General features: G+C 40.5%; 2 protein-coding genes and 5 non-coding genes across 7 annotated transcripts; 5 read left to right on the top strand and 2 right to left on the bottom strand.

Moving 5' to 3' along the window:
• Window positions 1-3,494: 3,494 nt before the first annotated feature.
• Window positions 3,495-24,202, top strand: zgc:110329 (uncharacterized protein LOC550500 homolog; the record flags this gene model as incomplete). The annotated part of the gene is given in 7 exon segments (XM_034201089.1): window positions 3,495-3,680; window positions 5,580-5,654; window positions 5,738-5,833; window positions 7,287-7,403; window positions 14,056-14,106; window positions 19,503-19,625; window positions 21,420-24,202. Coding segments are annotated over 7 exon segments (975 nt in total), but the record flags the coding sequence as incomplete, so codon positions are not given.
• Window positions 24,203-36,872: 12,670 nt separating this feature from the next.
• Window positions 36,873-36,945, top strand: trnat-cgu. The gene has a single exon. It is a non-coding gene; the product is annotated as a tRNA-Thr (tRNA).
• A 1,423-nt stretch (window positions 36,946-38,368) lies between these two features.
• trnat-ugu lies at window positions 38,369-38,442 on the top strand. The gene has a single exon. It is a non-coding gene; the product is annotated as a tRNA-Thr (tRNA).
• Window positions 38,443-39,054: 612 nt separating this feature from the next.
• On the top strand, window positions 39,055-39,127 carry trnat-cgu. Its single transcript has one exon. It is a non-coding gene; the product is annotated as a tRNA-Thr (tRNA).
• Window positions 39,128-39,453: 326 nt separating this feature from the next.
• Window positions 39,454-39,526, bottom strand: trnat-cgu. Its single transcript has one exon. It is a non-coding gene; the product is annotated as a tRNA-Thr (tRNA).
• Window positions 39,527-44,247: 4,721 nt separating this feature from the next.
• Window positions 44,248-44,320, bottom strand: trnat-cgu. Its single transcript has one exon. It is a non-coding gene; the product is annotated as a tRNA-Thr (tRNA).
• Window positions 44,321-57,130: 12,810 nt separating this feature from the next.
• slc4a5a (solute carrier family 4 member 5a) lies at window positions 57,131-106,317 on the top strand (the record flags this gene model as incomplete). Its single annotated transcript, XM_034201087.1, is given in 23 exon segments — window positions 57,131-57,184; window positions 58,675-58,881; window positions 64,408-64,537; window positions 65,430-65,590; window positions 67,354-67,506; window positions 72,169-72,285; window positions 74,231-74,286; window positions 76,353-76,510; window positions 77,386-77,473; window positions 81,406-81,560; window positions 82,395-82,523; window positions 84,584-84,758; window positions 86,896-87,029; window positions 87,900-88,171; window positions 89,215-89,282; window positions 90,958-91,149; window positions 93,071-93,184; window positions 94,653-94,814; window positions 96,530-96,708; window positions 100,487-100,559; window positions 102,301-102,369; window positions 103,976-104,149; window positions 106,087-106,317. Coding segments are annotated over 23 exon segments (3,234 nt in total), but the record flags the coding sequence as incomplete, so codon positions are not given.
• Window positions 106,318-106,482: the final 165 nt, after the last annotated feature.

Here is a 106,482-nt window from a genome sequence, read left to right as displayed (position 1 = left end):
TGGTGGTGGTGGTAGTGGTGGTGGTGGTAGGTGGTGGTGGTAGTGGTGGTAGTAGTGGTGGTAGTGGTGGTGGTAGTAGTAGTAGTAGTGGTGGTGGTGGTGGTAGTAGTAGTAGTAGCATCAATTACTTGACTGGTCATTTAGTTGATTGGCAGGAAACTGTTTTGCACGTCTGGTTAGTTTTCTTAATTCTTCTACTCCATTCCATGTCATGTTATACTGTTTACTCCACTAGATTTGACTCTCAGCTATACAAAAAATACTTTATTAAATGAGCCCTATTATGCTTTTTGGGGTTTTCCCTTTCCTGTAGTGTATTCTATAGGTTTTAGTGCAATGGTCTGCAGAGGCTAAAATACCTGCTTTTATATGAAGAATAACTGCGTTTACAGTTTATTTTTGCAGTACATTTCCCTGAAGCTGAATGCTTTATTTTCGTTGTTGTAATGGTGTGTTTACTCAAGTAGAAAATCTGTGTTTTCCTGATAATATTATAGGTGTAAAAGAGGTCCGTGTGCACTTTGAAGCAATGCTGGTTGAGATGATGCAGCCTTGTTACATCAACAACACAATTTTCCCATTTTCTGTTCCCATAATCATACATTCCCATTTTATATATTTGGGTGTTGTGTTCTGGGAAACCTGTATTCGTAATAAACACATTTCATACAGAAAGGTTTCAGGAGTTATTGTGGAGCACCGTGATGGGGTAGGAGGAGTTAGGGATGGGAACGATCAATCGAATATTCGAAATTATTCAGGTATTCAAATATGAGATTATGAGTTATGAATATTTTTATTGTAATCTTTTTTCTTTTGGGAGGGGTGCCTAAGTTGATTACATATGATCAAATGGAATAATTCAATGTATACGACAGTGCCATAGCTAAGTGTGTTAGGTCTAAAGGTGTGTTTTGCTCCGCTCACCGGTCCCTCACAGCGGCAGAGCTGCAGGTGCTGATCTCTCTCTCGCGTCCGGTTATACTTCACTCGCGTTTATGTACAAATCCATCAGATCTAGTTAGTTCTAGCTAATAATATGGCTGCTGCCCCTCCCTACACGCAGATCACGCAGACTCAAACCTCATCTTATGCCCACATTCCAGCTGAGAGGGTCTTCTCTACAGCTGGCCTGATTGTGAATCGCCTCCGCACCCGCCTCTCCCCGGAGTAGACATGCTCATATTCTTAAATGAAGAATGAGTATTGAATAGCTGCATTCTGTGCATAGGCCCTGTTATAGGTTGTTGATCTCTGTTGTCACGGGTTACGTTACCCTAACCCGTTATGTTGTTTGTGTTTGATCCCTTTTTTCATTTAAAAACCAAGTTATGTTTTAAGCATGAAAGCTGCAGGCCTATAGCTGTCAACTGTTCAAACTGTGATCACCAGTTCAATACATTTGACAAATTCGACTTGGTTTCTATACTTATTTGAACATGGATTTATTTTTCAAAATATATATTTTTTTTTTCTACAAATCTAAATATATGTTTATAAACAATCAGGCTTTCTGACGTTTGCTCCATTTTAAAATACAAGATAAAAAGAGTAAAAGTATGAAAAACATCTGAAGTTCAAGTTAAAACGTGCAAAACTTTTGCTTGAAATGTAGCACACAGGTTTTTTCTAGAAAGATATAGGCCCAATCCCAAACCGACCCCTAAACCCTACCCCCACACACTACCCCTCCGTTTGTACGTTCGCGCGGAGGGTCCGCCATATTTAGGGCTGTTCCAAACCAACGAGAGTGGAGCGGTGTGGAGGGGGAGTGGGCTATCAAGCCCTCAAACAGCGAGTCTGCATCGGTGGTGACTTGAGACCGGTCTCTACCTGACCGGAGTCACGCTGTGTGTGTCTGTCAGGAAACAAGCTGTTAACAAGTAGTTCCAGCAAACATCTACTGATAAACTGCGATGTTAACAACCTCATGATGACCTCATATGTTTTAACTTAGGATCAAACCTGTGTTTAGTCTAGAAAAAGGTAAATGTGTGCATTTTATTATAAAGTTGTGTATATTTACAGATTGTTGCAAAAACAAGAAGCTTATAAACATCAGGTTTAAAACTGGGGGTTTCTCCATTAACTGGGGGTTTTCTCCATTAACTGGGGGGTTTCTCCATTAACTGGGGGGTTTCTCCCATTAACTGGGGGTTTCTCCATTAACTGGGGGTTTCTCCCATTAACTGGGGGGTTTCTCCATTAACTGGGGGGTTTCTCCATTAACTGGGGGGTTTCTCCCATTAACTGGGGGGTTTCTCCCATTAACTGGGGGGTTTCTCCATTAACTGGGGGTTTCTCCATTAACTGGGGGTTTCTCCATTAACTGGGGGGTTTCTCCATTAACTGGGGTTTCTCCACTAACTGGGGGGTTTCTCCATTAACTGGGGGTTTCTCCATTAACTGGGGGGTTTCTCCCATTAACTGGGGGGTTTTTCCATTAACTGGGGGGTTTCTCCATTAACTGGGGTTTCCTCCCATTAACTGGGGGGTTCCTCCCATTAACAAATCCACTGAAACAAATGTAGAATGTGTGATATTGGGCTTTATAAATACACTCTGATTGCTTTCCTTGGTATCACAGGTTGTTGTTGGATTGTTGCACACGGTGTCATCACGGTTGTGTTGCTCATCCAATCATTGTGAACTGTCTGAATCTACTAGGGGTCACGTCCATCGTCTTCATTCACTGCATAATTTCTCTAAGGGGATAAAGTTTCGGTTTATGTGGGCTGGAGCCAAATCCTTCCTTAAGAGGAAACAAATCCACTTAAGAAGTTCATTAGTCTGGATTTCAGTGGAGCGTTTACAGTGTGAGGAGATGCCAAAACATTCCTTGGTTTGATTTGAACAACAACAATTTGAAATAAACATTTAACGATTTTTGCATCATCAATCAATCTGGCTTGCTTGAATAATGCCATCTAAATAAAAAATGTCCACCCTAGTTCCTCAAAGTCCAAGGTCATGTCACTTTATTATGATTTATAACTCCATGCTTTAATGTTCAAAAAGCCCTTTATTTTTCTCCTACTGCCTGATTGGTCAACCGCTTAGAGATGTCCCGCCCCTTAGCCTATCACATACAGTCATAGAGTTGCATAGAAATGCTTTGAGTGTTACATAGTGATGTCACTATTTTCCTGAAGTAAACAAAGGGTTAGGGAGCACTGAGATTTAGCCTTTGCAGACCATTTACATGCACTAAAACCTATAGAACACACTACAGGAAAGAGAAAAAGGCAAAAAAGGGCCTCTTTAAGTGCATTTAAAAATCATTTCCGGTTACAAATACTACAATCAACCTGTATTTGTTCCTTAATACACAATTGGAGTACAGTAAGTAAAAGTATTCTGATTGTGAATAGACTTTCCTCTCACATCAGTTTCTGTAATGTCAGCATCACCAACACTGCGTACAAAACCCTCGACACTATTCCTTCTTCTTCTTCCAGTGAGTGTTTTTATCCCCCCCCCCCCTCTCTCTGCAGCTGATGGGCCTCTGTGTTCTCTGTGTGGGGGTTTACGCTGAAGTGGAGCGGCAGAAGAACCGGACCCTGGAGGGCCTGTTTCTGGCCCCCGCCGTGGTGCTCATCCTGCTGGGCCTGGTGATGTTCACTGTGTCCGTGGTGGGCATGGTGGGCTCCCTGAGGGACAACAAGACCCTGCTGCACATGGTGAGGAGGAGCTCTTTGTTGTTGTTGTTGATGTTGTGTACAGAAAGATATCTTTTACCCCTGAGCGTTCCCAAGAAGATTTATTGTCGGTGCTGCTGTCGGATTTCTGTTTCCCCCTCAAAGCAACACGAGACACACTGTGGAGGTTTCCAGAAATCTGTGCAGCAAAGACATTGATAACATAGTTTCTGTCGCTTGATTTTCATAATAATAACAATAAATAACGTTATTTGTTGGAGGCAGGTCAAAGTGCTTTAACAGTTTGGCACAAGACAAACAGAAAATAAGATAACATTTAATTCCAGTCCAAGGTTAAAAGATATATAAGCAGCATGTGCAAGGCAAGTGCTTTGCTAAATAGATTAAAGGCATTTAATGGGCCCTATTATTCAAATGTTCAAGTGTTTCATGTCTCTACTGTGACATGTCTCCATGTTTTAATGTTCAAAAAGCTCGACACATAGGGATTTTAGCCTTTACAGACCATTTACATGCACCAAAACCCGTATAGAGTGGCGAAGCCCCTCCCCTTCCGGTGGACCTCCATGGGACCTTATTTCGGTAAAATTATGTATTGAAGTCAATGGCGAGAGAAAGATTATCTTTCGATCCCGTTTGAATTGTGCCACGAATTACACATATGATGTTTGTCAATTTAAAAGATAATTTCGCAAGTAAAAAAAATAAAAATGTCGTAAAAAAATGTTTTGTGTGAAACCGCTCAATGAACTACATCTCACGTCTCGCACCACACACCCAGACGGCCGTCACGTTGAAACATTTCACTTCTTTCTTTCAGAATGAGGCGGAAAGTATTAAAAGAGGTGAAAATCACTCCAAGCCTGGGCGCGTTGAGAGCTGTGCATACACACAAGGGGAGTTAGTCGGTTCCGTGAGAGCCAGCATGCGGGACCGCGACTCTGGGATTTGTAGTCTTTCTAGTTGCCTATTTTTCATAGTCTTATATTTCAACAGTTTTACGACAAACTGGGACTTTTTTGACATGGAAATGATCTTTTAAATTGACAAACATCATATGTGTAATTCGTGGCACAATTCAAACGGGATCGAAAGATAATCTTTCTCTCTCCATTGACTTCAATACATACTTTCCATGGGGCGGAAGTAGATGGGCGGGATTTCGCCTCTCCATAACAAACTACTGGAAAGGGAAACCCCCAAAAGCAGAATAGGGCCTTTTTAAGATATAGTGCAACAGAATGACATCATGACCTTTTTAAGTACATATGAAAACAATTTAATTAAAAAAAGCCAAGATAATACAGATGTATCCAAGCTAAGAGTATGACTTATAAAATACAACTATACAATGTTTTAGTAAGACCTGTGAAGACACCATTACAGTAGTCGAGTCTACTGAAGATAAAAGCATGGACACGTTTTTCCAAATCCTGCTGTGACATTAGTCTTTTAATCCTAGATATATTCTTTAGGTGATAGTAGGCTGACTAATTGTTTTAATATGACTGTTTAAACTCAGCTCAGAGTCCATGACTAATCCTAGATTTGTGGCATCATCTGTTGTTTTAAACATTGCAGACCGAAGCTCAGCGCTGACTTTTATTCGTTCCTCCTAAGCTCCAAAACAATTACCTCAGTTTATCTTTATTTAATTGGAGGAAGTTCTGACACATCACGTAATTGAATTGCTCATGTACTTACTCAGCGCTTTAATTGGACCATAGCCCCGTGGTGAGATTATAATGTAAATGTGTGTGTCGTCTGCATAGCTATGGTAACTAATTTCCCATATCTGAGGAAGTGGAAGCATGTCGATGTTAAAGTAAAGAAGCCCCAGGATGGAGCCCTGAGGTATTTTTTTCCTGTTTTTACCCTGAATTTTGTATAAAAGTGCGATTTTTTTCCCTGCCTCGACAGTTTCTCTGTGTCCTCTGTGTGTTGCTGCTCCTCCAGGCCATCGGGCTCACCCTGGCTCTCATCTTTGAAAACAAGGTAAATATTATTCATGTCACTTTTCCTCTAAATCCTCAGATAATATCCTAAATGATAGCATCAACACTTGTTCCTCTCTTCAGACGTCGGCCCTGTTTCAGAGCAGTATACGAGAAGGAATCAAACACTACTACGATGATCTGGACTTCAAGAACATCCTGGACTACATGCAGGAAAAGGTGGTTTGATATTTAATATATAAACACATAAAGACAGACACTTGAGGACAATAATGATGCTCTTATTTGATAATTTGTTTGCTACGCAGCTGTAGGGTTGTACCATCTCTTCCTAGAGTGCAACATACAATATATAGGAGACATAAAAAGACATACAATAGTGCAAGGGACACCACGGTTTGATTTTGATTAGATTTATTTCCATCGTGTAAAAAAATTAATGAAATGAAACAAGAGAATTATGATACTGTACAAACCTAAGCAGTATCAAATTAATAAACACAAATATTATTGACTTATAAATTATATATAAACAAATGATCTTCCTAATTACACATCCGAAAAGGTTGCATGTAAAAATGCAGGAATATGTCGACCAAGTACCTGTAAATAATCGAGCAGTGTGTATTTTGGAAACGTCACACTGTTTAAGATATAAATCTAATCCGAACAGTACATCAGTGCATTGAGTTTCTTTCAACATGACCTTCAGAACTAAATGTCTGTAACGGGTGTTTAACCTTTAGCCGTGAGCTGAAGATGTAATCTCCCCTCACTCCTACATCCTCACAGGAGATCATGCTGTTTGATTTCACCGCAAACGTCAGTAAAACAGGCGATAAATCCTGTTCCTGCCCTTTTTATTCGTCCTCCCACTGCTTGTCTTAAGTAGAGATGTCTTTCAAAATAAATGTCAGACTTTACGGTGGAAAGTAACTTAAGTACATTCACTGTATTTAAGTACAATTTAGAGGTACTTGTACTTAGACATTTCCATTTCCTGTTACTCTACTATGCTTCTATTCCACCATCAATTAGAGACAGATATTGGACATTTTACTACCCTTCATTTATTTGACTAATTTAGTAACTTGGAATATTTAGATTTAGTTTTATAATCTAATTTATAATTTTTAAATTCCACTGGATGAGGCAACGCAGCTTTATTCCTGTCACATAAATGCCATATAAATTATATTTAAAGAGGCCCTATTATGCTTTTGGGGGTTTTCCCTTTTCTGTAGTGTGTTCTTCAGGTTTAAGTGCATGTAAATGGCTTGAAACGCCTCCATTGGACTTTTTACTCCCAGAACATAATGACATCACTATGTAACACTTGCACTGTTATGGCTTTTACATCTAATGTAGGTTTCACAAGATGATTCTGACACTGAGCTGCGTTTGAAATGCACCTTTTGAAAGAGGCCATATTCGGCTTTTGGGGGGTTTTCCCTTTTCTGTAGTGTGTTCTTCAGGTTTAAGTGCATGTAAATGGTCTGCAGAGGCTAAAATCCCTGCGTCAATGCTAAGATTTAAAAAATATTTACCTGAGTATAACTTTGAATGCAGGACTTTTACTTGTAACAGAGTATTTGTACACTGTGTTATTATGTCTTTCTGTCTAGGTGTCACGGTTCCTAATTTTCTGGTCTTTTTCTGTCTTTTCTTCCAGTTCTCCTGCTGTGGGGGGGACGAGTATAAGGACTGGGGGGTGAACCAGTACCATTTCTGTAATGGCACTGGTCCTCTGGCCTGTGGGGTCCCTTATACCTGCTGTGTCCGCAAAAAGGTGATTACACGCACACGCACACGCACACGCACACAGCATCTCATAAAACATCTTCACCAGCTGTGTGTATCCTTCATTTAATTGGAGTTCATTTGGGCCAGATCAATGGACAAATATATATATATTGCTCCTTAATCAATGTATTTCCAAGTGTAAAATACTAGTATTTACGTTTTTTTTTCTTTATTATAACATGATTTCTCAATTATAGTCATGAAATCCCACAATTTTCCGACTCTTATCTAGAGCTTCGACATAAGCCGGTGATTCCTCTCTGTAAAATGTGAGCTACACAGGGCGTATTATCCCTGGTGCTATTTCTGAGTCAATTTCACATGCAATAATGTCAGAAGAAGGCTGTTTCCAGCGGATCAGATATGGAGATTTACTGCTTTTCTCTTCTATTAAAGTGAATATCTTCAGACTGACAAAACAACACATTTGAAGACTTTGAGAAAAGGGGATTTTTCACTATTTTCCGAAACTATTTTAGACTAAATGAGAAAACAAATCAGCTGATTAATTGTTAATTAAGAAATAGTTGTTGGTCTCAGCCTTGTTGAAAAGGCTATAATCAGTCCGTCACAAAGTAGGCTGTAAAAACATGAAATAACCCGCTCTCTTTTTCCATTTGAGATTTCACACAAATACTTGATCAAAGCATCCGGGACGTCTTACTATCTGCACATCGGATTGATTATATGAGTGTCTAGTATGTGGCCTCAAGGAAAGTTTTGTCTTCACCAACGAGTCGAGTTGTTTTAAATCGAGGCTAAAAACATTACTTTTTCCAGCTGCTTACCCAGAAGTCTTTTAACTTGTTTTAGCACCTACTGTTTTCACACACACACACACACGCGCACGCACGCACACACACACACCATTTGTATTGTATTATTGAATGAGAGAGGTTCCAGGTCGTTGTGTTTAGTATTCATGAGAATATTTGTCATTGTTCAAATGATAATAAACATTAGCATAAAGCATATTTGTCCACTCATATGTTGATAAGAGTATTAAAAACTTGAAAAATATTCCTCTAAGGTACATTTAGAACAGATCAAAAATGTGCGATTAATTTGCGATTAATCGCGATTAACTATTTTAATCGTCTGACAGCCCTAATATATATATTTTCATGAACAATGTACGCTAGCGGCGGACCAGAACAGTTTTAAAGCTTCTTCTTGCCTGTTACGTCCCAGCTAGGGGAAGAGGAAAGCAACATACACCAGTTGGAATTGGTAATAATTATAAACAGTTTTATTATACAGCAGGTTAACAAAGAGGCAGGCAGGCAGCCTGAAACAAACAAAAGTGGCCACAAGTTTAAATGGGCAACCAAACAAAGGGAAGACTCTAAAAGGGGAGCCTAATAGAGAACCGCAGTGACGCGTCCTAAAACCCGGATGTAAACTCCTTCCGGTTCCCAACGCAATGCAATTTCTCCATAGGATATTGGAAAATAGCTGGAAATAAGGTCTGTGGTTGACACACATTTAGGACACGGATCACGTTTTGTTCAGCCGGATAATCTCCACATGTCTACCCTACTTTTATAATTTTCGAAGCATAAATCTAGTCGCCAGAAGCAAAATGCTAACGTTATGCTATCAAGGAACTACAGCAGGGTCGCTGCTTCAACGTCACGCCAACTTCAGATCCATATTCAAACATACAGATTGTAAATGGTACGAGTTGAAGTGTTTGAACAGTTTGCAGGAGGCAGGTACTTGCTTTCAAGCAGAACAGGGCAATCAAACTTAGGAGTGTTTTACGTGTTCGGTGTAATTACGTAAAACGGCCTGGACAACTTCTGTAGTCCTATTCAGCCACTTGGTAACAACCATCGTTTTTCAGACACGTCAACTCTTCAGAAATCACCAGTGGGGTCACTGATGATGATTTTAATGTCGTAGAACAAAACGTGATCTGTCTCTTCAATGAGTCTCAACCACAGACCTTATTTCCAGCTATTTTCCAAAATCCTATGGAGAGATTGCTTTTTGTCGAAGGAACCGGACGTGGTAAAAATGCTAACTTACTTCCGGGTTTTAGGACGCGTCACTGCGGTTCTCTATTAACTACAAACAAATATACATTAACAACCAAAATAACAACAAAACTACCCTTACTATCCAAGTGGTACAGACTAACGAAAAGGCTAAACTAAATGACCACAGTCAACGTAATATTATACCACACGAGTTAACCACTGTTAACAGAATTCATCACACAAACGAAGAGCACGTAGCGAGAGGCGTCGGTTCCCATAACAGAGCCTTCAGAGTGATCGTCGGTCACAGGCTTTAAAGTCGTCTCCAGCAGGTGTGCGCCGGCTGTGCGCTGCGTCGGGCCCGGTGTGCTCCAATCACAATCTTCGGGGGGGCGGACCAGGAGATAGCAGCCAATGACCTCAGGGCAACCGCACAGCTCATTTACATATAACACTGTTAAGACGACCAGGAAGACGGCAGCCATAACATTGCCGCTGTTGAACATGACAGAAACTATTTTTTTATACACCTTGAACGTTTTATTTTTATTTTTCTTCTCTTTGTTACAATTATTATTATTTTTATAATTATTATTATTATTGTTTGTTTTGTTTCTAACATGTTCAATACATTGACTAATAATAATAATACAACATTTCTCAATTTGGGATAAATAAAGTACCTCTTATCTTAGTATGTGGCCTCAAGTAGAGTTTTGTCTTTAAATTAAAGGTCACCTATTATGCAAAACCCTCTTCTTCATGTCTCTTCTACATCAACATGTGTCCCCTCTTCTTCATGTCTCTTCTACAGCAACATGTGTCCCCTCTTCTTCATGTCTCTTCTACATCAACATGTGTCCCCTCTTCTTCGTGTCTCTTCTACATCAACATGTGTCCCCTCTTCTTCGTGTTTCTTCTACATCAACATGTGTCCCCTCTTCTTCGTGTCTCTTCTACATCAACATGTGTCCCCTCTTCTTCGTGTTTCTTCTACATCAACATGTGTCCCCTCTTCTTCATGTCTCTTCTACATCAACATGTGTCCCCTCTTCTTCTTGTCTCTTCTACATCAACATGTGTCCCCTCTTCTTCATGTCTCTTCTACATCAACATGTGTCCCCTCTTCTTCAAGTCTCTTCTACATCAACATGTGTCCCCTCTTCTTCATGTCTCTTCTACAGCAACATGTGTCCCCTCTTCTTCATGTCTCTTCTACATCAACATGTGTCCCCTCTTCTTCATGTCTCTTCTACAGCAACATGTGTCCCCTCTTCTTCATGTCTCTTCTACATCAACATGTGTCCCCTCTTCTTCATGTCTCTTCTACATCAACATGTGTCCCCTCTTCTTCATGTCTCTTCTACATCAACATGTGTCCCCTCTTCTTCATGTCTCTTCTACATCAACATGTGTCCCCTCTGTGGAAAGAGACTCTGAAAGTTTCAGGAACAAAGATTCTCTCTCTTTTTGATCCATTTCTATAAAAACCTGTCTGAAAATGAGCTGATCAGATTTTGGCCACTTTATGATGTCATAACGATGTTTTGTCTTGTGTAACCATTAGCCAATCAGCAACCAAGGTAACCCCCCCCCCCCCTTATCACCTGAATCTCCTCCTAGAGCACCATTCAGTTCTTTGTAACCAAATATATCTCTCAGAGGGGCGTGGGGAGGGGCTCCTTATTTTCATCTGAAGCAGGGGTCGGCCTGTAGCTGACCTATACGGACCCGGACATATAATCAATACATTAATAGGGGATTTCAATTTTGACGGGGCGATTCTATTTTAACCGCCGCCGACAGGGGGCGAAAGAGACGAGTGAGCGATACAGGGAGAGAAACACAGAAGAAGAGACGAGAAAGCGGCAGAGAGAAGCGGAGAGGAAAGTAAGTGAAGACAATAATTAGCGATACAGGGGGAGAAGCGGAGAGGAGAGTGAACAGGCATGTTAGCGGCAGGGAGAGACAAATCATTACACATGGCGCTCTCCAAGAAGAGGAAAGTGGACAGTGAGAACAGAGCTTTTAACCCTGAGTGGACTCATTCATGTTCATCCTGCCCACTGGCAGCACAGAACCAGTGTGTCTCATTTGTTCAGAGACCGTGGCGCTCATTAAAAGTGCCAAAACGCCACTATGAGACAAAACACAGTGTTTGACCAAACACTCACTCTCAAGTCAGAACTGAGGTCACAACAAATAAATATCGTTCCAGGGCAGGCTAACCGAGGCTAACCAATGAGCACCTGCATGTGTGTATGAGAATGGCCCTGACACCATTTCAGCCCAGATCTACAAACTCCTGGCAGGACAACAAGCTCGAGCTCAATTCTCGCACTGAATAAAACAAAGTGAGTGAGGGACTGCAATATAAGAGGGAAAGAACGAGAAGCTTTAAAACTGTTAAATTGTTATGATGTAAAGACTGATATTGTTCTATAATCGGCTGAAACTGAAAGAAAAAGGGACACTCAAGCTGCTGCTACACTTTATTTTATTTATCTAAAATTAAGCACTTTTAAGATGCACATATTTTCAAAAGCTATTTTATTTATTTTCTCTATTTTATTTTTAAATGCAGCCCGAGAGGAACATTACACATATCCACAGTATTTACTGTATATCTGTAGAGTTCAATGTTCATTGACAATACATATTGTTCTTTATTAATTGTACTTTCTTTATTTGGCAGTCAGTTGTTGATTACATGCAGACGTTGATAAAGCTACAGGTCACTTCAATAAATATCACACTAATTCATGAAGCAACTTAGACATTTTGATGTTCCGGACCTTTGCATGGGGAGATTTTCTCTAACTGGACCTCGTTGAATTTCAGTTGAATACCCCTGGTGTAAAGTAACAGACAGAGAATCAGCCCTTTGGAAACAGGGCAATGATCTGTTTGGTGTTTCAGTCAATCAGAGACAGGTTCTGTATATATCTGAGACCTGTGATATATTGATGAAAAACAGTATAATGGGGGACCTTTAAATATAAGTCCCTGTGCCCCCTCCTCTCTCTATATATCCCCTCTATGCTCACGTCCCTGATACCGTCTCTGAAGCAGTGGAGCGTCACCAGAGAAGTTAATGACAAAATCCTCCTCACCCGGAGCAGAGATATAAAGTGGAGCGCTGACGAGGTCCAGGTTCCTCACGTTATCAGCTCCAGCGCTGCAGAACCTTTCTGCAAACACTGAGGGTCTCAGGGGACAGAGACTCCCCTGTGTGAGGGGCTTTACTCCCACATATATGTGCCCACTAGCTATTCTGTTGGGAAAAATGGGTCAAATATTATCTGCGTTTATTATTATTGAGCTTAAGAAACAATCAATAAGAAGTGTAGACTAGAAGAGGCTGTTTCCAGACGTGGAAGAAGTACTCTGAACATTTTAATGAAGATGTTCTGCTGCAGATTTTCTTTCGGACTTTAAATTGAACCCATAAGAACCTTCGGAGACACCGGTGTCACATGAAATTTAAATGTTCTGGAAAGTTCCTTATACAGCTTTAGCCTTTATTTTATCTCATGAAGTCCCTCAGTGACACACACTGAACATGGGCCAGGTCATGTGACTTTGTGTTCCCATGACAACATGTCCATGGGCCAGGCTAACACATGTGACAGAACTAGCTACATTTCAGAAGCTTTTTTGTTGTTGCTTGAGTTAAGATTTAAGCCATTTAAGAATTGTAATGCTTACAAAACATGTCCTTATTACATTTAACCTGTTGTGGAAACATTTATTGATCAAATTGATATGAAACAAATAAGATAAATATCGGTATGACATTAATGTAACAACGGGACATTCACTTTAACTTTTCTCTGTAAATCTGGAGCAACATGTCACAATTAGAAATGGCTCCGGGTTCTTAAGGAATACAAACTACTATTTTGTCTTTTACTCGGCAGTGACCGACATCACAGCCTACCTCGGCCAGTTTGGTCCACTCGGGTTAGATTTCACTGAAATCAGTAATGAAGAATCTGCAGGTCGCTGAAAAACGGAATCCTCCCAAACCTGAGAGCGCTGTCCTCAAAGAGAAAGGGTATTTCTGTCTATACAATCGATCATAGCGGCTGCTGCCGACTCGTCTATTCCAGTGTTTTCAACCTTTTTTTAAAGCCACGGTACATTGTTTACAATCCCCGTGGCACACCAACAACCACAGGTCTCTCAAGTTGGCTGTGAGTTCAGCTCCGAAGTGGCTTTGAGAGCCCTCTCTTTGTGGCTTTTCTCATAAAATGTACCTTTCTGATAACGCAGGCGACCAAAATAGTCTGTGTTCTTGTTTTGAAGTGACGGTGTTTCGTTCGGAGATGATATGCTTACTTGTGACACTGTTGGAATTTATTTGCAGCAACTAAATAATATTCTTTTTGGTCAAATTGAAAATTGGTAAAATTGGACAATTTTCCAAGGCACACCCCTCGATGTCTCACGGCACAGCGGTTGAAAATCACACGTAAATTCTATTTAAATACACTTCAAATTATTCAAAGGGGAATTATTTTCATCGTACATTTTGACAGACATTTGTTGAACAGATTTCCCTGATCAAAGTCCAGTTAATACCGACTAACACAGTGTTGTCTTTGCTCATCTTGTCTAAGTCTTTTCTCTGACTCTCTCTGTGGTTCTTTGCAGGTCGGAGAGGTCATCAACACTCTGTGTGGCTACAAGACTCTGGATCAACAGGTGAGAGAAACAAAAACACTTCTGATGCGCTGTGCACTGAGGGTTTTACCAAAATAATAATAGCCGCCTAGACCAAGTCTGTTTGCCAACGTAAGGCCTCCCTTCCCCTACTAATGTTGGATGATATGTCATGATCTTCAAACAGCTGCCTTTACATTGTGTTTTCACTCCTGAGAGGGGGTAGGACCAAAACGTTTTTTTAAGCTTCTTCCTGACACAAACCACGGTGTTAAAACAACAAAGGAGGACGCTGTACAAACGCTCTGTGACATGGAGTCCGATAACATTTTCTGCATCGCTAACTCCCTCCCTCCGACCAATGAGGACCGCTGCTTTGAGGAGAGTTTGAAACAAGCATCAAGGAGAATCTGGAGCGAGTATCGCAGAAACTGGGAGAAGAAAAGCAGACTCGATTATTGGAGAAATAATTACCTCCGTTTTCCAGCTCTGGCACAAATACCAGATAAATACCTCAGAGAAACGAGCTGCAAACGCTCATCGTTGTGAAGGAAAACATGCATTTCACAAAGAAGACGAGATGTACCAAGGCTTTATTTATATCATGGAGATAGATGGTTGGAATGAAATCCTCTTTCGAATGTGGCAGGTTCACACTTAGTCCAGTAGTTTAAAGCTCCCATGTCATGGCCATTTCTACTGATCATAATTCCATTGTTGAGGTCTACTAGAATAGATTTACATTGTTCAATTTTCCAAACTCACATTGGTTTCTCACAGCATCTCTGTAAAGTCTGTGTATTCACTCTCTGTCCTAAACGGCTTGTTGGAGCTCCTCCCCCCCCCCCCCCTCCCTCCCTGTGAGCCCACTGTGGTCGAGACGTTGAGAGGCTCGTTGCTGCGATCTGTTCCGCTCCTCGCAGCAGATCGCAGCAACAAGCCTCTCGGTGATACAGCGAGAACAAGCGAAACTCATCCTGAGCACACAAACACTCACAGCCGAAGTAAAAACAATAAGTGTGGCTTGATATTGAGAAAGAAAAAGGTTTATAAAGCTGTGAGAATGGGTCTGCGGAGAGCATTTCTCCGCCATCCCAACTTAGCAGCCCGAAAAACGTTTACCCATTTAAACAGTCGTGGTAGATACCTTGTTTGTTTTAAACATCATAAATACACAACAACAATGAATACTTACAGGTTGTGTACCTGAATCTCTTGCTGGTCCAAACAAAGCAGGAACAGCATCGTTCTTCAGTGCCCTACGCTGTGCATATCCGGCATGAATCGCTGAAAGGTTTGGGAAGCTTTGTTTCGTGAAAGGCTGGCAGAGGGTGTGGCCTCTGGGTATCCCCACGTCAGAGTACCCAGGAAGTAAATGAGGAATCTCTAACGAGGCGTTTTGGGGAGGTCTTTAGAGTTCTACTCGCTACAGGGTGCACTTTGAGGGGTTTTAACTCTGCAGACCGTTTACATGCAGAAAGACCTTCATAGCACACAAGGGGACGGGTGATAACCGGAAAAGCATGACATGGGACCTTTAAAGTAACTAAGTAGATTTACGTCATTACGTCATTATTTAAGTCACTGACCTCACCACCTTCAAAAAACGTACAAAAACTCACCTCTTCGATCTGGCTTTTGATGTGTGATTGTTGTTGTATTGCTTGATTTTAATTAGACTGACTATATTTATTTGTTGTTATTTTTCTTTTCACTATCTCTGTAAAGCGACTTTGAGCACCAGTGAAAGCGCCAACAAAATAACTATTATTATTATTAAGTACACTTTTGAGGTACTTGTATTTTGAGTATTGACATTTCTCCTACTTTGTACTTAAATCGTGTACTTTTACTCGACTACATTTATTTAATACCTTTACCGTTACATTACAGATACAAAACAAAACTGCATTTCGCTGTCTCTGTATTTTTTTTCAGTATTTTTTTCTGTGCTATGAAAATAAATCTAATCTAATATCCATTGTAGAGCAAAATTATAAAGAAATGAAACCGTCAATCTTATCCAGGGAAAAGATCCATAGTCCAGGCAAGAACAATAGCCGCTTTCACACCAAGTACTTAGCCGGTACTTGTCCCCCCCGAACTCTTTGGTCCCTGGAACTATCTAGTAGATTGCGTTCTCACCGGAATAAGTCCCTAAAGGAGGATTACACGGAGGGGACTGGCTTCAGTAGAAGCTTCCGAGTAAATCGCCAGAAGCGCCGACACCTCCTCATCACTCCACCGCTCCCATGTTTCTATCTTGTTGGTCGAATGCACTTATTGTAAGTCGCTTTGGATAAAAGCGTCAGCTAAATGTAATGTAATGTGTTGCCATAAGTTAGTCTCTCTCCGTTGGTGCGCTGGGCTAATGCTGGGCTAATGCTGGGCTAATGATGGGCTAATGCTGGGCTAATGCTGGGCTAATGATGGGCTAATGCTGGGCTAATGATGGGCTAATGATGGACTAATGATGGGCTAATGCTGGGCTAATGCTGGGCTAATGTTGGGCTAATGCTGGGCTAATGCTGGGCTAATGCTGGGCTAATGCTGGGCTAATGCTGGGCTAATGCTGGGCTAATGCAAGCAAATAAAATAACGGCTTCACAAAACTTTTCTGAGTTTTACGGGGCGTGGTTTGCAATACGCCCAGCCAATCAGAAATTGTTAGTGTGGCCGACACACACACGAACCATTTCCTCCTCAGGAAAGTACTACCTCTCTAGCAGGGACTATCTGGGGGTGGAAAGGTTCGCGCGAGCTAGGGACTAGTTCCCATCGGCCTAGTTCTCCGTACTCCGGTGTGAAAGCGCTAACTGTCTTCTGAAGTTTATTAGATGGTCAAATATCAGAAAGTATAATGAAAACAGTTTTACTATCTTGCCTTTTTTGCCTTTCCTGTGGCATTTCCTGGTTTAAAAAAAAAAGACATTTGCCCTCTGTGACACTGTCTCCAGTAAATACATAATCACCAAAACTGCCTTCAAGATAAAAGCATAGACTAGTTTAATCAACTTGTCACTAATAATTACACTAATTCAAATCTACATTAGCAATAAACAAAAACGGCAATAAAATAAACGATGAAGTAATATAAATCAATGTGCTCAAACATCCATATTCATTTGCATTATTATCTTCCCCTTGTGTTTCTAATGTGATCACTTATGTGGCTTTCCATTAAGCCTGCACAATTAATGACATTTATCAAAATTGCAATATGGAGACGGCAATATCCAAATGGCACGAAGCACAATTTGTTAAAGGCTGAATAGGTGTCATTAAATGTGTATATTTTCATCACAATGAGAATTTAAAAACCATCAATGTGTCCTACATCGTTAACTCTGTAACAATAAATGCAATCAGTATATTAGATATTTATTTCTAAATGTGCCGCCTGTGTAAATAGCATTGCTAGTTTATTGTCATTTTTAAAACATGTTTGGCTTTATGATGAAAGAGTGTTATGTTTTATTTAATATCTTAATTATGTAGGGTGTTCAGACTCTGAATCTTTTGAATCTAAAATGCAGCTCTTTGCTTCAAAAACAAAGGTTTTATTGTCATATGCACAAAGCTACAGTGTAGAAATGGCAATGAAATTATTCTGACCTGAGCTCCTCCAACGATGAAACATATAATGAAAAAAAAAAAAAAGAAATAATGCAAGAAGTCTATCTACATGTAAACCAGGGATGGGCAAATGGCGGCCTCAGATTAATTTATAAACAACGTAATTAACAATAAAAAAAGGATATTGTTTTACTTGTAGTACTGATACCGTCCACTAGGCTCCTTGTTACGTCGTGAGCTACGTACATGATTTTGTTCGGCAGCCAAATACCGCGAAATGATTTGTGTGTATTGTGTTTTTTCCCCCGGGGAAACACTCACAAGAAACACCGGCTGTTGTTTTGCCTGCTGTGACGTTAAGTCACCGCTTGTAATTATGCCTTTACAAACTTCAAAGTTGCATTCATCAGCTGAATTTGGCAAAACAAGTTTGATATTCTAAAAACCAAGACTTTGTTTATTTGAAATCATCATTTCAGCGGGAGGGAGGGGGAGCGGCGCCGAGGAACAGCAGGCTGACAGGTGTCTGTGTGGACACTCCCCTTAGTGTGCGTCAGCAGAGGCTTCAAGTGTCTTAGGTTCAAGTTAGACAACTAATGTCTGGGTTAGTGTTTATGACTTCATGCTTATGTCATCTTAATATTTAATCTCAATGCACACACATTTTCCGTGCTTTCCAATAGTTTAAAATAGTTTTATTCCATTGTCTGATAACTGTGTGTGTGTGTGTGTGTGTGTGTGTGTGTGTGTGTGTGTGTGTGTGTGTGTGTGTGTGTGTGTGTGTGTGTGTGTGTGTGTGTGTGTGTGTGTGTGTGTGTGTGTGTGTGTGTGTGTGTGTGTGTGTGTGGTGTGTGTGTGTGTGTGTGTGTGTTGTGTGTGTGTGTGTGTGTGTGTGTGTGTGTGTGTGTGTGTGTGTGTGTGTGTGTGTGTGTGTGTGTGTGTGTGTGTGTGTTAAATGATGTTGGCCCCCACCACCATCCAAGTTGCCCATCCCTGATGTAAACAGAATGATTTGTACAACAAACAGAATATGAAATTAAATAATGTTCATTAAGACTAAATTAAATACGGTTTATTGCGCTTATAATTATTTTTTATTTTTCGGTTGTACCTTTATGTTCAGGGGTTTTATATTATAGCATCGATTCAGTTGTTCTATGTCTTATCTGTCAGAGAGAAATAATGATTTATTTTAATGTTATAATCATACCTTTTGCCTGTTAACCTGATCAAATGTTATATTTTGCTGCATGTACCTTTTTAAAAGTTCTTAACAAATAATCTGAGAGGATTATTTTGTACTTGTGATGTCATTTTGTAAAGCACTTTGAGCTGCATGTGTTGTATGAAAAGTGTTCTATAAATAAAGCTTTATTATTATTATATAAAGAAGTCTCTCTACTGCGTGTGACAACTTTAAAGAGTCACTGGTTCTTCTTATATAAAGAGGAACCATACCCCACTGAAAGGTCATGGGGTCGGATTAGAATGTTCCAAAGGGGGTTCGTTTAGCATGAAACACTAGAAATAACTAAAGGACAAGTTAAACAAGAAAGTGAGGCCACAGAAAACTATTCCTGCTAAAAAGTGAGCAATGATCGAGTCAGAGCTAAACATTTCAGATGTGAGTATCTCACACTGCGCTGTCACTTTAATTCATCTACCTTTGAAATTCATGTTTTATTATCTTTGCTTTTAAATGAGTGTTTGCAGATGTCATTTTATAATATGTTTCTTAATGTCTTTCATTTTTGTAAAGCACTGAATTGCTTGCCTCTCCTTATAAATAGATATTTTTGGAAGCAGGGTGTGTTGAGTGTTGATATTGAAACGTTTCCTCTTGTCTCCCCCCCCCCCCCCAGCATCAGCGTGAAACCCTTCACGAGTTGATCCACGTGCGCGGCTGCATCCACGCAGTCAACCTGTGGATGAGCGACAACGTGGGAATAACGACGGCTCTCTCCTGTGCCATCGGCCTGCCGCAGGTAATTTAAAACTCACGCAGCGCTTCGCTGACTCTGAGCTCTGGAGCCAGGTTTCCCTCCAGGCTGTTGGGAAAACCTCCTGACATTATTAATGTTCCTCACAACAACCAGGCCTGGAATGTTACCCCCCCCCCCCCCCTTATCACCTGAATCTCCTCTAGAGCACCATTGAGTTCTTTGTAACCAAATCTCTCTCAGAGGGGCGTGGGGAGGGGCTCCTTGTTTTCATCTAAAGTAACAGACAGAGAATCAGCACTTTGGAAACAGGGCTGAAACAGAGGGGATTATGGGTAATGCTGCAATTATCTGTTTGGTGTTTCAGCCAATCAGAGACAGGCTCTGTGTATATCTGAGACCTGTGATATATTGATGAAGAAGAGGATGATAGGAGACCTTTGAGAAATGTGTTGATGAAATAGAAAAGAACACTTTCACTGGGATATTTTGCACGATACAGTTTACACGTAGAGACATACACCTGAACATCAGCTGGAGAGGACTCCTTAACTCAGCCTGGATAAATAAACTGTGAACTCTCACTTCCTGTCAAGGTTTTTCTGCCTGACTAATTATTTTCAATGCTCCATAAAAACCTGATTTATCACTGCCATAACATAATTAGAGAAATCAAACAGATTGTGGTGTAACTAATTTGTTTTCTAATACTGACTTCAGTGTCTCGGTTTCATTGTTTTCTACCTTAAATCTGAATTTGTCGCCTTCACATTCCTTTGGCCACAAATCTGTCCATGCATAATTTAGACTTGTCCCGGCGCCCCTTCAGCGGGGATTGATTACAATAATTACTTTTCTAAAACAACATTATAAATAGCATTGGTTCTCTCCAAGCACCACTCCTACAGGATAAATGAATACATGTTCTGCTGGTTAAGTTCCCTTACACCACTGTTTCTGGGAGAAAATACAAAGTGTTCACTTAACTTTTTACTTTTTACTACAAGTCCTAATGTTTAATTGGTTAGATCTGCAGTAGTTGACTTTATTAAAATTATGTTTTTATCACATTTTCTGAAACTTTCCCTATATCCTGCCACGAGGTGATAAGGATAAAAAAGTAATTACGATATTTCTGATCAAATACCTATGTTGGGGAAATATTTTCCAAGGCCCATAACTTTGACCCAGTTTATCAGTTCAAACTGTCCTGACTGAGCACACGCACCTCGTAACCTTGGCTGCTGTGCCCTCAGTGTTCTGTCTCCCTGTTCCTGCCTGTTGGCGTCAGCTGATAGAGGTGTTATGATTCTATCTTGTTATGCAGCATGTTGATGATTCTCTCTGAACTAGTGAAATACATGGGTCTGGGGTAGAGTTCTTCAGATTTGACGTGGCAACTCTCCCATGAAGTCAGAACCTCTGGATCTTGGACTTGTGATGTGATTCTCCGGCCGAAGCTCCAAAATAAACCATCAGTGTTTGACATCAAAGCTCCTGCTCTTCCCGTGTCTCCTTCATGAGTCGGTGACTCCCACTGCATTGCTACACAGAAGTTTCCCCCACAACCTCAATGTGACCATATTGTAGGGTTGACTACTTGAGCCGGAATTTAAAAACGGAGGTTACTAACAAGTGTCTAGATGAGATGACTAAACGCCATTACGCCCAACATTAGCCGCCTTTAGCTTAGCGGTGGTGACGTGAACTCATGAACTAAGTTCTCTTTTTGGTGTGAACGCAAAATCCCAGGAACTATCGGAACTAAATGGGAAAAGTACGGTGTGAAAGCGCCTAATGTAAATAAAGCTGTTGAAACCCTCCTGTGTTTCCCTGCAGCTGCTTGGCATCATCCTGAGCTGCGTCTTCTGGAACCTGCTGGTGGACATGAGCGAGTCTACGGACATGGTGGACTTCAAGCTGAAGAAGAAGGAGGTGGAGTACACCGAGCTGGATCTGGCGGGCGCCGGGTGGTGCATGTGTCTGCCGAGGGACGGAGGATACCTGCCCGTCCCCGTCGTCGAACCCGACCTCGACCCCATCGACGTTCACCTGCAGAAGCTGAAGAAGCAGCCGCCGCGCACCCACTCTCAGCTCCAGATGATGCGCTCCGCCTCGGGTTTGGACGAGCTGGACGGCGGGCGGAAGCAGAAACGGGAACACTGAACGCAATTTTCTGGGTTTTTCACCTTTTTTCGTGGTTGTAATCATTGTTGGAGTTGTGTGGCACTAACTTATCGGTTTCCGTCATTGGATCAGGCTTAAAGGGATCAAAAGTACTCATTGGCTTTTAAAAAAAAAAAAGTTTTAATTCTTCTTGTTTGTAGCGGTTGATGTTTAAAGTTTTATGGCATTATATCACTTTTCATTTATTTCCTTTATGGTGCGTTCACAGCGGATGAAAGGCGATTTTTTTGCGTGGCACAATTCTGATTTGGAGTTGTGTTGCACTAACTTATCAGTTTCCGTCATTGAATCAAGCTTAAAAGGGATCAAAGGTACTCTGAATATGTTTTCAAGAAAAAAAAAGAATCAAGAAGCAACATGCAACATTGGCTTTTAAAAAAAAATGTTTAGATTTTTCTCGTTTGTAGCTGTTGATATTTGAAGTTTATGGCATTATATCACTTTCAATTTATTTTCTTTATGGTGCGTTCACACCGGATGCAAGGCGGATTTTTTGCGTGGCACGATTACATATAAATTCAATGCAAAGACACAAATGTGACAAAGTCGCTGCTTTATTTCAAGTCACACGTTATTTTCATTTTGGAAAGAGATGCTACAATGCTAGCTTAGCTTAGCCCTGAACCATCCCATATCCATTCAGAGCATTTAAAAAACATGTTTAGCTCTCTTGCAAACAGAACAGATTACTGTTCAATTACTTTTCACAGTAATCGTAATTTTGCTATTTCGTCTTCCCAATTAATCAGTTTTTTGCAATGAAATCACTGCAAAACATCTTTAATATTCGGCTCATACCATTGTAGTAAATAAGATTGATTCTGCCACTTATGACTTGCTAGAGAAAATGAATACGTTTCTGTGTCATTAAAATAACGGTCGCTAGCAAGTGATTCCAAAATACATGCTAGCCGCTGTTAGCATGCTAACATGATCACAATGACGGAGATTATGTTCTTAGCTTAGCGTGTTAGCATGCTATAAACGGCTATATGAAATACTACAGAAATAAATACTAAAATATTTTTGGGATATAGAGAGAGATAATGCTGGTCCAGCTTTGAACCTTAACGGTTATTAACACCTGTCATGAATCTGCAAAAGGAAAAATAAGAAGAGAACACTTAAAACCAGGAATGAGTCAGCATTTTTGCAATTCATCTAAAGGTCAATGTTTTTTTGGATGCGTTATTGCTTACACGTATAAAATAAAGTTGGTGGTTAACACAAGCTGAAGAGATTTAAAGTAAAGACTCCACTTGGACATTTTGAAGCCTTTAAATGTCTTTATAAAAAGGGTTTAAATGAGACTACAAGACGTCATCACGCTGAACATTAGCCACTGTTAGCTTAGCGTGATGACAGTAAGTAATGTGACCGTGCTGTAGTTCCTTTATAGCCCAACATTAGCCGACGTTAGCTTAGCATGTGACAGTGCTGTAGTTCCTTTATAGCCCAACATTAGCCGCCGTTAGCTTAGCATGTGACAGTGCTATAGTTCCTTTATAGCCGTATAAAGTTAACTTTTTCTGGCGATTCAATTTACATTTGCAGGTTAGTAGCTTTTGATGATTTTATTGCTTTGAAATCACGGCAAAATCTGTTAAAATATGGTTTATACCAAAGAAGAAAACAAAGATTTGGGTACAGGTCAGTGAAATGTGTATAGATATGTGTTCCTTCAGATGAACACACAGTCAAAAGGTCATTTGGTTTCTTTCCATATCTGGGACATCCACAACATTCGGCCATGGAAGATGAAAAATGGCTGGTTTCTAAATGGAAGTAAGCCCCGCCTCCTCTCTGACTCGTGAAGTTTAACGCAATCAATTTATTTTAAGAAACACTAGCTTAGCGTCCGCTGTGAACGCACCATTAGCCTTTGAAATTGAGCGATGTCTCACGTGCTAAAGCTTACCTCAGGCTGTTTTGTCATCAGCCCAGAAGTCCGAGGACAGTACTATTTGGTGTGTAAATTAATGGTAGCTTGAAAATATGTTCTTCAGTGTCGGAGAAATAGGAATAGCCAAGTATGTCTTGCGTGTAGCGTCTGTGACGGATGTATACAGTTTGTGTATTATTTATTTTAATTTATTTCTCATTTGATTGTGTGCAATCAGTGTACATTGTAAGACTGGTAGTTGTGAAATAACATGGGATGCATGTTTTGTACTGTATATAAAGTAAGCTAATAAAAAAAAAAGAACAAAAAAACTCATGTAAAACTCTCATCAGGGGGGCTTCAGTCTATTCCATTTTTAAACTGAACTTTTTATTCTATCTTTTAATGGGATTACCCAGACTACAGATCCAGTGGAAAGTCTCTCAATGACGGTTTTTTGTACCTGAGTTATGCACTGTTTTGAGCTTCCCCCTAGCTCTTGCCTTGTATCAGCACTACTGTTCTTGTCAATAAAGCTGAATTTGTCTACTGATTTTTGAGCTACGTTGCTTTCAATATACAAATAAGATGGCGTAAATGTTTCTGAAAAATGGAAACCGCTCATCTGAGATCTGCATGACTGCCCACTGTAAATGGTCTACAAAGGCTAAAATCCCTGTATTCCCTCCAGAGAGAGTTTCTCTCCCAGCTAACCAATCAGAGCAGACTGGTCTCTGGTTTCAGACAGAGGGTGAAAAGAGGTGCTGCAGCAGAGGCAGTATGAGAAACATAAAGAGCTTTTTGAACATTAAAGCATGGAGACATGTAGAGACACTACATACTGATATACACCTGAACATCAGCAGGAGAGGACTCTTTAAAGTAGAGACACTACATACTGATATACACCTGAACATCAGCAGGAGAGGACTCTTTAAAGTAGAGACACTACATACTGATATACACCTGAACATCAGCAGGAGAGGACTCTTTAAAGTAGAGACACTACATACTGATATACACCTGAACATCAGCAGGAGAGGACTCTTTAAAGTAGAGACACTACATACTGATATACACCTGGACATCAGCAGGAGAGGACTCTTTAAAGTAGAGACACTACATACTGATATACACCTGAACATCAGCAGGAGAGGACTCTTTAAAGTAGAGACACTACATACTGATATACACCTGAACATCAGCAGGAGAGGACTCTTTAAAGTAGAGACACTACGTACTGATATACACACATCAGCAGGAGAGGACTCTTTAAAGTAAAGTTTCCAGTGCTTCTTCAAATGAGTTGCTTACACTTCCTCCTTAAAGTCAGCAGCCACATTAATTCAATTGACAAACAGCACATGGACGCAGACAGCTCTCGTCCTGCAGGTCATCCCTATTCACCTTTCCTCCTCCTCCTCCTCCTCCTCCTCCTCCTCCTCCTCCTCCTCCTCCTCCTCCTCCTCCTCCTCAGGATGATCAAGAGACAGCAGGTGGAATAATTACAGCAAGGAAGTGAATTGCTTAAAAAAAGGAACCACTCGGAGAACTGAGAGCAGGATGTGCGCACATCCAAACACGCTGTGATTATGATAATATGGACCTGAATTGTTGTTACAAGCAGGAGGTAGAAAAACACATTCTCACAGTTTCCATATCTCCCAGAGAACAGGCTCTCTATAAATACCACTCAGGTAATAACACATAATGTGAGGATTCTGGGAAATGTGCTGAAATGACGCTGGCGTCACGAAAGCACATGCTGTCAGCAACCTGCAGAGAAACGGTGGACAGAGAAAAACAGAGAGGGTTTATCTTTTAGTTTTTGATCATTTCAACTCTTCCATCAACATCTTTCCCAGTATCAATGCTACTACTATGACAAGTGTTGGAGAGTTTCCCATGTCAGGGTTTTATTATAACAACTTAAGGATTTTTGACGGATAAAATGCAAGACTTAAATGTTTAGAATCAGAGTCAGAATAGATAAATGAAGATAAATAAGTAAAAGATCGACAAATATGTCTATCAACACAAGTTAAAGTAAGAATACAAAGATTGATTAATGGAAAATTAAAGATATATATAATTACATAAGAAGGTAAAATACGACATTTGACTACAATATATAATATGTTTACTACATATTTACTACATACTGTTCAAACGCGTTTGCACCTGTTGGCCACCATATCACAGGGGATTCCAGTTTGTGTTATGTGTCGTGAGATTCTGCAGGATCAATATATTAAAGAACAAGTTCTATAAGCAGAGGGGGGAAGTAGTGGAGTGTAAATACTTTGTTACTTTTGTAAATACTTTGTTACTTTTGTTACTTAAGTACATGTTTCTGGTATCAGTACTTTACTCCACTACTTATTTTTCTGACCAATTTTTACTTTCTACTTCTTACATGTTGAACACAAATACCTGTACTTTCTACTTCTTACATGTTGAACACAAATACCTGTACTTTCTACTTCTTACATGTTGAACTCAAATACCTGTACTTTCTACTTCTTACATGTTGAACCCAATACCTGTACTTTCTACTTCTTACATGTTGAACCCAAATACCTGTACTTTCTACTTCTTACATGTTGAACACAAATACTTGTACTTTCTACTTCTTACATGTTGAACACAAATACTTGTACTTTCTACTTCTTACATGTTGAACACAAATACTTGTACTTTCTACTTCTTACATTTTGAACACAAATACCTGTACTTTCTACTTCTTACATGTTGAACTCAAATACCTGTACTTTCTACTTCTTACATGTTGAACACAAATACCTGTACTTTCTACTTCTTACATGTTGAACTCAAATACCTGTACTTTTACTTCTTACATGTTGAACACAAATACCTGTACTTTCTACTTCTTACATGTTGAACTCAAATACCTGTACTTTCTACTTCTTACATGTTGAACCCAAATACCTGTACTTTCTACTTCTTACATGTTGAACACAAATACCTGTACTTTCTACTTCTTACATGTTGAACTCAAATACCTGTACTTTCTACTTCTTACATGTTGAACACAAATACCTGTACTTTCTACTTCTTACATGTTGAACACAAATACCTGTACTTTCTACAAATACCTGTACTTTCTACTTCTTACATGTTGAACCCAAATACATGTACTTTCTACTTCTTACATGTTGAACTCAAATACCTGTACTTTCTACTTCTCAAATGTTGAACCCAAATGCCTGTACTTTCTACTTCTCACATGTTGAACCCAAATACCTGTACTTTCTACTTCTTACATGTTGAACACAAATACATGTACTTTCTACTTCTTACATGTTGAACCCAAATACCTGTACTTTCTACTTCTTACATGTTGAACCCAAATGCCTGTACTTTCTACTTCTCACATGTTGAACCCAAATACCTGTACTTTCTACTTCTTACATGTTGAACACAAATACATGTACTTTCTACTTCTTACATGTTGAACACAAATACCTGTACTTTCTACTTCTTACATGTTGAACACAAATACCTGTACTTTCTACTTCTTACATGTTGAACCCAAATACCTGTACTTTCTACTTCTTACATGTTGAACTCAAATACCTGTACTTTCTACTTCTTACATGTTGAACACAAATACTTGTACTTTCTACTTCTTACATTTTGAACCCAAATACCTGTACTTTCTACTTCTCACATGTTGAACACAAATACCTGTACTTTCTACTTCTTACATTTTGAACACAAATACCTGTACTTTCTACTTCTTACATGTTGAACACATATACCTGTACTTTCTACTTCTTACATGTTGAACACAAATACCTGTACTTTCTACTTCTTACATTTTGAACCCAAATACCTGTACTTTCTACTTCTTACATGTTGAACACAAATACCTGTACTTTCTACTTCTTACATTTTGAACACAAATACCTGTACTTTCTACTTCTTACATGTTGAACACATATACCTGTACTTTCTACTTCTTACATGTTGAACACAAATACCTGTACTTTTCTACTTCTTACATGTTGAACCCAAATACCTGTACTTTCTACTTCTTACATGTTGAACTCAAATACCTGTACTTTCTACTTCTTACATGTTGAACACAAATACTTGTACTTTCTACTTCTTACATTTTGAACCCAAATACCTGTACTTTCTACTTCTCACATGTTGAACACAAATACCTGTACTTTCTACTTCTTACATTTTGAACACAAATACCTGTACTTTCTACTTCTTACATGTTGAACACATATACCTGTACTTTCTACTTCTTACATGTTGAACACAAATACCTGTACTTTCTACTTCTTACATTTTGAACCCAAATACCTGTACTTTCTACTTCTTACACGTTGAACTCAAATACCTGTACTTTCTACTTCTTACATGTTGAACACAAATACCTGTACTTTCTACTTCTTACATGTTGAACTCAAATACCTGTACTTTTACTTCTTACATGTTGAACACAAATACCTGTACTTTCTACTTCTTACATGTTGAACCCAAATACCTGTAATTTAATTCTTACATGTTGAACACAAATACCTGTACTTTCTACTTCTTACATTTTGAACCCAAATACCTGTACTTTCTACTTCTTACATGTTGAACACAAATACCTGTACTTTCTACTTCTTACATGTTGAACTCAAATACCTGTACTTTTACTTCTTACATGTTGAACACAAATACCTGTACTTTCTACTTCTTACATGTTGAACCCAAATACCTGTAATTTAATTCTTACATGTTGAACTCAAATACCTGTAATTTAATTCTTACATGTTGAACACAAATACCTGTACTTTCTACTTCTTACATGTTGAACACAAATACCTGTACTTTCTACTTCTTACATGTTGAACTCAAATACCTGTACTTTTACTTCTTACATGTTGAACACAAATACCTGTACTTTCTACTTCTTACATGTTGAACCCAAATACCTGTAATTTAATTCTTACATGTTGAACTCAAATACCTGTAATTTAATTCTTACATGTTGAACACAAATACCTGTACTTTCTACTTCTTACATGTTGAACTCAAATACCTGTACTTTTACTTCTTACATGTTGAACACAAATACCTGTACTTTCTACTTCTTACATGTTGAACTCAAATACCTGTACTTTCTACTTCTTACATGTTGAACCCAAATACCTGTACTTTCTACTTCTTACATGTTGAACACAAATACTTGTACTTTCTACTTCTTACACTTTGAACACAAATACCTGTACTTTCTACTTCTTACACTTTGAACACAAATACCTGTACTTTCTACTTCTTACATGTTGAACTCAAATACCTGTACTTTCTACTTCTTACATGTTGAACACAAATACTTGTACTTTCTACTTCTTACACTTTGAACACAAATACCTGTACTTTCTACTTCTTACATGTTGAACCCAAATACTTGTACTTTCTACTTCTTACATTTTGAACACAAATACCTGTACTTTCTACTTCTTACAATTTGAACACAAATACCTGTACTTTCTACTTCTTACAATTTGAACACAAATACCTGTATTTTCTACTTCTTACATGTTGAACCCAAATACTTGTACTTTCTACTTCTTACATTTTGAACACAAATACCTGTACTTTCTACTTCTTACATGTTGAACTCAAATACCTGTACTTTCTACTTCTTACATGTTGAACACAAATACCTGTACTTTCTACTTCTTACATGTTGAACTCAAATACCTGTACTTTCTACTTCTTACATGTTGAACACAAATACCTGTACTTTCTACTTCTTACATGTTGAACTCAAATACCTGTACTTTCTACTTCTTACATGTTGAACTCAAATACCTGTACTTTCTACTTCTTACATGTTGAACTCAAATACCTGTACTTTCTACTTCTTACATGTTGAACACAAATACCTGTACTTTCTACTTCTTACATGTTGAACTCAAATACCTGTACTTTCTACTTCTCACATGTTGAACTCAAATACCTGTACTTTCTACTTCTTACATGTTGAACTCAAATACCTGTACTTTCTACTTCTTACATGTTGAACTCAAATACCTGTACTTTCTACTTCTTACATGTTGAACACAAATACCTGTACTTTCTACTTCTTACATGTTGAACTCAAATACCTGTACTTTCTACTTCTTACATGTTGAACACAAATACCTGTACTTTCTACTTCTTACATGTTGAACTCAAATACCTGTACTTTCTACTTCTTACATGTTGAACTCAAATACCTGTACTTTCTACTTCTTACATGTTGAACTCAAATACCTGTACTTTCTACTTCTCACATGTTGAACTCAAATACCTGTACTTTCTACTTCTTACATGTTGAACTCAAATACCTGTACTTTCTACTTCTCTCATTTTCCAAACAGCTGGTTCCTTTAGTCTGAATGTGTGTTTGATGCGTGATCATTATTCTTCAGAGTCATTGCGTGCCTATTGATTTGAACACGATCCGTGTATCCATCATTTCCTGGTCTTCTCTAAAGAAGAGGGACCAATGGAAACGTTGTCATGTTGCCGTTGTTCAGCATGGAAACATTCATTAGCTAACAATGACATTATTGTTCTATGAATATAAAGGGAGGTCAGGTACTCTTTAAAGCAGCTGCTAGTTATGGGTACTTTTTACTGAAGTACATTTCAAAGCCTCTTTACTTTCACTTGAGTAAAGAAGTTTAGTCAGTACTTCTACACGAGTATCTGTACTTCTACTTGAGTACAGGACGTGTGTACTCTTGTCCTCTCTGCCTCTAAGGCATCCTGTTGTTTCCTTTTGGTATTGATTCTCTTGCATAAAAAACGAACAGGTGTCCCCAACATCTCTCTCTGTCACAATGTCTGTCTCTGAAAACTCAAACTCCCTCTCAGTCCAGCCTGTGTGCAGCTTTCATTAAATTACCTACATATGGCATCAGTTTGAGTTTTCACAGTTCGACCAAGCAATCTGGACTCAATTTCACACCAAGCGCTCCATGTGCTGCGGGGTGATAACACTGATTTGAGGCTTCTCACCGGAGTCTTCTTCCCTCAGGGTATCAAGTCTACAAACGTCTGCATGGTTGCACAGAGGGCTTCTCATCATCCTCCTACTAAACCTCTTTAAAGTTTCATCGGCAGTCCCACTCCATTAGGTCTCCCGAGACAGCCTCTGATAGACTTCTCCTCTCTATGAGTGAACAATGTGAGGAGGAGAAGAGGGGATTTTATCAACACAACAAACTGAGAAATTGATCACTTGATTTATTGTAAAGACTCGAGCAAAGGAAGAAAAAATCCCTCTCATTTTGAAAGTGATCCGCTCTCAAATGTGGCCTCTGCACTGCGGCCCATGGTCCATTTTTAATTGGCCCTCAGCTAATTCGAAAGGTTTATAATGAGCAGATTTTAACCAAATGGACGCCGAATTTGTGTTTTTTCCACAAAATAATCACCGACATTAATAGTGCCGCTCGATCCATTAATTCCTTGCTATGGGGATTTCCCACAATCCTTTGCCACTATTTTACTATGTACTTTAGAGATGGCAAATCCGGATCCTGTTACAGACTCAGGGTCTTCTGAGTCAATCATTGAAGAGATATGAGTCATTTGAGTCATATGAGTCATGTAGATCTAATCATATGCCCCCCCCTCTTTTCTCATGGACTGCGTAATCATTGCAGTACTGTAGTTTGTGTGTTATATTTGTGTAAAGTGGTGACTTTTTGCTTTAATAAAAAATGAAGGAAGTTCCCTTGATTCAGTGAGTCAGGATTTGCGAATCTGAGTCTGCTGTTGACTCATGCATGACGACGAGTCTGCTGGATCTCTGGATCTGCTGCTATACGGTTACGGCTCTGAGTCCGCACGAGTCTGCAGGAAGTTTCACTGATCCGCGTCCCCTGTGCCAAAGGATAACGTCTGGCAGCTATCCTACTTGCTAAAGGCTAGGCAGATGGACTGGGGTACGTTGTAATGTGATTTTACATGTTATAAGTGTGAGGGAATATTTCTGTCTTTAACCTTATTGCCTGTTGATGTTAATAACCAACCCTGACTCTGTTATCTCCTTTAAAGAATGTGCTGCTGCACTTATTCTCACTTTATGACCGGTCAACTCTCGGTCACAGAGCCTAAGAGTCAGGCAAGTGATTCAGTGTCTCCAGATGTTGGAGATATCTCCAGTGTTCCCAGCTGTTGATTAACTCTCTGTAAACTAGTTAAAAGGTCTATCGAGAGAGATGCTGGGCAGAATTGATGTGGCAACCCATCCGTGCAGTCAGAACCTCTGGCTGCTGTGACTTGTGATGTGAATTCTCCGGCCGATACTTGTAATAAACTATCAGTGTTTGACAACAAAGCTCCAACTCTCCTCGTGTCTCTCTGAGTCCTGACTCTCCATTGCTGCAGAAGTTTCCCTTACAATAAGGAGAGTAGTGAGAGACGCAATTTATAGTTTTAATTTGTACATCACCATAGGACTCAAAGGACTCGGGTTAATCGAGAGGGGAGACTCGTCACGACCAGCTCATTATAGGATCCGGGTTAATGATCCGGATGAATCAGGACTCCCCCATCTCTAATGTACTTCAAATTTACAACATGGCGTAGTTTTCCATTTATAATTGAATTCAGACCATTTTAACTACGTTACACAAATACCTACTGTACGAAATCATCGGTCTTCTGTGTGTTAGGGAGATTTCACATTTCATTATGGAGTCATTCCTTTACAGTTTCTGATTGATCCCAGAAGGTAGAAATGGCTAGCCTTGTCTTTAATGAATTCACTAAAGTAGTTGCTGATCAGTTAATGCCAGGTAAAACACAAGAAATGTGGCGCTGTGGCTAAGTGGGAAGGCGCCTGTTTCTAAAACAGGAGATCCTGGGTTCAATTCCCAGCAGCGCCTCACATGGGGCACTAAAAGCTGCAATACTCATTTTTTACTGACCATTCTTCACGATAAACTCAATGAACACTGGTCAACAAAGATGGCAGCTGCTTTTATGATAAATTGGGGCTGGCTTTTCAACTAAGTAACTCTTTCAGTGGCACTGGCTGGACACAAATGTATGACAAGAGAAATAGTGCCTCACATAGGGAACCAGATATATTATAGGATACATAGGATTTAGCATACTGACATGATAGTAGATCCATTTTTTGTGTATGCCCAATTTTTATCATCAAATCTCAAATAAAAAATACAACCTGAAATGATATGGGGTTCAATCTGAAAAGAGAGTTCTCCTTGTTTGTAATATAGAGCTTCTTCTCATTAAAGATCAAATCAATTATATGTGAGTTCAACAGCACTGGCTAGACATTAAGTGGATGCACATGCTTCTAATTAAAGATAAATATGTGTGCCGTCATTCTAAAATCATCATTAGGAATTCATATTTAGGCTACAGTGGAATAGTCCATTTAGCTTAGGAACCTTCCTAACGGAGTGAAATGACCCGGAAGTCCCTCAGTAGCAGTGGCGGTTCTAGAACATTTTACATGGGGGGGCAAAGGGGGGGCAAGAGGTCATGCCAGGGTGGCATGGGAGGGCGGACAGTACGTGGTATTTTATACTGTATATAACCTATTTATTGTTAATTCATGCCCTAACACAAGTGTTCTTAATGCACAAGAGAAACAAGGTGTTCAGACAAACAATCGGGTGCCCTTTGAGTCCCCCAAGCTTACCTCAACCATTTTAAATGAAAGGAAACTACAACATGTATTTTAAAGCAATGAATTAATGGAACAGGTTTTTTTGCATTACAATGTCAAACTAAATATATATTTAGTTTTAAAAAAATTCGTTTTCTTAGTATTAGACAGACATATTTGCATGTCCTCACTAAGCATTATTACATATTAATTTAATATCAAACAAATCAAAATGGCCAATTATCCCAAAAATGTTGCTGCTAATATAATCACATGCTTATCAACTTTAACTGATCAAAAATAAATTCTGAAAAAATACTTCAATTATCTATGAAATTGCAATATTGTCCCTCAGTTTGTTTCAACCCCGTCACGCCATACCATTTACCCTCCTATTAAAATAATGGATCAGTCCATGTGTGATCTGCATTGAGGGAATTACATCACAAAAGTGTCAGTTTCTTCTCTTACCTATATTTCAGTTTTTGTATTTTCAGATTAAGATTGACAAGCTCAACATCTCAATTTATAATTAAGTACACAAATGACATCACCCATCTCTTCAGAGAGCTGAAGGTGACCTGTGCAGCAACACATTTCAATCAATATTTGTCAATACTAAGAGCTGCTAGATGGTGCTGCTGTGATGGAATATGTAAGGAGAATAAGAACATACCATGTGGTCCAGCTGGAGTTTCATCTGCCTCCTGATCCCTGCCTCTGTCCCTCTTTCTGACACTTCATCTTTATTCCTCACATACATTTCTTCTTCTTCACTAATGTCTTCATCTCCTCCTCTTCCTCCTGCTCTGACCCTCCTGGTCTCTTCATCTCCTCCTCTTCCTCCTGCTCTGACCCTCCTGGTCTCTTCATCTCTCTTTTCCTTTTCCTCTTTCTGTTCGTCCTGATCACTTCTCATATGTCTTTGTGTTGTTGTTGAATCACTCCTATACTCTGGCCTGCAAGAGTCTACTTGTGAAAAGCACTGGTACAAATGCTTGTATAACTTTACGCGTTATGGCCATGTAGCCTAGCTAATATGTAGCATATCATATAACATCAGAAAGTATTGATCAAGCGCACACAGGCAGCTGTGTTTGGATCCAGTTTTTACGGTAAAGGATGTATCCTGGTTTCATTGATCTGGCCTCATGGCTGTGATGTGTAGTTTACGTGGATTTAATAGTAGGCTACCGCGTAGTTTAGCAAAGTGATCGATCTCCCAGCTAACGCTGTCTGCGTAGTATTTTGTAACGTCCCAAACAGCGCCCGTCTATTAAACGCTATCGATTCAAACGGCAGCGTTTTATTAATATTTAGTTTCAAGCTCTCGTCCTTAGTAAAACAAAACTAGTGGAAAGGGAAATGCTCCCAGGGGAAGCTGATCCATAGGTGCTGGGACAGCTTGCTCCCTCTCTGCAGCGGTGTGAGCCGCGGTCTGTGTGAACGCCGCTCCGCAGTTTAATGCAGGGCCGTAGCTGCGTTTTTAACGGGCCTAAAATTATATTTAAAATGATTCACTTTTAACTAATGTAATGCTTGTTTTGTTGCTTGAGAAGCTTGTGGAAATAGTGTAGGTTTGTTTTAGTACAGTTTTAGGGAAACAAAAGTTAGGGGGGCAGCTGGGGGGGCAAGGCTCTACAGTGGGGGGGCAGCTGCCCCCCCTTGCCCCCCGTAGATCCGCCCCTGCTCAGTAGCAGCCATGATAAGTGCCGTTCCAATTCTCTAAATGAAAGGAAAGGAGGTTTCAAACTTCCTTTATAACCTCCTTTAGCTTAGGAACCACTGGACCTCCCTAACCGAAAGGAGAGGAGAAAATGCTGCCCCACAATGCATTGCAGCCGCAGCATTTGCCGTCACTCAACAGTCGGCCGTTCACAGAAACAACCGAGAAGTTATATCATGAAAGTTACGGTGCTTATTAAGCATTTTAAAACGTATGTGGTAAGTTGCCAAAGTGCTTTGTTCTGAACGTTCATCAGTATTATAATCAAAAAGAGAAATATGAACGTTAGTTTTTACTGAAATTATCAAATAAAGTCAACATTTCACAGTCTTCACTGAGCTGTGTGGGTTTGTTCAACTTTTAAAAGATGTTTGAATGGTGATATACACAGTGATAGATGTTAAGGACTAACGTTTATAATAAATACATTTGTATTTATTTTAAGATATTTTCATAGTTCATACAATCATACGTATTGGGATCATTTGTATTAATGTGGACCGGAGGGAGAGGGTGACGAGCATAAGTTTCACTTTCCTTTTTTATTTAAATTCCAACCTCGTTCATGAAGAATATGTTTCTCTGTTGTCCACGTTCATAAAGCATAAAACAACAGCATCAGAGCACGGTGCAGAGTCTCTAGATGAGTCCCTCGTTCTTATTGAACATCCATGTTGTAGTCCGCTGTATAGAAAACTGTAGTTTCCATAGTTTCCCCGCAGCAGCAGCAGACGCACATTCATGACGTCCGCTGGCGCATCATAAACACGTCGGATAGTGAAAGTGCAGTCGATTCTCTAAAGTACCGCGGTCTCTTCTCCTAAGTCCTTTTGAATTCTCCTATCCACTATCCCTTAACCCCGTGACGTTTCACTCAGAGGTCAAGGAATAGGAGATAGAGTTAGACGTGAGCTGATTTTTCGATTATTATCCGAGAGATATTCAATTTTGTACACAAGGATACTGCTTCGATTTGAACCCATGATCTAATGCGTGTTTTAAGACAAGATAACTGCAGGAAATGTGGAGCTGTGGTTAAGGTGCCTGTCTCGCAAACAGGAGATCCTGGGTTCAAATCCCAGCAGTGACTCACACGAGGATTGACTAGATGCTCCTTCTCATTCATAATCATGTATGTGTGGATTCAGCCTCTTCAAAATGCCACGTCTTATAATGACGAAGACAGTTTGGAAGTAACAAAGATGGTGAATTCAGGCGATGTTATTTGCTTTTGTGAAGGTCACTGGCTAGGTGGATGCAGCTCTGTCATCACATTTCACATTTGAAAGTTCCAGTGTGTAGGATTAAGTGGATGCACATTCTTCTAATTAATTCATAAATCTGTGTCTTCCTTCTGAAATCATTAGGAGTTCATATGAAATGCATGTAGTCTAAAATGAGAGACACTTCCTTCTTGAACCCAGGACCTCCTGTTTACTAGACAGGCGCTTTGACCAGCTAAGCCACAGCACCTCTTTTTCTGCTTAACGACTATTTTCTTTTTCCCCTACGTTGTTTTCTGCGCTCTGGTTCCAACAGAAGTTAGAATGAATGAAGACTCACAGATTAGACTTCTAGTTGGGAGAATGTGACAGCGTCAGATTTAGTGCCTTTGCCTCACAAGCCACATCCGTATGAGCCAGTAGCTTCTCACAGGACACTGAGAAGTTGAATGAAGCAACCTCCATGTCTTAAAAAGAGGACTTGTGAGTGAGATTGCAGTTGCTCTATTCGTCACTTGAGGCTGGCACTTCAATTAACCTTCTGACCATTTCAATGAAACGCTGGATCTGAAGCAGCTCTGATTTGAGACAAGAAATCAAAGTGAAATGTGGTGCTGTGGCTAAGTGGTTAAGGCGCCTGTCTCGTAAACAGGAGATCCTGGGTTCAAATCCCAGCAGTGCCTCACATGGGGAAAACCAGCTAGAAAAGAGGTATCCAGTTTGCTGGATCAGATTGACTCCAACAAACTAGAACTGTCTTCAACCTGCAATCTATTCACAACAGACATCGCTCTCTATAAACAATCTCATACAAAGGATTCTTACTAAAATAATTGAATATAAAGTTAATTTTAAATGCTTTTAACCTAAAAAGAGAGACTCTGGGTGTTTCTCAATGTCGAGTAAAGCTGCTCCAGAGCCACTATTTCAAGCATACTACGTCATCGAGTGCCGCCGAAGGACTGTTCCAATGTCCAGCATACTTGGAAATCTACCGAGCCATGGCGTACTTCGTTTGGAGCCATTTCGAAGCTGCACATGTGTATCCTCCGCGGTCTTAAAATCCCCACAATGCTTTACGCACGGACCAATTTCCCAAAATCTGTGGCGGAAAATGTAAGGCGGGGCCTCTCATATGAAGCACACCTGCACACTTGCTAGCCTGTTCCACTCAAGCAAGAATCCTCGCGATTGAGAAACACCCACTTGCTTCCATCAGTATGCTGGGATGTTTACTGACAATCCTATGTTTTCCAAGACAGGCAACTCTGTGTAACGGCCCGTACACACAGCAGCTTTTGGCGATTTGTCCACCGCTTCCAGCGCGTCTCCGCCCATTGACTTTGAATGGGGATGACGTCACTTTCCCTCGCTTGTCGCCGAACTGCATTGTGGGGGGGCGAGGCGAAGATTTCCAGGATTTCCAGGATGTTCAAGATTCCAAAGTTGAACAATGTTCAACTTTTGAGGCTGAGCTGGAAGCGACAGCCAATCAGATCCGTTTATGCAAATCTGACAGTTCAAGCGCTAGCCAATCAAACCGCGTGCAAGCTGGGAGAGCCAGACCCGCAGTTCATTTCTATATTCCTAACAAAAATGGAGGAGAACTTAGTTATTGCGGTAGCAAATCCCCCGGTTCTTTATGACCAGTCCCTATTTACTTACCGGGATACAAACCGGAGGAACCAGGCATGGAGGGAGGTGGCAGAGACAGTGGGTGAAACTGGTAGGTTTTCGCTTGTTTGGGGATTTTATATCCAGTTTACTTCGTTGCTAGTTTACTTCGTTGCTAGCAAGCATAGACAGTATCATTAGCCAGCATGGAATGTAGCATAAAATAGCACCATAAACATTAATCTCATAAATGTTCAAAATGTTAAAAAAATAAATGTTCATCATAGCCCTTCCTATTTGACAATAGTGTAGAAGAACCGGGTTTTTTTGCTTTGTATGTCGGGGGCGGGATATTCATGTGATATTCATGTGATTGGTTGTTGGTCGCGAAATCCCCAAGCTGTCAGACACGCCCAGCTCCAGGATTTTCAAGATTTGGTCAAAGCTGCTGTGTGGACACACCGTTACGATTAGAGAAATGTCAGGGAATGTGGCGCTGTGGCTTAGTTGGTGAAAGCACCTGTCTTGTAAACAGGAGATCCTGGGTTCAAATCCCAGCAGTGCCTCACATGGGGAACCAGATATATTATGGGACACATAGGATTAAGCATACTGACATGATAGTAGATCCATTTTTTGTGTGCACAATTTTTATTATCAAATCTCACTTAAAGATAGAACCTGAAATGATATGGGGTTCATATGAAACACATTCAATCTGAAAAGAGAGTTTTTAAACCTTTGCAGGTGATTCGATAACTATCTGTCTTCATTCAACCAATCAGATCAAAGACTGCAGTGGCTAAGGCTCGAACGTTAAGAAATGTGGTTCTGTGGCTTCGAGGTGAAAGCGCCTGTCTAGCAAACAGGAGATACTGGGTTCAAATCACAGTGGCGCCTCAAGCTGTACACTAACATGTACAATAAAGAAACTAGTTTGAAGGATAGAGCTTCTTCTCATTCAAGATCAAATCAATTATATGTGAGTTCAACAGCACTGGCTAGACATTAAGTGGATGCACATGCTTCTAATTAAAGATAAATCTGTGTGCCGTCATTCTAAAATCATTAGGAATTCATATTTAATTACAAAGAGAGATTTTTTACACAAGGATACTGCTTTGATTTGAACCCATAATCTAATGGAAGTTTTAAGACAAGAAAACTGCAGGACATGTGGCGCTGTGGCTAAGTGGTTAAGGTGCCTGTCTCGTAAACAGGAGATCCTGGGTTCAAATCCCAGCAGCGCCTCACGTGGGGAACCAATATGTGGATTTTATGGGATAAATAGGATTAAGCATATACTGACATTAAAGTAGATTTTGTGTAGACCCATTTTCATCAGCAAATCTCAAATTAAAGATACAACTTGAAATGATGGGTGAAAGTACCTGTCTAGTAAATTGCCTAAAAAGACAATCTCTTTTTAGACTGAATGCATTTCATATCAATATCAATCATTTAAAATTGTTTCTTTAATGTCAGATTTGATGATGCAAATGATTCCCCATTGTACACACAGATTTAATCTATAGAAGAAGCATCTCGTTCTACTTCATCCAATGATCACCCATGTGAGGCACTGCTGGGATTTGAACCCAGGATCTCCTGTTTACGAGACAGGCGCCTTAACCACTTAGCCACAGCGCCACATTTACCCTCTTTCTCTTGTCCTGAAACGAAGCTACATTCGTGTCCAGCTAGTAGCACTGAAAGAGTCACTTAGTTCAAAAGCCAGCCTCGATTGACTCTCTTCTTTCAGGCTTGTCTCTCTTATCTTCCAGTGCTTCTCAAACAAAAAATATATATTTTAATTTTATTTAAATTTAAATTTAAATGTTTAATGAACATGGTAAATATTATATAGTTGGTATCAGTAAAATGTATAATCTACAATAAAATCTCGTTATGTGTTATGTTCACATTTCGCACCCTTTGGTAATGTTCATGTCAAATTGACCCGGGACATATTTCAAGGTTTAAAAAAAATACAGAACTAAATTCAACATGCACAATTCCTTATATATATTGTCTTTAACTCATTCCCCAACAATATCAATGAAATATATGATTAGTTTTTGAAAATACTCTTTGCTAGATCAAATGTAACAATGGAAGTGTCCATCGTTTTTTGTGATAAAAATGTAATTTATGTTAAAAAAAAATACACTGTAATAAAAACTAAGTTTACATTTTGCTCATGCTTTTCTAGAACTAATGTAAATCAATCAATCAATCAATCAATCAATCAATGTTTATTTATATAGCCCAATATCACAAATGTTACATTTGTCTCAGTGGACTTTACAGTTTGTACAAAATATCAGTATGACAATACGACACCCTCTGTCCTTAGACCCTCACATCGTACAAGGAAAAACTTCCGGAGAAAACCCACAGTTTAAAGGGAACATGGGAGAAACCTCAGGGAGAGCAACAGAGGAGGGATCCCTCTCCCAGGACGGACAGACGTGCAATAGATGCCGTGTGTAAATTGAAAAGATAATACATTTGCAACATAGGTAGTCCAAATGACTAAATGAAAAATGAAAAATGAAAAATGTTTTCATTAATGTTTATTATTTTTAATCTGTCATATAATAATCAAAGCCCTGAAGGAAATAAAGCAATTTAGCAGCAATTGGAACACAAGAACCACATCCGAAAGTATTTGGCTGTGAAATATAGAGAGAATGAAACATCCATATAAATGACATAGAACAGATGTAAACACAAAGCAAATAAAAACAATTAACAGTCACTATTCATAAAATACAGTATATCCGAAAAACATATTGATGAAGTGACGCTGCAGAACATCATGTGAGTCAATGGGCAAGTCCGTTTAGGAAACACATTATGTACAGAACTTCTTCGTGTGTACAGCACAGATGTACTTGTTGCAGTTGCTGCATTTAGTCTGTGTCTTGGAGTCCTTTGAGGGTCCACAGACCTCACAGCGGCTGGCTGTGGGGGTCTTCCAGCAGCTGGCTATGAGTCAAGTTCATCTTCCAATTTGCTGTCAAATTCTGAGTTTACCTCCACATTATCCTCATCTTCAGAAATGTCTTCCTGTTCCACTTCACCGTGTGCCTCTAATGCATTCCGCTCACTCTCATCCAGTATTAGCTCCAAGGCTCTGAGCAGAATATATTTTGGCCATTTTGTTAGTAGATAATTGTAGTTCTGCACTACACTGTAATGTGAGGTTATGTCTCTGTTTAGTCCCTCCTCCGGCGTGCAGGTGCGAGGGGGGACAGTGCGAGAAAATGTAAAATGTTTATACATTTCTGGAAGATCTAAAATGTTTATAATGTTCTTGGATAGTTTTGTGTACACACTACAAAGGGTAAAGATCAAGGGAAAACAGGTTCAAACAGCTTCTCTATGCATACGATTGTGTGTGTGTGTGTGTGTGTGTGTGTGTGTGTGTGTGTGTGTGTGTGTGTGTGTGTGTGTGTGTGTGTGTGTGTGTGTGTGTGTGTGTGTGTGTGTGTGTGTGTGTGTCTCTGTCTGTCCTGGTGTTGTATCCGGGTCAGATTGACCCGAACCTCTTATGAAGGACATAAATGCGGGTGGGCATTTTTTCATAAGTGGAAAAAAATAAAAACAATTCCACATGTCCTTCACAATAAATAAGCCCCGGCCATTGAGTTTCAGGTTGAACGAAAATATCCTTATATTTGTTTTTATTCATTGAAAATGGAAATCGGGTCAATTTGACCCGAACACCACACAAGGGTTAAAATTGTTTTACGATGTCTAAAGTTACTGATAAGTCACATGTTTCCTGCCTGGCCGCAGCGTGTATCATTACCCTCTCTCGTCCGGGCGGTAGAAAGGAGCCCAAAGCCAGAGCAGCAGCAGCCAACACATTGCTGACTGTTGCTATCTGTATACTATGCCGCCGAAACATAATTTCAGCCAATCAGCATTGTCAGATCTGATGCTCAAAGGGCGCCCTGTCAGCACCCTGGCCTGTGTGTCTGTGAGTTGTTTGGACTCGTATCCAAGGTGACGCTACTGTAGTTGTTGAGGATGGCTGCGTCTGCAGGTGGAGACTCCGGATGCTAGTGGATCATCGGAGCTGTAGATTAACATTTGCATGCTTATTGTAGTTGTAAGGGCAATGCCTGGAGCACCATGGAGCATATGTGTGGGCTGGACCTGTATTTTACAGGAAAGGAGTGAGCAGAGGGTCGAGTTGTCGATTCTTGTTCAGATTTCATCTTCCTCACCCTCTCAGACTTTGAGTTGTGCGCGCTGCTTAAGAGACACGCTACCATGGAAACCAAACAATGGTGTAGCTGTAGTGCCGAGAGATAGGGAGTCAGAGGCGGTGCAATGAAGGTGCAAAGTTGTCTTTATTCAAGAGCTGCAAAGGACATGATGTCGGGTCGCAGCCCGGGACGACAAGAGGAAGCGAAAGCTGGTCAAAGCGCCTGTCTAGTAAACAGGAGGTACGAGACAGTCGCCTTAACCACTTAGCCACACATTTACCTCTTTCACACCAACGGTGTTTCAGGGCCGGTTCGGAGCTGGAGCTTGAAAAGCACCGGGTTTTCCTGTTCACACCGCAGCGGAGCAGCCTCTTGGCTCCGGAATCCGGTTCGTTTCAAGCACCAAACAATTGTCCGGCCAGAGCAAAAGCACCACATACGTCACGCTAACGTCGAGGCGGGGGAAGAGGCAGGATCAACTCCTGAACAACAACAAAAAGCCCGCGTTTTATCCAGTTTGTACAACGATGGAGAAACTTAACAAGAGTTTCAGAGTTTCAGTGTTTCTGCCATAGACTGTATATATAAAGGTTTCTGCTCATGGTGAAGCAACGTGTCTGCGTGTTAAGGTGGAACCTGAGCATTCACGTTGATCACCTCTCATTATAACTCATTATAAATCTATAAAACTATAAATATTAAACTTTACTTCACGTGTTCATTTGAGAACAGCTGTTACCTGGGTGAAGGTTACAGTTCATTTAAATGAAAGATACAACGTTACTCCACACTCATGGTTCAGTCCACCTTAAGAAATAAGACCGACCTCGGAAGCCAGTTGTGTTTTTAAAAAACCTTTATTGACACGAGTACACTTTTTTATAAGAATAGCCTATAGTCTAAACCACAGAAATGACTCCGGAAAAGCTGCAGATAGAGCCATAATAAATGAATGCAACTGATTTCATCCACGCGGTTTGGCTTTATGAAGCAGGCACGCAAACGGTTACGTCATGACGCAAACGATGACGCAACGACGCATTACCAGTCGGACTCTGGGCGGTGTGAAAAGAGCCAGAGCTAAACCGAAGAACTGGTTCTGAACCTAAAAATCTCTAGCATGGAGCTTGAACCGGAGTTGCGTTGGTGTGAATGAGGTAATTGTCTGTCTTTTTCTTGTCTTAAAAGATGCATCAAGGGTTCAAATCAAGTATACTTGTGTAAAACAGGGAATATCTCTCTTTGTAGACTAAATGCATTTGACATTACCTCTGAATGTTGTCAGAATGAGGACACAGATATTCATCTTTGATTAGAAGAAAGTGCATCCACTTAATCATACTCCTTTACAATGTACAATCAGATCTTAATGTATAGCCAGTGCTGTAAATAAAGTTCAATAGTTAAAGAGAGAGCCTGAAGACCATTTGAGAAGCTGATCTTTAACGAGAATGAGCTCTATCCTATAAACTACTGTTTTTAGTTTGAGGCACTGCTGGGATTTGAACCCAGAATTTATTAGATTTTCTTGTAATTTAAAAAAGCAAAGGAAATATCTCTCTTTGTGGACATAATCCATTTCATATGAACTCCTTATTATTTCAGAATGAAGACACACTGAGTTGCTATTAATTATTTCTGTTGGAACCAGAGCGCAGAAAACAATGTAGGGGAATAAAGAAAAGAGTCGTAAAGCAGAACAAGAGGTGCTGTGGCTTAGCTGGTCAAAGCGCCTGTCTAGTAAACAGGAGGTCCTGGGTTCAAATGGGAGAAGGGAGTATCTCTCATTTTAGACTACATGCATTTCATATGAACTCTTAATGATTTCAGAAGGAAGACACAGATTTATGAATTAATTAGAAGAATGTGCATCCACTTAATCCTACACACTGGAACTTTAAAATGTAAAATGTGATGACAGAGCTGCATTCATCTAGCCAGTGACCTTCACAAAAGCAAATAACATCGCCTGAATTGACCATTAGAGAATCTGCCATCTTTGTAACTTCCAAACTGTCTTCCTCATTATAACACATAGCTTTTTGAAGAGGCTGAATTCACACATAAATGATAATTGATGAGAAGAAGCATCTACTCAAACACTATACGCGTAGTTGGTGGGAGTCAATGTCGTGGGTTTTTCACCCTATGAGGCACTGCTGGGTTTTGAACCCAGGATCTCCTGTTTACGAGACAGGCGCCTTAACCACTTAGCCTCAGCACCATATTATGCCTTATTTGCTGTCTCAGAGCAGAACTGCATTCAGATCCAGCCAGTGCCACTGAAAGGGTTAGTGGGTTAATTGAAGTGCCAGACTCAAGTGACGCATCGAGCAACTGCAATCTAACAGATGTAGACAGTAAAGGCACTAAAACTGATGCAGGCATTGTCACATTCCTCTACTTAATTATCAAATCGTGTCTTCATTCTGAAATCATTAGGAGTTAATATGAAATGCATTTAGTCTATAAAGTGCTTGTCTCGTAAACAGGAGATCATGGGTTCAACTCCCAGCAGTTCCTAGTCACTTTATCACCCGATAGTGAAGCAATTTCATCCCCCCTACGATCAAAGAGGAGGAGAGGAAGTTTATTGTTGTGCACATGGTGGTGTTATGTAAACGTTGAAACCTCGCTGTGCTGCACTAACTTCTGAAGCTTGCTCTGAACACAGGACGCCTCACACACGCCTGCAGGTGATTTATTCACACTTTAGTAACTCCAATTTCTTCCAATTGTCTTTTTGTAATCCCACCGGCATATCTGCGCCTCACACACACAGAGGTACAGATACACAAACAAGCAGAGGTGGAGGAAGTACTTATATTGTTTACTGAAGAGAAAAGTACTTATACCTGTACTACTGTAGTACTCTAAGTAAAAGTCCTGCATTGAAAATGTTACTTAAAGAGGCCCAATTCTGCTTTTTGTGTTGTTCCTTCTCCTGTAGTTTGTTCTATAGGTTTTGGTGCATGTAAATGGTCTGCAGAGGCTTCCATATAATATACACCTGAAAAACAGCAGGAGAGGACTCTTTAAAGTAGAGACACTACATACTGATATACACCTGAACATCAGCAGGAGAGGACTCTTTAAAGTAGAGACACTACATACTGATATACACCTGAACATCAGCAGGAGAGGACTCTTTAAAGTAGAGACACTACATACTGATATACACCTGAACATCAGCAGGAGAGGACTCTTTAAAGTAGAGACACTACATGCTGATATACACCTGAACATCAGCAGGAGAGGACTCTTTAAAGTAGAGACACTACATACTGATATACACCTGAACATCAGCAGGAGAGGACTCTTTAAAGTAGAGACACTACATACTGATATACACCTGAACATCAGCAGGAGAGGACTCTTTAAAGTAGAGACACTACATACTGATATACACCTGAACATCAGCAGGAGAGGACTCTTTAAAGTAGAGACACTACATCAGCATCAGCAGGAGAGGACTCTTTAAGCATCTCTAAAGTGACTTTAATCATGAAATAAATACTGAACAATTCCTACAGTTCTTATCCAGGCATGTCATCGTGTACTTTTTGCACGATTATTATCAAACAATAGAGCTTAACAACTCTTAATAAAGCCTGAAGTGAAAACTAGAAGTGTTGATAACCGACATCTTTCCGCCTCCAAATCCATTTTTAACCCACAGTGATTTCACCAGCATCCTGTAACCTCCGATACGATATCACTTTTTCCACAACGCCTGCCTATATATTGACCAGCTGGTGCCGTATTTTGAGAGATTTTCTATCGCTGGTTGGTGTCCGTTTTCTGACACAACTTCCTGCCTGGAGCTCTCTGCTGAGTCCTAGTTTGCCCAGTATTGAACCAATCGGACGGACAAACAGAAAGGAGCTTTTCCTCTTTGCAGAGTTTGAACCATTCGATAGTTTGTTGGCGCTCCACTGGCATGTTTTCTCTTATGCGACCCTGCGAGCTGCCTCTTCTGCTTTCACTCAATCCAGCTGACAACTAACCCTAAAAAGGTACGTTTTCTTCCATTGCTCTTGTTGTTTCATCCTATTTTTCTGTAACTGCATTTATTTCTCGGTCTGTTGAATCAGAGATGGCATGTAGTTCCTCTGGTTTGCCTCCCAGAGCTCCAGGCCAGTGCAAAGTAACATTATCACTAATAGACGTGTTGGCGCTTTGGAGACATTCAGGGTGTTGCCAATTAACAGCAGTCTCTTAATGATAACCTTTGTTTGTCTTTTAAAAAACAATGTTTGAAAAGTCCTTATCACACATACAACTCAACGGCAGGCACATTAAAAAGGAGGAAAATCGATTAAGCTTAACACAGCAATAAAAAAACGTGCAATTAAAAACCAATGTTATCTTTAGAGAACTTAAAATTGCAAAGGGAGTTACTTGCTTTAAACCCTGTTTACAAAACTGATTTCGATACCTAATAACTTCATTGATATCCGAACATTCGAACATTTGTACATAAACTGATATAGTAGAAAGTACATCTAGCACTAACTGTCAATATGAGTCCAATGTTCTGTGAATATCTAGCATTTCAGTAATGGTGGTATGCAAATGGTTGCAGATTAAAGCGTTGCAGAGGCATTCTGTTTTCATCCTGCAAAAAACATATGTTTTTATTTATGCAAAACCAGGCAGTTAGTTTGACAGACACACACAAACACACACACACACACACACACACACACACACACACACACACACACACACACACACACACACACACACACACACACACACACACACACACACACACATGTGCACCCTGCACGTATGCACGTTCATTAGTTAGCTAATGAAAAATTATATGATGAATTATTTTTTCATACTCCAAACTCAATGGCCTTGGCTCATTTTCTGTGAAGAACTTATATCAGAACACATTTTCAATGACCACCCACCACCCTGTCTGGGCCTTCTCTGTGTGTGTGTGTGTGTGTGTGTGTGTGTGTGTGTGTGTGTGTGTGTGTGTGTGTGTGTGTGTGTGTGTGTGTGTGTGTGTGTGTGTGTGTGTGTGTGTGTGTGCAACCATTTGTGTGTGACCTTGTTTGAGGATTTCCTTAAACACTATACAATCAGGTTTATTTATTTACTTTAACGGAAGATGTTTCCATGGGTGTAATAACAGTGTAATAATAGTTTAATATAGGTCTTATAACTGTGTAACATGAGTATAATATGGATGTTATACGGGTCTAATAATGGTGTAATATGATCTTAATAGCTGTGTATTTATGTGTGATGTGGGTGTAATTACAGTATAATTACAGCATAATATGGAAGTAATATTGGTGTTACATGGGCGAAATCTGGGTTTAACAACAGCATCATATGGGTATAAAAAGGGTGTAATAATGGTGTAATAGGGGTGTTATAACAGTGTACAGTAATAGTGTTATGTAGAAAATAGCAATCAATTCCTTTTCCCAAACACTTTTTATGTGAATGCCCATTTAGGGATTAAAGTCTCACTGGAGATACACTTTATTTGTACATGTGTGTGTGTGTGTGTGTGTGTGTGTGTGTGTGTGTGTGTGTGTGTGTGTGTGTGTGTGTGTGTGTGTGTGTGTGTGTGTGTGTGTGTGTGTGTGTGTGTGTGTGTGTGTGTGTGTGTGTGTGTGTGTGTGAGCCCATCGATCGGCTGCCCACTGGGTGTGAAGGACACTGATGTGACAGCACTAATTACAGGCAGGAAGCAGCAAACAGCAGCAGCTCCAACAACTCCATCTCTACGAGTATCCGTCTAAAATGAGATATTCGTTTTGATATATATCAAACGGGGACTGTGTACATTAATAAACATAACACTTTAAATGTGCCAGTTAACAAATACGCTGTTTTTCATCTGTAGTCCCTGGACAGATGTTGTAAGTCAACCTAAAAACACATTTAATTTAAGATACCAAGGAAATACACGCAACATAGAGGTTTACAATACTGGTAATGCTAATCTTTTTTTTTTTTTTTAAACATGCTTATTACATAGCAAGAAGACAGCAACAGGTTAAGGCAGTACAGACGGAGCTGATTCCTCACTATGCATATTTATAAATGAGATTGAATTCAACTGAATGTATTTTGTCAATCATTAGACAGTCACAAACAAATTACATCCTCCACCCAGAGCTCCAGCTCTTACCTTCCTGTAGGAGATTTAGGGTACCAAAAAGCAGGCTTGACTTTATGATTTTGAAGTAAAAGGCTAACGTTAGGCTATAAGGAACTACAGCGACATCACATGACTTCACGTCACCACCGCTAAGCTAAAGGCGGCTAATGTTGGGCTATAAAGGAACTACAGCACGGTCACATGACTTCACGTCACCAGCGCTAAAGGCGGCTAATGTTGGGCTATAAAGGAACTACAGCACGGTCACATGACTTCACGTCACCACCGCTAAGCTAAAGGTGGCTAATGTTGAGCTATAAAGGAACTACAGCACGGCCACATGACTTCACGTCACCAGCGCTAAAGGCGGCTAATGTTGGGCTATAAAGGAACTACAGGACGGTCACATGACTTCACGTCACCACGGCTAAGCTAAAGGTGGCTAATGTTGGGCTATAAAGGAACTACAGCACGGTCACATGACTTCACGTCACCAGCGCTAAGCTAAAGGTGGCTAATGTTGGGCTATAAAGGAACTACAGCACGGTCACATGACTTCACGTCACCACCGCTAAGCTAAAGGTGGCTAATGTTGGGCTATAAAGGAACTACAGCATGATCACATTACTTCACGTCACCACCGCTAAGCTAAAGGTGGCTAATGTTGGGCTATAAAGAAACTACAGCACGGTCACATGACTTCACGTCACCAGCGCTAAGCTAAAGGTGGCTAATGTTGGGCTATAAAGGAACTACAGCACGGTCACATGACTTCACGTCACCTGCGCTAAGCTAAAGGTGGCTAATGTTGGGCTATAAAGGAACTACAGCACGGTCACATGACTCCACGTCACCACCGCTAAGCTAAAGGTGGCTAATGTTGGGCTATAAAGGAATTACAGCACGGTCACATGACTTCACGTCACCACCGCTAAGCTAAAGGTGGCTAATGTTGGGCTATAAAGGAACTACAGCATGATCACATTACTTCACGTCACCACCGCTAAGCTAAATGTGACTAATGTTGGGATATAAAGGAACTACAGCACGGTCACATGACTTCACGTCACCACGCTAAGCTAAAGGTGGCTAATGTTGGGCTATAAAGGAACTACAGCATGATCACATGACTTCACGTCACCAGCGCTAAGCTAAAGGTGGCTAATGTTGGGATATAAAGGAACTACAGCACGGTCACATGACTTCACGTCAACACCGCTAAGCTAAAGGTGGCTAATGTTGGGCTATAAAGGAACTACAGCACGGTCACATGACTTCATGTCACCACCGCTAAACTAAAGGTGGCTAATGTTGGGCTATAAAGGAACTACAGCACGGTCACATGACTTCACGTCACCAGCGCTAAGCTAAAGGTGGCTAATGTTGGGCTATAAAGGAACTACAGCACGGTCACATGACTTCACGTCACCAGCGCTAAGCTAAAGGTGGCTAATGTTGGGCTATAAAGGAACTACAGCACGGTCACATGACTTCACGTCACCAGCGCTAAGCTAAAGGTGGCTAATGTTGTGCTATAAAGGAACTACAGCACGGTCACATGACTTCACGTCACCACAGCTAAGCTAAAGGTGGTTAATGTTGGGCTATAAAGGAACTACAGCACGATCACATTACTTCACGTCACCAGTGCTAAATTAAAGGTGGCTAATTTTGGGCTATAAAAGAACTACAGCACGGTCACATGACTTCACGTCACCACCGCTAAACTAAAGGTGGCTAATGTTGGGCTATAAAGGAACTACAGCACGGTCACATGACTTCACGTCACCAGCGCTAAGCTAAAGGTGGCTAATGTTGGGCTATAAAGGAACTACAGCATGATCACATTACTTCACGTCACCACCGCTAAGCTAAAGGTGGCTAATGTTGGGCTATAAAGGAACTACAGCACGGTCACATGACTTCACGTCACCAGCGCTAAGCTAAAGGTGGCTAATGTTGGGCTATAAAGGAACTACAGCACGGTCACATGACTTCACGTCACCAGTGCTAAGCTAAAGGTGGCTAATGTTGGGCTATAAAGGAACTACAGCACGGTCACATGACTCCACGTCACCACCGCTAAGCTAAAGGTGGCTAATGTTGGGCTATAAAGGAACTACAGCACGGTCACATGACTTCACGTCACCACCGCTAAGCTAAAGGTGGCTAATGTTGGGCTATAAAGGAACTACAGCATGATCACATTACTTCACGTCACCACCGCTAAGCTAAATGTGACTAATGTTGGGCTATAAAGGAACTACAGCACGGTCACATGACTTCACGTCACCACGCTAAGCTAAAGGTGGCTAATGTTGGGCTATAAAGGAACTACAGCATGATCACATTACTTCACGTCACCACCGCTAAGCTAAAGGTGGCTAATGTTGGGCTATAAAGGAACTACAGCACGGTCACATGACTTCACGTCACCAGCGCTAAGCTAAAGGTGGCTAATGTTGGGCTATAAAGGAACTACAGCACGGTCACATGACTTCACGTCAACACCGCTAAGCTAAAGGTGGCTAATGTTGGGCTATAAAGGAACTACAGCACGGTCACATGACTTCACGTCACCACCGCTAAGCTAAAGGTGGCTAATGTTGGGCTATAAAGGAACTACAGCACGATCACATTACTTCACGTCACCAGCGCTAAGCTAAAGGTGGCTAATGTTGGGCTATAAGGAACTACAGCACGGTCACATGACTTCACGTCACCAGCGCTAAGCTAAAGGTGGCTAATGTTGGGCTATAAAGGAACTACAGCACGGTCACATGACTTCACGTCACCAGCGCTAAGCTAAAGGTGGCTAATGTTGGGCTATAAAGGAACTACAGCACGGTCACATGACTTCACGTCACCACCGCTAAGCTAAAGGTGGTTAATGTTGGGCTATAAAGGAACTACAGCACGATCACATTCCTTCACGTCACCAGCGCTAAGCTAAAGGTGGCTAATGTTGGGCTATAAAAGAACTACAGCACGGTCACATGACTTCACGTCACCACGCTAAGCTAAAGGTGGCTAATGTTGGGCTATAAAGGAACTACAGCACGATCACATTACTTCACGTCACCACCGCTAAGCTAAAGGTGGCTAATGTTGGGCTATAAAGGAACTACAGCACGGTCACATGACTTCACGTCACCAGAGCTAAGCTAAAGGTGGCTAATGTTGGGCCATAAAGGAACTACAGCACGGTCAAATGACTTCACGTCAACACCGCTAAGCTAAAGGTGGCTAATGTTGGGCTATAAAGGAACTACAGCACGGTCACATGACTTCACGTCACCACCGCTAAGCTAAAGGTGGCTAATGTTGGGCTATAAAGGAACTACAGCACGATCACATTACTTCACGTCACCAGCGCTAAGCTAAAGGTGGCTAATGTTGGGCTATAAAGGAACTACAGCACGGTCACATGACTTCACGTCACCAGCGCTAAGCTAAAGGTGGCTAATGTTGGGCTATAAAGGAACTACAGCACGGTCACATGACTTCACGTCACCAGCGCTAAGCTAAAGGTGGCTAATGTTGGACTATAAAGGAACTACAGCACGGTCACATGACTTCACGTCACCACCGCTAACCTAAAGGTGGTTAATATTGGGCGATAAAGGAACTACAGCACGATCACATTACTTCACGTCACCAGCGCTAAGCTAAAGGTGGCTAATGTTGGGCTATAAAATAACTACAGTACGGTCACATGACTTCACGTCACCACCGCTAAGCTAAAGGTGGCTAATGTTGGGCTATAAAGGAACTACAGCACGGTCACATGACTTCACGTCACCAGCGCTAAGCTAAAGGTGGCTAATGTTGGGCTATAAAGGAACTACAGCACGGTCACATGACTTCACATCACCAGCGCTAAGCTAAAGGTGGCTAATGTTGGGCTATAAAGGAACTACAGCACGGTCACATGACTTCACATCACCAGCGCTAAGCTAAAGGCGGCTAATGTTTGGGTGATGACGTTTAGTCGTCTCATTTAGACACTTGTCAGCCACCTCTGTTTTAAATTCACCAGTAAAATCGTCAGCTTGTGTTAACCACAGACCTTATTTCAGGATAACAACCAAAAACACATTTCCGGGTTTTAATTCTCATACACCACCCTATTCTATAAAATATCATGGCAATCATATCATATCAACACAACTCTAAATACGGAAACTGTAATTTAGTCAAAACTTTATTTTGTTAGGTAAATTGTAAGTTATATCTGATCTTATCTTCTCTTAAAGGGGACCTATCATGCAAAATGCACTTTGTGATGTCTTTTATAGATAAACATGTGTCCCCAGTGCGTCGGGGAACTCACGCAGCGTCAGAAAATAAAACCCTTTCTCTTTTCCTCCGTACCCAAATCTTTTAAAAACGGGTGTAAAACAAGCGGACACATATTTGCTGCCGATCTGACGTCAAATTGGCAGCGGACCCACAGAAAGTTGCTATCAGAAACAATGCCTGACGTGTTTTGGACGTAATCTCGTCTTTGTTTACATTAGCAAGCCTCACTAACACTCAGAGCTAACCTGTACTGGAGAGCACATGTGTTTAAAAAGCAGGAAATAACAAAAGGAACTCACCTTGTGATAAACCCGCAAGAGAAAAAGCATTTGAGCTTTTGACATATCTTTTCAATTTACACACGGCATCTATTGCACGTCTGTCCGTCCTGGGAGAGGGATCGCTCCTCTGTTGCTCTCCCTGAGGTTTCTCCCATTTTTCCCTTTAAACTGTGGGTTTTCTCCGGAAGTTTTTCCTTGTACGATGTGAGGGTCTAAGGACAGAGGGTGTCGTATTGTCATACTGATATTTTGTACAAACTGTAAAGTCCACTGAGACAAATGTAACATTTGTGATATTGGGCTATATAAATAAACATTGATTGATTGATTGATTGATTGATTGATTGAGCTCCATACTGTTTCAGAAATAATCCTTGACGTGGTTTAAACAGGATGGCGTTTTATCATAGCAGAATTTAACTTTATCTCCGGTAGAATTCTGATCAGGCATTAGCTCCGCCTCCTCTTTTTTTTTTCAAGCTAAGGACCCAAGATCCACGTTTCTCTAACAAAAGAGGGGTTTTAGCAGAATGAGGCATGGCTACATTGGGTGATCTCTCTTCACAGACATGTTTTGTATAGGTATGGAACTACAATATATTTGTCCAATATAACATGATAGGTCCACTTTAAATTGCAACCCAAGAGAGGGATCATTCTTTAACCGTCACCTAAAACAGTTTTAACTTTGAATCTAAGTTCGACTTCTTCTACAGGTTTTAGGTTTTAATTGATCTTAATTATAAGTGACGTATAGGATGTCTTCAGGTCTGAAAGTAAATTGGATATTTGTTTTATGTTGGCAGATGTGCTTGGAAATATCATGGTGAATTCTGGTGATTGAACACTTATGGGAACAGCGATTTAGTACTACTGGAAACGGCCTTTAAAAACAAAAACACAATATATTTGACTTTATTTCAGTTGGACAATCATCATTTTTCAACCTTAATCTAATTAGGATTCAGCCTTTAATTCAAATGCCATTCTTTTTGCAGTACAACCAGTGTCTCATTGACTTTAATTGTAAATTATGGGACAGATGTCTTTAGCCATGAGCGTAAATTGGAGATTCTTTATTCACGGAAGATGTTTGTGTTCTTTCCGGGTATCTACGAGTATGGAAAAAAGACCCTCACTGTCCTCACTTTTAAAGCTTAATTTGTGTAAAAGAAACCAAGCAACATCGCATCAGAATAACTTTAGATTTGGAGACAGCGCAATGTAATTTTTGTTGGACACCCCACAAATATTAACTTCAAAATTATTTTTGTTGCTGCTCTGTTTGGGTCTCCTACAGCCCCCTTATTTAAAACCTCTTAATTTGCTCCACTGTGTCCAACAGCTGCTATCTTTGTGTTTCTGCTGTTGGTGAACAGGTGGTTTTCAATGGGTTCACAGCAGCCTGATGCAACTGCTAACAGGTTGACGTAATGAGACTGAATCACATCAGTGAAGCACTGAAACCAAAAAAATGCTTTAAAAAGGGCTTAGAAGCTTCATGAGGGCGAAGGGAACCACAGAGTTCAGTTCGGCCCCTCACATACTGTATTTACTTTTTGTTGTTGTTGTTGTTAATTGATGCATTTTTTAGGTAAACATATTTTATAAGTGCAGCTGTAGGTTCGTCCAAAAGAACGACCTACAATCCTTATAACGTAATTTACCATTTCCTACTAACTAAGCAAATGTATGCAGGTTTTTTTAAATTTGAAAACTGTATAATAATGAATAGTTCCTTCCCAAAAAAAAAGGAAAACGTTATACTCGGAAAGAATAATTAAAACAATATTTCTACTCAGAAAAAAAGGCAATATGAATAAAAATATGTTTTTTTTATTTGTATTACCCTTCTTATTTAAAAATTGTAAAGAGTTAATATGAATATTCTTTAAAAAATGGAACCGGATGTTTTATTGAACAGCAATGCAATAAAGATATTCCACACTAAAACTAAAAAAACGACACTAAACATGCATTTCATATAATGCAATATAAAAAAGAAATCAATTGCAATAAACACATATTCGTAAAACCCACTATTTGCACATACAGTAATGCTTAATTCAGATTTGGCTTCACAAAAATAGGCACATTTCTAATTCCAAATAGCATCTAGCATGCATTCACAATACTGTACACCATACAGTGTGGATGTAAATACTCTATCGTGTCACCAGCAGATTCAGGGTGGCTTTAAACTTTTTCTGGTGGCGTTCGATGTGTGGATCGGTGCCGGCCCACGTGCCACAAGTTATCCTCACATTTTAATTATGTACATTTCCATCGACGTGGCCTCGCTTTTAATTATTTTTCCATTGATATGCGCTGTAACCCGACATGCAGGTCAGTGAACAGGAGCTGCTGCTGCTGCTGGAGGCCCACACACACACACACACACACACACACACACACACACACACACACACACACACACACACACACACACACACACACACACACACACACACACACACACACACACACACACACACACACACACACACACACACACACACACACACACACACACACACACACACACACACACACACACACACTTACCCTAACCCTAATCCTAAACCTAACCAAGTCTTCACCCTAAAATTAATGATTCCCCTCATGGGGACCTCCAATTTGTCCCCATAAGGGAAGCCAGTCCCCACACGTGACTATGTAAACAGATTTAGGTCCCCACAAGTATAGTAATGCTAGACCACACACTCACACACATACACACACACACACACACACACACACACACACTCACACACACACACACACACTCACACACACCACACACACACACTCACACATACATCACTTCAGGGGACATTACATTGACTTACATGCATTTCCTGGAGACTTATCCTAACCTTAACCATAACCAACACATGCCTAACCCTAACCCTAACCCTAAACCTAACCAAGTCTTCACCCTAAAATTAATGAGTCCCCTCATGGGGACCTCAAATTTGTCCCCATAAGAGAGGCGAGTCCCCACACGTGACTGTGTAAACAGATCTCCACAAGTATAGTAATGCTAGGCCACACACACACACACACACACACACACACACACACACACACACACACACACACACACACACACACACACACACACACACACACACACACACACACACACACACACACACACAGTTAAATCACATGCACACATGTGTACATAAATAACATCACTTTTACATGGGTCCTTATTTCGCTAAAACTAAATGTAAAATATTTATAATTTGTAGTTGTAATGTTCCAGTTTCAGTTTGCATTGATCTAAACATGTATGTCAATTACAAAGATAATTTAGCAAGGCAATAGAGTCGCTCTTAGTCGTAAAAACACTTAGTTTTGTGAGAAATAGCTCAGTAAGCATCTCTCGTCTAGCTAAACAAACGTTGGTACGTAGGTAATTCGGCTATGTTTTACGCACTAATGTGCCGTTATCTTATCTGATGTGTTTTATCCAGGAATCAGTGAAATTAAAAAGACAGATACTCCTGTGAGTACATCCTCGTACTAAACATACAAAACATACAGGCATCGTAGCTTTAGCGGGAGATAAAGTCACTTAGGCGACTTTTGGATGCGGACTGGTTTACAAATATACGAGCCAACCTTAAATGTAATCCTATGGGAACCTCCTTGATCTCCGATATGTGTCCAGAAATGACTTGGCATTGCAGTTTGCCTGCTAGCTCTGTGGTTAACACAAGCAGAAGATATTTTAACGTTTTGTTCTCCGACATGTGGAGATTATCCTGCTAAACAACTGTCATAAGTATCACAAAAGTGTGTTTGACACAGAGATCATTTTCATCAATGAACCAAAATCCAATTGAGAAATCCCATTGCTTCTCGTCAACATGTTCGTCCTTGCGATACTAACTTCCTGGTTTGGCTACGAAGATACGTCATCACTGCATTGTGTTAGCGAATAGGCTAACATGCTAATTAATCAACGATGCATTTTGTAGTGTTAGAGAGTAGGAGATTTGCTCCATCCACTATTAACAATTACGGACACAATTTACATTCGAACTGTTTTACGACAAACTGCGACTTTCTTGAACTATCAACTAAAACTGCTAAAACCAAGATGTCGCACAAAGCAAGACTCAGTGTCTCATTTCGTTGTCTTAGTACTTGACGGTGAAGCAATCACGGTGAAGTTGAGTAAATCATGGCACAATTCAAACAGGGTCTGAATCCCAAAGTATCTCGGAAAGAAAGTCCAATGGTTTACCAGGAGTCTCACTTTGACTGTTTGAAATAAAAACAAATGGTCTTTCCTCTTTAAACAGGATGGACCATGGAGACCGAGGGATGGGCGTCTCTCACCTTCGCTATGAGGACGAGGAAGGTGAGTGTGTGCTTCATATCTAAAGTCGATCCATCATGGAGTGGCCCTCCGCTCATAGAAACAGGAAATGAAGTCATTACACCCACTTGGTCCCCTAATATCACCATGAGAGAGTGGATTCTTCACACTCGCTGACAGTGTCTGAGTTGTAGAGCGTTTGTGTTGGTGGACGCCAATGCTCTGCAAATGAGAAGTGAGAATTAACAGGAGATTGTTTGTGTGTTTTTCTGTTTTCACACTGGGATGAAGGTTCGCAGGTTCTGTGCTTTTTCCAAACACGCCATATTGCTTTGCATATCCCCGTGGTTTAGTTATTCCACGTGGAGTTCAGTGTGTAATCAGTTCCAAAGCGACTCCTTAATTGCCAGCAGACGACCAGATTCACACGCTTCTGCTTTTTGTTTGCAAAACAGAGATTATACAAGCCAGATGCTAACTCACAGGAAGTCTGCAGGACTGGCTGATTCTGATTAGATTTGCTTTGCTTTTAATTTAAATGACAAACAATACTGCTGTTAATAAGACACAGTGTGAAACATTATGTATTCAGAGTTTGTTTATGGAAACACTCCTCTGAGTATTATGAGGTAATGAAAGACCTCGTTAGACATTATGTGCCTGGCTGCCATTCAAATATTCTGAGGCCTTTCATGATTTGTTTTTGTAAAAGTTGCACCACAATTAAAGCTTGTTCTTCACGTAAATTGGTGTCCTGCACGAAGCATATTGGCACTTTAGTTTTGCACAAAAACAAGTGCAACTAAATGTTCTGGGAAGAAGGACAAGGTACAATAGAGATGATCATTTTAACAAATATCTGGACCCCAAGGTTTTCTGTTCTTGTTCGGGTAAAGTGAACATTTGTGAACATTTATTAACCTGCGCCAAAACCTGTATTTCGATGGATGTTGTAAAGCCTTTCATTGGAGAAGATGCCTTATATATTTATGACAGACAGCAGGTATTTCAGAGTATATGGAGATGCCGATCATAAAAGCAACTCATGGCAGCACCAATTAAGTTTCTGAGCTTTAAAGGTCCCCTATTATACAAAATGCACTTTTTGATGTCTTTTATACATAAATATGAGTCCCTGCCAGGAGACTCACAAAGTGTCAGAAAACAAAACCCTCTCTCTTTTCCTCCGTACCCACATCTCTAAAAACAGGGGAACAACGGAGCTGATCCAGATTTGCGTCCGATATGACATAATATCTGAAATGTGGGCTGGCTTTACGCCCACGGGCCAATCAGAAACGTTGCTATCAGAAACAATGCGAGACGTGTTTTTGAAGTAATATGGTCTGTGTTTACATCTAACAAGTGACATGTAATGTAATGTAATGTATAATAGGAGACCTTTTAGACTTGTATTACTTTTCTTTTATGTCATATTACGATTAACAATCAATCAATTCCACTCCGTACCAGATTACCTTTTATGCAAACATTTGTCTGGTATTCATGTGATCGTACATTTCTGTCCCCAGACCATCAGTCGATCTACATCGGTGTCCCGGTGCCTCCTGGATATCGACGCAAACGCAGGCGAAGGCGCTCGAGTCGTGAAGCGGCCGACATGGACAGGGACAGGCGCTACAGCCAGCAGAAACACCCAGAGCGCAGCCGCTACCGAGACATCGACATGGAGGAAGGACTGATGGAGTCCAACGAGCAGAGAGACATCAACCGTACAAGTAAGCAGAGGTGGGAAGTAGTGGAGTACACATACTTCGTTACTGTACTTAAGTACATTTTTCTGGTATCAGTACTTTACTCTACTACTTATTTTTTCTTACATAACAATAGGCGCGTTCACACCAAGTACTTTTCCCACAAAGGTTCCTGAGAACTACGATTTAGTTGCGTTCACACCAAAAAGTCCCAGGAACTAAATTAGTTCTAGAGAACCTTTTTTACCCCCTTTTCAGTCCCTGCTGAGAGCAGGGACTTTCGTGGGAGAACATTTTTCCTGTGTCTGATTGGCTGGGCGGATTGCAAACCACGCCCCGTCAAACTCCCAAAAACGTTTGTGAAGCCGCCATTTTATTATCCTCGCATTAGCATTATTAGCATTAGCATTAGCCCAGCGCACAAACGCAGAGAGACTAACTTATGGCAACACAAAATAAAACATGGGAGCGGTGGAGATGAGGAGGTGTCGGCATTCTGGCGATTTACTCGGAAGGCTTCAGTAGAAGCCAGTCCCCAACTCCGGGGACTTCCGGCCTGGGACTTTGGGCGTGAAGTTGTTTGCGGCCTGCCAGTAAACCCAAAGCAGAAGAAGAAGAAGTGACGTCAGCGGCTTCATTTGCCTAATCCACCCCCAGGGACTAATTTCCGGTGTGAACGCGATCTGTACTTGGTGTGAACGCGCCTATTGTACTGAAAAACGTTAAAACACTCAATAATGCCCAAAGGCTTATTTCCGTTGCGGTTCTTTGTACTGTAGAGAATGGAAGGAATACAAATAGTGCTTAGTATAACGTCCAATATATAGAGAGGTAAGGCCGCACTGTTATACCAATCTTCTGTAAATAACCAGTTTTCTGCACACAGCTGCCAGCATTGCTTTAACTTAAAAGCTTCCCGAAGCATTGGCTGAGACATAACTCCAGACTGTCATTTATTACAATTTGTTGCACACTTTTACCTCATGCTTTTGTTACCTTCCAGTCGGTTTTTACAGCAGGAGTCTGCAAAACTGCCTGAGAGTGTGTAGCTCCTGTTTCAGGTTTAGAGTAATGAGCACGATGCTGATGCTTTACTCCTGGAGACGTCGATTGTAGAGATTGTCAACCTTTTCTAAATCGATGTTGACTGTATCCTCCACATAAATAGGGTTTTTGTGTCAGTACATGAATATCAATAATGCATACGATGGCATTAGCAGTCGGAGGAAATGGTGCCCGTTGGAGAAGTAAAGAACGTGGAGATGTAGATTCTGATTATAGTTTGGAGATGGCAGCCAATTCCTGTCCAATTAGTGAAGTTAGTAAATGTGTAAATCGAACGTTTGGTTCAAAAGGTGTTAATGGCAGGCTTGGGGAGTAATGGATGGATTACATGTAACGGGATAATCAGGATACCAAAAAAGCTAACTGTACTCCCTTACAGTTACGTTAAAACAATCTGATCACTTTTTTCTAAAAATGGTGGATTACAGTGTTAGTAAAAACCTAAAAAGAGCATCTAGTGTTTATTGGAAAAGGATCAGATGTTACCTCTTCTCTGCAAGCTGTGATGTTCTGCTTTCAAAATGCTCAAAATTCTGACTTATTCCTACAAATTCTGATTTCTTGTCAAAATCTCAGTTTAAAAAAAAAAAATCTCACTTTTTAAAAAAATGTCTGACTTCTGAGTGGATCAGATGTTCTCTCTTCTCTGTAAGCTGTTATAACGCTAATACTTTAAGTGTGAATCTACTGCCTGACTCTGCTTCATGGTTTTCTCTTTCTTTGCTTCATTTGTTCTGTTTTTAATTCAGTAGGATGTGCTCATCTGTTTCATTGTTGGTGTTTAGGCTGATGCCTGAATGTAATTACGCCACAATTATCATTAATAATAATTAATGAAAGGCAGGTTTTCCTATAAATACAATATTTTTTTATCCTACATATCTTGGTTTATTTTTTTTCTAAAGTCACATTGTCCTATTTAATTCACTTAAACATCGAATTATTCTTTATTTTATCTTAATTTTAACTTGATTTGCATTGCATTTGATATTGACGTTATCTAAAAGTAACTTAGCTTAATCAAGTTACATTACTTTTATATTTTGATACTCAGATTTACATTTACCTCGTAATTGTAACACTCCCGTCCCTTCCCTTGTTAACGGTCCTGAACGTTGTATTTTGTAGATTTGTTTTCAACCCCAGCTGGCGCTTAACATAAATACCTTCTATATAATTGACTCTCTGTGTGTAGAGTAATTAGCATTCAGCTCAGTCTATGGGTTAGCAGCAGCTGACAGATCATTAACCTGCAGCAAAGCTCAATTCCACCTCCATACCATAATGAAATGGATTGTAAGGATTGAATAGCTATAATCAGGAATCTTCTTAGGGTCCGATACTGCGATCACTACTGCTGCTGTAATGTAGAAAATGCAGAGGAACAGCCGACAACTGGAGGTGAACATGGTTTGAGTGGAAATAGTTAGAAACACCATGTTTATTGATTAATATTGGAGATCGGTATTTACTTTCATAAGTGAAGGTCACTTTGATTTGACCTTAAGAGCAAAGGAAAGGGGACATCCTGTTGTTTTAAAGAGATATAGAGTGTATATCGGTAGTGTCTCTACTTTAAAGAGTCCTCTCCTGCTGATGTTCAGATGTATATCAGTATGTAGTGTCTCTATTTTAAAGAGTCCTCTCCTGCTGATGTTCAGGTGTATATCAGTATGTAGTGTCTCTACTTTAAAGAGTTCTCTCCTGCTGATGTTCAGGTGTATATCAGTATGTAGGGTCTCTACTTTAAAGAGTCCTCTCCTGCTGATGTTCAGGTGTATATCAGTATGTAGTATCTCTACTTTAAAGAGTCCTCTCCTGCTGATATTCAGGTGTATATCAGTATGTAGTGTCTCTACTTTGAAGAGTCCTCTCCTGCTGATGTTCAGGTGTATATCAGTATGTAGTGTCTCTACTTTAAAGAGTCCTCTCCTGCTGATGTTCAGGTGTATATCAGTATGTATTGTCTCTACTTTAAAGAGTACTCTCCTGCTGATGTTCAGGTGTATATCAGTATGTAGTGTCTCTACTTTAAAGAGTCCTCTCCTGCTGATGTTCAGGTGTATATCAGTATGTAGTGTCTCTACTTTAAAGAGTCCTCTCCTGCTGATGTCCAGGTGTATATCAGTATGTAGTGTCTCTACTTTAAAGAGTCCTCTCCTGCTGATGTTCAGGTGTATATCAGTATGTAGTGTCTCTACTTTAAAGAGTCCTCTCCTGCTGATGTTCAGGTGTATATCAGTATGTAGTGTCTCTACTTTAAAGAGTCCTCTCCTGCTGATGTTCAGGTGTATATCAGTATGTAGTGTCTCTACTTTAAAGAGTCCTCTCCTGCTGATGTTCAGGTGTATATCAGTATGTAGTGACTCTACTTTAAAGAGTCCTCTCCTGCTGATGTTCAGGTGTATATCAGTATGTAGTGTCTCTACTTTAAAGAGTCCTCTCCTGCTGATGTTCAGGTGTATATCAGTATGTAGTGACTCTACTTTAAAGAGTCCTCTCCTGCTGATGTTCAGGTATATATCAGTATGTAGTGTCTCTACTTTAAAGAGTCCTCTCCTGCTGATGTTCAGGTGTATATCAGTATGTAGTGGCTCTACTTTAAAGAGTCCTCTCCTGCTGATGTTCAGGTGTATATCAGTATGTAGTGTCTCTACTTTAAAGAGTCCTCTCCTGCTGATGTTCAGGTGTATATCAGTATGTAGTGACTCTACTTTAAAGAGTCCTCTCCTGCTGATGTTCAGGTGTATATCAGTATGTAGTGACTCTACTTTAAAGAGTCCTCTCCTGCTGATGTTCAGGTGTATATCAGTATGTAGTGTCTCTACTTTAAAGAGTCCTCTCCTGCTGATGTTCAGGTGTATATCAGTATGTAGTTACTCTACTTTAAAGAGTCCTCTCCTGCTGATGTTCAGGTGTATATCAGTATGTAGTGTCTCTACTTTAAAGAGTCCTCTCCTGCTGATGTTCAGGTGTATATCAGTATGTAGTGACTCTACTTTAAAGAGTCCTCTCCTGCTGATGTTCAGGTGTATATCTGTATGTAGTGTCTCTACTTTAAAGAGTCCTCTCCTGCTGATGTTCAGGTGTATATCAGTATGTAGTGACTCTACTTTAAAGAGTCCTCTCCTGCTGATGTTCAGGTGTATATCAGTATGTAGTGTCTCTACTTTAAAGAGTCCTCTCCTGCTGATGTTCAGGTGTATATCAGTATGTAGTGTCTCTACTTTAAAGAGTCCTCTCCTGCTGATGTTCAGGTGTATATCAGTATGTAGTGACTCTACTTTAAAGAGTCCTCTCCTGCTGATGTTCAGGTGTATATCAGTATGTAGTGTCTCTACTTTAAAGAGTCCTCTCCTGCTGATGTTCAGGTGTATATCAGTATGTAGTTACTCTACTTTAAAGAGTCCTCTCCTGCTGATGTTCAGGTGTATATCAGTATGTAGTGTCTCTACTTTAAAGAGTCCTCTCCTGCTGATGTTCAGGTGTATATCAGTATGTAGTGACTCTACTTTAAAGAGTCCTCTCCTGCTGATGTTCAGGTGTATATCAGTATGTAGTGTCTCTACTTTAAAGAGTCCTCTCCTGCTGATGTTCAGGTGTATATCAGTATGTAGTGACTCTACTTTAAAGAGTCCTCTCCTGCTGATGTTCAGGTGTATATCAGTATGTAGTGTCTCTACTTTAAAGAGTCCTCTCCTGCTGATGTTCAGGTGTATATCAGTATGTAGTGACTCTACTTTAAAGAGTCCTCTCCTGCTGATGTTCAGGTGTATATCAGTATGTAGTGTCTCTACTTTAAAGAGTCCTCTCCTGCTGATGTTCAGGTGTATATCAGTATGTAGTGACTCTACTTTAAAGAGTCCTCTCCTGCTGATGTTCAGGTGTATATCAGTATGTAGTGACTTTACTTTAAAGAGTCCTCTCCTGCTGATGTTCAGGTGTATATCAGTATGTAGTGTCTCTACTTTAAAGAGTCCTCTCCTGCTGATGTTCAGGTGTATATCAGTATGTAGTGTCTCTACTTTAAAGAGTCCTCTCCTGCTGATGTTCAGGTGTATATCAGTATGTAGTGACTCTACTTTAAAGAGTCCTCTCCTGCTGATGTTCAGGTGTATATCAGTATGTAGTGTCTCTACTTTAAAGAGTCCTCTCCTGCTGATGTTCAGGTGTATATCAGTATGTAGTGTCTCTACTTTAAAGAGTCCTCTCCTGCTGATGTTCAGGTGTATGTCAGTATGTAGTGTCTCTACTTTAAAGAGTCCTCTCCTGCTGATGTTCAGGTGTATGTCAGTATGTAGTGTCTCTATTTTAAAGAGTCCTCTCCTGCTGATGTTCAGGTGTATATCAGTATATAGTGTCTCTACTTTAAAGAGTCCTCTCCTGCTGATGTTCAGGTGTTTATCACTATGTACTAGTTTAAGCCTGATAAAACTCTATAAAGTGGTTTTACAAATGGTAAAAATTCTCTTTCTTCCATCCCAGTGTCTCCAGCGGCGGAGCGGCTACGGTACATCCTGAATGAAGATGACGACCTGCCCAAGCCGACGCTCTTCACGGAGATGGACACTCTGCAGCGAGAAGGAGACGACTTTGAGTGGAAGGAGTCCGCCAGGTAGAAGATAAAACTCACAAAGACATACACAACACACTCAAATCAGTCACAGTCACGCTTCCAACACTCAGCATGCTCTTGTGTTGTTGTTGATCTGGCTTTGCGTCAGGGTTTAAAGAGTGTATCAGCATGACGAAAGACAGCCTGTCCAGAAAACATAGTCTAGATTGTTTAATTATTTAACAGGCAATGTTGTTGTAACCAGAGTCCTAGTATTGTGTTGACTCAATGGCATCGTTACTGAGGTTTTAAATGTAAGGGAATGATCATTAATGATATACGATTCACCTCTTTTTCCCGCTTGATCAAAAGATTGATTGCAGAAAACCCATGGCTTAAATCTCATCAAAAATGTATTTAGAAACTGCTTTTGTAAGATACAGTAGTTTGGATGAAATGTGAGGTTTCCAGAAGAACTGCCTGAGGTAGAACCAGGGTTCGAGTTATGTGGGAGCCAATGGGAGCTGAGCTCTCATGAGGAGGGTCTGAGCTCCTATGAAAGCAGGGAAATCATACATCTGTGGGGGTCGCTAATACATGACCAACAACCATTAAGTGTAAGTGTAGTTGAACCTTTTCTTAAGTTTGTAGCAAGTAGAGGGCTGCTGTGTGTGTGTGTGTGTGTGTGTGTGTGTGTGTGTGTGTGTTTGTTTGTGCGCATTTAGATTATAACTCGAACCCTGGGTAGAACCAACACCTTGAATAGCGTGTCATAGGTTTTATGTCTTTGCACTCATTGTACCCATGAGTTGTTTGTTTTTGTCAGTACATCTACTTTTACCAGAGTATTTTTTAACACGAGTATCTGTACTTCTACTTGAGTAAAGGATGTGTACTTTTGCCCTCTCTGCAAGTATCTCTTATGTTGTGTTCTTTTCCTGCGGGCCTCCAGGTGGGTGAAGTTCGAGGAGAAGGTGGAGGAGGGGGGGGAGAGGTGGAGTAAACCTCACGTCTCCACGCTGTCCCTGCACAGCCTCTTTGAGCTGAGGACGTGTCTCCAGACGGGGACGGTGCTGCTGGACCTGGAGGGGTACTCTCTGCCTCAGATCATCGGTGAGACGAGTCACATTCACATCCTTTCGAACAGGGGCGTCCAAACTACGCCCCCCAGCAAATGAAAACATGTTCTAATAAATCTAAGTTGATAAGAAAAAAGCCCAATAACAAATTCACATAACAACCTTGAATTATACCCTTCATATTTCCTCTAATGATCAGCAATCTGAGGCTTCTGTTTTAAGGAATGAGCTGCTAACAAAATAAATGAAACCCTATGGAGAGCTGTGACAAAAAATAGCATAAATAAAAACATGTCATGGTTTCTTTGCAAGCTAGCTTTAGTTGGCTAACCAAATTAGCTACTTTCAGTTAGTCCATGTAGCTGACTTTGCCACCATTGGCTGAACCTGTCAATGTTTACAACTTCTCATTTGTGAATTATCGAAACATTTGCATGACACACTCTCGCAACTCACGTTTTCTCACTTATCTGAAACTACTCGTCGAAGCGGAAGCTGCTGATGCATTAGCATGGAGCGGTCACCAAATCAATAACATGATCTATAGAAAAAAAATCAAGGACAACAGTCAGTATTCCCAGTTGAGTTTTCCTCAATTTCCCACTGCATGGTCACGTGTTACATGTATGTGAATATAGGTTACATTAGTCTGTCCTGTTGCCATCAGCTGTCATTTGGTTCTATTTCGTCCCTACTGACCGCCAGAGGCGGTGCTTTAGCACTGGATATATCCATCGCACATATGCGCAGTTGGGCTGCCCTGAGGGTGGTGCCCCTGGAGACCATCTGCGCCGAGGCGTCATGGGCGTCTTCTGGCACATTCTCCAGTTGTCATCAGGTCAATGTCGCCACTTCCCATTCTTTGGGCGTGGTCCTTTTGCCAAGCTCCGCTGCTTCCAGTAGTGAGCAAGGGCTTGGATTCTTCATGACATGGTTGGTATAAGTTATCCAGTGCTAAAGCACCGCCTCTGGCGGTCAGTAGGGACGAAATAGAACGATAGTTACGGCTGTAACTACGGTTCTATGAGTCCCGGGTGACCGCCAGAGTTTCCTGTCACTCAGAATTCTTGTGTGCTCGCGAGAAGATTCTGGGAACAGATCCTCTGATGACGCCGGCCTATGTAGCCGGTGTCACGTGGGTCACAGGTGACTTTGTTGTTATTGGTACTCGAACTGTGGATGCGTGCGATGGACATATCCAGTGCTAAAGCACCGCCTCTGGCGGTCATCCGGGACTCATAGAACCGTAGTTACAGCTACTATCGTTTTGTGGTATTCAAATACTGTTTATAAGAAGTTTGACCTCTATTTAGTTTGTTTATTCTAGCTCTAACTAAATACATTAATGGGACCTTGTCTAATTTCTCATAATTAACCTGCTATTTGTGTTCAAGTTGCCCAAAATAAGCAAAATATTGAATGCACTATGACCAAAAAGTAAAAAATGATTACTGAAATTGCAATATTCTGATTGTTTCTATAGTTATCAGTATGCTTGGTCTTTATCTTGTGTTATTGGGTTATTCGTCATACTTTTTAGGGTAACAGTAAGTGTGTAATCTTTGTAAACTGGAAATAAAACATTGAACGAAAGAAAGGTTCGATACACAGCTACAGTGTGTATATGCAATGAAAAACGTAAGTTTAGGACAGCTTGGGGATTCAAAATCAGAGAATCATCATCTCATGGAAAAACACGTAAAAAGCTTGTATTACCAAAATATTCAAATTCAGGCATCTGTTAACAATTTGATGACATATGTTCTCATGTGAAATGTTACCATGTCCCGTTTCCAGATGAAATCCTCGAGAGTCAGATCGAGGAAGGCATGATATCTCCAGATCTGAGGGACAGGATCACTTACGTTCTGCTGAGGAAACATCGCCATCAGACCAAGAAGCCGATACATCGCTCGCTCGCAGACATCGGGAAGTCCAGCTCTTCAACCAGTGAGTGTCCACTTCTGCAGCTTTTGGAAATAATCATCTAGCTATATCTGAAAAAAAGGGAATTACAAGGTCCAAAGTGCATCTACTTGCTTTGAGATGGTTCATTTTTCCAGAGATATGAAGCCCTTTTTTCTTGGTTGTGACCATTAGCTTCTCTGTCATGAACTATTATGGCGCGTTTCCACTGCAGGCCTCGCTCGGCCTCGCTCGGTTTGGTTAGGCCTTATTAGGCCCGGCTCACTTTAATGCTGCGCTTCCATTACAGTTTAGGAACTGGGGCCGTTACTATAGTAACGCAGTGTAGGCGGAGCCGTGACGTCATCTTCAATGAGAGCCCCAGAAAAACAACACAGCCGTTAGCTCTTAGCACTCAGAGCTCACAGCTCCTCATATCTGTTCAGAAACTAGACAAAAGTTAAACAAGTACAAACCACAGACTGCCTGTGTCATGGAGAATACAGTCGCTGGTTTATTTATGTCTGTATAGGCCGTTGTTGCGAGTGTGGACGGTCGGAGCATATAGAACGTTAGCTTAGCCAAGCTCCATTTAGAAAACACGCATTTTAAAAGGGTTTTTCGCCTGCCGTCTGTCTGCAGACTTGTCAAAGCATTAATTCATGGTTTTTACTAACCGGTATCAGTATGTTGTTACTTCGGCATCATTTTGAAACGTGTATTACAATTAAATCACGGTCAAATATGTTCATCTTGTTGTAGTTGTAGCCCCCTTGCCAGCGATTCTCTCTCTAGTTTAGCATACTCAGCCCGACTCAGCCTGGTTGTTCCTGGCCCTAGAACCACGATTTAGTCGGGCCAGAAAAAAGGTGAAAAAGTAGCCCCGGGCCAAAACTAGGCCAAGTGGAAACGCAACCAAAAACGGGCTCCGCACGGCTCGGCACGCTTAAAGCGAGCTACCCGCTGCAGCGCCATTAGTCTCTAGCCTGGTTGTAGCCTGCTAGCTAGCTTACCTAGCTTAATGTGAATTGAGGAGTATGTAGTATGCTTTGTTTATGTACACATATTGTGGATTACTAATGTTACACAATAAACCGGGGAACGATCATCTAGCATTAAAAAAATAAAATGTAAAAAAACTACAATGCCAAAATTCACAGGCTCCGTAAATGGTTCCATTTTCCAGCGATTGGACGTCACTTTGTTGATTGTTGTTTGATTAGCTTCTCATGATAGTCTATAGCCTGGTTTATCTAGCTAGCTTACGTCGCTTAATGTGAATTGAGGATCATTTTGGATGTTTTGTTTATGTAAACATTGTGGATAACTTATGGGACACAATAAACCAGGGAACAATTTGAGGAACATAATTGATGGAGGAACCTATAGTTAAAATAAGCATTTCATGACATTTCTTTGAAAGCTAACTTCAATTGGCCAAACAGATTAACAATTGTTACTAAAGCAGTGTAGCCACCGTGGGGTATTTTGGAAACTAAGCTAAACTGCCTCTATCCGGTACGTATATTTGCTACTTATGATCACGATCATCTAGCTTTATGTAAGAGAATACAATTACAATGTTAGAAGTTCACAGGCTCCGTAGATTGTTCAATTTTCCAACGATTGGAGGTCACTTTTTGGATTGTCGTGTTTGTTAGCTCTTCCTGAAAAATGGGTCTGCAGCCTCCCTTAGCTAGCTAGCTTAATGTGAAGTGAGGATCATGTTGCATGTTTTGTTTATGTCAAATATTGTGGATAAATAACCAGGGAACAATTTGAAAAACATAATTGATGGAGGAACCTGACTAGTCAAATTAAAATAAGCGTTTCATGGTTTCTTTGAAAGCTAACTTCAATTGTCTAACACAATTAACGCTTTTTAATAAAAGCAGTGCAGCCAACTGTAACACTGTGAGGTAAATTGTAAACTAAGCTAAACTGCCTCTATCAGGTACATATCTACTACTTATGATCACGATGATCTAGCATTTTATTACAGAACATGCTATAAATTCACCAGCTCCGTAGACGGTTCCATTTTCCGGCGATTGGAGGTCATTTTTCGGATGGTTGTGTAGCTTCTCATTAACTATTAGTCTGTAGCCTCGCTAAGCTAGCTAGCTTACCTAGCTTAATGTGAAGTGTCATTGAGGATCCCTCTGCATGTTATGTGTATGCAAAGTATGTGTGTTGCTAATGTTACTGTGATTAAGTACCACTTGTTGATTTAATTTTGGCCTTGTATCTGATTCACCAGCACTTACGATGATGCAACACAGTGTTATAGTCACGAAATGAATCTATTGATTCTTGTTCACCAACACGATTTTCCCTTTTTTTCGTGTCACACAGAACGATTTTAAAAGCAATGTAAATAATAACAAATTAGAAGGAAAATAAGATGACAAAATACAGATTTCAGTATTCTGAGGCTCTGAGCCTTCTTTTCCTCGCAGACGGCAAGAAAACTCCGACATTATACCATTTAAAATAAAACGGATAGGTTTAGGCTTAGGGTAAGATATTGAGTAAGAAAATATTTGTATGAACCACACAGCTTCTGGTATTCCAAGACCCGGACAAAAAGACATGGTTGATTGATTGAATTGATTGATTGATTGATTGATTGATTGATTGATTGAAAAGTTTATTAACAGCTTGTATATTGGGTACAGTACGTACAGCTCAAAACATACAATTGTTAAGGGGATGCAGACCAGAGAAAGACTTTCGTCTTGTTTACATCAGGGTCCCCCATTTCCAATTCATGATGTCATGTAAGACATATAAGACATATTTGACATACAGATGGCTTATTTACAATTTACATACAGGTGGTTTTTTACATACAGATTGCTTATTTACAATTTTCATTTTAGATTTCGTTCTAATACATCCTAACCGTACATTTAAGACATACCAAGTCTACAGATATACAGTTAGTAACAGAGTCTAAAATGCGAGTATATACATAGATGGGGGGGAAGCTGTCCATTGAACGACAGGTTGGTGCAGGCACGAAACATACTACCAATAGAAATACATTGCTTTCCAAATCGTTCTGTGTGACACGAAAAAAATGTGAAAATCGTGTTGGTGAACACGAATCAATAGATTAATTTCGTGACTATAACACGAAATGCCGTGAGACTGGGTTGTATGATGTTGCTTGAAGTGAATATGTCTGCACTTTCCTTGTTAATCGGAGTTTGATTCTTTTTGGTTTTTGCACCTATTATAAGTCGCTTTGGATAAAAGTGTCAGCTAAATGATATGTAATGTAAAGTAACATTACTAATGATTATTTGGATCAGCTTTAAAATATAAAGAGTTAATCCTTGGCCCACACAACACCTGTCCAAATCAGTCCAGTGGCTTCTCTGCTTAAAAACAGCCAATGTATTTTCAAATGCCATCAGATGAAATATGGATATATGGATATAATAATGCAAGTAATCGACATTATATGGAAATGGAAATATGGACTAATGAAATATTCAAATCGTGGGAAGCACAAGATTTGTTGAAGGCTTAATATGTGTTTAATACTATTTAATCAAGGAGCTGCAGAGATATCCAAGACTACATTTCATATTCTACAGACTTAACAACGGTACATATCCTCTTTAAAAATCACTAAATTACCTTTTAATAGATTTTTTTTCAAAGTTGACTGAATAATGATGCAAAAATTATGATTTCCTCCCATATCGTATTTGCAAAATCAGTCAAAAATAATTACTATTCGTGTTTTCTCATAGCTTTGCAGCCCTACCTATTCTTTTGATAATGTACTCCTGTCTGGTCCCACACACACGCACACACACACACACACACACCCACACACACACACACACACACACACACACACACACACACACACACACACACACACACACACACACACACACACACACACACACACACACACACACACACACACACACAGCTTCTGAGAAATGCATTATGAACATCCATTGTTTGACTTAAATGTTGTCCTGCTGTCAGTGAGGCTTATATCCTCCTGAGGGATGCATCAATGTTTGATGAGTTAATTACCGCTGCAGCATTTCCTCAGCTCATCGTAGATCAGGGGTGTCCAAACTACGGCCCGGGGGGCCAATGCGGCCCGCGGACCATTTTGAATCGAAAGTCGAGCAAATTCAAGAAGTATAATGATGACTAAAGTATAATAAACTTCTGCTTGTCTTATATTGTACATTTATATGTTCAAATATATTACAGAGTAGTATTCATGTGTTAATAAGCCACATTTTCAAATAAATGCGGTCAATTAAAACATGTTCTAACTTCTAACAAATCTTATTTGATTAGAAAAAAGCCCAATAACAAATTTACCTAACAAGCTAGAAATATACCCTTCATGTTTCCTCTTATTATAATCAATCTGAGGCTTCTGTGTTAAGGAATGAGCTGCCAACAAAATAAATGAAACCCCATGGAGAGCTGTGAGCTGTTTTTTTCTAACATCATTTTCAAGTATCAAGAATAATTTACCTACATTGGGTTGACTTTTCTAACTTATAACTGAACTTATGAGGCAATAAACCTCTAGTGAGTGACCCAGACCTTCGTATATTTTTCTGTATGTGGCCCTCGGTGAAAAAATTGTGGACCCCCCTCTGTCGTAGAGCCCCACCTCCGACCGCTTTGTCACTGTTTGTGTCCGTTTCCCTCCCACAGCTCGTAATGTGGGGCCCAGAGGTGGTCCGGGGGCCGGTTTGGGGCCGGTGACAAACAACAACCGGTCCACAGAGGACCTGCGGATGAAGCAGCAGTCTGCAAACTACGGGCGCCTGCGTGAGTCTGTTTGCATGCATGATTCTGCTTTACTGCAAAACAATCTAACGTTTTTAAACAGATCTATTATGAATTATAAACATACTTATTAGGGATGCACGATATTGGTTTTTTGAAACCGATACCGATAACTTCCTGCTTCTCAAGACCGATAATAAAAAAAAGTTTACGCCACTAATTATTTTAACGCGATTAACGCATGTGTATTTTTTTTGCCTCGGCCGCCCCGTAGTTTCAGAGCGCATCGAGTTTAAAATACCATCTACAAGCTGATGCTGACAGCCACACTTCCACGCTCACCGGCAGGCACCGACTGGCTGTTGGGAGGACCGGGAGGGTGTGTGTATGTGTGGCCCGAGCGAGCGAGAGAGAGACCTTACGTGCATTGTTGTTGTTAGCATCTGGTGCTAGCTAGCTGCGCTAACGGATATACGGAGCTGTTTAAATGAAAACAAAGGAGCGACATTTCGCCACAACTGCGCCGAGCACTTGACTTTATGCAGGAAGCCAGACAGTGGGACATTGTACGAAAAGTCAGCACACTCAGCACGGATAGTGCGCAACATGATTGCAGCGTCCAGGCAGCTCCGGTTCGAGCATATGCCTTGAGTTGCACATAGCTCCAACGCCCATACCACCGACGGCATGTTTGTTTACTGTCCTGGCTTCACAGCCGCACACCATTTACGTCACAGCCAGGCATGAGTTAGGGAGCGCTGGATTTGTGAAGAACTCCCCTCTTCCTAAACCACTAATACCACAGTACTGGCAAAACGGGAGGAGCCGAGTAAAAAACAAGCGCCCCTCATCCCAATCCACCCACACATTTTTTTCTTTTTTTTTACCCAAAAAATATATTGTATATTATCGGGGCTATTAATACTGGTATCGGGTTTATCGGGATGACGTCATAATTCCTAATATCGGACCGATAATTATCGGGCCGATGATTATCGTGCATCCCTAATACTTATAATCAATGGTGTAAAGTTACTCAAGTAATGTGCTTAAAGAGCAACTTGCAGCCCCAGTGAATACATGTGTAGGAAAATGATGTATACACTAGATTTTCACCACAGTGACATCTGGCGTCATTTTTTAAAGACATTTTTACTTCCGCATAAAAAAAAGACCAAACGCGTGTGACGTCACATGAGGGAGAGCGGCCGGTCTAACGTATTAATAAACATGGATCACAATGCTAGTTTTGACCCAGAAGAGGTTGAAAATGCGTGTGACTGACCACAACCTTATAATTATGAGCCTGCTAGGCGTCCAAGAGACCAGGAGCAGCCAAGGATTAGAAGGAATAACGGCCATCGGAGAGAAATAGAGCTTTGGTGTGAGGAGAATCAGTGGAGAACAGGGCAGCTGTCTTGGTGAGTGACCGGCGTTAGCTACAGTTAATGTTAGCTAACGTCGGTCACATCACAAAGTTGTAAAGTTAGCTATCATATATCAGGCTATAACTAAAGTAGTATTGATAATATAGTAACGTTACTGGCAGGACTGTTGATACTGCGCAAGTATCAGCCGTATATCTCGCGTTACCTAATGCAACTCCACACTACGGTGCTGTGGAGGGGGGGGGAAGAGAGAGAGAGAGAGAGAGAGAGAGAGGTAATATGACTCGTAAAACATATCAAATCCTGTTTGTTTTCCTACTTTGTACTTCTACAAAATAATAATATATGATATGTTTTATAATTATTGATTCATTAAAGTTGTTAAAATGTTTTTAAATTAAATAGGGGAAAAAGTAGTACACAAAAGACTTCCTACCTTTTGCACCTTGCTCTTTTTCCGTCATAAATGGAAACTGTAAGTGAACATGTTGCTATTCCAAAGCTTATGTTACTGTTTACAAGTTTGGATCATAAAATATGTAAAATATAAGATATAATTAAGAAGTTATAACTGTTTTTGTTGTTGTTTTGCTCTCCAGGTCACGCCCAGAGTCGGAGTATGAATGATATTGCAGATACTCCCAGCACAGACCAGGTGAGGCTTTTCTTCTGCACATATTCACACATTACAGGAACCGTGTTAAAGAGGCTCTTTTCTTCTATTTGTGGGTTTTCCCTCTCCTGTAGTTTGTTATATAGGTGTTAGTGCATGTCAATGGTCTGCAGAGGCTAAAATCCCTGTGTTCCCTACAGAGGGAGAACAATAAAGACCTTTTTGAACATTAAAGCATGGACACTCGCGCTCCTATTGGCTTGCGCTCCAACACATTATACGTGACAGGCTAAGGGGCGGGACATCTCTAAGTGGTTGACCAATCACAACAGAGCCGGCCAGCTAACCAATCAGAGCAGACTGGGCTCTGGTTTCAGACAGAGGGTGAGAAGAGGTGCTGCAGCACAGGCAGTATGAGAACAATAAAGAGCTTTTTGAACATTGAAGCATGGAGACAATCATGATGCAAATCAAATATAATTGAACCAGCATGCATCTGCAGAAAATTGATAATCTACTAGTTTTATTACATTTAACTCACTACCACATAACACTGCAGACTCACGTTACACAAGATCAATGTGCTGCAAAATCCACATTTCCAAAAACAAGCATTTTACATTCGCAGGGCTTTGTGTTAAACGAAATCACCCTATCTTTCATAATCGCGCAAAAAACGTCTCTTTATCTGCCACAAACTAATGTTCCAATGTGTTGCTTTCCATCACTGCAGAGATGACCTCCCTCGTGTCTCAGTGGCGAACACTGAGCGTCATTATTCTTTCATTGCTACTGTTAGCGAAGGTGACAGCCGGTGTTAGGGGAAGCGTGCAAACACATAACCCACTCATTTATGTGGCCGATTGCAATAATGTGGCTTAAACCCCCCAGTGACGCATGCCCGAATCGATGCAAGGCCGTTCTGTTGTTGCTCGGATTAGGGTTCAGGATTAAGTGTCATTCAGAAATGAGAATTTGTTGAGGAGGGTGTGAACTTCAGCGGTGCGAGCACATCGAATTGTATTTACAGGCCTACAATAGGTCACATGGGACAATGGAGAAGCGGTAGTTTGTCACTGTGAGTGTTTGTGTGTTCCACATTGTCGATATTGACCCGGCGTCAGGGGAACACATGGATCTCGCTGTCCAGGCCTCGTGCTCAGCGCTCACATGCAGACACAGATTCAGAGTATGGGTTATAGAGAGCAGCAGATAGGACGCTTTGTTCAAGATTTTCCCATTGTTTTTGGGGATTTGTAGGAAATATATGAAGTTTCAAGATATTAACACCAATTTATAATGTTTTATCCATGGGTGATTTGAACCATGTTTCCCTTAAAAGACACTTAAAGAGGACATATCAGGTTCATTTTCAAGTGTATATCAGTATGTAGTGTCTCTACTTTAAAGAGTCCTCTCCTGCTGATGTTCAGGTGTATATCAGTATGTAGTGTCTCTACTTTAAAGAGTCCTCTCCTGCTGATGTTCAGGTGTATATCAGTATGTAGTGTCTCTACTTTAAAGAGTCCTCTCCTGCTGATGTTCAGCTGTATATCAGTGTGTAGTGTCTCTACTTTAAAGAGTCCTCTCCTGCTAATGTTCAGGTGTATATCAGTATGTAGTGTCTCTACTTTAAAGAGTCCTCTCCTGCTGATGTTCAGGTGTATATCAGTATGTAGTGTCTCTACTTTAAAGAGTCCTCTCCTGCTGATGTTCAGGTGTATATCAGTATGTAGTGTCTCTACTTTAAAGAGTCCTCTCCTGCTGATGTTCAGGTGTATATCAGTATGTAGGGTCTCTACTTTAAAGAGTCCTCTCCTGCTGATGTTCAGGTGTATATCAGTATGTAGTGTCTCTACTTGAAAGAGTCCTCTCCTGTTGATGTTCAGGTGTATATCAGTATGTAGTGTCTCTACTTTAAGAGTCCTCTCCTGCTGATGTTCAGGTGTATATCAGTATGTAGTGTCTCTACTTTAAAGAGTCCTCTCCTGCTGATGTTCAGGTGTATATCAGTATGTAGTGTCTCTACTTTAAAGAGTCCTCTCCTGCTTGTATGTGTATCTGACCATACACTCTATTCTGATTCTGATATCCTCCACTTTCTGCAGCTGAAAAATAAATTCATGAAGAAAATCCCTCGAGACGCAGAGGCCTCCAACGTCTTGGTGGGTGAAGTGGACTTCCTGAGCAAACCCTTCGTAGCGTTTGTGCGTTTGGCCCAGGCTACGACGCTCGGGGGTCTCACCGAGGTCCCCGTTCCCACCAGGTAAAAAACTAAAGAAACAGCTGCTCCATCACTGATTCATAAAACTTCCCTGTGAGACATTACTACATAGTGAGGCTGTCCAGCAGCATCTCTCCAAACCATGTCCTGAACAGTGAATATATTGTGGTCAAAAGTTGACATACACCTGTAAAGAACATGCATTTAATTTCATGTTTATTTTTGACCCATCAGATTCAAACAAACTTCATGATTTTTGTTTTGTGACAATGTCGTATGTGCTCCAATCAATCTATCACCGAAAAATAAGAGTTGTAGAAATTATTGAAAAGTCAAGACCGTCATGGTGTTCTTTACAATTGTTTGTCAACTTTTGACCACAACTGTAGATCAGAACCAGAAACAGGTTTATTGCAGGTTTACACATACGGGGAATTTGCTTTGATGTGCATGGTGCATACATAAAAGAAAATTAAAAGTAAGAAAAAACACCCACAAATTAATAAAAACAATTATAGAAAACACAAGTTAAGATATAGACAATGATTTACATCTGGAAATCTGGATATACCAAAAAACAACGTATTGCAAAGCACATAGTACTCAATAAAATATGTGAAGTATTGTTACGGAAAGCTGTGTAGATACTACAAGAGGTGCAAAATATTCGGAGGGTTGTGCAGAACTGGCCATACTTAAATGAAATAAAAACAAGAAAAAATATGTGTTTCTATCAAATCGGAGATACAGGGTCCCACAATTTAATAAATTCATACTGAAGCATTCTTTGTGCACCAGTCAATCCTCATTACACTCAGAGCTAAACCCCAGGTCTAATGTACAATGGAGGGTCTTTCAGCATGCTTCTCTCAGTGATCGTGATGTTATGTGAAATGTTTGTTTTCCATCACCTACAGATTCCTATTTATTCTCCTGGGACCTCAGGGAAAGGCCAAGTCGTATAATGAGATCGGCCGAGCCATAGCAACACTGATGGTGGATGATGTAAGCCCGAGGCATTGTTTTAAAAACGTTTCCATGACATGCCTCCTTCATTAGAGCCTGTGTGCATGTGGCGTGAGGTTGTGAGCAGAACTTTTTTATAGTCTCTATGACAATGATAGATTGTGCCACTATCTACTTGTTTGACACTGTTTTATTTGAAATATAATAACACATACGTGCCAGAAAACATGCAAATGAAGAAACATCTTCACCAACTTGAGGAAACAAGAAGCTCAAATCCCAACGGAGACCAGGGGACACTAAAAAGTGACGCCTCCCAGCTGTATGCGTCACTCTTTAGTGTCCCCTGGTCTCCAGCTGTGTGCGTCACTCTTTAGTGTCCCCTGGTCTCCCAGCTGTGTGCGTCACTCTTTAGTGTCCCCTGGTCTCCAGCTGTGTGCGTCACTCTTTAGTGTCCCCTGGTCTCCCAGCTGTGTTCGTCACTCTTTAGTGTCCCCTGGTCTCCCAGCTGTGTGCGTCACTCTTTAGTGTCCCCTGGTCTCCCAGCTGTGTTCGTCACTCTTTAGTGTCCCCTGGTCTCCCAGCTGTGTGCGTCACTCTTTAGTGTCCCCTGGTCTCCCAGCTGTGTGCGTCACTCTTTAGTGTCCCCTGGTCTCCCAGCTGTGTGCGTCACATTTTAGTGTCCCCTGGTCTCCCAGCTGTGTGCGTCACATTTGAGTGTCCCCTGGTCTCCCAGCTGTGTGCGTCACTCTTTAGTGTCCCCTGATCTCCCAGCTGTGTGCGTCACTCTTTAGTGTCCCCTGATCTCCCAGCTGTATGCATCACTCTTTATCGCGTTTGCACTTGTCGGCCACCGTACTTATTGCTGCACAATTACTTATCGTATTGTATATTTATGTTATAATGCTGGTATGTTTATTGTATTTACCTTTGCTCCAGTAGACTTTGAGAAACCACACACAAATGTACATTGAGGTTGACAGTAAGTAATGTGTAATTGTGATTGTAAAAACCTTAATTCAAATCTTCTCTCACCTTAAAGAAGAAGAAAGTTGATGAAATCCCAAAAGTAAATTGCGTATAGGCTACTCATATAAGAAGAGATGTGTTGTCGTATCTCTTCCTGCCTGAGGCCCATTGTCTCCGTAAACCTTTTGGTACCAGAATGTGCTATTTAATGTGTTGTAGTTGAAGCTGAAATGTGTTTCTGATGCTTTACAATCAGAATTACTGCTGCATGTCATTAGGAGCAGGGTCCACACATGGCTGCTGTTCTCGCTCCTGAATGCAGTTATTGCTTCTTATATCACTGAACATAAAGCTGAATGTGCAATAGCAGAAGCAGGTAGGTAGTAGGTAAAGAAATAATAGGCTGTTATTTTAAATTGCCTCAGTGCATACAAAACAGCATGTCCACTTGCTACAATCAAACAATGACAGTAACGTTGGTGGTTAGAAATCGTAGGTTGACCTCCATAATAATGGAGCGGTTTCCCTACATGAATACCTCCACAACTAACAACATTCCCATAGGCCTTTTGCTCTGGGTTAGAGTGGTGCAGGGTTGCCATATTTCTGTGTTGAACCCTGAAGGCAGCATTTCCCTGGTAATGGCATTTTTCCCATTTGATTTTGGATTATTGCAGAAACTAACTTTTATGATTCTTACACGTTTTGTTCAGCAGGATAATCTCCATATATAAATGCCACTTTCCCGTCACCACCGCTAAGCTAAAGGTGGCTAATGTTGGGCTATAAAGGAACTACAGCACGGTCACATGACTTCACGTCACCACCGCTAAGCTAAAGGTGGCTAATGTTGGGCTATAAAGGAACTACAGCACGGTCACATGACTTCACGTCACCACCGCTAAGCTAAAGGAGGCTAATGTTGGGCTGTAAAGGAACTACAGCACGGTCACATGACTTCACGTCACCACCGCTAAGCTAAAGGCGGCTAATGTTGGGCTGTAAAGGAACTACAGCACGGTCACATGACTTCACGTCACCACCGCTAAGCTAAAGGCGGCTAATGTTGGGCTGTAAAGGAACTACAGCACGGTCACATGACTTCACGTCACCACCGCTAAGCTAAAGGCGGCTAATGTTGGGCTGTAAAGGAACTACAGCACGGTCACATGACTTCACGTCACCACCGCTAAGCTAAAGGAGGCTAATGTTGGGCTATAAAGGAACTACAGCACGGTCACATGACTTCACGTCACCACCGCTAAGCTAAAGGAGGCTAATGTTGGGCTATAAAGGAACTACAGCACGGTCACATGACTTCACGTCACCACCGCTAAGCTAAAGGCGGCTAATGTTGGGCTGTAAAGGAACTACAGCACGGTCACATGACTTCACGTCACCACCGCTAAGCTAAAGGCGGCTAATGTTGGGCTGTAAAGGAACTACAGCACGGTCACATGACTTCACGTCACCACCGCTAAGCTAAAGGCGGCTAATGTTGGGCTGTAAAGGAACTACAGCACGGTCACATGACTTCACGTCACCACCGCTAAGCTAAAGGTGGCTAATGTTGGGAGTGATGACGTATAGTCGACTCATTTAGACACTTGTTAGCAACCAACGTTTTTAAATTCACCAGTGAGGTATTTACTGAAATATTTTATGTCGTAGAACATTGTTTTGGTGTTAGTTCTGTGCCCACAAAGTAGCTAGCTGACAGAGAGGTAACTTGCTTAATGTTTGTTATTAAAGGTGGGGTAGGTAATTCACTTCAGAAACACTTTTTGTTATATTCTATGGAATGCTCCAAACATCCCGATAGCAATGAATACATAAAATGCTTTGACAATAAATACATAAACAATATCATCAGTGGAAGCCGTAGTACTGTAAAAAGCACGACCAATCATCTGAGCCGGCTAAAGTAACTGGATGGCCTACCTGCCTGTCAGCCTTCCATCTGTGCACAAACTTATCTCGTGCCCTCATTGGTCATGTGCGCGTTCGTGTGTGTTGGAGGAGGGGCTCTGTAAGGAAGTCTGAAGGAAGAGGCAGATTTTTTTCAGCTGCGTACTTTCAAATTCTAGCGCACTCGAGCTGATTTCTCCATTCTTACCTACCCTACCTTTAAATGGTTTAATTAAGTCTTTATTGAAACTGCAGTAAATGCAGACATCCTTTAAATGCAGCTATAAACTTGGTTTACAATCTGTTGGTGTGGGAGGAAATGAATGTACTACACACTACTCTTGGGGGATCTTTGTGGCTATTCGGAAAACTGAACCAATGCCCAGGTCATTGCAAATTAGAAATAACCCTTTGTATATGCTCCAATGCACTCTACTAATAGTGTTTCTAGTGCACGATTAGTTACTGAATGACAGTTAAATCAGGAGAGACGTGATGTATGAAATACATGTTTATTATCGGGACACATGATATGCGGGAATAGTGATTGACAAGACAAGTAACTGTAATGATGTTTTGGCGATTAGGCCCCGGGTTTGCAGGATGATCATTCAGGAGGGAAAGAACCGCTCTGATGAACCCCCCGGGGTCTAGACTCTGGTGGTGGTGATAGTCCGATCTGAAAGGAGAAGGTTTCAGCTTGGCCCTGTATTAGGACACAGGAGGCGAAGGGGTGGAGGAGGGTTGTGCGTTGACGCCTGAAATGACAACTGACAGGGAGGGGAGAGCAGATTTAAAGGGGTTAGCAGGTGCGATGATTGGCTAGCCGGGGCGTAACGCCCCTGATCGCTTATTGAGATAACGTGTGACACCCGATGATATTGTCTTCCTGATTGAACTTACGCTGAGCTACATTTGTTTTAAAATGTAATTCAACTGAGGTCAAAATGCCGATTTTTATTCCACAGTTTGTATTTAACAAGTCTCCAAAGAGCCATCAGAGAGGACGGGGAATCCTAGTTATTAAAGCAGTAAATAACAGCGACATGTAAGCCAAATTAAACGGTTAAATCCTCTTTCTTTTTATCTCCCAGCTCTTCAGTGATGTCGCCTATAAGGCCAGAGATCGGGAGGATCTCATCGCCGGCATAGATGAGTTTTTGGACGAGGTGATTGTTCTGCCGCCTGGAGAATGGGATCCCAAAATCCGCATTGAGCCGCCAAAGAAAGTCCCCACGGCCGACAAGAGGTTTGAGTTTTACCATCTTTCTCAGAGATTAACTTAAACTCTCAGTGGGTTTTTTGGTGGCACGATAAGCGAAATGCAACAGAGTTCTATCTTTTACCAAATAAACTTGGTTTGAAAAGATTTACAACCCTTTGAAAAGACACTTTGAGCATCATGGAGAAACATTTTGGCACCCAATAATCTAATGATCCAAGTGTACAACTGAACATCTACTCCAATTGATCCTGATTGTACATCAAACCAAATCATGTAGTCATTCATTAAAAAACGTTACACTTTTTTGTGAAGCCCCCTTTTTAAACGGCGTAATTAAATTGCATCAGAAATGGATTGCAACATTTTTTTGATTGCATCAGAATTTAATTACACTATTTACTTAATTGTGAAGCCCCGTTTTAAAACAGGTAACAATTATATTGCATCAGAGTTGGATTGCAGAATTGTATTACATTATTTACTTCATGCAACCCTGATATTTTGATGGGGGCATCATCATTTAGGGGTTGCATTAAAAAATAATGTAATTAAATTATCTACAATAGATTAAATGCTTCCTACACTCTTTGCTTTGTATTTGTAATGCTAATATTGCTTTGTAATGCATATTTTATAATGCATTCATATTTTCTTACCCCCATATTAACTCTCTTCGGTGCTCTACGTTTTGTTTCTGTTTTATGTCCTATATATATTAATGTTGCATGTTGGAGGATCCTGTAACTTCAGTTTTTCATTGCCATATCTACACTGCTATAGCTGATGTGAAAATGATAATAAAGCCTTGAAACTTGAAAATATTTACTCCAGCCTGTGCTTTACGTTTGTTTTGTGCAGGAAGTCGGTGTATAACCTGAGCGAGTTGGGGCAGCCCAACGGGACGGCGGGGGGAGGGGGGGGGCAGTCGGAGGACGAGGAGATGCCCCTCCAACACGAGCTGGGGGAGGAGCTGGCTTTCACCGGGCGGTGGGTAGATCAAAACACAAAGCAGAAGTCATGATTATTTAAAGGGGACCTATCATGCAAAATGCACTTTTGTATGTCTTTTATACATAAAGATGTGTCCCCGTCAGGGAACAAAACCCTCTCTCTTTTCCTCCGTACCCAAATCTCTAAAAACGGGGGTACAACGGAGCTGATCCAGATTTGCGTCCGATATGACGTAATATCTGAAATGTGGGCAGGCTTTACAGCCACGGGCCAATCAGAAACATTGCTGTCAGAAACAATGAGACATGTTCTGGAAGTAATATGGTCTGTGTTTACGTTAGTATCGCTAACACTCAGAGCTAACCTGTACTGAAGAGAGTATGTGTGTGAAGAAGCAGGAAATAAAAGGAACTCACCTTGTGGTAAACCCGAGAGAGAAAAATAGTTTGAGCTCCATACTGTTTCAGAAATAATCCATGATGAGGTTTAGAACATGATGGAGTTTAATCATGGCAGCATTTCGCTGAGTTTCTGCCGGTAGAATTCTCCCTCTTTCCGCCTTTTTTTTATTAACCTGTTAAGCCCGGCAACGCGTTTTTTTTTCATGAAACTGTGTCTCAGGGCTTCTTAACATTTAACAACCTATTAATGTGTCATACCTACTTAACGGGAAGAAACTCAGCTAACTGACGATATAAACCATTTTTAGCTAAACAAAACACAAGTCTCACAAGAAGCGTCTAAATGAGCCCCGAGCGAAAAAATGCTAACACACTTAGCACAGAACTCACGGTATAAATACTTTATTACTTATCGGATCTGCACAAACAAGATATCAGCTAGCAAGCTGAGATTCCACAGATTCTAGATCTATAAGTATCATCAGTGAACGATCAGAACTTGCGGGAAGCAAACCCAGACATCACACAACGTAGCTTTAGCCAACACGGCAAATGTCTTACCTTTGCTGTTGTTCTGATCAAAAGTTGTGTTCAATGGCATTAAAACGAGAAAAACGCTGCTGAAGGTCAATCCAATGTGTCTGTGTCACTTTGAAATGATTGCTGATAATCCATCAGCAATAAACCTACTTTTCAGTTTTCAGAGCGTAAAATAGCTTTCGACTCTCACTTGTCAATGGTAATGTGTAGGTGGATTTAGGAACTCCTCCTTCGATTCTATTGGCTCTAACGGTTCAAAAGAGATGTCAATCATCAAAATCGACCCATGGGTTCCAGAGAAAGGGCAACTCCACCCAAATCCACCCAAATGACCCCAGAGGTGTTTTTTTCTTTGCTAAACCTCACTAAAAAGGTCAAATGTCACTTGTTTTGCATCAATCTTGATACAGGGTACTTATATGTTATAGTTTGGATTCATAAAGCTTGTAGTCTTATCCCATCATTCAAGGGTATAAATAATTTTCAATCTGAATTTAATTTAAAATAAAAAAATTCTATATTGATTCTGACTTTTCTACATCCAACTCACAGGTGTGTCATTGCTTTGAGAAAAAAGATTATTAATTTCCCCCTTTTAGAAGGGAAGATATGGTCATTTGTTCTGGGCATGTCATTTTCGAGCCTGAGGCCTGAAAAACAGGCTCAGGGCTTAACAGGTTAAAGAAGACCTTTTTAAAGCAAATATTTTAATACAGAATTAAATGTATTGCCAATTAATGAGAAATTACTGCGAAAAAAATGAAAGTGAGACGAGTGGCAATAATCAAACACATTATTAGCAATGTTTTCTTTTTGTATTTTTTAAATCTGAATTTGGTTTATTGCTAACTACACATACAAGACATTTGCTCTGTAGTGCATGCATAAACACAGTCAAGTCAATTGAAATTGTAAAATAAAAGCCAATATAGAAATATTATAATAACTAAAAATGTGTACGAGATGTAAGAATATAGAAAAAAGAAATGTACTGTAAAAAAATATATTTAACTATTTTTACAAGAAAAACAATTATGCAAATTAGGAAATACTATTTCTAAATGACAAATTATTGCAAAACAATAAGTAGAGTATATCTGAATTGAAGTGGGAGATCGTGTAATGTAATGTCGTGTGTGTGTGTGTTTGTGACAGTTTCTGTGGGGGTCTGTACCTGGACATTAAGAGGAAGTTGCCGTGGCTACCGAGCGATATCTACGAGGGTTTCCACTACCAGTCCATCTCCGCCGTGCTCTTCATCTACCTGGGCTGCATCACCAACGCCATCACCTTCGGGGGGCTGCTGGGGGACGCCACCGACAACTACCAGGTGAGAGAGATCAATAGAGGGCAAAAGTACACACATCCTGTACTCAAGTAGAAGTACAGATACTCGTGTTTAAAAATACTCTGGTAAAAGTAGAAGTACTGACTAAACTTCTTTACTCAAGTCAAAGTAAAGAGGCTTTGAAATGTACTTCAGTAAAAAGTACCCATAACTAGCAGCTGTTTTAAAGAGTACCTGACCTCCCTTTATATTCATAGAACAATAATGTCATTGTTAGCTAATGAATGTTTCCATGCTGAACAACGGCAACATGACAACGTTTCCATTGGTCCCTCTTCTTTAGAGAAGACCAGGAAATGATGGATACACGGATCGTGTTCAAATCAATAGGCACGCAATGACTCTAAAGAATAATGATCACGCATCAAACACACATTCAGACTAAAGGAACCAGCTGTTTGGAAAATGAGAGAAGTAGAAAGTACAGGTATTTGAGTTCAACATGTAAGAAGTAGAAAGTACAGGTATTTGAGTTCAACATGTTAGAAGTAGAAAGTACAGGTATTTGAGTTCAACATGTGAGAAGTAGAAAGTACAGGTATTTGAGTTCAACATGTAAGAAGTAGAAAGTACAGGTATTTGAGTTCAACATGTAAGAAGTAGAAAGTACAGGTATTTGAGTTCAACATGTAAGAAGTAGAAAGTACAGGTATTTGTGTTCAACATGTAAGAAGTAGAAAGTACAGGTATTTGAGTTCAACATGTAAGAAGTAGAAAGTACAGGTATTTGAGTTCAACATGTAAGAAGTAGAAAGTACAGGTATTTGTGTTCAACATGTAAGAAGTAGAAAGTACAGGTATTTGAGTTCAACATGTGAGAAGTAGAAAGTACAGGTATTTGAGTTCAACATGTAAGAAGTAGAAAGTACAGGTATTTGTGTTCAACACGTAAGAAGTAGAAAGTACAGGTATTTGGGTTCAACATGTAAGAAGTAGAAAGTACAGGTATTTGAGTTCAACATGTAAGAAGTAGAAGTACAGGTATTTGAGTTCAACATGTAAGAAGTAGAAAGTACAGGTATTTGAGTTCAACATGTAAGAAGTAGAAAGTACAGGTATTTGGGTTCAACATGTAAGAAGTAGAAAGTACAGGTATTTGGGTTCAACATGTAAGAAGTAAAAGTACAGGTATTTGGGTTCAACATGTAAGAAGTAAAAGTACAGGTATTTGGGTTCAACATGTAAGAAGTAGAAAGTACAGGTATTTGAGTTCAACATGTAAGAAGTAGAAAGTACAGGTATTTGTGTTCAACATGTAAGAAGTAGAAAGTACAGGTATTTGGGTTCAACATGTAAGAAGTAGAAAGTACAGGTATTTGAGTTCAACATGTAAGAAGTAGAAAGTACAGGTATTTGAGTTCAACATGTAAGAAGTAGAAAGTACAGGTATTTGGGTTCAACATGTAAGAAGTAGAAAGTACAGGTATTTGAGTTCAACATGTAAGAAGTAGAAAGTACAGGTATTTGAGTTCAACATGTAAGAAGTAGAAAGTACAGGTATTTGAGTTCAACATGTAAGAAGTAGAAAGTACAGGTATTTGGGTTCAACATGTAAGAAGTAGAAAGTACAGGTATTTGAGTTCAACATGTAAGAAGTAGAAAGTACAGGTATTTGAGTTCAACATGTAAGAAGTAGAAAGTACAGGTATTTGAGTTCAACATGTAAGAAGTAGAAAGTACAGGTATTTGAGTTCAACATGTAAAAAGTAGAAAGTACAGGTATTTGGGTTCAACATGTAAGAAGTAGAAAGTACAGGTATTTGAGTTCAACATGTAAAAAGTAGAAAGTACAGGTATTTGTGTTCAACATGTAAGAAGTAGAAAGTACAGGTATTTGTGTTCAACATGTAAGAAGTAGAAAGTACAGGTATTTGAGTTCAACATGTAAGAAGTAGAAAGTACAGGTATTTGAGTTCAACATGTAAAAAGTAGAAAGTACAGGTATTTGAGTTCAACATGTAAGAAGTAAAAGTACAAAGTCGTCAATAATAAATATAAATAATATATATTTTTAAAAGAACAGTTTAAGTGTACATGTTTTTGTTTTAAAATAACTGCCATGTGTGGAATAAACAAATAAAATAAAAATAATAACCTCCCCATTCCTCCCCTCTCTCAGGGCGTGATGGAGAGTTTTCTCGGCACGGCGTTGGCCGGCACCGTGTTTTGTCTCTTCAGCGGACAGCCGCTCATCATCCTCAGCTCCACCGGACCCATCCTCATCTTCGAAAAGCTCCTGTTCGATTTCAGCAAGTAAGTACTGATATACACCTGAACATCAGCAGGAGAGGACTCTTTAAAGTAGAGACACTACATACTGATATACACCTGAATATCAGCAGGAGAGGACTCTTTAAAGTAGAGACACTACATACTGATATACACTTGAACATCAGCAGGAGAGGACTCTTTAAAGTAGAGACACTACATACTGATATACACCTGAACATCAGCAGGAGAGGACTCTTTAACGTAGAGACACTACATACTGATATACACCTGAACATCAGCAGGAGAGGACTCTTTAAAGTAGATACACTACATACTGATATACACCTGAACATCAGCAGGAGAGGACTCTTTAAAGTAGAGACACTACATACTGATATACACTTGAACATCAGCAGGAGAGGACTCTTTAAAGTAGAGACACTACATACTGATATACACCTGAATATCAGCAGGAGAGGACTCTTTAACGTAGAGACACTACATACTGATATACACTTGAACATCAGCAGGAGAGGACTCTTTAAAGTAGAGACACTACATACTGATATACACCTGAATATCAGCAGGAGAGGACTCTTTAACGTAGAGACACTACATACTGATATACACCTGAACATCAGCAGGAGAGGACTCTTTAAAGTAGAGGGTTATTTCATCATGTCTTTATACAGAGAAACACTACATCTCCTGCTATAGATGAGAACAAGTAAATGTATATATCTTTAAAACAAAGCAAGAACTGTAAAAGTGCTTCATACAATGGGAAAAGCATTGAGGCAAAGACCAAAACCTACACACCACAGGAAAGAGAAAACTCAAGATAGAGCTTCTTTAAAAGCTTCAAAATGTACCCTGTTTTAACCATGCTTTCTCTGATGTTCACTCCCACAGGAGCAACGGTATCGACTACATGGAGCTGCGTCTGTGGATCGGGATGCACTCGTGTCTGCAGTGTTTCATCCTGGTAGCTACAGACGCTAGCTTCATCATAAAATACATGACGCGCTTCACGGAGGAGGGCTTCTCCAGCCTCATCTCCTTCATCTTCATCTCAGACGCCATTAAGAAGATGGTGGGCTCCTTCAAGTATTACCCCATCAACACCGACTTTAAGCCTGAGTACGTCACCATGTACAAGTGCGAGTGCCTGGCCCCGGACCCGGGTGAGTTCAGACTGTTGCTCAGGGAGATAGAGGGGGGTTATAGTGGACCCTGAAGGCAGCATCTCCCTGGATCAGTGGGATTTCTCCATGTGATTTTGGATTATTGCAGAAAGTACTCTTTGTCAAACAAACGTTTATGATACTTACAGGTTTAGTTCAGCAGGATAATCTCCACATATTAACACCACTTTATGATTTCTGAAGTAAAACACTAATGTTAGGCTATATAGTTCCTTTATAACCCAACATTAGCCGCCTTTAGTTTAGCGGTGGTGACGTGAAGTCATGTGACCGTGCTGTAGTTCCTTTATAGCCCAACGTTTGCCACCTTTAGCTTAGCGGTGGTGACGTGAAGTCATGTGACCGTGTTGTAGTTCCTTTATAGCCCAACGTTTGCCACCTTTAGCTTAGCGGTGGTGACGTGAAGTCATCTGACCGTGCTGTAGTTCCTTTATAGCCCAACATTAGCCACCTTTAGCTTAGCGGTGGTGACGTGAAGTCATATGACCATGCTGTAGTTCCTTTATAGCCCAACATTAGCCACCTTTAGCTTAGCGGTGGTGACGTGAAGTCATGTGACTGTGCTGTAGTTCCTTTATAGCCCAACATTAGCGTTTTACTTCAGAAATCATAAAGTGATAATATTTTCTGCAATAGATGCTAACTTCAGGGTTTGCCTACAAATATAAGTCATCACTGCACCACTCTATTTTGCACTATTAGCAAATGATTCAGCATTTTAGCACTTCATGTTCTCCCTTATAAAAATCTGTGTTTTTGGTTGTTCGCCTAAAATGAAGTCTAACACAAGCTGAAGACATTTTAACGTTTTCACATTTTAATTGCAGTCGTTTCTGTAGACAATGATTTCTGTAACTGATTTGTCTCCTGTCTGTTTTGCCATGCACAAACACTTTGGCTGCCATCTCTCACAAGTGAGTATGTTGGTGTGTGCATGAGCCTCGCAGTGATTTCTGTAGAAACAGATGCTGGATTCTCCTTTTCTCCTCATTAACTCTCTGTCTCTCCCCATTCACAAACAGTGGCTACAATGATCTTCAATGCTTTAGTTCCAATGCCAGATAACAGCTCTAGTGTCTCTGTCATTGGGGTAAGTGCTTGTTTCATTATGTTTTCAAATTTTAAATGTGTGAATAATGTTGTGTTTGTGTTGTTTTAATATTTTAATTCAACTTTTTTTTTAAATTATTATTTTTTTTTAAATGTTATATTCATTGTATGGAACATCCCATAATGAATTACAAGTGGTGTATTTATGCCAAAATAACAGCAGAGGTGAAGTACTCAGATCTTGTGTTCAAGTAATATAACAATAACAATAATAATAATAATAATACATTTATTTAGTATAGCACCTTTCACAGAAATACAATTCACAAGAAAGAACAAAAGTTACAGTTAAGGCCGCAGAAACATGAATACAATAACAACAAGTAAAAGTAGAAGTACTCTGATCTTGTACTTGAGTAAAGTAGAAGTACTCAGATCGTCTACTTGAGTAAAAGCAGAAGTACTCTGATCTTGTTCTTGAGTAAAAGTAGAAGTACTCTGATCTTGTTCTTGAGTAAAAGCAGAAGTACTCTGATCTTGTACTTGATTAAAGTAGAAGTACTCAGATCGTCTACTTGAGTAAAAGCAGAAGTACTCTGATCTTGTTCTTGAGTAAAAGTAGAAGTACTCTGATCTTGTTCTTGAGTAAAAGTAGAAGTACTCTGATCTTGTACTTGAGTAAAGTAGAAGTACTCAGATCTTGTACTTGAGTAAAAGCAGAAGTACTCTGATCTTGTACTTGAGTAAAGTAGAAGTACTCAGATCGTCTACTTGAGTAAAAGCAGAAGTACTCTGATCTTGTTCTTGAGTAAAAGTAGAAGTACTCTGATCTTGTTCTTGAGTAAAAGCAGAAGTACTCTGATCTTGTACTTGATTAAAGTAGAAGTACTCAGATCGTCTACTTGAGTAAAAGCAGAAGTACTCTGATCTTGTTCTTGAGTAAAAGTAGAAGTACTCTGATCTTGTTCTTGAGTAAAAGTAGAAGTACTCTGATCTTGTACTTGAGTAAAGTAGAAGTACTCAGATCTTGTACTTGAGTAAAAGCAGAAGTACTCTGATCTTGTACTTGAGTAAAAGTAGAAGTACTCAGATCTTGTACTTGAGTAAAAATAGAAGTACTCAGATCTTGTACTTGAGTAAAAGTAGAAGTACTCAGATCTTGTACTTGAATAAAAGTAGAAGTACTCAGATGTTGTACTTGAGTAAAAGTAGAAGTACCAGAGTGTAGGAATACTCTGTTACAGTAAAAGTCCTGCATTCAAAATGTTCCTCAAGTGAAAGTATAAAAGTATTCTCATCAAAATATAGTTAAAGACAGTAAAAGTAGTCGTTGTGCAGATTGGTCCATTTCAGAATAATATATATGATATGTTTTATAATGATTGATCATGAAAGTGTTCTCAAAGCTGGTAAAGGTGCAGCTAGTTTGAATGACTTTGTATACTGCAGGGTAGCTTGTATGTAAAAATAAGAATGTAATTTTCAAATCTCCATTCATAGCTTCTTCCTGATTGAGACAGTTTTTTTTAAAAACATAATTGTAGTTCATTATCTACTGCTCTCATCCTCTCTTCTTTGTGTCTCACTTCATCTCGTCTCACTCGGGGTTTAAACATCACATTCATGGCTCCACTTTTCACACGACCGTATGTTTAATTTTCCTCCACGTCAATACTCTTCGCTGTTCTTCATCCTGCCGCCCCCCTCCCCCCCAGTTGAATGTGACAGGTCTGGACTGGAGCCAGCTGAGTAAGAAGGAGTGTCTGAAGTACGGAGGGGCTCTGGTGGGAAAGACCTGCAAGTACGTCCCCGATCTGGCCCTCATGTCCTTCATCCTCTTCTTCGGCACCTACTCCATGACCGTCAGCCTCAAGAAGTTCAAGTTCAGCCGCTACTTCCCCACCAAGGTGAGGAGAATATCTGCCTGAGCGTCTTCTCTTATAGACAAAACAAAAGGATGTGCAGCGAGGCGGTCATTAATGAAAACAGAACAGGATCCCGACCCAAATAAAACTACCCGGCTACGTATTTAATAAACCCAAGACTTGACTGACAATATTGATTTAGAAATGATCGTAATTGCTTCCGCAAAGATAAAAATACTCTGTTTTCTGTAACCTTCCAAGTCTATTTACAGTTTATTTACCACTCTTTAAACCGCAGAGCCCATATCGTGTTCCCTTTAGTGTTTACTTCCTGTCTGTCCTCTGCGGCTGTTCCCTTTAGTGTTTACTTCCTGTCTGTCCTCTTCTGCTGTTCACTTTAGTGTTTACTTCCTGTCTGTCCTCCTCTGCTGTTCACTTTAGTGTTTACTTCCTGTCTGTCTTCTTCTGCTGTTCCCTTTAGTGTTTACTTCCTGTCTGTCTTCTTCTGCTGTTCCTTTTAGTGTTTACTTCCTGTCTGTCTTGTTCAGCTGTTCACTTTAGTGTTTACTTCCTGTCTGTCTTCTTCTGCTGTTCCCTTTAGTCTTTACTTCCTGTATGTCTTCTTCTGCTGTTCCCTTTAGTCTTTACTTCCTGTCTTCTTCTGCTGTTCCCCTTAGTGTTTACTTCCTGTCTGTCTTCTTCTGCTGTTCCCTTTAGTCTTTACTTCCTGTATGTCTTCTTCTGCTGTTCCCTTTAGTCTTTACTTCCTGTCTTCTTCTGCTGTTCACTTTAGTGTTTACTTCCTGTCTGTCTTCTTCTGCTGTTCACTTTAGTGTTTACTTCCTGTCTGTCTTCTTATGCTGTTCACTTTAGTGTTTACTTCCTGTCTGTCTTCTTCTGCTGTTCCCTTTAGTGTTTACTTCCTGTATGTCTTCTTCTGCTGTTCCCTTTAGTGTTTACTTCCTGTCTTCTTCTGCTGTTCCCTTTAGTGTGTACTTCCTGTCTGTCTTATTCTGCTGTTCCCTTTAGTGTTTACTTCCTGTCTGTCCTCTTCTGCTGTTCCCTTTAGTGTTTACTTCCTGTCTGTCTTATTCTGCTGTTCCCTTTAGTCTCTACTTCCTGTCTTCTTCTGCTATTCGCTTTAGTGTTTACTTCCTGTCTGTCCTCTTCTGCTGTTCCCTTTAGTGTTTACTTCCTGTCTGTCTTATTCTGCTGTTCCCTTTAGTCTCTACTTCCTGTCTTCTTCTGCTGTTCACTTTAGTGTTTACTTCCTGTCTGTCTTATTCTGCTGTTCCCTTTAGTGTTTACTTCCTGTCTGTCCTCTTCTGCTGTTCACTTTAGTGTTTACTTCCTGTCTTCTTCTGCTGTTCCCTTTAGTGTTTACTTCCTGTCTTCTTCTGCTGTTCCCTTTAGTGTTTACTTCCTGTCTTCTTCTGCTGTTCCCTTTAGTGTTTACTTCCTGTCTTCTTCTGCTGTTCCCTTTAGTGTTTACTTCCTGTCTTCTTCTGCTGTTCCCTTTAGTGTTTACTTCCTGTCTGTCTCTGATTTTGTGTCTAGTTTGTCTCTTTTTGTTTGATCTGTGACTCATTACCTTAATATGCATATTTGTTTGTGCTGTTGTCTGTTTCTTCTTGGCCATTTTGAGTCGTTATGTGTCTCTTTGTGTCATCCGAACAATACATATTCAAACAGAGGCTCTCATCACGTGACCTAGTAGTAGGTCTGTTCAGTAATCCTTACAACACTCACAACATGTAGTTTATTTCCACTTTAATGTCATTTTTAGCATCACATGCTGATTGTACAGGCTCTCCTGCATCTGATCTCAAACAGGAAGTGGATAACCAAACAGACACAAATAAACTGAACCCTTCTTTTACCTGATGCTGTACCTGAAGTGAATTCAGTTCGGGGACAAATACATGTTTATTTAACTTGAATTGTGACTTTTGTTTCCCTCCAGTTGAGGAAACTGATCAGCGACTTCTCCATCTTCATGTCAATCATGACCTTCGTGGGGCTCGACATGTTGCTGGGACTCGGGACCCCCAAACTGATCGTCCCCACAGAGTTTAAGGTACAGAAACTCTTTTCAAATTAAGCAGAATCAGAAATCTTTAATTTGTCACAAAGCAGGGAAATGTACGGTATTACAGCAAAGGCACAATGTACAGAAAAAGGCAAACACAAGATAAGCAGACTACAAATTAAATATAAACACTAATTCCAAACCACTCACTAAACAAATAACTCGCCATGTTCAAATCAGAAACTCACCTTTTCAGAACTGCTTTTAGGCCCCACCCACACGGAGACGAAACCGGTTTTGAACCGAAGTCGATTTAAAAAAAGTCTTCCGTCCAAACGAAACCGCTCAAAACCGCTGGAGACGCTGTAGTACATATGCCGGGCCTGTAGGTGGCGCTGTGCTTCCGCCACAAAATACACCAAAAGCAGCGAATAAGACCCCCCGAGCATGGGCATAAGGCATAAACAAACAAACAAGGTCAAATCTGTAACATGGTCAGTAGCGTCTGGAGCACGAACGCAACCCTGTGATCCGCCATTGAAGAATTTTAGAATTGGGAGGGATGAAACCCTCTTTAATGGTCACACATGCAGAGCACACAGCACACACAGTGACATGTGTTCTCTGCTGTTAGCCCATCCTAGTACCAGGAGTCTAGTACCAGGAGCAGTGGGCAGCTATTGTACAGCGCCCGGGAGCAATGGGAGTGGCGGGGGGGAAGGGGGATGTCCAGTGCCTTGCTCAAGGGCAGTACGGCAGGGCAGGAGGTGAACTGGGACCTCTCCAAGCAGCAGTCCACACTCCATATTTAGGTCTGGTCGGGGACTTGAACCGGCGACCCTACGGCTCACAGTCCAAGCCCCTACTGACTGCCGGACATTGTTGTTGTTGGCGAAACGCATCAGCAATGACGCGGGGGTGAGCAGGAGGGGTGGGGAGAGGCGGGTCTATGGCGTCATCGATCCAGGAAAAGATCATATAGGGGCGGACACACGGAGCCGCAAGCGTTTCGTCTCCAGACTTACCCACTTTGGGAGTCGGTTTCAAAGTTTATCATATTAGGGATTCGAAACCGCGGCTCCGTTTCGGCCTCGTGTGGACGAACCGTCTATACGATAAATAACTTTAGCGGATACAACTGAAATCGTCTCCGTGTGGACGAGGCCTTCATTTGTAAGGGTAAATGGACTGTTCTTATAAATATCTTTATCAGGTATTTTCGACCCCTCAAAGCTCTTACAACGAGTCATTCACCCATTCACACCTCATTCATGCAGAGCAGCGCCACTTGCTCTAGGGAAGCTAACACACACACACTCTCACTCTCACACACACACACACACACACACACACACACACACACACACACACACACACTCACACGCTCACACACACACACACACACTCACACACAGTTGGTGTAAGAGGTTAAACCTACCTACAAACTGTTAAGGGTCTAAAATGTAGTGTAAATATCAGATATAAGATATGTATCGCCTCTCTCTTCTGCCTCCAGCCGACTCGTCCCGGCCGAGGCTGGCTGGTGATGCCGTTTGGGAAGAACCCCTGGTGGGTCTACGTGGCGAGCTTCGTTCCAGCGCTGCTCGTCACCATCCTCATCTTCATGGACCAGCAGATCAGCGCCGTCATCGTCAACAGGAAGGAGAACAAACTCAAGGTGGGAATATTACATCCTGATGGTGCATTCAATGGGATTACTGTGGGAAGTAGTGGAGTACACATACTTTGTTACTTTACTTAAGTACATGTTTCTGGTATCAGTACTTTACTCCACGACTTTTTACTTTTACTTCTTACACTTTTAACACAAATACCTGTACTTTCTACTTCTTACATTTTGAACACAGGCTGGTTACTTTAGTTTTAATCTGTGTTTGGTGGCGTGATCATTATTATTTAGAGTCATTAGGCGCGTTCACACCAAGTTCTTTGCCGTACTTAGTTCCCAGTACTTAGTTCATCAGAACTCTTTAGTTCTGATGAACTAAAGAGCAGATCGCGTTCACACTGGAATAAGTCCCTGGGGGTGGATTAGGCAAATGAAGCCGCTGACGTCACTTCTTCTTCTTCTGCTTTGGGTTTACTGGCAGGCCGCAAACAACTTCACGTCGTATGCTGCCACCCGAAGTCTCCGGCCGGAAGTCCCCGGAGTTGGGGACTGGCTTCAATAAAAGCTGCTGGGACTCCCAGCAGCTTTTATTGAAGCCTTCCGAGTAAATCGCCAGAACGCCGACACCCTCCTCATCTCCACCGCTCCCATGTTTTATTTTGTGTTGCCATAGGTTAGTCTCTCTGCGTTTTTGCGCTGGACTAATGCTAATGCTAATAATGCTAATGCCAGCAAATAAAATGGCAGCTTCACAAAACTTTTCGGACTTTTACGGGGCGTGGTTTGCAATCCACCCAGCCAATCATAAATGGGAACCTTTTTCTCCCAGGAAAGTACCTGCTCTCTAGCAGGGACTACAAAGGTGGTGAAAAGGTTCTCATGAACTAAGTTCTAGTTCCAGATTTTTTTGGGGTGAACGCAACATTTCAAGAACTATCGGAACTATACTGGGAAAAGTACTCCGGTGTGAAAGCGCCTATTGCGTGCCTATTGATTTGAACACGATCCGTGTATCCATCATTTCCTGGTCTTCTCTAAAGAAGAGGGACCAATGGAAACGTTGTCATGTTGCCGTTGTTCAGCATGGAAACATTCATTAGCTAACAATGACATTATTGTTCTATTAATATAAAGGGAGGTCAGGTACTCTTTAAAGCAGCTGCTAGTTATGGGTACTTTTCAAAGCCTCTTTACTTTTACTTGAGTAAAGAAGTTTAGTCAGTACTTCTACTTTTACCAGAGTATTTTTAAACATTAGTATCTGTACTTCTACTTGAGTAAAGGCTGTGTGTACTTTTGCCATCTCTGATCAATCAATCAATCAATGTTTATTTATATAGCCCGATATCACAAATGTTACATTTGTCTCAGTGGTCTTCACAGTTTGTACAGAATATCAGTATGACAATACGACACCCTCTGTCCTTAGACCCTCTGTCCTTAGACCCTCTGTCCTTAGACCCTCACATCGTACAAGGAAACACTTCCAGAGAAAACCCACAGTTTTAAAGGGAAAAATGGGAGAAACCTCAGGGAGAGCAACAGAGGAGGGATTTGTGGTATTTGTGTTCAAAGTGTAAGAAGTAGAAAGTACAGGTATTTGGGTTCAAAATGTAAGAAGTCAAAGTAGAAAGTCGTCAGAAAAATTAGTAGTGGAGTAAAGTACTGATACCAGAAAAATGTACTTAAGTAGAGTAACGAAATATTTGTACTCCACTACTTCCCACCTCTGATAACAACACAATAACCCCCCCCCCTTGCAGAAAGGCTGCGGCTACCACCTGGACCTGTTCTGGGTGGGGGTCCTGATGGCCGTCTGCTCCTTCCTGGGTCTCCCCTGGTACGTGGCGGCCACCGTCATCTCCATCGCCCACATCGACTCTCTGAAGATGGAGAGTGCGTCCAGCGCGCCGGGAGAGCAGCCGCAGTTCCTCGGGGTCAGGTGGGTGCAAGAACACACAGATACAACTTTATTAGAGACACAGTCTGCGGACGAATGGTACAAAAAAAAACCTACAAAAACAATGAAAACATGTTTTTTTTATTGTTTGTTCACAGCATGTACTGTAAAGCGGAAGGCGCTATAAAAATATAATCTATTATTATTATAAAGGTGTTTTTGCTTGTAAGAAGTACAAATATCTTCTATTAGAACAAGTGGATAATTTGCTACGGAAGATGTATTGTAAAAGAAGGGATATTTAGATCATTGTGATCTTGTAATTAGCTGGGGAAACTTATTTTGAATTGTATTTGACCAGAATAAGTTGTTACAAAATAAGCCACAAACGCTCAAAAGATTTCTGCAATCTGATGTTATTTGGTGATTTACCATTAAAAAGTAAAAGAAAAATGTTTCATCTCAGATACAACTCAAAATAAGTGGTTTTCAAGAGTCTTTGGTTTAAGATACTGGTGCATTCACACCTATAGTCCGCTTTCTGGTGCGCACCAGACCACCGTTTGTTACATTGTTTCATTTTTCAGAAGGTTCGGTTTGCGTTCACACGGGCAAATCTCAAACGGACTATAAACTTTAAACTAGGGCTGTCAAACGGTTAATATTTTTAATCAGATTAATCACAGCTTAAAAATTAATTAATCATGATTAATCACCATTCGAACTATGTCCAAAATATGCCATTTCTTTATGCATATTGTTGTGGGAATGGAAAGATAAATGAAAGAAGGCGGATATATCCATTTCACATACAGTATCTATGTTTATTGTAACATTTTTCTGTGTGTCAAAATGAAAGACAGCCCACACACCTATCAATCATCAAACCGTGGGGTCTTAATTCATTACGTGTTGATTTCTATCAACGGGGGAGTACTTCAGGAAAGTCGACGGGGGGTGGCTAGTGGAGTACTTCGTGACCACAGAGTGTGAACGTTGTGATCAGCTGTTTTAGCGCAGTTCTCCAGTGAAGGGGGGGGGGGAGAGAAGTCTCCCTCCGCAGCCGGTTGGCGTAGTTTTGGCACAGTTCCGTTGTACAGACCGACGTTAACAGCAGGCCTGTCTGTGCACACAGAGACCGACTCTGTCGTCCGGTGATCTAACCGCCTTCTGGAAAAGCTTCACAAGTACGTCGGTACGCAAATGCGCTTTGTGACACAAGTGACGGTACGCATTTCAGATTACGCACATAACCTGCGTACCAGTTATGTGCACCCCTGTACTACAGCAAAAGTATTCTCCGTCGGGACTTCCTGCAACAACACCACGCCGTTATCTTGATTCTGATTGGCCAGAAGACATTATCAAAGATGTTCTATTGAGAGGACGATCACTACGTGACAAAAGTTTTCAAAACCGTGGCTTCTGAAATCAATCTTACTAACTGCTGTCTGTGCAATTCACTCGGCACGTGTTGGCGGACTTTATTTTGCTTACTTTAACATCATTTGTCATGGTGGGGCTAAGCCATTTCTTGGTATGGGTGTAGCCTACCCCAGCCATACCCTGGCGCTGCCACTGGTGGCATGTATGGGGCGGGCCATTCTGCACATGCGTTAAATGCGTTAAATATTTTAACGCAATTAATTCAAAAGATTAATTACCGCCGTTAACGCGATAATTTTGACAGCATTACTTTAAACACAAGTCATGTGCTCGGAAATGCTGTTCAACCATTGGTCAGACATTAAGGGGGTAAAAACGCAAATCCCGGCAATTTCTACCGGAGCCTCCGCCATGGAGCATCGGCACTTTCGGCAGGTTGTTCTCATGCTGCTGTTAATCTGGAGATCAACAGACTCTAGCGGCCCGCGCATATGATTATATAATCAGACAACGTGCGTTAACAATCATTATAACATAATGAGAGACGTTCTGCAGTCAGGAGGGGCGTTTCACCGACGACAGGTGTTCTTACTTTTATGTAGCTGACGGAGAATTTTTACTTTACACGACACTGTTCAACACTTCATTCAGAAATCACACATAGCACATGTTAAAACGAAAGTGTCTAGGAATATTTCTGTTCTAAACAAGGCAAAGTATTTGCTAGATCACAAGGCATTGAGGATGTTGTACTGTTCACTCATTTTGCCATTTTTCATTTATTGTATAGAAGTGTGGGGCAACACGTACATGAGCAACATAAAGCCATTGTCAATATTACAGAAAAGGGCAGTAAGAATAATTCATAAAGCTGACTCAAGAGAACACCAACAGACTGGTTTTTAAGTCAGGACTCTTGAAACTCAAAGACAGCCGAGCTGCAGACATTATCAGTAATGCAACAAAGCAGAATGTTACCAGCATGTTTACAACAGTTGTTTGTTTTTGGATCAGACAAGGAAGACCACAGAAGGAAATTAAATGTTAAGCATCCATATGCAAGGACTACTCTTAAACAAATGTGTATTTCGGTAGTTTGTGTACAATTGTGGAATTCTCAACACAAGGATCTAAAGAATTGTATTTGTATTTTTCAGTTAAAGAAGTTGTATAAATTAAGAAAGATGGGACTATATGAAGCAGAATGTGAATAAGTCTATCTACTGGTCCTTCATGTTTTTGATGTCTTTGATGTGATGTCTCCTCTGTATTTGCGGGTCCCATTGCCATTGTTATTGTTGTTATTGTTATTGTTATTATCATCATGTGTCGCTTTCCACCTTCTTCTCCAGTAGGACTCAGATGAGGGTGTTGTACTTTTCTTTTCTTTTCCTTATACATGATGTTTTGGTGTTTTGTTTCTTTCCGTTAACGGTCAAGTGGGAAATAAGTATTTTATTTGTGTGTTTCTCTTAGTATCCTAAGATACTGTTATGTTTGGCTGTGAAAATTATTATTATGAAGGGCATCTATTTGTATTAATTTGTTGTTTTAGAAAGGGGCAGGTCACATGAGATGTTATTCTTCTCCCTGCTCCTTTTCGCTAAATGGTAGAGTCATGTTTTGTGAAAATTATTGTACATTTGGTTTTGCGTACCATGAGCGGGACAAATAAAAATGAAATGAAAATTCTGCTTCACTCTTTAACTAAACAACCGCGGATGTCTTGAAAGACTCTTTCGCTAAAGATTTTGAAGATATCCGCGTTCTTGTGACACGTAAATACTACGCTTCCTATGTTTTGGTGCGGACTGCGTTCACACCATGAACCGCTCCAGAGTTCACAAGCAAGCGCTCCGAGACCACCTATTTTAGCGGACCAGAGTCCGGTTGTTTAGTTCACTTCAGAGGTCTCGGACTGTGTTCACACCGACCCAAATGAACCGCACCAAGCGGCTAAACGCACCAGGGTTCGATTCAACCGGACTATACGAGGCAGGTGTGAACGCACCCTGATGCATTGTCCAAAAGCAATACCCCATATCTCACTGCATTTTTACATCTCATATCAAGTGTAAAGAATATTCTGACTTGATATTAGACGATATTTGTGTCTTTTCCCAACCACTTCAGAATCAGAATACTTATATTCGTCCAACAGGGGGGAATATGTACATTGTTAGAGCAAAAGTTAAGAGCCAAACAAAGCTTTATCAATTAGGGATCATGCATCCAAATATGAAAGATAAAAAAAGAAATGAGAGACATCTCAATCTACAGAATACACATCCGGTACGAGTAACTGTATTAAAGGTTTAGAGGAGAATTCATCAGGACTTAAGAGAGACAATGGCATAGGATGTAAAATGCTAAAAAAAGCCCCGCTATAAAGATTATTTGACTGCAATTATACTTTTACTTTTTTAATAAACAGAGAACAAAGAATGACGGGCATTCTGGTGTTCTGCCTCACCGGAGTCTCCATCTTCCTCGCTCCGGTACTCAAGGTATGAAGCTTTGATAATAACACCTGTTTGATATGTTATTAACTCTAAGTTAAAGAGACCCTATTCTGCTTTTTGGGGTTTTGTCTTTGTCCTGTAGTGTGTTATCTAGGTTTTAGTGCATGTAAATGGTCTGCAGAGGCTAAAATCCCTGTGTTCAGTCCAGAGAGTTTCAATTCGCCACACCAATACTTTTGTACCTTTTTAATTAAGTAAATACTTTTACTTAGAGGTCACCTATTATGCAAAATCCTCTTCTTCATGTCTCTTCTTCATCAACATGTGTCCCCTCTTCTTCATGTCTCTTCTACATCACCATGTGTCCCCTCTTCTTCATGTCTCTTCTACATCAACATGTGTCCCCTCTTCTTCATGTCTCTTCTACATCAACATGTGTCCCCTCTTCTTCATGTCTCTTCTACATCAACATGTGTCCCCTCTTCTTCATGTCTCTTCTACATCAACATGTGTCCCCTCTTCTTCATGTCTCTTCTTCATCACATGTGTCCCTCTTCTAGTCTCTTCTACATCAACATGTGTCCCCTCTTCTTCATGTCTCTTCTACCTCAACATGTGTCCCCTCTTCTTCATGTCTCTTCTACATCAACATGTGTCCCCTCTTCTTCATGTCTCTTCTACGTCAACATGTGCCCCCTCTTCTTCATGTCTCTTCTACATCAACATGTGTCCCCTCTTCTTCATGTCTCTTCTACATCAACATGTGTCCCCCTCTTCTTCATGTCTCTTCTACATCAACATGTGTCCCCTCTTCTTCATGTCTCTTCTACATCACCATGTGCCCCCTCTTCTTCATGTCTCTTCTACATCAACATGTGTCCCCTCTTCTTCATGTCTCTTCTACATCAACATGTGTCCCCTCTTCTTCATGTCTCTTCTTCATCAACATGTGTCCCCTCTTCTTCATGTCTCTTCTACATCAACATGTGTCCCTCTACATCAACATGTGTCCCCTCTTCTTCATGTCTCTTCTACATCAACATGTGTCCCCTCTTCTTCATGTCTCTTCTACATCAACATGTGTCCCCTCTTCTTCATGTCTCTTCTACATCAACATGTGTCCCCTCTTCTTCATGTCTCTTCTACATCAACATGTGTCCCCTCTTCTTCATGTCTCTTCTACATCAACATGTGTCCCCTCTTCTTCATGTCTCTTCTACATCAACATGTGTCCCCTCTTCTTCATGTCTCTTCTACATCAACATGTGTCCCCTCTTCTTCATGTCTCCTCTACATCAACATGTGTCCCCTCTGTGGAAAGAGACTCTGAAAGTTTCAGGAACAAAGATTCTCTCTCTTTTTGATCCATTTCTATAAAAACCTGTCTGAAAATGAGCTGATCAGATTTCGGCCACTTTATGATGTCATAACGATGTGTTGTCTTGTGTAACCATTAGCCAATCACCAACCAAGGTAACCCCCCCCCCCCTTATCACCTGAATCTCCTCCTAGAGCACCATTGAGTTCTTTGTAACCAAATCTCTCTCAGAGGGGCGTGGGGAGGGGCTCCTTATTTTCATCTGAAGTAACAGACAGAGAATCAGCACTTTGGAAACAGGGCTGAAACAGAGGGGATTATGGGTAATGCTGCAATGATCTGTTTGGTGTTTCAGCCAATCAGAGACGGGCTCTGTATATATCTGAGAGCTGTAATATATTGATGGAAAACGATATGATAGGGGACCTTTAAGTTAATAATCTCACATGTTGTTTTTTCCGCTCACAGTACATCCCGATGCCCGTGCTCTACGGCGTCTTCCTCTACATGGGCGTGGCGTCTCTCAGTGGGATCCAGGTACGCTGTTAATGTCGGTTTTCAAGATAAATCGAATTATTGTAGCTGGAGATCTTTTTTTAAACAATATTTGTATTGAAGTTTTCAAATATAACGAACATTACACAAACATAAAACGGTCAGTCTAGGTGGCAGATACAGTGTACAACCAAATGGATAGGCATGTAAATAAACACAGGTCAGTATTCAGATGAAATCAATCTGAAAGAATATGACGTGGGCTTCTACACTTTAAGCTGGACTTCTTCCTTATTGCAGATATATCCGACGAGAAGCAGGTGGGAATCGGCTTATTTAGAGCACACAATCACAGGAAGAGATGTTATGAGCGCCCACATGTTGTAAAAGTGCAAATAAGATATTAATACATAAACTGTAGATATCAAATGTGTAGGTTTGTGATAAGAAATATCCACAGCAGAGTTTTTATCTAAATACAGTCGGTATAGATTTTGCAACTTCCTGCAAATTAGGATTAGGGTTTAACTTTGTTTTGTGATTTTTGGTAGGTTTTGTTTTAGGTACAGGTCGTGGTATTGCATTATCTCATGACTGTTTGAAAATAAAAATATCTGACATGAATTTACCAGCATTTTTAAGAGATTTGCATTGTTTTTTTGACAGCCCACTTTGCATTTATTGTAGTTTATGGCTGGTAAATGGTGCAAAACGTTGTCCCCTGATTTCTTTAAAGAAAACTAAATGGAATTGGTATTATTTTTAAGTTTCTGTTACGACTGAATAAACGGGTTTGAACTCAAATGCACGACTCACACAGGTTTTAACCACAAAAAAGGTTTATTCAAACCGAAGCTCTACTACAGTGGTATAAAAAACTAAATTACTCTTAACGAGGAAAAACAGTTTCAAAACAAAGTCACTCTTAATGAGGTAAAACACTAGGAGCATGAATAACCAAATACTCAGACAAGACGTGGCTCAAAGCTCTGCTTGGGAGTATTCCTGGCATGATACGCTGGTAGTTTGTCACAAGAAACGAAAACGAACAGGTAATAAATACACCAGATAATGGGGAACAGGCGGGGTCGACAATCACAGGAGTGGGAGACACACGAGGAAGGGAGGTCAGAGTATCTGAAACGAGAGGGAAGGTTACTATTCAAAAATAAAGGGGAAAATCACAAAGACAAAAACAGTTAACTAAATTTAACATAATTTGCGAGAGATGACGGTTTCAGATTTTAAAAAAATCATACATGTAGATCTCTCGCTCGTTGAAATGCTTAACAAAAAGTCTATTAAGTATGATTGTTTAAAATGTGAAAGACATTCATAATACAGACAGGGTGTTGCATAAGGTTCCTAAAAAACACGAGGATAGATAATGATGCTTGCATTCCCTATCACAGTTCATTGTACAGTTTGTATCAGTTGCTTTGAATATTAGATGTACAGTTTTAGATTAGATTACTTTGTTGTCATTACATAATGCAAGCAGAGTGTCACAAAATTAGGAGGGTCTAACCAGAGTGCAGTCTGTACAAAATAAATGATACAAATAAAGGTAAATAGATATCAAATGTATTGTGTATTTTGAGGTCTGCCTGTCAGTAAGGTGTCCTCTTTGTCTCCTGGTGCTGCTCAGTTCTGGGACAGGATCAAGTTGTACATGATGCCGTCCAAACACCAGCCGGACTTCCCCTTCCTGCGCCACGTCCCTCTGAGGAAGGTCCACCTCTTCACGCTGGTCCAGATCTTATGTCTGGCCGTGCTCTGGACCCTCAAATCCACCTTCCTAGCCATCATCTTCCCCGTTATGGTACGTGGGAAAACAATTCTTACATTTACAAACGTATAGCTTTCGGTGAATGCCGTGTTATATCTAAGAGGAAATTATGTTTCACTAAAAACAGGTCCACTGGTGTGCGTTAATCCTCAAAATACCAACTTAATTCTTCAAAATACTACCTTAACCGAACATAATACCGCCTTGACTCCCAAAAATACCACCTTTACCAACAAAAACACCATCTTAAACCTACAAATACCACAATTACTCACCAATATATCCTCCAAAATATCACATTAAACCTCCAAAATTCCATCTTATCGCATAGAAATACTACCTTACCCAACCAGAAAACAACTTAACCAACTAAAATACCACCAAATCAAATATCACATTAAACCTCCATAATACCAGCATTGAAATACCACCTTTACCCACCAAAAAACCATCCTAAACCTTCAAACACCACCAAAATATCCTCCACAATATCACATTAAACCTCCAAAATTCCATTTTAACCCAATTTACCCAACCAGAAAACACCTTAACCAACTAAAATACCGCCTAAAACCTTCAAATACCAGCTTGACCCACAAAATAACACAATAACCAACCATTATATCACATTAACCCACCAAAATACCACCATTTAGAATACCACCTTTACCCACACAATACCACCTTAACCATCAATTATAGCAACTTAAACCCGAAACACCAACGTTAAACTCCAAAGTTTAACTTAACTCAAATACCACTGTAACCCTCCAACCTTATCCCGCCAATATCTAGTTTAACACAGTAAAATTACCACCTCAACTCCACAAATACCACTTTAACGCATCAAAATTCCTCTTTAGCCCACCATAATCTCACATTAACCCTCCAAATACCAATTTAACCGACCAGAATTACACCTTAACCCACCAAAATAACACTTTAACTGAATAAAATACCTCCTTAACCCTACAAATACCAACTTAACCCACCAAAATACCACTCTAACCATCCAAAATCCACCTTAATTCTCTATAATACTACCTTAACCCTCCTAATTTCACTTTTACCCACCAACATTCCACTTTTTCCTCTCCGAATAAAACCTGACTCCGCCAAAATCTTTCTTGACCTACTAAATACAAATGTTATCAACTAGAATACCAACATTAAGCCTAAAAATGATACCTTTTATCCACCAAAAAAACACCTTACCCCTCGAAATACAACCTTAACCCAACATAATACCACCGTTACCCTCCATTTACCATTTTAACCCACAGTAATACCACAGTAATGTGTTTTGCGATGGCATACGCATGTACTTTATGTGTTTTTATATTGGAGTGAGTCTGTGTATTTTTCTCTGTGGTCTATTTCTTTTACTTTGCTGCTAGATAACCCCCCCCCCCCTCAGGGAAATAAGGTTGGAGTTGAAACGTCCTGCAGAGAATTGGATATAGTTCAGTAGCATGACATCCAGATTCTGTCTGAGCTGGCGGGACGCTGAGAAGAAGCTCCAGGGGAGGTCGGACATGTTGCAAAAAACAATCCAGTGCACAGATAAAAAGAACAGAAACTGAAAAGATCTAATTCCTTAAGATTTACCTTTTGGACCATTTTCAGTTTTCTTTTATAACTTGTTAAATATTATACTATTAGTTATATTCTGTAATATACATATTGTTTATTAAAATGGTAGACATAATTTATTCATCCCAAATTCTGAATTTTGCATCTGTGTTTGACATTTGCAGCTAAATATATATGTTTTATTGGAATGATTAATTATTCTGATGCTCGTGAACTCTTTGAGTATTTAAAAAAGCGCTGTATAATTAAAATGTATAATTATTTCAACAAATGTATTTTATACGTTTTAATTATTATTTGTTGTAATGGTTTTTTGGTTAAAAATGATTATTATTAGTGTGTTTATTTGAAACATATATTTTCTGTCCTCGGTGCAGATCCTGGGTCTGCTGCTGGTCCGGAAGATGCTCGACATGGTCTTCTCTCAGCACGATCTGGCCTGGATAGACGACCTCCTGCCAGGGAAAGACGACAAGAAGAAGAAGGAGGACAAGAAGAAGAAGGGGAAGGACGAGGACAAGAAGAAGAAGAAGGGGAAGGAGAAGAAGAAGCCCAAACAGGAGGACAGCGAGGAGGAAGAGGAGGAAGAGGAGGAGGAGGAAGAGGAGGTGAGAAACTCGAGCCTCTGCTGCCCCCTGCAGGAAACATGGAGTCACTGCAGAGCTGGGGCTGTACTACCTTGTATCACATAGGCATATCCAGAGAAGGCAAAAGTACACACATCCTTTACTCAAGTAGAAGTACAGATACTCGTGTTTAAAAAAATTTATACT

Source organism: Gymnodraco acuticeps, unplaced genomic scaffold (assembly GCF_902827175.1).
Source record: "Gymnodraco acuticeps unplaced genomic scaffold, fGymAcu1.1, whole genome shotgun sequence".
In the NCBI taxonomy this organism is placed as follows: domain Eukaryota; kingdom Metazoa; phylum Chordata; class Actinopteri; order Perciformes; family Bathydraconidae; genus Gymnodraco; species Gymnodraco acuticeps.
This window is presented reverse-complemented; position numbering and strand designations above follow the sequence as displayed.